Here is a 144179-nt window from a genome sequence, read left to right as displayed (position 1 = left end):
ATTTTGATAGTTGATCTTGAATGTTGAAAATACAGAAATGATGTATGCATAAAAGTAAATGAAGCAATAGATACAATGAATTTTGATGTAGTTGGTGAAATTGAACAGTCAATTAGTGAAAGTAGCAATTATGTTGACAGTACAGAATCATATGATATCAATGATGATGAGTATACCATATCGATAGAAAATGATGAAAGTGATACACCAATGGCATTGAAGAATGTGAATCCTTGGTTTTTCTTCAATAGATTCTCATACAATGAAGAGCATTTGAAAATCATTGAAGCAAAGACATCTAAGTTGTATGAGTAAGTACATAATGAAAGGCTTAATGATTGTGAATAATTTTAATGGCTATCAACACACTCAAACGATCGAGAAATTGCTTTGGGCAAAAAGTTTAATGATCTCAAGCACTGCCACGAGTTTTTGAAAGATCATATAATCAAGAATAACTATAAAGCAAAATTCTTAAAGACTTGCAATAACATAGTCATTGTCGTATGCATAAGGAAGAACGCTCATATGGTGGTTGATTGCCCTTGAAAGATCTATTGCACAAATATACGCAGAGTAGGTTTCTTTCAAGTAAAGAGGTATGATGGCGGGCATACATATGGTGAATCACTGGGCAACCTGGTAGTGTAGAAAGTGTCTTCAAAGTGAATTTCAAATGTTATTCACAAACCCATGCACCATAACTCGATGATAACTCTAAGAGAAATCATGAATGACATCAGTCATGAGAAAGGTATGAAAGTTACTTACAAACAAGTATGGCATGGACAATAACACACTTAGGCTACATTATATGATTCATTCTAACAGTCCTTCAAAATGATTTTCACCTATTTAGATCATCTAATGAATGCTAACTGAGGATCGTTAGGGTATATTAAGACCGATCAAAAAAATTAATCTAAGTATATGTTCTTATCCTTCAAACCAATCATCGATGAGTTTTTTAAAAGATGTCCTTCAGTTCTTATGGTAGATGGCACATTCCTAAAAGAAAGATACGCGGGTATATTGTTATTGGCTCGTAGTATTGATCCTTGCGGTGAGATATTTTTTGTAACATTTACAGTTATTGATAAGAATTTTCAAAATTCATGGGCATAATTTTTAGAAGTATTAAAATATGAAATTCATACACTTCAATGAGTTTAGAGAGAGAAAAGTATTGACAGTTATCTCGGATAGGCATCCAAGTTTAAAGTATAATATCCCTCACACATGTCCTACATATATTGAATTTTGCATGAAGCATTTGACGAAGAACTTTTCAAAGAAATTTTGTTCACCAGTCAATGCACTTTAGTAAAGTATAACTCAAGTATACAATTATTTTCTTAACAAAGTTAAAGAACAAACCACAGCCACATAATTATATTGCCAATGACGCGGAGCCGAAACATTGAGCTAATTGTCACTTTGAAGCAAAAAGATATAACGGATCAATATCTATGAAAAGTTTTAATTCATGAATTCTCGTCATACATGACAAATCTCTAATTTCAATTATTGAAAAGTTTCGTCTCAAGATGATGAAACTTTTTGATAAAAGAAAGATTGCATATTAACATATGACAGCCGTTATGATACCCAAGGTCAAAGAAAAGCTAGAACTAAATAAAAAAGTACAACAAATATGTGCAAATAGTGCCTCACCTCTAAATTTATGTAATTTTACAATATATGTGAAAATATGTTATTTGCTAGAGATGTTTTGCAAATATGTTTATGCAAAAAAATATAATTATATGCAAAAGAGTCTAATACTTATTTTCAGTGGTTTCACTTTCATTGAGATTTCACAAATAAGTTTATGCGAGTTAGTGAAGTTTAATTTTGTATAAAAAAACTATGATTCTGAATTTAAGGGAGTTGTATATATTGGCCAAACGATACAATTTTTATCACAAAAATACATAAATTCAGAGTTGCAAAAGGTAAAAGTGTCCTACCGATGTCAGATATTTGCGCTTTTGAACATCAAAAGAATATCGAAAATTGCAAGGTTTTTAGAGAATCATGTAAAATTACCCATACTGAAAATACAAAAGATGATGCAGAATTTCCTTAATAGCCCCAGCCCCATTGTCCACATATGATGCAATCAATATGCGCACGAAATCAACAAGCGTGCCAATGTATCATCTCAAATCTATTTAATGGTGATATACCGGTTTGTTCCATGCTTGGCCCAGTGATCCCTCAGATCCACCGGCATTGACAAGTCATGGCCCTCGGCAGCCAACTTGTTGAGCAGCTTGTTGAAGACGCTGCCGCTCATCTTCCGGCCGCTCATACGAGCATGCCTCTTGTTAGGCATGATGGGAAGCGGGTACATCGATATCGTGGTCGTGCAGCATGCAGACTGCCAGCCTCCGTTGCCCCACTTGTAGCATGGCTGAAGCATGCCGGTGCAGGAGCAGACGGGGATCGGCATTGTTGAGTCATCAAATGTCACTTGATTCAATCCCAAGTCCTGATCCTTCCACTCATGCTTGGTCACTGAGATCTGCTTGTTCAGATCCTCACCACCTGCCTGCTTCCTGGATTTCCTCAGCTTTGGTGTTTCAGCGCATGCAACGATCTTCCTCTCTTTCCGCGGCTGCTTGACACACCTTGGTTTTACATCAAGAACAGCATCCGACGGTGCAATGGGGTAGGATTCAGTGGTTGGGTTATCTCTGGCATGGTACGGAACATCTGAGTGCATGTGCTTGGCAGTGCGAGCATTGGGGGGATAGGCCATCCCATTCTCCCGTGCGTATTCAAGAGCTGCAATTGCCGCATCACGTTCCAGCAAAGCTGCATTTCTCTCCGCATATGCAGCATCTCTATGAAGGATAGCCACGTCCCTCTCAGCCAATGCAGCTTTCTTCTCGTTCACTGCTGCATCTCTCTGATGGATAGCACCATCTCTCTCGGCCATGACAGCCATCAACTTTATGGCTGCATGGTCTTTCATTGTATGTTGAGGCGTAATCCACTGTCGACCACAAACTAGAATTGTCATCTAGGGTTCCCAATACACTTGTCCCATGTTTGCCAACATAAACAAATGCTACCCTACAAAACCCACACACACGATTACCTGATGAGAAAGCACGGATTTGTACTGTTCTGGTTTGTGTCTTCCATTTTCCCTTTGTCCGCCTTCGTCCATTCTCCATTCACTTTTAGCAGTCAGAGAAGAGATGATTGACCCACGCTCATTATCAATTCAAACCAACTGTATTACACAAACACAAGCTTCTTATACCAGAATATTACAAGCTCTAATATAGACAGGTTACTTATTGCATACAAAAATAGAATTTCACTAGTATGTGGATTCCAGTCTAGAAGTAACCTGTGTGGGAAATGAAGTGAAGAAGTTCATGTCCTAACAGCCGGATATAAACCTGACTCAAGACAGCAAATATCAGCAAGACTGCAACACGCTGCATAAATCATAACCCACAGAGCATCAATATGCAAGCGATAACTAGTATAGACCACCTAAAGAATACCCCATAGTGGTATGGGGCACATTAAACGAGTATGAATTCCCACCTAGAAAAGGCTCTTGAAGCATATGCTCAGAGTATTTACATCTTACCTTTGAACTCATAATAGGTTACCTTCAAACCATACCAAGAATGGATTATAGTTCAATAATGCAGAAGACATGGCTCAGTGCTTACTATGGGGTTCATGGGTTCATGGTTCTGCATCAATCTTCTTTCTTTCAGTACATCCACTTCTCTTAGCACGCATTTTCTTACGTCCTCCTGAAAGTCGACCTCTCCAGCTTTGGAGAGAATGATTCTCAGGAGAAGCATTTTAGCATCTGGTTGCAAGTGTGAAAATTGATTCTCACGGTTGTGTGAGAGAATGCCTCAAACAAGAAAATGATTCCCCAAGAGAGAAATGGAGTCATGAGGTTGAGGAAGGATCTCCGATTGGAGAGAGAATGACTAAAAGTGGTTCTGAATCACTTTGGCAACGTGATTTGCAACATGTTCTTAGTCAACCATTTAGCTGACTTAGAAACTGAATCAACATTAGAACAAGTTGACACTCCAAATTTCAGTGCAATCTTATAAATTCTTGATCACCAAGAGAGCCAGCCAAAATTCCAGCTATATTTTGGTAGACAGTTTCCCTGCATCATAATGAATTCCTTTTATTCTCAGCACCAGTCATTAAGACTTGAGAACAAAATTGCTCAAGACGGAAGTGAAATGGAGCCGAGATGAAGGAAGCAAAAGTGAGAAACAAAAGGATTTTTAGGTCCATGTGTAGCAAAAAGTGAAGCAACTAGAAGGCATTTACAATTTTACAATTCATAGATAAAAAAGAGTTAAAAGTTGCTATATTATATGATACTACTATCATATCTAAATTTTTTTAACTAAGTTCTTTTATCTTTGAAAAACATAAAGCATGTGCTCATATAATACTCATGGGACCTAAAATAATTTAATTATTTTCCAGAGATACTATTATAAAATTAGTCTATCATACTCATATCAAATAAAAAAACATGGACCATATTAAGTCCAAGCAAACATCATTCTTTGTTGATATTATAATAAGTAAGCAACAAATAATAGATAAACATTAAACTTATGCATTTATGGTCTACATGCTCTTATAAAAAGAAAATATATCCAAACACTTGTGCCTTGAATTTTTTTGAACAAATAAGCTAAGCCATTTTGGGTTTAATAAATAGAAACATTTTTGAGTTTTAAAGGTATTAAACAATTGTATTTTCCTGCATAATTTGTTCCTTAATTTAATTAAAATAGGTAAACTGTCACGGGCTTACTTTTTTCAATAAGCCAGTGCGGTGCGACGGTCCTTTCTTACCGCCGCAAGCCTTTCTATCGCTCTGTCACGGGCATAGATCTTTGCAAATCCGCGACGCACCAAGCTGCCCAGCCTAACGGCCAAAAGTCGTGTACCAACATCTTTTCATGTGTTGAATCATTTTCATTGACCCTGCGCATCACCTCATGCGCAGCTGATCAAGCGCATTTTCAAATACTTATTCTATATAGTCCATGTCGCTTAGTGCATAATCGTCTCATACCAGCTATCACTTCTGAAAGAGGCACAAACTTTGCCTTAGCCTTGCGTGCCATGGAGCATATTGCGACTCCATGCGCACGACACAGCAAAACCTCACCACTAAATGAACAAGACCTTGCGGCCCTCAGTCCGAAGACTAGTTGATGATTGAACACCATAGCGACGAACACCACCCAAACTCATTCGTCGACGCCTAATCATTCACTCGCCTAGCACCGAGTCACCATACTCTGTTGGAATCACCTAATATGATCCCTGGGAGAATTAGCCCTAACCCACACGCACCCCCGTGCATCCAACCGCCACATGTAGGACATCTTGCAAACCGAGATATCCTTAACCAAATCTCCAAAGGAGAAATCCTTTGATCCGTTGGCACTGCTTAACCAAACAAAGATCCACGTCTATGCCGCCACACAACGATGCACTAACGACGATACCAATGTCTATCTCGTGTTGTGCTACCATCGCACGTCACCAATCAAGTGAACGCATACCGCGTGTTCCTACACTCGATGTATTTTCCACTCAGTAGAGCGCCGCCTGCATATGCCCTATTCCGAAAGATCGGCTCGAGACATTCTCCCACACCCAAAACCATTGGTGTCATCGACAATGCTAGTATAGGTAAGAACACAGTTTTAACGGATATGTTAGTTTCTCTTTATACTTATCTTTGGTTTACTCTTTTTCTTCAGCCTACTCAACTTATTCTGGTTTACATCCACCATCACCGCAACATTTTCCTTAACGCATCTCTGATCACTTAGACAGTGGTCTTCTGTTTTATCAACATCGAGCATTCTCTACTCGTAAGACCCCAGTGTAGTCTCATACACAAGCAGGTCATCCTCGCTCACACGACAAACTTGTCGTCTTCATGCTCATGGTTGGGGTGCCTTCCAACCCCAGCAAGGGCAATTTCAAGCCCTTCGTAGTCCTCGCAAAGAAAGACGACCACCAATTCATGCCGCAGATATCAACTCCCTTAGGCACCAACTTGCGGTTTTCCAATTGTCTAAACTAGTCCTCATGTGGGGAGGCGCCTTCTTGCATATCACCCCAAAGTGGTCCTTCAAAGTGTCTTCCTAGACACTCATCCTCAAAACGGCACCTTGGCCCAATGCTGCAACTCTCTTTCCGAAGTCAGCACGCTGCAACTCTCTCTCAGAGTCAACAAAACGTTCCCGCAGGAACCAACGAACCACGAACAACTTTTTCTGCACACACAATCTATTGAGGATCTGCCAACTCAAGAGACCAAAACAATGAGCATTTTGCTCAACATGGGCACTCCACTAACCCACAATTTTGGAGAGAATCTAAAAGTTTAGTTGAGTCTCCCATACCCAAAGGTGCAAATCCATCACGCTCCACCTGTGAGCCTAACGCACAATTGGTAGAAATCTTTGGCTTATCTATATTCTCTTAACCAATTGAACAACTTTACACTTTTGCTTATCATCGACAAGATGTCTCATACCATCCTGCAAACATCTTGCTTCTGTGCTTGGTCAACCACACTTTAGCTGCAAAAATTTACGTAAACAAGATAAACCATCATTGTCCTCTTCAGTGTCGCACACAATGAATAACAAGGTCCCCGTGAATCTTTCTGCTTTGATAGCAATTTGTCATAGGCTTACTTTTTCAATAAGTCAGTACGACGCAACGGTCCTTCCTTACTGCTGCAAGCCTTTCTATCGCCCTGTCACAGACATAGAATGCTTCGCAAACCCGCAACACGCCAAGCTGGCCAACCTAACGGCCAAAGGCCGCGTACCAACACATTTTCATGTGCTGAATCATTTTCATTGGCCCTGCGCACCACCTTGTGCGCAGCTGCCGAGCGAAAGTTGATCAAGCACATTTTCAAATGTGTATTCTATGTCGTCCATGTCACTTAGTGCATAGCCATCTCATACCAGCTATCACTTCTGAAAGAGGTACAAACTTTGCCTTAGCCTTGCATGCCATGGAGCGTATTGCGACTCCATGTGCACGACAAAGCAAAACCTCGTCACTAAAGAAACAAGACCTTGCGGCCCCTAGTCTAAAGACCAGTTAATGATTGAACATCATAGCGAAGAGCACCACCCAAACTCATTCGCCGACGCCTAGGCATTCACTAGCCTAGCCTCGAGTCACCGTACTCGGTTGAAATCACCTAATGTGATCCCTGGGGGAATTAGTCCTGACTCACACACCCCCGTGCGTTCAACCGCTACGCGTGGGACACCTTGCAAGTTGAGAGGTCCTTAACCAAATCTCTAAAGACAACATCATCGAATCCGCTGACAATGCTTAACCAAACAACGTTCCACATCTGTGCCGCCACACAGCGATGCACTAACGACGATACCTATGTCTATCGTGTGTCGTGCTACCACCACATGTCACCGATCAAGCGAACGCATACCGTGCATTCCTACACGATGCATTTTTCACTCAGTAGAACTCTGCACTGCACATGCCCTATTCTGAAAGATCGACTCGGGGCATAAACTATGGCACTGTTTTTATAAGAAAACAATTCATTAATTATGTAACTGTTTTTTTTAATAAAGGCACAATTCTCGTGTCAAAAAGCTAAAACGTTGGATGACAAAAGATGTGAGTTTAAAAAATGACAGCTTTCAACTTCTGGAGTGGCTTCCTAGGAAGCAAGCTTACGAGGGAAAGTAAAAGTGTTTCAATAACCATGGTTGAGAATATCCATCTTAAGTTCAGTCCTTGATCATCAAGTTTGGTTTGGATATGTTTCTTAACTCAACATGCAACCAGACAATAGGCTCCTCTCCATTCACACCACAATGGTAGGATGTCACAATTAAAGAACAAAAAAATATTCATTGAGCACACACCTTATTGGTTGGTTTAGGGAGGACGCGGTGCTCTCCCAATGACGGGTAAAAACATTGTTGTTCCTTCGTGTAGCAGCAGAGACGGATCACCCTCGCACAGGCCTGACGTTGTCGTTGATCATTTCTGGTGCCCGATCAGTTGAGCGATAGCAAGACCATCAAAGGAGGGCACGGTAAAGGATCAGATCAATGGATCTGGTCAACGTCTTTGTTTTTATTCAATGGACTAATAAATCATTACAAGGTTCAAAAGGTAAATAGAATGACAAATACTGATTGAATGTAAAGAGATAAACACAAACAAGGTGAAAAGAAACCTACGACTGCAGTGAGCCAATAGAAAAGGAAAAACAGAAAGGAAAATCAACAGAATGAAGAAACAGGCGTGCGGCTAAAAACAAAATAACAGAGATTATGATTTTTTCCATTGATTGCGGCACACAACCCTAAGTTGGGTTATTTAAAAGGGTTTGGCTGGATCCGGGTCTCGGGTCCGGACCCGGACCCGGACCCGGACCCGGGACGAACTCTGTCTGCTATTAGATCTGGAGTGCTCCAGCCTGGGCCCTTTGTTCTCGCCTGGATTAGGTATGACAAGACCTCTTCCCCGCGCCTTGGTACAGTGGTCTGGATCGGATCTACCACCTGGATCCGATCATCAATCCCTTGGTGCAAATCCGATCCAAACCCTGGGTCCTGCTGTATGGATCTGGGTCCATCCTGCTCTGCATCATTCTCCCCTGGTTGGAAAAAAGTTGGCTCTAACGACTTGTTGTCTCCACAGTAAGCATTTAGATCAGACACATTAGATGTAGGAGAAATATGCCAATTTTCGGGCAACCCAAGGAGGTAAGATCGGTCAAATAGGCCCGCTAACCGGGGAAACCCGGTCTCCTTGATGGGAAGAAGAACTATCTTATGACCCTTAAAGACAAATGTGCACGTGTTCCTATAGCCATCATTGATGGTCTTACGGTCAAACTGCCAGGGACATCCCAAAAGGACTTGACATGCACTCATAGAGGGCCACATCACACCACACTTCATCGTGGTAATGCTCCCCCATGGAGAATCGAATTAGACAATGCAAGGTGATATGTAGCTCGTTCCCTTTCTTGAACCATGTCATCTTATAAGGTTGGGACAATTTTTTCGTTTTTAGGTTCAAAGTGGACACGACACTCTCGGACACCATATTCTCGCATGCCCCAGTATCAATGATAATATCACACGCGCGCCCCTCACAGTTGCACCGGATTCTAAAAATATTATTCCGCAACCATTTTGTCGGGGTCGACTCTCGGGATGTGGTCAAAACATGACGGATGGTTAACAAGTTTTCAAGGCTACCATCGAACTCTACGACTTTCATCTCGTCATTTCCCTCAACAAGCGCACCCTCGCTCTCACTATCGGACACTGACTCAATAATGCCCTATGCGAGATGGGTGTTCTTGCTCAGAGTGGGGAACTTGGACGCAACATGACCTAACTCTTGACACCTAAAACAACGAATGGTAGACTCACTGAGCTTACCTTTGGATCTGGTGTGGTACGCGGGTCCAGACTGATCAGGTTTGCTAAGGTCGACTCCTAGGGTGGACTTTGAGTCTTCTTTCCTAGGGGAGCTCGCTCACCCTGGTTGGGAAACTCGACTTGGGTTGACTGGACTGATCACTACGGGATGTCTTATGTTCCTGCCTCTTTTTCAGTTTCTCTTCCACATTCATGACATAACTACTTGCCTGATCCAATGACTCGACTGCGATGCAATTGAAGTCGTCAATTAGAAACAACTGAGACTAGTTCGATATTACTGGCTTGCAGGTATGCGCAGACAAATCGTAGAAACAACCGAGAGTAGTTTGGGCGTCTGTTATTCTATGTATTTTCAATAACCCGAATAGTTAGTTGAGTCTGCTCCTAAGAGGACGGCTTTAGCCGAGAGATGATCCCCCAAAGGCACTTTAATAACCTGAATAGTTAGTTGAGTCCGCTCCTAAGAGGACGACTTTAGCCAAGAGAGGATCCCCCAAAGGGGGATACTTGACAACGGATACATCCAACTTCTGCAGAAGTCCATGGGATCTACCACCTAGGATAATGTCTGGTAGTCCCTTCCCCTAACTCCAATGACTGGGGAGGCCAGATCTTTGCCCGTGAGGTGGTTGTTAACAACCTGTCTATTGAAGTGTGCACCGCTTTGTCCTCTCCCTTGAGAGAATACAAGAAGCAAATGACTGTGTCAGGAGTAAGTTAATTGATGACTCATTCTATATGCTCTGGTCTTTTGACTAAATGAGCATCTTACCTGTGAAAGCGATCCCATTTTTATGTGTTTACAGCATTGTGCATTTGGCACTGTTCGAGGTCGCACGACCGTCTCATCTGATCATCGCAGTACTAACGTGTAGTGCACGACTACAAGTACTCTAGGATGAAAAGGGTACAGTTCCTCAATAAAAGTGTTTCGCAAATATGTAATGTTTCTCAAACTTTACTTTTAACGTTCTTTATCTTTTGAAACAACCAACTACTTGCGCCAACATTTGGCATGCGATTTTCAAGAATCTCATCCGCTATCGTGGCATCTACATGCCTCGCATGACTCGATACTGGCCTCGATAAACGGGATACGGGTTTATTAACAAAACCCCCACTAAGAAGTTCGCTCAAGGCCCAATTCGGGGTTACCCGAGATATGTTGAATAGACGAACAGAGTCAGCCAATCACATCCTTCCAAATACTTCGATTTGGGCAATCTTTGATGCTTTTGCGCAGCTCCATAAATTCTCAAGTCTACTTTGCAGGACTGCTCACTCGAAAAGCCAAGATCCCTGCTAGAGATCACTCTCCTTAGACGATGATGTATCGTTAAAACCCTGACTCAACTCTAATCGCAAGAGGGAGAGCGGTAAATGCCCCTTGCATCCTCCACGAGGATGCCTTTATAGCACATGCAATGAGCGAAAACCTGAGCATCATCTGCAATGGCAAGGCAGTAACGAAACATTTACAAAAGCAAGAACATGGGTGCAAAGCTCGACGGCAAAGGAAAGACTGTAAGCAAAAGTGCAAACATATAGCCTGGGCGCAAAGCGCGACGACAAAGGAAATACATGACAGAAAGTAAAGGGAAAGGATCACGAAACTGCGTCCTTAAGTTAAATACGTACTCGTATAAATATATATATGCATATATATTTATTTAATTATCATTTTAGTTAATTGAACTCAATTCAATTGTCCAAGTCCTCTGTGCAATCTTCCCCTACCTTGGGGAGTTGCAAGCTTGTTGGCGTATGCGGGTATAAGCGATTAACGGCTCGGGTCACAGAACGCGAGCGGGGTCCGTCGTACGAGCTGCAAAAGCGACAGTCTTAGCAAGCTAACACCAAAAATAGAAGATCAGAGGCACTGCCGCTGACCTGACGTGAATGAAGCAGAGGCAGGAGCAGTGTGCCCCTGCGAACCTGCTGAATGAGAAAGAAGTAGGGGCAGGGGCTGCGAGCCCCTGCTGACCTGCTGTCAGCAACCACGGGGAGGCAGGAGAGAGGCAGGGGCTTTGCCCTTGCTTGTCGAAAACTGGCGATGGGAGGGGTGATGCCCCTGTCCTAAAGAAGAGGGTGCAGGGAGGGGGTTCAGTCCCTCCCCAGCGAAATAGGGAAGCAGAGAGGGAGCCGAGCCCTTCCCTGCGCAATAAGCAAGCAGGGAGGGGCTCGACCCCTCCCCCTGTGTAGCTCAAAGGCAGGGAGGGCTCGAGCCTCTCCCCGAAACAAACAGAGGCAAGGAGGGTCGAACCCTCCCCTGCACAATCAAAAAGAAGACAGGGAGGGCTCGACCCTCCCAGTGAAAAAGAAGAGACAGGGAGGGGTGTCCACCCTCCCTGGTGAAAACAAAAGGGCAGGCAGGGGGCCAAAACCCCCTGCGAAGACCCTTCTCACAGGCGACAGAGGTTTTACCCCTGCCGACCTGTCGGCAAAGTGGTAGGGGCTCGGCCCCTGCCGACTTACCTGAACAAGAGGCAAGCAGGGGGGCCTTTCCACCCTGTCGACCAAGGCACGAGCAGCCCCTCCCTCGGAAGCCCTACGCCCGAGAGAAGAAGCGACGCAGGCAGCAGCCCTACCGCCTGCCGAAAAGGAGAGGGGGAAAGAATGAGAGGAGGTGCTCAACACCTCCCTCCCTGGCAGACCTAGAGCCACCAGGATGGTGGCTCTAGTCCACCGACCCTTGAACAGGAGGGTCGAGAGAGACGAAGAGGAGAGAAGGAGACAGCGAGGAGGGGTGCCCGGCACCACCCTCTTGGTAGACCCAGAGCCACCCACGATGGTGGCTTTGGTCCACCGACAACAAACAGGAAAAAAAAGGGGGGAAAAGGGATGGGATTTACATGGGAAGACCGCGGCGACGGGGGAGTCCACGGATGGCACAGGTGAAGGCAACGACGTCGGGGACGTTGGCCGATCTGTTGGAGCAAGGGCAATGACAATTGGTGGTCGAACAAGAGGGGGAGATAAAGAGAAGAGGAAGGGGGACGGCGACATTGTCGCCGACGTCTTCCTATCGCCGATCACAGGTGGCGATGGTTGGACGAGGCGCAGAGCGACGATGGTGGCGTCAACCGGACAAAGGGGGGAGAGAAAGTGCAGAGAGAGAGAGAGAGAGAACGAGAGAGCAGAGGGGAAATGAGAGGGGTTGGCCGGCGATGCTGCCGAAAAATAGAGGAGAGGGGGAGCGACGATCGCTGCCAGGTGGAGGGCGGTGGTCGACGCATGGGGGAGGGGCTTGTCGACTGTCCCTCCCCCTGCGTGTTTTATCTTTAAAACAAGCAGGCGGTGGGCGGTGAGGCAGTGCCCGACCGCCTGTCTCCTTTTGGATTCGGGTCAGGTCCAAATCTGGATCTGACCTGGGTCCAACAATTTTTTTTTCCGAGGGTTTTACCGTCTAAGTCTGGTCTGAATGGGTAACTTTCACAGGTGACGTCAAGCCCTAAGATTTTATCGCTTGTTCTCTTGTTTAGGTTTAATTATTGTCAGATCTTGTCTTTCTGAACAAGATTTATGTTGTCATACTTGTTATAACTAAACATCCTGTTTTAAACCTACGTTTTGGTTGAATCTGAATTTTATTAAATTGAGGTCTGATCCCAAAAAAAGAATATATATATATATATATATATATATATATATATATATATATATATATATATATATATATATATATATATATATATATATATATATATATATATATATATATATATATATATATATATGTCAAGAACCCAATTTGTGAGCTGATTAGAGACAATATATATATAATTTAGCAATAAAATCCTAAAGGCTTGAATATTTCAAATAAGATACAACTCATACGACAATAAATATATTAAATATAAGAACTCAAAGGAGCTCACAAAAAGAAGAATTAATTAAATTCATCCAAAATATGTAAGATAACCAACATGGAACAAATCTAAATACCCTCAGCATATATATCCAATATGCAATTAAAATATATTCAATGTACATAATAATGCATGAAAATTTTCCAATGAATAAAAATGGAAAAACAGGCAGTGAAAAAAATTAAAAAGTTCATGGAGATATTTTAAAAATCCCACATTCAACAAATTATAACAAAAGGAATGATATTTGCAAATCTCAACCCCAATTTACTCACCACAAGCAACCGTGACTTCCAACCCAAAAGCATCAAAATTCAAATTCATCAGCACATAGGACAAAAGATGAAACACAAATGTCAACAATAACCATATCGGTGACCATGCACCAGCAAAACTGGCTATCGGACAATACAAATCAGCTACAACCACAAGAGATGCACATCCCTCACCTCACAAATGATTGTAAAACTACAAACAATAACATCAACTACAACTGGTGCACATAAAAAAAGATAGGCAAATATACTATAATGAAGACAAACTGATGTCAATAAGCAAGAAGATTTGAAAACAACATTCAGATCAAAGCAATAAATTTTGCAATAATATGAGATTTAATCCATAAGGACCAAAAAATGGTTACAAGCAAATAACGATAGAGTCATCACTAACAAAAATCGATATGATCATCCAATAAACAATAAAGGCCAAATAAACAATTGAGTGATACAACTCACTCATAGAACCAGAGGTCAATCATCTGTCAGTTGGAGCCAAGACAAGTGCCAATACAACATCCATAAACTTGGCAATCTATACTGATAAGAAGATAGAGGTGAACGCATAACTCACTGCAACAACTAGCTCTGGTTCCACAACATCGAGGTGCACAACAATAATTGAGTGATAAAACACTCATAGAACCAGAGGTCAATTAAATATCAATCAGAGCCAAAAATATTGGCAATTTATACTAACAAGAAGACAAAGGTGTACACATAACTCACCTTAACAACTAACTCTGGTTCCACAACACCGAGGTGCATAAAAAATAAATGAATAATATAACACAATCACAAAATCAAAGGTCAATCAATAGTAAGTCAAAGCCAAAAATATCGGTAATCTATACTGACAAGAAGGCAGAGGTGCACACATAACTCACCTCAACAACTAACTCTGGTTCCATAACACAGAAGTGCACATAACTCACCTAGATAAGGCCAAACAAATAATAATGGATGTATCAAAAGAAGAGTGATGAACTAACAAAGACATATAAAGAGGCAAATAGGAAATCTTTGAAAGACACATTCCAAGGAACAAGAACCGATTAGACAAAAATTTCAAGTCAAGTAAAATCCTCAAATAAGTTTAGTAAAAGCATGCAACAAATGCAATCATATAACAAGATAAAATGTCCACAAATGAGACTCTTTAACAAGAATGTCCATCAATAGATACAAAATGAACAAGGACAAAAGTGAACCACAAAGGGTACACTTTCAAAACCCACAAAGGGAAAACAGAGAGAAAGTTCGCAAAAAAACACAAATTTTATTAATACCAAGTATGAAAAAAGCATAATACTTAAAACTCATGTGAGGTAACATGATGTAAAGAACATGTTAGATAATTTTCATTAAGGAGCCATGAGTCTAAGAAATATCACAACAAGGCATAAACCATTCATATACAATAAAACTACCTCTCAAATTGGCATAATCACAAAGGCCACTAAAAGGGCCAACAAAAGAACACACAATAACATAAATATTTTTAATAATTTTAAAAAGCACACTTAAAAAGTATTTATAAACCTCATAGAGGAGTTCAACATAAATTCCACAAGGATGAATGCATAATTCTCATAATAAAACAAGTTTTGTACGAAGAAATCATGTTTAATTCCTTATGAACAAATAGACAAACTCATTCATCAATGTGTAAGTAAGACAATCACAAGTGCACAAGGATCATATATCAATATGAAAAAACATTTATTAAAATTTCAAAATAATAAGATATCCATGATCACCAAGACCTTAACCATATAAAATCTTTAATACTACATAAAATATTCTATGTTTCACAAAAGAATACATCAAAGAGAAAAGAAAGAAATTCAAATGCAAGTTAAGCAAAATCTCATAAAATCATACTTATGAACGAAACAAAAAGCCATTTTAAAATAAATATTTTAAATAATTTTAAAATATTTAACAATACTAGAAAAATAAAACAAAGCCCAATATAACAAAAACATAATAAATTTGAAGTCATACATAAGAACATGTTTTGACATTTATAACCATGAAGTGTTTGAATAAAGCATATAAGTGCCAAAAACACATGCTCAAGAATACTAGAACATATACGTACAAATTGAACCCAGTATACTTTAGGGTGTCTAGTGTCTACCCTCCGAATTTCATGATTTATTGAGTTCTTTGTAAAGAGAACTAGATTTACAAGTTGATTTATCTGTCCCCAAAACCCAGTCAGCCACTGTCAGACCACTTCTAAAAATTATATCTCCCAATTGCCGTGTCTCCTGCCCCCTGAAACTTTAAGTGTACCTAGTCTAAGGTGTCCAAAATCATCCCTCCAAATTTGAGATTTTTTTGTGGTGTCGTTTGGGCATTCTGATTTTTCTACCAAACCCTACCAGAAAACCAAACCCCTTTTTATCAAAGTTAACCTTTGACCTAGTCCTTGACCTAACTGAGCCTACCCCCTACCCAAAAATTTGTACCTTAGGCCCAGTAACGCATCAATCTTCCTAGAAGATTGGAGAAGACAATTGTGGCAAGCCAAAACATTGCATGATTACCAATGCAATCAATATGATTCCACAAGATGGCAGTAATTAACATCCTTTTCAAACAATAATTTATGTTAAGAATGATCAGTCTCAGGTTCCAATGAGCCTCATGGAAAAGCAGTAACAAAAGTAAAAGCCAATCCTACCTATGAAGAATACAAAATATTTTTAAACTTAGCAGGTTCAAGTTTCAAGTCTCAAAGCTTGCACATGGACAAAATATAAGTATAAGCAATTATTAAGTTGAAATAATGATTACAAAGCTTGCTCTATAATTGCTTGCCTTTTTTATTGCTTTGTAAAGCAATTTCCTCTTCTTTTGGTGTCGTTGTCTCTCTCTCTCTATCTCCACTATTTTCTTGGTTGTTCATTAGCAAAAATTATCAAATGAAAGCACATTCATGTCATACCATATGATATGGTGTAGTCCTACACTATATTGTTATGATAAATATACCATACCTATTGTGTAGTCAATCATCAAAAAAAGCTCACAAGAAGCTCGATTCATGCTCAATGAGGCTAGATATATGTATTTAGGGAAGGTCATGGTCCAACAAGTTAATACTAGGATTGCTTTAACCTCATTTTTACACCAAATGCTTTAAAACTGAAATTCACCACCTATTTCTAGGGTTTTCAGGGACACTTGGAATTTTCATGTTTTTTTTTTTTCATAATCCAAAATCACATGGAATAGCTTAACCATATTTAAGAAAATTATTTTTACAAGGTCTGCCCAATATCAATAAGGAGAGATTGAGACAACAGCAAGGACATTTGGTGGACTAGTTAACCAACACAAGACAGAGGCTATTTTCCACTTATCTGCAGTTAAGTAAAACCTCAGGTCAAGCTTATTCAAAACCATTCAATGAATGGTGAAAAGAGATGCTGCAAGATTTCAAAGAGAAAAGAATGAGCACACAACCAATGGCACCAACCACCATCACCATTAGAGGTTGCACATCCACCATCAAAACCAACAAAAATCAGAAAGGTTCTCAAACATGTGAAGTTGCATGAATTTCTGAAGATGCAAAATACATAAAAGATGATGAGATGCCAGAAATCACATTAGGGAAAAAACTAATCGGAATATGTAGATTACCTCCAGTCTTTATGTCATTCATTCAATATTGGTATATATCTATAATTCATATTTCATACTTTTATGTCGCAAGTTATGAACAAATGATTTTAGTATTAAACCCTTTTGATCATTTGTAATCAATTGTATATGAAACTATTATTTTATTCTAGAAAAAATTATCAAACATACATTTTAATCCGTATAACTTTTCTTTTCTATTATCTTTAAATTTTTTATGTACGCCTTTTAAAGCAATTAATCAGGTCCACTATGACATAGTTACAGATTTATAAACAGATAAACTTTGCAAATTCCCTTCCTAGCAAATGAATCTTCACAGTTCACACAATCGACTGCAAATAGATGTATATAATTTTAAACCCCATTGAATCAAATAATTACATTTCAATTCCAATAGCATCCACAATTAAGAATGAATAAATGGCATTTTTAACTAATATTTGACAATGCAAATTGCTCAGCCTTTGTAGAATACAAATTACATGATTGACAAGAATAGAATTCTCTATTATGTGGAATGGCACATAATTCCACAACCAGCTAAGAATATCTAAAAAGTTTGGAATGAATCCTCAGAAGATATCTAAAACTTTGCAGTGAATATATTTATATTTTCTAAGTGGAATGGTTCCACTTTGAATGATTTAAACAAACCAGTGAAAAATTTATACACAAGTTGCAGCAAATCTATAGAAAACTATCAATTTGTGGACAAAAAATGATAAAAGACGATTAAAACAAAAATAATCAGTTCTTGAATTGATGAACTACGTCAATCATGTTCATTTGCAGCTGTAAAACAAAAACATTGAAAGAAATTTTACGACAACACATAGATGACAATGTATACTAAGCGAAGATGATAATAAGCTTAGCATATGAGTTGAGAACATGCATATATGAAAGAAACTGGAAAAGGGCAACAGGCTCCCACGCCATCATTCTTGAGAAGTTCAAAACATTCATTGAAAGAGATTTAACTGATGATGAAGAAGACGTGTAGAAGAGAAAGAGAATATGAAAAAGCAAAAGAAGAAGAAGAAGAAGAAGATTATAAATCCAAAGAAGATAAATACTTGGAAGGATTTTCTTTAAGCAATTGACGTTTGGATTTTGAGTAAAGTCTTGACAGCAAGTCCCATGCATTGGGAAGTTTGTAAAGCACATCTTCTGTTTTCACTTGGTAATTTTTGCTTATTTAAACCTTCAAAGATGGTTTCCTGTTTTTTTGGCTAATCTTCAATGTTGTCTCCGAATTACTATCACACTTTTGCTGCATTCCTCTAACGCCAATCCTTCAAGTTAAAAGCTATAAGTCATCCTTCATATCTAACAGCTCATTTGTACCCCATAATTCACATGTTAGAACTCTTTACTTCACGACTATGCAGTTCAAAACTTGATATTTGAAATTTCTTGAAATAGTATTGTGTAATGGGCAGTAGCCTGAAATGTGGCAGTTACTGCTAGCTCAATATTCAGCACCTACACTCGATGTCTACATTTCTCCTTCATTCTCACAACCTGCCACAAGAAGAAGCTCATGCTTACTTCCACATGTAGCTTCTAATAAAGGAAACCCTTTCATCCTATATAATGCAACATTTTGCAAAGAGAGAAGCAGCTAGGGTGAAAACTGGAGTTACGATATCTAATACAGAGATAAGAGTACTCCACCTTCCTCTACACGCATAGAAAAGCACTCACACACGTTACCTTCGGAGAACAACAGCAACGGCGCAAAGATACAATGCAGATGCCTCTAAGAACGAGGAAGGGAAGGGATAGAACAAGAAGATCGATCATTCTGCGCACCGCAAAATACATGAAGTTCGTGTTTTTGTGTCTCTATACACCGTACTGAGCCTACTATGCGACAGTTTTCCACCAAATGCTCCACATTCTCTACTATCATAACCGAAAACCAAACATCAGAGACAGCAAATACATCCAGTTTTCGGCTCTCTGCATAAATATTCAGCCATCGGTAGTGTCTTCCGCTCGTGTAAAAATAAAACACAGAAATCACAACTACGAGAACAAATAGCAGAGAATCTCTAGAGCAACCTCCAGCCCAACTACTACACTTCTCAGCAGCCAAAATTTTCTAGGCATCCTTGGACGAAACTTCGTCGAGAAGAACAAAAACTAGAAAAAACGAAAAGGAACTAAGCAATTAGCAGATCGTCAGAAAGGAAATCCGATCAGGACGACACCAAACCCTATCCTTAAAACTTCTTCACTTACTTCAAATCCACAAAGAAGACGCAAAGCCCTAAACGATCAGTCCACCACGGCAGACGCCGAAACGCACAGCAGAGTCCAAACAGAGAAAAGTCTAAAAAAAAGACCGTCTTTTTCCTGCCAGAAAGTCGAATAACTCCAAACATTTTGCGCCCATTAAAGATCAAGAAGAAAGGGGATAGAGAAAATCACTCACCTCGAGAGAACGCCAAGCGAATTCCTTGCCTTTGATCTCTCTCTCTCTCTCTCTCAGTCCTTCCTATTGAATGTGATCGAAGTTGGTGGTAGACAGAGGGGTTTTAATTTGACACCTTGTCCCCTTTCGCTTTTTCATTTCTTATTTTTTTCTCATTATTATTCTCTTTTCTTTCTATCTATCAGGATACGTTAGGTGAAGCCCGTACAAACCTCAACGTCAAGCCAAGAAGCTCAGGTGTTTTTTTTTAGCTTATTTTCCTGATTGTATATCATTTTTGCTCCGTTTTAGTCTGATCGGATTGGAAAATGTTGGCCTGATTTCGTGGTAGCTTATCAAAAAAATCACCGAATAGCATACTGCCACCTGTAAGTGCGTCTACATTTTTTACATATTCCTAAATTCAATAACACTATCCACTCCACCGTTCTGATTTTCAACAGTTTTTTATTTCTTTTTTTCTTTTGCCTGCACAACAAGCTGAGCTGGCTCGGCCTGTTTAAACTCGACTCGAGATCGTGAACATAAATGACCCGAGCTTGAACACAAGTCATGCATAAATGATGTGTCATTTTTGCATAGTTTGGAGAGATTTGGGATCGAATCCCATCTTTTGCGGGTAAAAACCTTTTAGAACGGTCAAGCTTGGCTCGAGCTCAAAATTGAGCTGAGCTTGAACAATGTTTGTTGTCTAAGCTCGACTCCAAGCTCAAACCGGTCTTGAACACGGGTATTTTGAAGCGAGCCCAGTCTCGGCTCGTGTGCTACTTTAGCCATATAAATTGCTTCAAAATTGCGACTGCGGAAAATTTCTATACAACATTGTGACGATTGGCTTTCTCGTTCTAAAACCAGTAGAATAATCGGAGTCTAGTGGCATTTCCCTCATTATATTATGCGGTTCCGAATCCTGATCCTTCTGGGCCCGCCCAATATACGTGGGATCAACATTTTGGGCATGGATGTAAAATGCATCTGGGGTGTCAATGGATCGGTTATGGTCCGGTCCAATCGCATATCAGATCTGGTAGAACCCAGGTTTTTGGTAATAAAGAAAGCTGCCCCGTCAGATTTTGGGTCTGGCTCACAAGATCAGATTAGCATACTGAAGCGGGTATGGATTCTAAACTTTGTACCAGACCTGGTTCTGACCCGAGTTCCCAATAGATCACTATTTTCATATATAAAAAATTATTATTATACTTGGTCTGGTTTATCCAGGACGCAGGAATGGTTTTGCCGTTGGTAGGTCCCATCAGACCTGGGCCCAGATCTGGTATTGGCACATCAGAATAGAGTTGTACCCAAGTCTGATGAATGTCGGACTTATTTTTTGTTTTGTTTTTTCATTATGAACCCTCACCAAGAACCGGGTCAGTTAATAGGCCTGCCTTCTTGCCAAGGAAAGCCCTAAGTGCATCCAAACGGATTGGATGCAGTGGGATGCATGTTTAATCTTTGTCTGAAATAGAGCCATTGAAGCAGTCCAATTCTATATGGTACTATTGAATCGGGTAAAACTACACGGAAAGCATGTATTTTACAATGCAAGCACATCAATCAGGATGCGGATATATATATAATAAAAGTCTATCCAAATTCAAATTCAAATTCAAATTTTGAAAGAGTCCGACATTATGAGTATAAATCCAATCATAAAACACGCTTGGATGCTATATTATGACCATATCCAAAAATAAGGCATTGGATTTGGATTGAAGCTCCGGCTAAATATGATTAATTGGCACCCCTGATTATGGGGCCTAAATGGATCTTTCTCCAGGGTAAAATAGGATCTCTTTGGAGAAAACAGAACCGGAACATGTTCACTTGATTTGGTGGCATCCTTGTGAACTGGGCCTTGGGATGGACCACACAGCTTGATATTTGTGGATCTACCCGTTTTAAAACACAATCCATATGAATAGCATATTCTTGTATTTATATAATATTGTGAAGTTGAATATACTATAGTCCAAGCATTTGATGACCTCATGAATAAGGAACCAGCTACTTTGAAACTCATAGGGAAATGGTTGCATGTTTTCACTAAATCTGATCCCGCAGATGCCTTCAATATCCTCAACTCGAGCCTTAAACTAAATTTTTCAATGTAAAAGTATGATTTTTGAGGGTTATAAAAACTCTGTATATTGTAGGTCATTGATTTTTCAACCTGTGAAAAATGTGAGATACACGTCGAGAAAACATGATCTAATGTAGGGATGGCAGTGGGGCGGGGCGGGGCGGGGGACAAGGTCTCCACCCCCGCCCCGCCTCCGCGGCGGGGATGGATTTTATCCTCCACCCCCGCCTTCATCCCCGTTTCATGTCCTCCATCCCCGGTTCAAACGGTGATGAGGCGGGGCGGGGCGGGGATATTGCGGGGAAAAGTGGTCGGGGCGGGGATGAGGCGGGGATCGTGGCGGGGACGGGGCGGGGAAAAGTGCACGTCCATCCCCGCCTCCACCCCCGGACGGGGATGGATTTCAACCTTCGTCCCCGCCTCCATCCCCGTTTCATACCCTTCATCCCCGGTCCAAACGGGGCGAGGCGGGGCCCCGCTTTCCCTCGGTCCACTGCCATCCCTAATCTAATGGCTGGTATCTACTAAATTAAACATGTTGATTGCATTTAGAAGGTCAGGTGTGCAAAGAAACAAAAAAGTTGCAAATTTTTACTAGCAAGTTCCTTACCCATGAGTGTAGAAAACAATACCCGGTCCAAATAATATATGCAAATCTGTATCCAAATTGAGTGTCCTGGTTGGGTACCATCATCAGGGTCCATGAGGCATAATCAATAAATTGCCTAAAAAATATCAATCATAAGACCCTGTTTGGATGACAAGGGGCAAAACCTGGTTTGAAAAAACAAGGTTTGCCAAAACCAAATATTCATGGGTGTTTCGATGACCAATAAATGATTTTCAGGTTTTTGGTCACTAAAAACTAAAAAAATAAAAAAAGCCTGGCCATTTTCTGCCAGATACCAACTGTGAAATGGCCTAACTATGGTCAAAAGCAAAAAACTAAAATAAAAGAAACCATGGCAGGCCATTTCCCAGCTCTTGGCTGCTGGTGCCTGGTCAGAAAATGGTTGGCCAACCATAAACAGAAAAAAAAAATCCATCTATTTTTGGCAAGCGGCCGGCCATGCTATGGACTTTAGAGTTTTATTGTACTTAAACCAAATTAATAAGAGAGTCTTTTTAGGGAGCTCAATAGGGCTACACCTAAGGATGTGTTTTTCTTACTTAACATTGATCTCATCATACATAACACTGCTAAACATGAAATGTTTTCATTCATGGAGAGCTTTTTAGGATACAATCAAGTCAAATTTGTCATGACTGACCAACCCAAAATTGCATTCACTACACCTTGGGGGACTTTTTGCTATATGGTCATGCTTTTTGCTCTCAACAACACTTGGGCAATTTATCAAAGGGTCATGGTTGCTATCTTTCATAATCAAATTCATGTCTAAATAGAGGTCTATGTGGATGATATTATGGTTAAGTATAAAATTAAAAAATGTCACCAAGTGTCACAATGTCACCAAGTGTCACTGGGAAGAGTTTTCGAATGACTTAAAAAATATGAACTCAGGATAAATCTCAAAAAATGCATTTTTGAGATTGAGTTGGGTAAACTTCTTGGATTCATTGTTATCAAAAGCGGCACTAAGATAAATCCTACAAGTTCAAGGTCATTGTGGACATGCTTTTATCTACTAATTTCAAGCAATCGGGGAGCCTCCAAGGGAAAATCCAGGCTATTAGGATATTCATCTCTAACTTAGTCACTAAATGTGAACCTTTTAATAGGCTCATGAGGAAGGGTGTTGAGTTTGTTTAGGATAAAGAATGTCATAAGTTTTTTGACAGACTCCAACAATACCTCCTCAATCTACCTGTGTTAAAACCCCTGACCTTAGGAAAACCTTTGCTTTTGTACCTATCTGTCAATAAGGTAGCCAAGTTTTAAGGCATAATCATTGTAAAATTTATATGCAGCTTCCTCATTATTAAACTGCATTTCCTCTACGGGAACAGAGTCAAGTGTACTATCATGTAGACTTGAGGTGTCTGCACCTTTGTCAAGTGCACTTCATTATCGTCTACCTCATTATCGAATTGCATTTCGTCTGCTGGAAAATTCAAGTCAAGAGTAAATCCAATGTCTGCATCATTCTTATCATGTGCATCATTAGTGCATATATTCAATTCTTCAGGTGCGGCGGCGATAGTACAGATGTCTGTTGCTTTATGACTTCCCAATGATTGAGATACATCATCTTCACTGCAACTAGTTGATATGCTCAACACTGTCATGAGCAAAATATCAATTTGTGTTAGCCAACGCATATGTTTACTACGATTTATTCAATATGCATATAACAACGGCTACTGATTAGTTAAGCATAATAGCTTACAAATCGATATTAACAAATAAAATCATATCTCACAAATTGACACACGAAAACACATAATATCTTACAAATCGATATATGACAATTCAGCATAATATATTACAAATCGGTATACAACAATTCAGCATAATATCTTATAAATCAATATACGACAATTCAGCAAAATATATTACAAATCGATAGTAACAAACAAAACAATATCTCACAAATCGATAATAGAAAACACAAAATATTTTACAAATCGATATATGGCAATTCAACATAATATATTATAAATTGACATTAACAAACAAAACAATATCTCACAAATCGACAATAAAAAATATATATTATCTTACAAATCGATATACAGCAATTCAACAAAATATATTACAAATCGATAGTAACAAACAAAATAATATCTCATAAATCAACAATAGAAAACACATAATATCTTACAAATCGATATACGATAATTCAGCATAATATATTACAAATCGATATTAATAAACAAAACAATATCTCACAAATCGACAATAGAAAATACATAATATCTTATAAATCGATATACGACAATTCAACATAATATATTACAAATCGATATTAACAAACAAAACAATATCTCGCAAATCGTCACTAGAAAACAAATAATAGCTTACAAATCGATATACGGCAATTCAGCATAATATATTACAAATCAATATCATCAAACAAAACAATATCTCACAAATTGACACTAGAAAATGCATAATATCTTACAAATTGATATATGACAATTCAACATAATATATTATAAATCGATATTAACAAATAAAACAATATCTCACAAATTGACACTAGAAAATGCATAATATCTTACAAATCGACATACGGCAATTCAGCATAATATATTATAAATCGATATTAACAAACAAAACAATATCTCACAAATCGATATACATGTTACTACAACCGTGATTTTGTTACATTACATATACTAAGTGAATGGATGATACCGGATGGGGTAGAGGTTATTGCTCACATCTGTAACCAAGCATTCTTGTTAGGAGATCACACCGCCTTACAAATATCTTCAAGTTTTCAACCCTTGAAACGATATAATCTACCTATAATAACAAAACACCTTAATCACACTCACGATGACATGCGTTCTTCAACAATAACATGATGACATGAAAAGGTACTCACAACGCTTTAATGGCACTTGTTAGAATGTTTATGCGTCATTACTTTTTTTCATACTATCTAACAAAAATGAAGAAAAAGAGAAGACTGTAAAAAGAGATGGCTGACAAATCCTCCTTTGACGCCCACCAATGATCGAACCAATCGTTCGATTTATAGTTATCTCCACAAGGTAGGAACGAACCATGAAAAGTTTTCTATCTAACAAAAGGCATGAACGAGAAGGCGGCCATGTGTTGTAGCACAAGCTCAAAACAAAGGCGGAACGTGCAAATCTATATATAAGGAGCGAGAGGCCATTTTTGTTCAACGTATATCTATTTTACGGGAGGACATTTCTGTCAAAAGCATGTCTACCTTTTTTTATATGTTATTTTATTACAAAGTCATCGTGAACAATATTGGTATATAAATTATCGTGAATCCCAAGATATTCTTCCGTACACACCCGAAAGCATGAATAATGTATCAGCCTGTCCTAAATGTAAAAAAACTTATATAAAAAAAGAAAAAGAAAGGAAAATGTACCTCTCTGGTGAGCTCGGAACAAAAATCTTTACCAAATTCACTGTTTGGCCCTCCTCGTAAGTAGAGTCATAAGCCTTCTGGGCCTCGTCCAAAGCAGTATACAACTCTACAATGGTCCTCAACTCTTCGACCTCCCCTGTTTGCTCGGTCGAGCGAACCACCTGCAAGTTCGTAAGAGAAGTTTGCAGCTTCGTCAATGCTCGATCTCAAGCTTCCACCATGTTCTTGAGGCTCCGAATCCAAGCCTCGAAGGTTTGTTGTTCCTACTCTGAAAATGACAAAAAATCAGCATACAATGACTCAAATTGTAGGGCAGAACACAAATTTGAAAAGAAAAAAAAAACAATAACAGAAAAGAAAAAACGAGTACCTCGAGCCCTCTTGAAACCTGCTGAACTGGTGCAGACGTTGTCGTAGTGACCCCTCCTCCTTTGCCTCCATAGAGTGGGTGCATCGAAGCCTCAATGATTTACCCAACTCATCAAAAGTGAAGGTGGATGGATCAATGAAGTCATCTACCTTCACCCTCCCATTCTCCTAAGTTGAGACCTCAACAGATGCAGCTGTGTCCTGCTTTGACACCTCCACCATTTGCTCCATCACTGAGTAGCCCACTGTGCCCTTGGCAACTCATCAATGAAGGGGACCCAGGTAGATTGCAGAGTATCAACTCAGGTACTCCACATTGTCCTTCTTCTAATGTCCCATCGGGGTGCTGAAGAGATCATTAAAACCCTCCAATCTTTTATATATATATATATATATATATATATATATATATATATATATATATATATATATATATATATATATATATATATGTGAGTCAGTGAGTGTGTTCGTGTGCGCGTGGTGAACATAAAACTTGGTTAAAAATATATTTTTAGCACAAAATTAATGCTTTAAAATGCAATATATTAAAAATAAGCATTTATTTAGATTATTGTGTTTTAATGACAAAATAATGACCGTCCAAAATATCACATTAAATTCACAGTATTTTCAAAATAAGAAACCGATTTGTGACTATGCTTCATATGTGTGCAATGTTTCAAATAAATCAACGGTGACAAATATTTTTATAAACGCATTCTACAACATCAGACCCCATATTGTCATCCCCACTATTTGATCATGCTCTCTTATAACAAAAAAAAAAAAAAGAATAAAGAAGGTTGAAAACTTGTACATCATTTGTCAATCGTCGCCATCCATAAACTTGCTAGGATCATAAGTACGGATGGGTGAGAATGCAGACGATCAAGATGCATGAGTTTGGACGGTTGGGATTGTTATATGTCACATTATACGAATCTTTTTTTTTTGGTTATGAAAACCAACAAAACAGACACACACACAACCGTCTTAAGTCTTCACAATAGAAAGGCCTAAAAGTGAAGCAAAACCGCAAGAAAATCACCCAAAATTTAGCCTACCAAAATCCTGGCTTTCTTCTCTTTATCACAGATTAAACCCCGCAAGAAAAGACCCACCAGGCTGTCCACTAGAGCCTTGCAAACTCTTCACGGAAGCACAAAGAAGGAGAGAGAGACCCCAAGGAGTCATTAACCAAAGCAAAGAGCCAACCCGATAAACAAAGACAACGGAAACGAGAAATTGGAAAAACAAAGGGATCGGATGGCTGGGATTAATATAGAGGACAATGATTTAGTGGGCGTCCGCGATCTGTGTGAGGAAGGAATCAGCCAATGAGAGGCCTCTTCTATCCTCTTCCCACCTGGCCCCCTCTAGTACTTAAACCCCTTCTCCCGGTCCTTGGAGTCCACAACTAGAAGAATCGGATTTTCGGAATTCTCTCTTCCTCCGAGTCGTCGTCGTCTTCGCTTTCGTCACGTCTCTTTGTTTTGCTTGAGAATGCCTGAGGCAGAAGTTCCGGCCGTGGCCGTCGATTTTCCGGCGGCCGATGCACCGGTGGTAGCCGCGAATCCGGCCAAGGATAAGAAGCCCAAGGTGCCCAAGGAGAAGAAGCCAAGGGAGGCCAAGTCTGCTCCCTCTCACCCTCCGTACTTTCGGGTTTGTGCTGATTCTTTGAGAATGATGAGTTTAAGTCTCTGTGGCTTCTTTTTTATCGTTTTTTGGGTGGATCTTTCGGTGATCTTTCTTCGTTTTGCTTTAGGCGGTGTTGGAACTGGGTTTATTGATATGTGACTTTTCTGGCTACAGGATTTTGTTGATTTCATTTATTTTAACATCCTTTTTTCATCGATGAATAAGAAAATGATCAATAGTTTTTATCGAGCATATTTTCTTTCAAAAGTCTCGAATTTGCTGTGATGTTGCTGAAATTCGGCTTGTTTTGTGATATTTTTGTGCTGTTTCTACGTTTGGTGAGAGTCGGAGCGTGACAGCGATCCCTTTCTTTGTTCATTCGTGGAAAAAATATTCGTCTTTCTTTCGATCGGAACCGTTTGGCCTGTTTTTATCCTCATTTCTTGTTTTTTGATCTCTTCTTCACCGAATTCGCTTGATAATCTAGGGTTTGTTATCGACTCTGCTTTCACTTCTGCGAATGCAAGCACTTCGTCTTCGTCATATTAGGAGACTCTTTTATCGCGATTGAAGATCTGTTTCCCCTCTTTCCGAAATGAATCCAATTTAATTTCATAAGCTTCTTTGAGAAGCTATATTTAGTTGTTCTGACCCTCCGTTTTATCTATTTCTTCTGGCGACCAGATGATCAATGAAGCGATCTCCTCTCTGAGGGAGAAAAACGGGTCGAGCGCCTACGCCATTGCCAAGTACATGGAGTCGAAGCACAAGGACGCCCTCCCTGCCAACTACAAGAAGATTCTCGGCCTGCAGCTCAAGAACGCCGCTGCCAAGGGGAAGCTTATCAAGGTCAAGGCCTCCTTCAAGCTCGCCGTCGTCAATCTACCCAAGAAGGCTCCTCCTACTCCGGCCAAGAAACCGTCCAAGCCCAAGGCCGCTACCAAGCCCAAGACCGCGACCAAGCCCAAGCTGAAGCCCAAGACCGCGACCAAGAAGTCTCTGTTCGTTGCAGCCAAGCCGGCTAAGAAGCCCGCCGCGAAAAAGACCCCCAAGAAGAAGGCCTCCGCTCCGAAACCAAAGTCCATCAGGTCGGGCAAATCTCCGGCCGCTAAGAAGGCGAGGAAGGTTGTCTAATCGCCAGAGAAATTTAGATCTAACAAAAAAACGCATAAAGACTAGGAAAGTTTTTTTTTTTTTGGAAATATCCGGAAATGGTAGTGTTTTGACCAATCCTCCTTGTAAATTCTCTGTTTCTTTTGTGAAGTTGAATCCCACTCTCTTCTTCTATTCCTTGTTAAATGAACGACTGGTAGCAACTTTTCAAGTCCACTGCCTTGCATTTATAGAATGCAAAACAAAGTCTTCAACACCGATGCAAAATCTTGAATTCAGAATATGTCCAATCAGGAAAACTTGACATGAAACAGCCGGCCTCTTGTCCAAAACCATGATGCCTAGCATCACTCATAAGATCAAAGATTTAAATTTATCTTAGACTGAAGTTCAATCATACTCTGCAACGGGGAAACCTCAAGGGAAATGTCCATAAGTTGAAGCAAAGAGCACAATGATACGTTCAATCTGCTCTTGCCTTCGGTTCTATGCTTCACTTGCGAGGACAAACACCTCAAGTAGAATAAGAAAAGCACGGGAAAACCACTGTAGAGATCAATTGCAATCAAGTTCAGTTAATAAAATAGATGTTGGAAAACTTAAGAAGTAATTATATTTCACTCATTACTAAGATACTAAACAATACATCAATTCATTAAAAAAAAAATAAGTAAAATAAAAATAACAAGAAAGCAAATTAATCAAACACGATTAGTCTAATGCCTTTTCATAGGCGCATACAAGTATTATGGACACCCCATCCACATTCTTGTACAATATCCTACTAACCCATTAATTCATTAATATTGGTCAAAGAAAAAACACTCATTTCCATGTTATGACTTTCAACTCTACCACCATCTTCATACGTCCTTATAAAGAGGATGTTACATGTTTCATCAATTCTTATACATTTTTTTTTTCATTCACAATTCTCTGTTAGTCTCCTTTTCAAAACTGACTTTGGATACTAAATCGTTTTGATGAGACCATTAGCTACTTTGATTATTTGTATAATAATGTCACATGTAACTATAAACTTCTTGCTGTTGTACATCTTCTAAAATCTTTTTCATTCATATACAGAGATTGCAATATGCTTTGGAAGGTATGTAACACCAGAACAAAATTTGAAAAACATATCGGCTTGTGCTTTTTTTGTCGTTTACAAAACCAACCAAGTCGCTAATCAATGTAAGTAAAATCAATCAGGTTAAAATTAGAAACTTATTTATACTAGATTCAATAGGTGCAAGATGCTTCAAGATAATGCTTAGAAAGACCGTTTACGAATCTCAATACCAAGCTAACAAAAAACATGATATGTGAACGCCATATAGTTAAATACATTAGCTCACCAGCGAACTATCTTGGCATGTTGTTTTATCATGTGATGACAACTTATATTGGAATAAAATTTTCTTTGCACTTTGACATATTGTGCCTTTTAAGAAGATCTACATATTTTTCTTATAAAATAAAAATACCATTAATTGTTTGATGAATTCGATGTCCAAGAAAGTATTTTTTTCATTCACAATTCTCGTCACTCTCCTTTGCAAAACTGACTTTGGATGTGAAAGCATTTTGACGACACTATTTGCTACTTTGATCATTTGTATAATAATGTTTTAACAATAATTATATCTTCAGCAACAACATTTTGAATGAAATGATAGGGAGAGCTACTTGGTTTTTTCATGAAATTCAAGATTATGTCATTCCTAGACATGTCACAAAAAAACTTTTGTTGTAGAAACTTGAGATTATTGCACATCTTCTAAAATCCTTTTAATCTATATATATAGTTTGACAAGCTGCTGTAAAAATTGCAATATTCTGAAAGACTTATTCTTTGAGATCCATAATATAGCACGTGAACAAAATTTTAAAACATACCAAACTTATGTTTTTCCCGTCATTTACAAAACCAGCTCAATCACGATCAGTAAAACCAACAAGTTAAAATTAGAAACTGATTTATACTAGATTCAATAGTTGCTGGTTGTTTCAAGATAATGCTTTGAAGTGTCTTGCATGAATCTCAATACTAAGCTAACAATAAACATGATATTTGAACGAGATATAATTAAATACATTAACTTACCAACAATGCCTTTAAATAATCTTGGGGTGTTGTTCCATCATTTGATGACAAACTTATCATTCGTGTTCATTAGAGTAAAATTTTCTTTGCAATTTGACATATTGTATCTTTTAAAAAGATCAAGTACATATTTCTCTTAAAAAATAAAAATACTATCAATTGTTTAATAAAGTTGAAATCCAAGAAAACATTTTTTTCATTCACAATTCTCATTTATAGAATAATGTTTCAAAAAGTATATCTTCAACAACAACATTTCGAACGAAGTGATAGCGGATCTCAATGTGCTTGGTTCTTTCATGAGAGCCAGGATTATTTGTCATTGCTAAATATGTCACAATAAACTTTTGTTGCAAAAACTTGAGATTGTTGCACATCTTCTAAAATTCTTCTCATTCATATATAGCTTGACAAACTGATGTAGAAATTGCAATATACTCAGTTTAAGATGCCGATAATGCTCTGGAAGACTATTTGTTTGTGCTCCATGATATAGCACCTTAAAAAAAATTGAAAACATACGAGCTTACGCTTTTCCTGTCGTTTACAAAACCAGCCAAGTCACTATCAGTAAAACCAACCAAGTTAAAATTAGAAACTGATTTATACTAGATTCAATAGTTGCTGGTTGCTTCAAGATAATGCTTCGAAGGATCGTGCATGAATCTCGATACCAAGCTAACAAGAAACATGATATCTGGACAGGATATAGTTAAATACATTAACTCACAAATAATGTCTCTAAAAAATCTTAGCGTGTTTTTCCATCATCATTCAAGTTCATTCGAGTAAAACTATCCTTGCAATTTGACATATTGTGCCTTTTAAGAAGATCAATGACATATTTCTCTTAAAAAATAAAAATATCATTAATTGTTTGATGAATTTGAAGTCCAAGAAAGTAATGCAAGAGTCGTAAATCAGTTATGTCAAAGTTTTGCATCATACTGTTATTGAATTTTTCGAAGAGAAGATTTGAAGAACCAGTGTATATAATATCGTTCACATAAACATAAACAATGAGAACATCATTACCTTCTATTTTGACATATAATGTAGACTTATGTTCACTTTGACGGAAATCATTTTGTTGAAAATATGAGTCAAGTTTCTCATACCACGCTCTTGGTGCTTGCTTAAGACCATAAAATGCTTTCTTTAACTTATAAACTTTTTTCTCTTTTCCATCAACAATAAATCTTTGTGGTTGCTCAACATACGCATCTTCTTTTAAAAAACCATTTGAGAAGGCCAACTTGACATCTAAGTTAAAAAACTTATGATTTCATATGAGTTGCTAATGTCAATACAAGTCTAATGGATTCAATTTGAGCAACAAGAGAGAAATTTTAAAGAAACCTATACTAAGTTTTTGTGCATATCCCTTTACAACTAACCTCACTTTGAATTTCTTCACACTTTCATCCGAGTTGCACTTCATCTTGTAGACCCATTTCACACTTATTGCATCTTTTTAGGTGTCAAGTCTACAAGCCCCCACGTGTTATTCTTCTCAATAGCTATAATCACTTCTCTTGTAGATTCTTTCCACTCTTCTTTTCCACTTGCCTCTTCATAACATGTAAGCTCTGCAACCATAAGAGCAAAATTGTATGATTCATAAATTTTACGTAAGGATCATACCTTCTATGGAAGAGTATTGTTGCTAGGTTCATTCAAATCACTAGATGATGTAGTTTGAGTTGAGGAGAAAAAAGATGAAAACCTAGGAGATGACATATTCTCATTTAATGAATTATACTTAAGTTTATCATCTAAAAATGTTAAATGTTGACTTGATTCTCTTTTCCAATCCCAACAACTATTTTCATAAAAGAATCTCTTCGAATAATTAACTTTTTAGTAATTGGATTAAACAATAGATAACCCTTGATTTTATCAGTGCACACAAAAAATATGCATTTTTCACTTTTGTTATCCATTTTGGCATGATCATTAGAATGAATCAAAGCATAAGCAACAAAACAAAAGTTTCTTAGAAAGCTTATATCAGGTTTCTGCTTTTACCAAGCTTCATATGGGGTCTTGTTACACACTGCCTTAGTTGGCAATATATTTAGAAGATGTACTGACATCACCATGGTTTCAACCCAAAAATCATTTGAGAGTCTCTTATCACTTAGCATGCTTCGAGCCATTTCTAAAATTGTTTGATTTTTTCTACGTGACAACACCATTTTGTTTTAGTGTTTTTCTTACAGTTAATTGTCTATGAATACCACTTTGCTTTAAAAAAGAACTAAACTTATCAGATAAAAATTCTCATCATCTATTAGTGCGAAGGATTTTTATAACATGCCCACTATCTTTTTCAATAAAGGCTTTAAATTCTTGAAAAATTTCAAACGCCTCTAATTTTTTAATAAGAAAGAACACCCAACTCATACGGGAAAAGTCATCAGTAAATAATAAAAAATATTTAATCTTGTTTAAAGATGGAGTGTACCAGTCCACATATGTCAGCATAAACAAATTCAAGAAGCTTTTTGGCTCTTCAAGCTTTTCCAATAGGAAGCGATCCTTTATGTTGCTTGCCATAAATATAACCTTCACACACATTATTAACAGAAACATTAGATGGCAAACCGCATACCATCCATTTTTGACTTAACAACTTCAAACTATTCAAGTGCAATAGATGCCACAACAAAGAGTCATCCTTTACATTAGCGGCAAGAAAACACTCATTAAGATGTGAGATATCAAGAGGAAACATTTTATTGTCAGCCATGTGAATCTTAATATGTGGAACATTAGATCTTCTACTTCAAATTTCATATATATTATTATGAAATATTATTTAATGACTTTTTTGAATCAACTAACCCACATTAAGCAAGTTATGAGCTAATCTGGGAATATAATAAACATCACCAATTTTTTTTCACTATCTGATTTAGTCTTAACAACTACTGGACATTTGCCTTCAATTTTTACACGCTTGTCATTTCCAAATTTAACTTGTAACTTTACCAATTCATCCATATGACATAACATATCTCTTTTGCCTATCATGTGGCTACTACATCCACTATCTAGAAACCACACATCACCAATACTTTCATTTGGATTTAAGCAAGTGAGAAATAACTTACCTTCATCTTGCTTTTCTTTGACAAAGTTTGCCTTTTGTTTTGCTTTATCCCAACAGTATGGCTTAGTATGGCCCATCTTTTTACAAAACATGCATTGTTTTCTCTTGTGACTTTGTTTTTGATCTCCTTTCTCACCACTATCTGATTTCAACTGCATGGTATATGATCTTCCGCATCCTCGATCATGACCATGATACCTAGCTCTTCCTCTCCCTCTACCTACATACTTGTGATCAGAGAAATTTTCATAATTTTTTCCTTTATCAAAAATCTTCACCTTAGACTGAAATGCATGTTCAATATTCTTGTCAACCAATCTATTCATTCTTACTTCATGAGCCATCAAAGAACCCATTAGTTCATTAAGAGAGTAAGTTGACAAGTCTTTAAATTTCTTGATAGTAGTGACAATATGATTAAATTTTGAAGATAAACTCCTTTAAATTTTTTTGACAATCTTTTGATCGGTAATGTTTTCTTCAAAAGATCACATTTGATTAATAATAATAGAAATTCTAGAGAAAAAATCTTGTAATAGACTCGCTGCCTTTCATAAGCAATGTCTCAAATTCCTTATGTAGAGTTTGGAAGTTCACCATGGTTACCTTATTGTCATCGTGAAATTCTTGCTTTAATGTGTCTTGTGCTTATTTTGCTTTTGTGACATTGACAATTCAAGAAAAAATAAAACCAATAACTGCTTGTTGTAACATAAGTAAAACCTTGAATTTCTTTTTTTGAATCTCCTTTACATCTGCTAGTTTCTCTTTTGCTTTAGAACTCTCTTTTACTACAAAACCAATCTCTACTATATCCCAAAGATCTCATGAGATGAAGAATGTTCAAATTTTTATACTTCTAAATTCATAATTCATCACTAAAAATAAGTGCAAGAGATTGAGTGTATTCATACCATCATGAACCACAAAACGATTACCTATCTGCACCACTTGAAGATCTTTCACTTAAGCTATGACCTCCACTACCACAGTGCTAGGCCCAACTTCACCATAATTAGGCTATGATACAAAAAATGTCAAAAAATAGAAAAAAATACAAATTTTACTACAACCATACACATGAAAAATACTAAACAATACCTCAATTCATTAACAAAAAGAGAGAACAAGGAAAAAAAATAACAAGAAAGCAAAGGACTCAAAACCAAGTCACACAAGACTCATATGTCTGTTGCCTTTTTATAGGTACACAAGCATCATGGACACACACCCATGTACTTGCACACTAACCTCCTAACTCATTAATATTGCTACAGTTACTCACACCTCATATGTAATGGGGGAAGGTTGCGACGAGGACCGAGCCAAGACTTTCCCAACCTCTGAGTGTTTTTGGATTGCGAGCATTTTAAATGCTCGACTCTGATCATTTGATTTAAATTGTTAAATGAACTATTATTATTAATTTAGAGATGTATGAATATTTATTTAATTGATGAATGTTTAAAATTTTAATTTATGGCATGTATGGATGTAAATATGATCAGGAAGTAACGCGCCAAGTTTTTATCCTATTTAGTTTTTCGCTACAGATTTTATAAAATCATTTCAAAAAAAATCCATGATTTTTGAGATATAAAATTTAGGGTATTACAACTACGAATTGAGGCCTTTTTGCGATAAAATTATACCGCCCATCAACTAGGTCTAACTCTCACTTAAATATAGAATCATTGTTTTTTTATGCGAATTTAGACCTTACAAACTCACATAAATTTATTTGTGAATTTTCAATGAAACTGAAACCACAAAAATTGCAAATATTGGACTCTTTCTCAAACAATAAAAAATTTTGCGTAAAAATGTTTGCGAAACACTTCTAGCAGATAACATACCGTTTCACATATATCCTGAAATCACATAAATTTATGTGTGAAACTCCACTTAAAGGGAAGCAACAGAATTGCAAATATGCTACTTATATATTTGCAAAGTTTTTATTATATGCGATTTTTTTAATAGTTGCGAATTTGACGAATCATATATATATACTTGTTGTTGTTCTAGAGTTTCTTCTTCTCATTTGTATTTGCAAAGAACTTCTCCGTAGAACCCTTGTGGCTATTCCTGCATTCTGAGAAGGTTGTAGTATCATCCTTGTAATCTACTTTTCCATCTATAGGTTCCAAAAGGTGAGTTTCATAGAATATATACCTGTGTATCTCCATGCGTATTTTCGTGAATGTTATGGTATCATTCCTGTGATCGACTTTCATTTAGGGTTTACTATGTTTATGATTTATTTCATAAAAATATATATTATTGTAGATGCATTTTTATTGTTTGCTTATCTTTTAGTTAATATTTATTGTAGCCTAGCCATACAAATATAATTTGGGTCCTTCACTGGATCGGTCCAACAATGTACCTAGATCAGTGCCTTACATAAGATGATGCATGAGTAGTACTAACATACATTCATTCATTCGTTAGTATACCGACTAGTTCGCATAGTCCTCGACTAGTGTTTTTAAGGGCTCACCGCATAGGCACCGCCTACCACTTTTGACTACATAGTTTAGTATACCTGAAGAAGTGAACCGTGAATTGAGCTTATATCAGTATCAGAATGGACTGCATGGACTTGATGTAAAATCCCAAAGGACATGGCAGACTTGGAAGACCTTGTATTTCACATCCAACAAGTGATTTCATTTACAGAAATGACTAGCAACTGTTCGCTAAACTGATCCTCGAGAACCATGCTACTGATAATGGCAGACAGGTGCCAAGGAACCTTAGAAAATTGTTCAAGGCACCTCAGACATTGTTCATCGCCTCAAGATGAAAAGTACCACAAACCCACCAAAAGCAACATGTTTCTGATGGATCTCAACTGTCCATTTTCAGCCATTGATGCTGCTCATCTAAAGATTGAAAGACATCAAGTATTCTAATGGTGCCCATCTAGCGGAGACCATTCTTTTGATGGATGTTAATGTAGGTGTCATTCATCTTGACGATGAATGACATCCAAGGTGCCTTTGACAGTTTTCTGTCCAGGTTCCTTGGACCTGGTCCACTCATGCTACCTACTATGACAAAGGTCACTCTCACAATTGTATTGAAACTTCAGTCAACTTCATTCATGACAATTTCCAACACATTGTCAAAGCAGAAATTTATGGAGATCAAAGGGTTTGAAAGAAAGAAAATTAGAAACTTACACAGGGTCGAGGTATCTGGTAGTTCCCTTCATAACGTGATATGTCAGAGTTGGGTTCAATTGCGACCTTGCACATGCAGGCAGCACAAATCACCAACCTTGCATTTTGCGCATCCAAAAGAATGTTGCTATTACTCTCATTGTGATGTATGATCTGAGGACTTGGAGAGTTATGAAGGCAACTCATTCCTAAACGACAGAAAGAGTTAGAATTGCATAAAGACTGCTTGGACTCAATGGGATGCATGCTCAGTGCAACTTTAAAGTAGACACGTTATGGCCTGAGTATGATGCAGGACATGCAGAGGCTCTTGTCATTTTAGCCATAAGAGCGACATCCTATGGCTTAGGATAAATCTTCTTGTAGGATTCAATTGGACCCCAAAAAATTTTACAATGGAATTCTAGACTGTACATTCCACAAGTCAGGATCCTTCACCAATGAATCATGGAAGTTATGCATCTTGTCCTCTGCTTAAAAAAATGCAGATGGGAACCAGCTACACAATAGAAATGAGTATCTCACTTCTGTTCTTAAAAGAATATGATCTCGTATTGTACTTCTTGTAAAAAGCCGCATATTTGAAATTAAAATTTTGTATTAGTGCCATTTCATTACTCAAATACTATAAGTATATGTTTTCAAAATGTCAATTAAGAAAAAGGGAGTTGGACCATCTATCTATTCCATTAGCATTCTAACTATGAGAAACCAACCATTTTATCTTAGAGTGCACATGTAATGCAATCTCTGAAGGTGTAGTCAATATGATCTCCTAGCCAAGATTAATGTTGTTGGCTTCGAATCTCGCAAGGGGCTATCACCCATATAACTTAGGTGATGAAAGGATTAGAGAAAAGAAAAGGAAAATATCCAATCACCTTTTGCAGCACCAGGTGTAATCCTCAACTTGTTTGTCCAATTCAATGTTCTTGTATTGTTGGAACCTATAGCGATGTTGATGACATAGATAATAAAAATGTCAAATACAAAGTAAAAATATGCTTAAGAGTCAACATTAATTGCATCCTGATGGAGGAAATACAAGACTCGTCCTTCACTTTGTAGGCTTCTCCAGCTTATAGTCAAGTTGAAAGATAGCCCCTTAAGAGATTTGAAACCAACTCCTCATCTAGGATAGAATAAGTTTTGAGTTAGTCTAGCTACACTTTTGATCCACTCTATATTTAAACAACATACCGTAGATATAGTTTGCCAAGGATCTGCTATCATACAATACAATTCGGTAATGTCCTGGTTCATGACAAAATCCTCTCAAGTATTTGTCATGATATAAAAAGTGAACAAAATGGGTACCATATCAAAACAAGCAAGGAGGAGGATGCACCACTATGAGAGAAATAAATTTCATTCACTTTAGAATGAGAGAGACTATAACATATAGGGGATATCCTGTAACGACCTCGATTTATAGCTCATTTTTTCTTGTAAATTTTATTTATTTATTTATTTTTAAACTTGGCGAAATATACAAATTGGAATTGTCATGGTTACCATATCAAACCATACACTAACTAAAACATAGAAACCAGAGTACATCAATACCAATTGAATTGAATTAAATAAAGTTCAAATTATTCACAATCGTCCAATTACAAAACTATTCTCAAACCCAATGTCAAAGCTAACACTAAACACGAGAAACCAAAACTACCACCTCGACAGGTAGCGTGCAAAGTCTAAGAACAACTGAACAATGTAGGATCACTCGCCCTCCTCATAACTTAAAACATTAGTGTATGCAATGCATGGAAGGTATTCGAATTTCATTTGTAAGGAATCATTGAGACTGTAAATACAAATTCAACACTGATATTATGCAAGTGTTGAGTGCTCAGATGGGGGCATGAACTGAATAAGGCATTTGTTGCACGTATATGTTTTATTGTAAATTATGATCGAAATGAATGAAACATACATTGAATGAGAATGTGTATGGATGCATCTAATTGTATATGAACAATGCCTACAGATGAATTGTGTTTAAAATGTGAAATATTAAAAATGCACAATTGTGTATGACTAATTGATTGACATTGTAACTGTGCATCCATGACCTTGAAAGAGGGGCTTGAATCTTTAATTAGATTCGTATTGTGTAGAGATGAACTACATGTATTCAACGAATTAAAAAGGTTAATCATGTGACACTGAACTATTGATGCTTACAAGGAGAAGGTAAGCGATACTTATTGGCTCCATGGATATTGTTTTGAATACAAAAGGTTGCTTCTCCTCAGTCATGAAGATAAGAGAAGCCTCCAAAATAGCCGCAGGGTAGATGGTTAAAAACTCATGAGTAGAAATCTGATGCATCTAGATGATGGTGTTGGGAGCGCTCTCTCGATACAATTGTCTCTCACCTGAGACTGATGAAAGGTGTCCGACTAAGAATAAAACCACAAATTGTATGAATATACCCCATGCGCTATGACCCTAATCTAGGTTATTACCTATGTTGTACCCGCAAGGCTAAAAAGTAAAAACCTAAATTGATTGTGCATTTAGATAGTCATAGCATACATCACTTGAAAAAAAAAACCAATTGAGGATAATTAAGTCACTCATGCATAAATGGTCATCCGTTTTGCAATGGTAAGTGTATGCATATTTAATTGTTCATGCATAAAATTTTACTGTATATGATTGAAAATTGTTTGATGCATTGTAATGTATGTATCATTGAATTGAGGATTGTTTGCTTGCATGTATGGGTTACAGGAATATTATTTTGCATATTTGTTTTGTTTGTGTAGATTGAGTAGAACTTCCTACCAGGCTTTCATAAGTCTGACCCATTTTATGGGGTTTCAGGTAAAGTATGATGTACAACTGCAGAGCGGATGCAGAATGCTTAAGCGGCATCGAGAGTCGGTCATTTTCTTTCTTAGGGATAGTTTTGAAAAAATAATTATTGTATTTTAGATTGAAAACACTCTTATATAAAATATAAATTATTGTAACTGAATTAAATTTTAATAGTGAATATTTTTTATATTTTAATTCAGTTATGATGGTTGATTGTACTGTAACCCGCCCAAAATGTTTAACCCAAAGAAAAAAGTTATTTCTACTATTTAAAAAAAATCTTTAAAATTTTTGGGTTAAAATTTTGGGGCATTACAGTTAAGTCTGAGATTTGATGAATCAAGCCCGAAAAACTATGTATGGATAGACAATACCAATATTTATTGTTTTTGAGCAATCTTTATGAAATAAGGCACTATTATGTAACTTTGAGAGGTCCAAAAGAAGCCTATTTTGTGCATAGATGCTTATTATGTATTATGTGTTGCATTGGGATGTGAGGTCCCACTATTTCAGTTATGAGTATTACAAAGATAATGTGAATGAGAAAAAAAGGGTATGTGTATGTAAAATTGGAATCCTAGGGTAATGACCTTAGAGGCATCTCATTACAAGAACATGTTTGGATGTTGATCCATGGTACTGAGCAAGTATCTTGAGTTGGCCTTTGTGTTGACAGTCGTTGTGTGTGTTGCATCTTAGCTCAGACTCAAGTACCAAAATGGTATTGTGTGGTATTTGTTATCCATATTTGTGTATGTAAACTTTAGACGTTTGGTCTTTGTAGCTCGTACTAGAGGGGTACTCTGAGCTTTGGCCTTAGGTGCCAATACCTAAAGGGTACACCTGTTCTATTGGTTGTATGCCATTTTTGTAGTGGTAATTGTGTCTTGGTCAAGATATTGGTACCATGATGGTACGATACATGAAATGTTGATTTGGGTTATCTTAACTACGAGGGTATGATGCAATGATGTGTGCTATGTTATAGTTGCAAGCTTATGACTATTGGTTTACATCACATATATTTGTAAGCCATCTTATCAGATGTGTTATGGTCATCATGTTTTCTTGCAATTTGAGTCATCTTATCATGTGTGTTATGATCACCTGATTTTCTTGTATTTTAGTCAGATATATTATGCTCACCTGATTTTCTTATGGTTTAGGCCAACTTATTAGATGTGTTATGCTTGCCTGATTTTATTATAGTTTGAGCCAACTTGTCAAATGTGTTATGCTTGCTTGGTTTTCTTGTGGCTAAAGTCAGCTTGTCAGATGTAAACAAACACACACCAACCTTGTGGGAAGTTTTTGGGATAATTAAGCAAGCTCCTATCATTCTGATCTAAGAGATTCATCCCCCACCACAGAGCTTAGGGGACATTAGACTCCAATACTTGAGGCAAATGTGAAACTGTTGTAAAGCGCACTACGTTGACTACAAGGAGAGGGATAAAGTCCCTGAACTTTGAGTCCAAGAGATAAAAATTCCTTGACAAAGGGTTTTGAACTCTGGTACAAGCATCAAGGTAACCATATGAGTTTTATAAATGAAATAGATGAATAAACACACATTGAATGGTCCGATGATACCCAAGGGGCTAAAGGAGTAGTGCTCATTTGGATAAGCAAGATTAAACTAATAAATATGTGTGGTGCATAACATGCAATGCAACAACAATTAAATAAAAAGATTTAATAAAATATTCATGCATATAAGCATACACGACATGAGTTCATGTGCTCGATGCATGGCACACCTAAGGGTCGACTCTGAGTTGGGAGAGTCAACTCATTTTTTATTTTAGTATTATGGTCTACGCTATGAGTTGACCCCTGACTTGAGTGGGTCGACTCCTACTTTCTATTTGTTGGTGGTTCTATTGTGTTTAGAGTTGACTCCTAGTTTGGGAGAGTCGACTCCTCTTCTAGCCTTGGTTTATGTTATTTCTAACGGTTGACCCTTAGTTTAGCAGGGTCGAATCCTCTTGAGTTTTTTCTTAGTGTGAGTTCTCCTAAAGATTGACACCTGATAAGTTGAGGGTCTACTCTTCCTATTTAAAAATGAATTTGATTAGTGACTTTTCAAACAAACTTGATCTCGTGCTGCTACCTTTGGATGCTCATGTTGAGTAATTAGATCACTTTGATATGTGTGTAGTCTCAACCCACAATTATTACTATTTTTAGGTGTGTAGCAGTAGGCAGATGTGGCAGTGGCAGACACATGGATAACTTGTGGATATTATGGACATGGACATGGAGCTGGGAATGCTTCTATAATTTTGGAAACCTTGTACATAGATGTACATCACAATGAATGCTTTGTATAAGATATATTTTGTGAAATAAATGACCATCATGTTTGGCATACAAATGCAAATCATTTTGTGAATTTGGATCTTGGTTTGAAAACAAGTATTTGAATCAGAATTGTAAAGAAAGAACAGTCTTGCGCTGTATTTTTTAGTTTGAAAGAGTTCTCTATAAGGGGCCTTTATGGGCAATGGGCCATATTCTTTTTATGCTATACACATGTAACTTTTTGTTTTGGAAGGATAATCCACCGGATTGACTGCCCAGATGGAAGATCATATGTAATTGTTTTACATTATTAATAGAAAATCAAGGTAACCACCAGTGTCTTTTTTTCTAAAAAAAAAACCCACAAATGCATATTTTATCATTTAAAAAAAGTTTCTAAGCCACAACAAATTTGCACTTAAGTGCCCCTCATTCGTTCTTAAGAAGTATAGAGATCTAAAGGGTCTTGCTATTCATGTGAGCATCCAAATAAGATAAAGTAAAATTTGAGATACTTTTTTTATATATCCTTTTGACAACATATTTGATATAGTGTAAAACCTTAAACAAATATAGACAAAAGTAAATAATTTTGAATTTATCTTGACTATTTATTTTGGATTTAAAAAAATAATAAATTTTATTGTTTGTAAATTTTTAACTCATAAAATTTACTTCAATCTCTCTCCCTCTCTAGAGAGAGAGAGAGAGAGAGAGAGAGAGAGAGAAGTTCAAGAAAAGTTGTTTCCCTTAGGATTTTCTTATTCTCTCTAAATCAGTATTTTAACTTTCTATTATTTGTTATTTGGTAGAAAAGTTGCTGATCATACATACATTTTTCACTTTATTCATCTTATTTTATGCATAATCCATGATAAAATCACTTTAAAAACATATTTTTATCGTTAGTTTTGAGAAACCGCATTGAAATAGAAATTATCAGAAAATTGCATATTTTAAAGCTTGCCCTGTGTTTTTCAATATTTTATTTAGTTTAAGAATTTTTAATTAGTTTAGAAGAGTTTAAGTAGAAGTTTTCATTGGTTTAGGAAGTTTTGTTTTATGAAACATGTTTTTTAAAAGACCTTTTTTTGAAAATTACTGAAAGTCTTTGGACTTGTTTTGAAAAACTTGTTTTAACCTAATATTATAATATAAATAGTACATGTAAAGGAGGGGGACATTTTTTCCAGCATTGGAACCCCCCCCTTTCCTCCTCTCTCTTCTTTCTCTCTCCCATGCTCTCTCTTTTCCTTTTGCCAATTCCTTTCTCTACCTATTCTCCTCTTTCTTCTTCCTCTTTTTCTTCTTGCTTCGAACCCCTTTCATCATCGACAACTTCTTCGTCGGTGAGGCATGTGTGCAATTGGGATCTACCATCTTCGTCTCAACCCATCTATCAGAGGTGATCCACGAATGAGAAGCGTTTGGACATGCGGTGAGCCCCTTTTCGTGCCCTCTGAAGTCTCCTTAGGCCCTTAGGGAGCCCTCAAAGAGCAAAAGAAAAAAATCTTAACTAGGAACAAAAAGAGGGAAGGACAAAGAGAAGCAAATTAACTCAAAGAAGGGACTAAAAGCCTCAAGCACTGGAGTTCTTTTCCTTTATTTTTAGATTAAGATTTCATTTATTTAATTCAATTGAGTATATAATAAAATCATTTATTATTTTTATTTGTTTGAGCCCTCTACACAGACAACACACTCTTGTTTATTTTATTTAATTAATTCTTTTATTTTGGCAATAAAGAGTAGTTAGATTGTGTGATTGAATACAAAGTATTTTCCATTCTTTGAGTTCAACCCAGACTCCATCACTCGTGCGGGCCAGCTTTCACTTGGTTTTGATTAAAAATATTGTTTTAAAAAATATTTTTCAAAACTCACACCAAATTTTTGGTGTCGTTGTCAAGGAATGACGATTTATACGAGTATTCATTTTATTGCCAGTTTATGTTCACATTTACTTAGGTTGCTAGTTTACTTTATGTTTATTGTTTAGGTTGCTTAGTTTCATTCATGCTGCATATTTAGGATTGTTTAGTTTCTTTTCAGTATTTAGGTTTAGAACCACATTGCTTGCAAACCCTAGATACCAGCTTACTTTTCCTGCACAACCCACCTATTAGGATACCCTTAGAGGTGACTGCACATGATTGGTATCATGACGATAGTTTGATTTTGTGCAGAATATATGTGGGTACAAGTGTGTGGTGCTTGTTTATTTCCTGTTTTCTAGTTGTATTTTATTTTTCTTTTACCTATTTTGTGGTTTGTTGTGATTTGGCCGCACTGCGCATTAGGTAGGTAGAAAATCAATGTCTTAGGTTGGTTGCTGCATCAGTCTACTCTGAGGTGAATGCAAGGTTGATGCTCACTTGACCCCAAGCTTGCAGAGGCAATTGAGGACCGTGAGTCCCTTATTAGGAGAGCCCGCAGAACTGGCCCCATGGCCCAAGATCAACAGTTGACCCGTCGTCTTCAAAAGTACTTCACTCCCAATGCTAACACTTTGGCTTCCTGCATCGCGAGACCTATTATAGGAGCACCACAGTTTGAGATTAAGGCCAACATTATACAAATGCTACCATCTTTTTATGGCCTGAACAACAAAGACCCATGTCATCATCTTGATGAGTTTCTCGAGATCTGCTCTACGGTGCGAATCAATAATTTTTGATATGATGCATTAAGGTTGATGTTGTTTGTGTTCTCCCTCAAGGACAAAGCCAAGCACTGGCTGAAGGCCCTCGATACTGTTTAAATTACCACTTGGGAACACATACATCATGAGTTTCTTAAGAAGTATTTTTCAATTGGTAAGACAAACTAGTTTCGTAAAGTCATTACCAGTTTCTCTCAAATTGAGGGAGAACAGTTTCATGAGAGTTGAGAGATGATGAAAAATTTTATCCGAAAGTGTCCCCACCATCAGGTGTCCCGTTGGTAACTGATGCAGTACTTTTACGATGGTCTGACCGAGAAAGACAGACAAATGGTTGATTCTTCATGTGAGGCACGTTCATGCTCAAGAGCGAGGATGAGGCATGGACATTATTTGATACATTGAGCGAAAATGCTATGCATTATGTCATGTCCATGCGGGTTGATAGGACCACACCGGTTCCTAGTAGTCTTAAGAAGGGAGGAATTTATGAAGTTGGGTTCGATCATGATCTGCAAATCAAAGTGGACCAGTAAAGTTGATCAATTACGAACCAGCCCAACTTTGATAAATCAAGTAGGAAAAGTGTGTGAACTATACGCTAGCCCTACACACTCTGTTTCTGAGTGTCCGACAACACCACTCTATCCTAAATTCATTCAGGAGCAAGTGAATGTTGCCCAAGGTTTCGCCAGACCGATGCACGATCCTTATGCACCCACCTATAACCTGAGATGGCGAAATCATCCCAACTTTACGTGAAGAAATCTACAAAAGCCACCCCACATGCCTTTCCAAGCACAACACAAACAGGGTAACATTTCATAAAGTTACCCGCGCCCCACATTTCCACAGGCCCATGCTCAGCTTAGCTTGTCTTCTCCTCAAGAGCCCATCTTTTCAGGAGAAGTTGCTCGAGGCCTTTTCTGACATTAAGGCTAACCTCAGTTCTCAGACACAATCAATAGCGAAGCTAAAGACTCAGATGTGATAATTGGTTGAGGCTTTGAGCCGGCGAAGCGAGGAAAGCCTCTCGAGTCAAGCTATTGTCAACCCGATGGGTAAGGAACCCATGTATTACAGCCCATACCTCATAGAGTCCCACCATGAGCAGGTCAACTCTATTATGACTTTTCAGAGTGTGAAGGCATTCCACCCTAATCAGGATTCGACTGGTGAACCCACTGTCACACCCATTGCTTAGTCGATCTTCTCCACCAAGCTCACAGAGAACGGGCAGGGCCCACGACCTGTGCCTTCTTCATATATTCCCACAACCCCTTTTCCTCAAGCCTTGATGAAATCACATGATTTTGACAAGCAGAGGGCATGCATGCATGAAATGCTTGATATATTCAAGCAGAATCACATCAACCCCCCTTGTTTGACGTTGCTTATATTGATATATGTTCGGTTCTTGGCTCTTCGCCATTTAAGAATAGTCTCCACGGAGATACTCCACTCCTTCTTTCCAGTCTAGAGAGTCATCATAGGGTCCATATGGGTAGAGTTGGAGGAAATATAGTGTGCAGTGTCACAGATGATACGATTTTTCTCAGAGTCCCTGATTGAGGATGACTTTATGTCCATTGATCTCATGGACAACAAAGGGTCTCCAAAGATTCGTTTGGCTAAGGACGTAAAACCTAGCGCTTTATGAGAGGCAACGCATATTTATGATGTACTATTAGTAGTCTTAGTAGTTTTTTGTTTTTAGTTAGTCATCTTCTTTAGTGAGCATGAATGTTAGATCATGTATGCACTACATTTTGTGTAATTTTTATGAGTTATATACATTGAGACAGGTGGAACCCATGCAGAGCCAATCACATGTCATATCAACTAAGGTTCCACAGTTTGGATCAGGTGACTTCTATTCTTTTCTTCCATTTATTTTTGTTCTCATATGCATTCACTCGGTTTCATGCAAGCATGAGGGAGTGCCATTGAGGACAGTGTCATTCAAGCATGGGGGAGGGTGTACTTTGCACACCCAAACTTTTTCTATCTTTATACTTGCATTTTTTATGACAACTCATAAAAAGTTGGCTTTTAAGGAATGAGTTTGACCTTATATGAATGTTTTACATAATCTAATGTTTTTAGAGAACTTTTAAGCCCCAAGATTTTTTTTCCCGACACTGATCTAGAAAACTGTGGTTGTTTATGTGGATTTTAAAGTAATGATTATAGATACATGTTAGAGTTTATTTTGAATCAGAAGTATGAATATACACAGTTTTATTTTTGAAAAACTAAGCAAATGAACAACATTGCATTCATGAGCTCAAAAAGTAAAAAAGAGCATATATTTAGTTGTTTGATATCTTTGTATTCTCCAGTAGTTTGACTCAGACACAAGTTGAAGTGTTTGATTCTCATGTTAAAAAAGATAATGAAAGAAATCACTTTTTTATCTAAGTTAATATCTGTGGTCTATTTTGTTCGAGCAAGTAGAGTCTAAGGAGTGTTTACACCTGGTGCCCTAAAGCCATCTGGCTCGGAAGCCACCGACCCAAAAGCCCGTTACATAAACTTTATAGAAAGCCTAATAGATGTTGACATTGCGCATGACAAAGATGCAAACTATACGTAAAACTATAAAAAATAAAGGTCTAGTGACTTGAGCAATTAAGTCTGAGGGATACTTAGTATCTGGTGCCCTAAGGTCATCTGGCCTGAGAGTCACTGACCCAAAGCTCATTACACAGGTCACGAAACTGAAAATTTGAAATAGTACTCAATAAAAAGAAAGAAAAAAGTGTGAAAATTTGAAAATCAAGAAAGAGAAAAAAAAGCGAAAACAAAAAAGTTCACTGCTTAGAAGCAAATATTGAGAAAATCTGTGCAGAAAATATATGAGTGAGGATAAGTAAATAATGACATATATATATTTGATTTTTTGAGAATAAAACATAAATGATTATGCTACTTAAAAAAGTAGAAGAAAATATTTTATTCTGTAGTGGCCTGTAAAAGATTCTAATTATGTTTTTATAATGTAATGACATGAAATATTTACGAAAACAAACTCCTCAATTGCCTAATGCTTTTTGAAGTTGAAGTTTTATGCATACATGATAGAGATGTTTATGGGTAGCATAACTGCAAATCCTCACGAGACCTTACTTGTCCACTGAGGTAACCTAGGAGTTGAAAGGGCTTGTTGCATATGCTAAATGCAACTGTGATTCCTACGAAAGTGAGCTAAATTTTTGCCTTGTAAGTTTAGTATTTTTGCTTTTTGCTTCAGTTTGCTCAAGGACTAGCAAATGATAAGCATGACGATATTTGATTATTCATATATTTTACACTTTATTCATCTTATTTTATGCATGATCCATGATAAAATCGCTTTAAAACCCCATTTTTATCATTAATTTTGAGAAACCGCTTTGAAATAGAAATTATCAAAAAATCACGTATTCCAAAGCTTGCTCTGCATTTTCAGTATTTTATTTATTTTAAGAATTTTTAATTAGAGTTTTAATTAGTTTAGAAGAGTTTAAGTAGAAGTTTTCATTGGTTTAGGAAGTTTTGTTTTATAAAACATGTTTTTCAAAAGACCTTTTTTGGAAATTACTGAAAGTCTTTGGACTTGTTTTGAAAAACTTGTTTTAACCTAATATTATAATATAAATAGTACATGTAAAGTAGGAGGAGACTTTTTTTAGCATTAGAAAACATGCCCCTTTTTCCTCCTCTCTCTTTTTCTCTTTTGCCGACTTCTTTCTCTACCTCTTCTCCTCTTTCTTCTTCTTCTTGCTTCAAACCTCTTTCGTTGTCGGCAACTTCTTCTTCTTCGTTGGGGAGGCGTGTGTGCAGTTAGGATCAACCATCTTCTTTTCAACCCATCTATCAGAGGCAATCCATAACATGGAAGCACTTGGATGTGCAGTGAGCCCCTTTTCGTGCTCTCAAAGTGCCCTCTGAAGTTCCCTCAAGGAGCTCTTAGAGAGCAAAAAAAAAAAAGCTTAACTAGGAACAAAAAGAGGGAAGGTCAAAAGGAAGCAAATCAACTCAAATAAGAGACTAAAAGCCTCAAGCACTAAAGATCTTTTCCTTTATTTTTAGATTAGGATTTCATTTATTTAATTTAATTGGGTTTATAATAAAGTTGTTTATTATTTTTTATTTGTTTGAGCCCTCTACAGGGGCATCACTCTCTTGTTTATTTTATTTAATTAATTCTTTTATTTTAGCAATAAAGAGTAGTTAGATTGTATGATCAAATACAAAGTATTTTTTGTTCCCTGAGTTCGACCCGAACTCCACAACTCGTGCGATCGAGTTTTTATATTTTTGGTGTCTGGCTTTCACTTGATTTTGATTAAAAATATTATTTTAAAAAGCATTTTTCAAAACTCATACCAGTTGCCTTAATCAAAAGTATTATTGGACTTTTATTTTCTCTTAAATTTCTTCACTATAAGTCTTTTAATGTTTATTTTCAATTATTTTTGATATTTTCTATTTGTTCTAATTAATTCTTACTTTTTGATTGGTATTTAGTTGTTAGTATTATAATAGTTATTGGTAATAAAGAAGGTAGAATTAGTAATAATAATGAGAGTAATGAGGATCTTAATCAATTGACTTTAGCTAGTTCGACACGAGTACATCTAAAAATAAAAAGAGAAGATCTAATGTGTGATTTTTTTTATTTGCTAAAAAAAGATGGAAAAGAGTATGGAAATGTAAAATTTAAGGAAATGAGTTGTTGGCAGCAAACACATGGAACAATGAATGATGGTTTACAAAGTAATGAACTTGTAGTTCATAAATTTGTTCAAGAATGATGATTTAAAACAGTTCTTGCAAGTTCATCATCGTACAAGCGTGTTCATTTAAAAATCAGTTGAGAAGTTTGCTTTCAAATGCATTCATGGGTGACTACCCAAAAGGATTGCACTAGGTTGCATAAGTGAAAATGAAAAAGCTAAAAATTTATTAAAATATATTCTTAGGAATTTTTATTTCACTTTTAATATATGATGGTTCATATTCAGAAAATGTGATACATGTCTTTAACAACATACTTATTTAAATTTTCAAAAAGAAATTTTTTAATTTAAATATAATTACATCTCCTCATACAAGTTAGCTGATTATATTAACTATGATATCTTTAAAAAGTTGTTCGCAGTTACATTAGACAATAATTTAGTAAATAACATTTTTTCATAAATAAAAAACTCACCTGAAATTTTCTTGCCACATTTTTGAGGTTTTTCACATGAGATGTGGTGCTTACATCTCAAAATTGATTGTTAAAGAAGGTTTTGATTATATGGAAGATGTAATATGAAGGACTTGAGATGGAGTTAAGTATGTGAAAAGCTCTCAACCATGAAAATAAAGGTTTTAAAAAAGTGTGAGATTTGCAAATATTAAAAGAAAATTTTGGTTATATTTTAATGTGTCTACAATATTGAATTCTACATATAAAATGATGCATCAAGTGTTATTACCAAAAGATGCATTTGACCATCAAAACCAATGTGTTTGTACAAAAAATTGATTAAAAAAATTGCAAAAGTTTCTTGTGAATTTTTAGAAACATTTTATCATTCAACTTAGTCATTTCAAGATCTAAGTTTGTAAATGTAAACTTATTTTTAAAAAAAGTTCATAAAATTTGATTGCACTAGAAAAAAAATGTTGCAGTACCTAACCATTCATGAAAACATTAATAGACAATAAAATTTAAAACCTATTGGAGCACTCTTCTGCATTGTTTATGATTGTAGTGATTTTTTTATCCTAGATACAAGTTGCATTATGCGATATTTTCTTTTAACAAAATTTATGACAATGAGAAGGTTGTCACACATGTTGATCACGTTCATGAGTATTTAGATTTATTTTTTGATGAGTATCAATGTAATAAAAATCATGAAACACCAATTGTGAGTTCTTCTAAGGCAACATGTGAGCATATTAAAAATTGATGATTTTGAAGTTTTTATTATGCAAACAGAAGCAACTAATTACACTTCCAAATCTGAAGTTTTTATGATGCAAAAAGCAACTAATTGCACTGTCACATCTAAAGTAGACATATATTTGAAGGAAAATATACACTAAAAAACATATAAATTTAAAGTTATGATTATCTTTTTTGTTGATAGTTTTGTTTTGATTAAATATTGATTATTTACGTTTGCATGATTGTCTTACAATATTAACGAGAAGATTGGAGTTTTGTGTTAAAGGAAAAACAACCAATCTAAATATCTTGTATTATATAAAATGGCTTGTGATATATATTGGTTGTTCCATTGTAACCATTGCTTTCAAATCAACATTTAGTATTAATGGTTGTATTCTTGATAAATCTTGCAGTTTAATGAATCTAAAAACCTCCTGTTTGCACACAAGATTGACTTGGACTGACATTAGGTGGCAAAAGATTAATTTTTTATGTATATTACAATTTACTGTAACATGAATTAAATTATTAGATCCAATTGTCAATAAGAATGGAGAAGAGGATAAAAGACGAGTAAGAGAAAATAACTAGGATAATTAGTAAATATTATGTCATATAATTAAATATATATTTATATATGTTCATAAACTTAGAATTAATTTGCATTAGCTTTTATCAGTCAAAACTTTAATTCATTTTTCTGCATATACTTCCTATTGCCCTTATGTTGTGGAAATGGTTGGGTTAAAATGAATCCCAATTATAAGAAATAATACTGAATTTTTTTATTGAATTTGATACAAACATGATATATCATTGATATTTTTTTTATTTCAACTTGAAATGATATCAAAACATTCTTTATGTATATTGCTTTTAACAATACTTAAAATAGTTAATAAGCTCCTCGTTAGTGTTTAATCTTTTTAATGAATGGTTGATTCCACTAATTTACTCTTCTTTTATCCACATGCAATTAGATATAAAACATTAATCATACAAATACCCAAGCTGAAACCTGAACCCATTAATACTAATCGATCATACCTGAACCCGTTAAACCACATGAGTCTACATTTTTCAGCCATATCTATACCCGAGCCCGGACCCAAATCAAAATGAATCGGTTCTGGGTTTAATTTTTAGACCTGAAGAAAAATGGGTCTGTTGTAGACCCGACCTAGTACATACCCAAACCCGTTAACCCATATGAGTCCATAATTTACAATGGTACCCGGATCCAAATTAGATAGGATCAGGTTTGGGTCTAACTTTTAAACCCAAGTACAATCATGGACATGGACACTAACCGGGGCTTCAAGTACAAGATGCGAATTCACACATTTTTTTTTATAAATAGGACATGAGGAGACAGATTTCATTAGTTATTTAATTGATTAAAAATCATTTTCCTGATATTTTAACACATAAACATATTTATTATTGAAAATATTATTAAAAATTAGAAAATAAAGCATGTATATATCATAACATGCCATGTGTCATGCTCATGTTTAGTGTTGTATCCCCTAAACACAAGACCCTAAATGGTGTGTTCCTATGACATAGAATAGGATTAAATTGGACATCTGACTGACCAAAATCCATTCAGTCAGATTTGTTAGGGAATATCATATCCAAATAGTTAATCGGGCTGGATTCAGTTTTAGTTTTCTACATCAGAATCCGACTCCGACTCCGACTATGGATCAAACTAAATCTGAATGTTTACATGTAAATGGATGCCAGATTAGACTAATAGCTAATCAGATCCAGGTTCAGTAAAGGTTTTCTTCATCTAAATATGAATGTCAATCTGATTAAGCTACATCCGAATGTGATCCATTTACTTCCCTACTTTAATGTTCTTGGTATTGTGTAGCACATTTTTGAGGTATTGAGAGGTACTTGTACCTGCTATTAGTAGTCTCTGTGAAGAGAAGATAGGTCTGATCCCTAGATATTTGTACCCTATTTGGAAATGCCAAACCATCAAGAACAGAAGTTGTTCTAGTGTATGGGTCATACTTGAGCAGTCTTCCACTTGCTTATCCTTCTAACAGTATGAAGAAATGGTTCCTGCATCAGACACTTCATATTCTTATTCATATCATATCCCGATAAGTTTCATAAAGACTTGATAACTGGATAAAGTAACTTGAGAGTGTTACTATCTGTTGTATCTCATGCTAGTGTCTGTGAAGAAGATAGGATCCATTCTTATGAATGTCAAGGTCATTTGCAAATAGGATCCTCTTTCCACCCACCTGTGGAGCAAGAGGAGTTGCAATTCCTCCATTTGAACCCACAACCAATAGACCATAGTATGCATCTGCAATATAGAGATCCCCAGTTTGTCTATCAAACCTCAGACCAAGAGGCCGCCCACATCGTTCTTCGTGCTTGAATTGCTTGGATGTTGTAGAGTAGATTCCATTTGCACATATCCTTTCATAGTAACACATCTAAACAAACATCAGCGCCATTTTATTAAACTCAGATTATTGTAATTTATCACATTGGTACGGCTGTGGATAAGGGGATACTGTCATTTTTATGAAGTTTTCAACATGACTAGCATATAAGAGGACACGATACAGAGTCCAAAATGGAGTATCCATGTGACAGATTGTAACACACATTTCAGACTAGTGTTTCATATACAGTAAAAAGTGAGTACATAAGTAGCTATTTACCAATTAACATCCAAATAAGATCATTGGTTCTAATGGCATACCAGTTAGGGGAGACCAGAGCAAAAGTCTCCCAACCAGCAGCATCTTCCATCCATCTGACTATACGTCCATCAAGCAATCCCGTGTAAGGCCCCCGGCCATGGAGGTCGAATTCCAAAGATTCTGAGCCGTAAACCTCGTTAACAAATTCATGTTTGCTGAATCTAAGCCTGCTAAGGTTATCTCTGTGCCGCTTAACCATGACTTGTGCATATGGTGCTACAGTGTGCTTAACTGGCTTAAAGTTGTGTCATAAAGGGCCAATGTGGAAGGGATCTGAGAAGACTAAATCGAGTATAATAGCCCGTAAGACTTGGTATGGGTGATTCCATAGCATTCCATCAGTAAAGACTTCTCCATTAGAGGGGAAGTGAGAGGAGCGCCGTATGTATGGAGAAGCAAGGAACTTTGGTGTTCATTTTATCTATTAAAAGTGGTTCAAACACGATGAAAGCATGAGAGGTTGATTGTTGCAAAGTAAGTCCATTGTCGGTTTGCCCTTGTTTTTAGTATTGGTTTTCTTTTGTTTTGTTTTTGTCAAAATTAAGCTTCGGTTTTATGCTGAAAATATTTCTTTAATTTAGTGGGTTAGGCAATCGAGCTTAGCTTGGAGGCACGAGTATATACACACTATCTTTCAAGCGATAGTTGACTCACTTAGGATCAAGTCTTCGGTGCAATGGGTACTCGTGTAACTATGCTCTTGGGATACAATTGAGCTTCCGCCTACTCACAAAAATTAGTTCATGGCTTGCATTGGGTGAAACCAATAACCTTGACATAAACCACCTTAAACAATCTCTTAACTAGGATACAAAGATCTAAGCTTGAATTGGGTATGAATCATGGGTTAAGATATCTGTATGGATCCAGACTGTAAGTGGGTATGAATTTGAACAACTGGATTTGAATTTTAAAAAATAAACCGGATATAAATCTCAGTAATGAATTTGAATTACAATCATATCTAGATATCATGATTGGAACTGAAATTAGATATGGATTTAAACTGTAAGTGGATCTAGATTTCAAGATTAGATCCAAACTACAACTCTGAAAGAGGAGAGAGAGGAGAGCTCATGGGAAAGGAGGAGAGATAAGCGCTCAAGAGAGAGGGGAGCGAAGAGAGTTGAGGATGAGATGAGAGAAATGAGAAAGGGTTTGGGTTTATATAGGCCCTAGTCCTAAGCCACCCATAAAGGGATTTTAAGATACCTAAACAACTAGTTTTAATGGGCCATAGTTGGCCAAAATAGCCAGCCATAAAGGTCCAAACCATTACGTAAAGAGGAGCGTCAAAAAGGGCCAAAATTGACCCTGTAAGGTTTAAGATTGACCAAGATGGGTTCAGATCAAACCATTAAAAGATAAGGGCATTTTTTTTACCATTTTGAACCTTTAATGCTCATGTAAAAACATTGGATAGGGTCCCAATAGATTCAGATAAGATCTAGAAAGATCTGAATAGGATTCAATGATAAATCAAAGTCCATAAATAGGCTGGTCAAAGTCGGCTTTAGATTTATGGTTTAAATTCATCTCAAGTACTAAATTCAAAGGCCAAACCCAAACTCAAGACCCAAGATCCAAATCTTAGTTCAAAGTCTAAGGTAAAGAGTCAAGATCAAGATCAAAGATTTAAGGTCCAAGAATAAAGAGATGCACATGCCCAAGATCTAATATCTTTTAAGGCACTACCCCTCTATATAAGGACAAGATATTTTTTAAAATCCTTCAATGTGAGACTACATTTTTGTAGAGAACCCAACACCTATAAACTTAGAAAAAAATAAGAAATAGATTGAAAATTATAGGGATAGTTTTGAGCCAAAATTTAACAATTCTTCGTTGATCAAAACCATAAAAAGAGATTATAGAGGTTGAAAATTCAGTAATAAGTGAATGCATCTTTTGTGTTTGAACCTCTCCAGGTTAGTGTTACTTAGTTTTAGTTAGTTTGGGATCTCAATACCGTCTGATACTAATTATTACCTTTTTTTTTTTTTGAACCCCTTAAAATCTCAAGACCAGCCGTCATCAGTCATCTCAGAGGAGATTTTAATGAGTTAAAAAAACAGAGGGTAACAACTGGTATAAGAGCTAATGCTACATCACAAGTTTTGTTTATTTGGTATGGGTTACTTATAAAAATGTCACTGGGTTGAGCGGACATCACGAATTTTAAACCCATGGGGAGTGTTCGGGTTGCAAGCTGAATGTATTCTCTGGTGGGCAGCCAACTAAAGGTAGGGATGTCAATGGGCCCCGATGTAACCCGACATTAGGCCGAATCTGATTAGTCAAGTTCTGCAGTAAAATCTGGATCTGATTATAAATCGGATTTGGGTTCGGTGTTGAGTTTTTCGTTAAAATGCTACCCAAATCTAATTGAAATCAATTAAGTGTAAATATAGGGTTTTAAGCTAGTCGATTCCGAATTCGGTTTTGATTTTTTTCATCCAACCCCGAATTCGAATAGGTAGGATCCGATTCAATTTTAGCTTTTTTCATCAGAATCCGATCCGATGACATCGCCAGCCAATGGGCTTTTGCGTAGAAGGAGGAAAAAAAATAGAATACCCCAAACCATAAACCCTAGTGACAAGATTCCACAAACTCCCGTCCCGCCCGTCATCAGAAAAAACGCCGGAGTAAGACCCTCCTAAGATGGCTTCGATCTTCCTCCGACGCCGTTGCCTCCTCAATTTCCACCGCCATTTCTGCTCACCACCACTGCCGTCGCCCTTCTCGGCCTCCTCGCTTCGGACCAAGATCAAGTCCGAGCGGAACCCCGACGCCATCCTCCGCCTGATCAGCCCCCTGGCTGAGAGCCCCTCGGCCACCGCCTCCGTCGCCGGCCGGCAGGCCCGAGACATCGCCGTGCGGCGCCTCGCAAAGTTCCACCGCTCCTCCGACGTCGAATCCCTCCTGGAAGGCCTGAAGAAGCACCACCCACAAACGGAAAACCCCGAGTCCTTCCTCTCCAGTCTCATCGTCTCCTACGGCAAGGCCGGGATGGCCGACCACGCCGTCCAGTCCTTCGACGAGCTGGAGGGGCTCGGCGTCCGCCCCTCCCGCGCCTCCTTCAACGCCCTCCTCGCCGCCTGCGTCCAGGCGAAGCGATTCGACAAGGTGCCGGAGCTCTTCCGCGACGTCGGCTCCCGCTACCCCGAGATCGCCCCGGACAAGGTCTCCTACGGCGTCCTCGCGAAGGCCCTCTGCGAGATGGGATCGCCGGAGAAGGCGTACGAGCTCCTGAAGGAAATGGAGGACAAGGACATCGAGATCACCGTGGTTACCTACACAGCGATCCTCGACGGATTCTACAAGAAGAAGAACGAGAAGATGGGCGACAAAATTTGGGATCTGATGCGCGAAAAAGGCGGTTCTTTGATCGATTCCACGGCATATAACGCCAAAATCGTGAATGTCGCCTACCACGGTACGCCGGAGCAGATTCTGGAGTTGTTTGATGAGATGGGTCGTCTTGGAATGAAGCCTAATACTGTTAGCTACAATTTCCTTCTGACTTGTTACTGCAATAATGAGAGGTATGAGGAGGTGAAGAAGGTTTATAGGCAGATGAGAGGAAAGGGGTGTGCCCCAAATGCTGCTACGTTTAGGACGCTGGTGTTCTATTTGTCAAAGGTTGGTGATCTGGGGTCTGCCCTGGAGGTCTGTAAGGAGAGCTTCAAGCGGAACAAGATTCCTGACTTTGGGACCATGAAGGTCTTGGTGGAAGGGTTGGCGAAGGCGTCGATGGAGGCCGACGCGAAATGGGTGATCGCGGAGATGAAGAAGAGGTACCATGATTCTTTCCTCAACGCATGGAGGAAGCTTGAGGTTGCTCTTGGTTTGGTGGAAGGTGAAGAAGGACCAGCAGATGTGGCCTCTGCCTAGTGGGACTTTTGTGGGGATCTTGATGTTTGTTTTGTTATAAGAATGGGGCAGACCAAGAAGGTAATTTTGATCCTCTGTGGGTTTGGAAGGGGGAGTCATCATAGGTTTGGCAAAATGATTTCATCACTATGGCTTTCACATCCTACACCGGTGATCTGCTAGTGTGAGATTGTAACCCATCATGGGTAAGAAGTAGAGCTCAAATTCTGAAATGCTAGCATCCATGAAGGTACTGCATAAGATGTGGTTCCTAGCGTATTTTTATTTAAAAAATCAACAACCCAAGTTTCTGGGTGCTCTTCATGCAGGTAAATTTTCTGTTCTCTGTGGATGTTAACCTTTGAATGTGCCAATCTTTCTTTGTGTTATGGTATTCACTATTCACAGTTACATCATAGTGATAATAATGATTGCACCATCTGGGTTTCTGATTTTAAAGTATTTAGCGTTTGTGAATTAAAACTTGTCAGCAGAAAGAAATCAATCTTGTGAACAAGAGTCAAGCAAGTGGTTCTATCTTCTCCCAGATATGGTTATCAAAATCTTTTTCAAAAATAGAACCACTTGCTATGCATAGCAGATTGACAATAAATCTGTTCCTCCTTTATATCACTATACAACTTAATCTTTCTCGAAAAAAGTGCCCATGAGAGCATGTCTAATATATGTTTCCATTGCAATCACCATCTGTGTTTATGCCTGACGAAATTAATGTACAAGAATCCGTCGAGTCATCAATGGTGAAGTTATATGTTACGTTATATGTTTTTATGCAAATAATTCCATGCAAGTATAGAAATCTGACTTCTTCTTTGAAAGAACAGTGTGTTGAGAAAGCAACCAAGGATTAAACTGCTATATACATTTGCACGGCATGGCTTTGATCTTGGTGGCTCTTCCAAGGACACCAACATATTTTTTGGATAGTGATTCTAACCTTATTTGATACCACTGGCTGATTAACGGAAATGTATGTTGAAGAATGATTTATCCGACAAATGCTTCCTCCAAACAATGATGTTTAAGACTCTCTTCAGGAGACTTGAATTGGAGGCTATCTCACATGGTGCGAGTGCGGCACTTTCAAAAAACTTGGGTTGCGGGTGTGAGGCAATATATATATATATATATATATATATATATATATATATATATATATATATATATATATATATAAAATTTGTGCAGGCGAGGGGTCAAGCCCCCTCCCTGCACCCTCTCTGTGGAGGGGAGGGGTTGAGCTGATGAGTTGTGAAGCCTGATTCAGAGTTTTTGCCCTTGCAGAAAAGGGGATCTGGGGGCTCCCCCGGCACGGGTCTTGCCTCGCGTTCAGCGAGAGGGGGCCGCGCCCCCCAAAAGAAATTTTTTTAATATAAAAATTGGATACAAATGACCTTGGGTGCAGTCAACGCACCCAGGATCGGGTTGACCACACCGGGTGCCACACCCGCACGCGCACCCACATCGATGAGGGTACAGCACCCGGTTTGCCGAGTCCCTGTGACATAGATTGGAGGTGTTTTGCAGTTTTCCTAACAACCTCTGTTGTCTGGGAGTTTGCCCAAAACCCTCTCTTGTTTCGAATCTGTGGTGTTGCCAAAACACTGCGGGGTTGGAAATTGGCAGCGCTAACATCACATCTCAACACTGTTCACAAGCGGATTTTTGGTAACTCCATCCCCAGCACCATGTTTTGGTAGGACCACATTTTAACAGCACAGTGAATGATGCTTCCATCTCCAATTCAAGGCTTCCAAACAAAGGCTAAAGCCCATTGGGAAGTAGAATAACGTAATTAAAAAAAACAGCATTTTCCTTGCAAAATTTATCCATCAGGTGCAATCAGTGTTGTGAGAGGCGTATGCCTCAGTACTTGAAGCGTACGCCTCACAGGCGAGGCGCACACTCAAGGTACTGAGGCGCACCCTCAGTACCTGAAGCGTTCTGGAATTGCTTTGAATACATAATTATCTAAAATAATTTCAAATATAACACTGTTTGGATTGCCCTCATTATGATTTGAGCTAAATGTTTGATGCAAGTTTCAATAGCATTAATAGCTCCCGATTAATTGCGTGGTGGTAAACCACTAAAAATCTTGCATTATTATAACTAACTTAAATTTACATATACCTGTATATAAGTAAGAGATGTGCGCAAAAGTGCATTGCTGAAAAACTATAGTTTCATGATAGTTCTATTGCATGTATGCATTTGATATGTCCAAGAAAAAAATATTTATCTGCATCACTAAGATTTTTTTTTGTTTAGGCCGTTTTTGATGGAAACAAATTCAAGGTTATAATTTAAAAAAATTGGGAGCTATTTATTTTTCAAGTCCTTCAAAAACCTTATATTTACTAAATCAACCATCAAACAAACTCATATATGTATATAACAAACTCATATATGTATATTTATATTAAAAAACCATTTACCAGTGCTATTTTATTAATATTATATATTTTATTATTTTGATCATGAAGCTTACGCTTCAACGCCTCGCTTCATAACATGCTCAATGCCTCGCTTCGCCTCATCGCATTTAACAACCTTGGGTGCAATAACCATATAATCACAATACTTTCTGTTTTTCAAGAGTGGAATTGCTTTCCTAAGTCACACAAATGTTTTCCTCAATTGTTGATGGATATGTAGAACTCTTTTGTAGGTGTTATTTGTAAGGCTCCGTGGTGGACCAACTTTGGACCCGTGTTCCTGACAAAGAAGGGTTTTCTACCCTTGCTCAACATTCAAGAAGGTAAATTTTGTATTTAGAAGTGGCATGATACTCACACATCATTTGCAAAGATCCAGTCAGCTTAGCTATTTCTACTTTTCAAGGATGCTTGATTCTCATATAGTACTAAACTAAGAATCTTCTTAGCCAAAATCCAATGAAAACTTGAGTCAGCTGAGACTTTGTGAATCCAAAACCAAATTTACAATAATCTAATGTCGTTTTAATTGGATGAGTTTCTGATTTGATGAGCTTAGATTTGATCAGGTTGATTAGGATATAGAGATGATATTGCTATCAATCTTGCCTTAATCTTAGCACTATCTTAATTGTCAAACACAATATACTGCTGATATGTTGAAGCCTAGTTTGTTATCTCCACTTTTTCTATTATTCCTAGTACCACTCATTTCCTCCATGACTGGGAAGTTAGGCTTGTTCAGGCCACTGATTCACTACTATTAAAAATTTGGTTTCAGTGGAGAGCAATCCATGATCATGCACAATCCATTGTTTCCATGAAGGATAACCTTCTGCAGAACAATTTGGTTCCTACTGCCACATCTCCAGAAAAAAAAAAAGAATGCAGAGGCACAAGTTGTCAAGAGGGTAGAATTCATACTTACACGCATAGGTCTGTAGCTGCCCTCTGCTCACATATTTGATAGAAGGGATGTGATGTGCCTAATGGGACTACAGTTCAGGGCTGCATTTAGGGATGTAAAGAGGTTGGATTTGATTCAGATATAAGCTTTACTGAATCTTACCTAATTGGATTCTGACTAAATGGATCGGAGTCAAATTCAAATTCAGATTCAGATAGAAAGTGGCGTGACTGAACATCCAGTTTACTTGTTCCTTATCACCTTCCTGCAGTTACACGGTGTGCATGTGCCTATTGTGCTGCTTCCAAATCCCATCTTCCTCCTAGAGCCACCACCAAAAAAACCATCTTTGTTCTTTCCCTAGGAAACAAATCAACCACCACACTTCTCGGGATTAATGGGGAAGGGGATGTTGTGGCGCTATCCATGACTTGCTTCTCCTCGTTGCAGGTGGCGAGAGAGTTGAAGGAGAAGCGGTTGGGCCTCCAACTGCTACAGTTGCTACATGGAACCCTTGCTACAGGAGGTGGTGATGCTTCGTGAGGGAGGGGAGTTGGTTGTTGTTTTTTTTTGAAAAATGTGCATATTGTACAACAAATTTGATGCATTTCTCAAAAAACTTTATAATTTGCCCAATGACCAATTTTGCAGGTTTTTGACCCTTTTACCCTTGAAACTTGCATAACTTCTTGATTTTCACGTGTTACATACATCGTAATGCTCTCTTGAACTTGCTAAATCTCACTAAAATATTTTTGCAGGAATTACGTATTTCATATAAATAGTACAAAAATTATGATACTTTTAAAAATTCTTTTTGAATTTTCTTTAAGAATTTTGCGTTGGTGGTTGCGAAAGTTTGCTTATGGATGCGAAATTCATCTTTTATAGAATTCATGGATTTTCGCATGTGAAGTTTCATTTTAGCGTGTGAATTTGTGTGTGTATATAGGTGATTAGAGCGTGAATTTAGTCAAGAGTTTTGCATTGGTTGTTGCAAAAGTCTATTTTCAATGTAGAATTCATGAAAAGTTTATTGAATTCACAAGCTTTCACATGTTGTCGACTTTAAGCGATAGTGAGATTTCATTTTAGCGTGTGAATTTATTTGTATATGTAGGCAATTAGAGCATGAATTTTGTCGAGAGTTTCATGTTGGTGGTTGAGAAAGTCTGCCCCTCGATGCAAAATTCATAAAATGTTTACGGAATTCATGGATTTTCTCATGTTGTCAACTTTAAGTGATGCAAGATTCCATTTTGGTATGTATATAAGGGATTAAAGTGTGAATTAAGTCAAGAGTTTCGTGTTGGTGGTTGCAAAATTTTTGAAATGTTTGTCAAATCGCCTAGTTTCACATCAAGTGATGCAAAAAAATTTTTTTTGATTTATGGATTTTCGTACGGCCATAGTATATAAATGCAAAACTAAGGTTTCACAGAAATTGAGGTTTTTATGGTATTCAATCTGTAAGAAATTATGACCATTTTTTTAGAGCCAAGCATCGACGATGAGAAGATCAGCAACACTTCATCAATGAAAATCATCGACAACGAGTTGTTTTAGTAAGCGCATCTTATAGTATCTGTGGGATAGGAAACCAAAAGTCTATAAGTTGTTCATGAGTGCTACAGTTGATCATCTGAAAACTTGTTCTCATCATATAGAATGTGAACGATGATAACGTAGAATCGATTGGGGGTTTGTGGCTTTAACAAACTATGATAGTCGAATAAATGTATTGGACGATGATGATGTAGAATTGATGGTATATTATATTTTCTCTCTATCAACACAGGGTTGATGTATCTCACAGTCAGCGTTTGATCACATGGTATGGGTAGAATAAAAAAATCAATAGAACAACAAAAAGTGCATAATCAATGCTGACTTATTGTGTTTTCTTTTCATCAAAGATGCAGTGATATGCAACATTTTGGAGGCCCAAGATATGCAAGTACCTCTGCAATACTTTGTTTTCTCTCCTATCAAAGAGGCACTGAGAAGGAGCATTCTTGTAAAAGAATGAAATAATTGCAATATATGAGCGACTTCATTTTGTGAAAGAATGGAATGAATGCAATGTATTGCCATTCATTTATTTTATGAAAGAATGTCATGAATACAATATATGACTGACTTTATTTTGTAAAAGAGTTGATGAATGCAATGTATGAACCACTTCATTTTATGAAATAATGGAATGAATACAATGTATGAATATCTTCATTTTGTAAAATAATGGAATGCATGCTATGAGCGACTTCATTTTGTGAAATAATAGATTTAGTATCATGTATGAGCAACTTCATTTTGTTAAAACATTGAATGAATGCAATGCATGAGCAACTTCATTTTTTCAAAAAGAAAAAAATTTTGCATGTAAACATACGAGTTTTCTTCAAAATAAGCGAATTTTATCTTTATGTGCGAATTTCACAAAAAAAATGAAAATTTCACATGTATACAAAACATATCACATGTATATAAAACAGTGAATACCTCATATATTCTATATTAACAATAAAAAATATGAATATAATCTTAGAATGAATAAAAACTTGAATGTCATTTGGATATAAAGTTTATTGATAGTTGTATTTATGTAGGACCCAAATTTTACTAAAATGCCCCAAAACCCTAGGTCTTAGCATATTGTATGTCGTCCTTCTGTTCAGGCCATCGTCCCTCTATCCTTCCTGTCCAGGCCATCGTCCCCCTGTCCTTCCTATCGAGTCATATCCTAAGCATCCTGAATATAGAGTTGTGTTGTCCCTGTCTTGGATAGCGACACAACTCTATCCCTTTTTGTTCTGGATGTTAGGCTCATCCCAAAGTTGGATGACTACTATCTTTGGTGTCTCCCAAGATGGATGATAGTTGTCCCCCATATTGGACAACAATTGTCATTGACGTCCCATAAGTTGGACGACAACTATCCCTGTCGTCCCCCGGGTTGAACTGGAGAGCATGTGATGCCTCAAAATTTTACCAAAACTTTTAAAAAAAAAATTTAAATATCAACATCAGAAAATGATTTAAATATTGAGTCTGGATTTGATAATTTTGAGTGAGCCACAAGAGTGAAATAACACAAAGCTACTATCAGAGTGAAAACCAAAATATTATTTACATCATTTCTGACAAAAAGTATAAAATGTTCAAAACTTGGGAACACAAAATATTATGAACCAAAAAGTCCCAGGCTGGGCCCTAGATCCTCTGGAGAGTGGTAGTCCTCAATATCACTCCTGCTTTGCTACATTCAATGTCTTGTACCTGAACAAAACTCATTAAAGGGTCACACTTCTAACAGTATGGTAAGTTTATACCAATTTCGATAATTCAGAATATTAAACATATACAATCAATTCAGTTAGAGCACTTTTATTGAAAAGTAAGACAAAATACAAAACATAATTGTTTGCATAATTAGGGCATATTTTTATTTCAGATTGTGATTTAAAAGGACTTTGTTTCAATAATTAACCATCCACCCTTGTACGTGGGGGAAGATCATCACAGACAACTAAGGCATTTTAGGGGTGTATTATTCTCAGATGTTTTAAACCCGGGTACCTGACTGTAGCAGACCTAAAGCGGTTTGTCGGTGATTGGGAGAATTACTGCTAAGACAAAACAGAAAGTATGATCCATCTTGGATTACTGTAGCAGTTGGAGATCTATCACCTAGGACATGTAAATAGCCTCAACCTTCGTAGACCTACAAGTGAGTGGAGGCTACTGGGATGCCTCGCTCTAAAAAATCATAACAGAATCACTCGAGGTTGTACCATCTACCTTCTCCAAGGTAGATATCAGAACAAAATGGGTCAGAAGGGTTATCTTTATTACATGAATTATTTTAAGTGTCTTACACTGTGTAGGCCAGAATGAGGTTCAATAACCTAAGTACCCATTTTTAGGATAATAACTAGAGTCTTGTATGTGTATCCAACCCAATCAGAGCTCTCTGTATAAGTGCAATTTGCCAATGTGGCGGATCAATATCTTAAGTTTTGTGTGTAGGCATGTTTTATTTATCAGATAGTGTTTTGTTTCGCACTGTGAAAGTTAATTTATTTCAAGCTTGCATACAAGCCAATCCCACAATAGAAGTATGCTCTACACTCTATTGTGTACTTTTGACACCAGAAAGGTTTCTCAGACCCTTAGACTCTTTTGGTTCACAACAATCTTCTTTCTATTTGGTGTATATTGTTTTATTGTCACTAGGCTTCTATAAACCCAGAGCTCCATTTTTTAGCTAAGAAAAGTTGCACATTGTTTCGTACATGCTTCAAATATTTTATTTTCGAAATGTGAGTAAGCGAAAAGTATTATTTTATTCAAAATATAATGCATGCATCTTTATAATTTTTTATTCAGAGTATGATGCATACTAAAACTACTATTTTATTTGAAACATAATGCATATGCTTATATTCTTTTATTCATAGAATGATTTGTATCAAAACTATTATTTTATTAAGATTATATATATATTATTTTATTTAGAAAGGTGTAAACAAAAACTATTATTTTATTTAAAAGGGTGTATGCAAAAACTATTTTTTTATTCAGAAAGGTATAAGCAATAACTATTATTTTATTCATATGCAATAACCTTGTCGTACTGCATTAGTACGCAACCCAGACATGTTCCTTATGTGTTGGTGTAGACAACAAATCCACCTTTACCCGAAGGTAAGGTCAATACTAGGGCAGTGGTAAGTTTCTTTTTCAGAGACTGAAAACCTTCTTCACATTTATTATCACATTCGAACTTGACCCCTTTTCTTAATAACTTGGTCATTGGTGATGCAATACAAGATAAATCCTGAATAAACTTTATATAATATCCAACAAGACCAAGAAAACTTCAAATGTTCAAAACATTCTTTGGTTGCTTCCATTCCAGAACTACTTCCACCTATTATGATACCCGAAATTCACTTAAAGATCTGATTTAAAAGTTTGCATTAGGAATCTAAATATGCGATTTATAAATGAGATCATTACCTTAGTGGGATCCACAAATACTGTCCTTTGAGATTATGTGTCTCAAGAACATGACTTTCTTAAGTCAGAATTCACACTTTGAGAATTCAGCATAAAGGCGTTCTTCTCTCAGAATTTCTAGAACAATCCTCAAGTGCTTGCAATATTGTATCATACTTTCTAAATATACCAAAATATCATCTATGAAGATGATAACAAAGGAGTCTACAAAAGGTCTGAATATTCTATTCATCAAATCCATGAGCTATTAGCGCATTTGTGAGTCCAAAAGGCATAACTATGAACTCATAATGCTTGTACCTCATCCGAAAAGATATTTTTGGAACATCATCCTCCTTGATTCTTGACTGATGATATCCAGTTCTCAGATCAATCTTTGAAAACACTGGCTTTCTGCAGTTGATTGAATACTTGTTCTTAATTGTGGCCTCGTTGAGCAGCCTATAATCAATGCATCATTGTAATGATTCATCTTTCTTCTTTAAAAATAGCATAGGTGCTCCCTAGGGTGATACACTAGGCTTGATGAAACCTAACTTCATAAGTTCTTGCAACTTCTTTTTCAATTGCTTCAGTTCTATGGGCGCCATCCTATAGAGTGCTTTGGATATTGGAGCGGTTTCAGGCAATAGCTCGATACTAAACTCAACCTAGTAGTGTGGAGGGAGTCCAAACAACTTTTCTGAAAAAAAATATTTGGAAACTCCTGAACCACGTCTAAACTTTCAAGTGAAACCGCCGTTGGGTCTGTCAAAGCAATGCTGATAAAAAATGATGCGTAACCTTTCTTTAAATATCTCTAGGCCTTTATCGATGATATTACACACATCTTCAAGGTAGGTCTAGATAATCGGAACTCTACCCTGAAAAGTTCAGGTTGAGACAATACTACATTTTCTTCATGACATAATACCTTAGCGTGATACTTATAAAGCTAATTCATACCCAATATGACATTATACTCAGTCATACTGAGTAGAATTATGTTGGCGGGCAAACACTACTCATCTAATACTATGTCAATGTTGGGTACATAATTTATGCATATTTTTCTATCTTCCAAAGGGGTGTATACTTCTAAATCATGACTAAGAGATTTAGTGGGTACACAACATTTTATAGAATTCTATAGAAATAAATGAATGTATAGCACCATAATAAAATAAAGCCAATATTGCTCGGTTAGTGACTAGGATGGTACTTTGCACCAGGTTGCCTTTGGTGAGTTATTCAGTTGTGACAATATAAATGCGGATAGTTGCTGCTTGCTTTTATGGATGTTGTTGCGGTTGAAGTTGTTGTTGGGGCTTGGATCTTCCAGCACCCTTTCTTTGACTGTCCGCCATCTTTTTGTTGTAATCCTTGATATAGTGGCTGCCACAATATAAGCAACCACTAGTCTCTCGATAAAAAGGTCTACCAAGATGGCTATGATTACAAGTGCGACAAAGCTCGATCGACTATTGTTGTTATAGTTCTTGCGGCAAAGGTCAGTTTTGCTGCCTCTGCCTCTTGGCAGGAGGGCCAGACTTCTTATCCTCAAATTTCTTCTTGGGCCAGCTCTTCTGGCCCTCGAATAAGGATTTAGATCGACGAGACTATTGTTTTTGTAACTCTTCCCAGTCATCCTAAAGTATCGTGACCAGCTCTTCTAGCCCCCAAATGGGGGTTTAGATCGACGAGATTGTTGTTTCTGGCCCACGAGTGAGAACTTTAATTTGGAGGGCCGGTTTTAAACCTCGGGCAAACCTTATTGCATTGTCTTCCTCAATGGTGAATACCTGGGTACAATATTTTTTCAAGTTTCGAAACTTCGTAATATACTCTGTCAAACTTAGTCCCCTTGTAGCTCGAGGAACTCCCACATCTTGCAGCTCTTCTCGTGCTTAGGAAAATATGTGGCATAGAAGACCGCAATGAATTAATCTCGTAGTATTGGCTCGTTGTTGAACTTAATTTCTAAGGTGATTGACCACCAATGTCCACATCATCTCGTAAATGATGGGCCCTGAAATTTACCTTCCTATCTTCGGGGACGACCAGTACTCGAAAAGCCTTCTCAATTACTCATATCCATGCTTTGGTGGCCTCGGGATCAGTCTTTCTAGAAAAGGTTGGGGGACCCAACTTCCGAAATGTTTTCATAAGTCACTATTCCAAGGTTATGGCATGCCTCTGGAGCCTGCTGCATCTAGCCTATGATTGTGGTAGCCAAATTATTAAGGGTCTCCATGAGGAACCCTTTTAGATTGTCTCGCTCATTAGGCAGATCTTGATTTCTTCTTGTGTAGTGAATCATCCTTCGCATTAAAATGACCCAAGAATAAACAATAGATATTTGCGAGGCAATAACAAAATAACATTCATAATATCCACAACAGTTACAAAATTATTAGAAAGACTGGTTAACAGTACAAAAAAGGTCATCTAACTATTTAGAGTTCAACGGGCTGAATCCAAAACAACCCTTCCTATTTCTTCCTAAGGTATCCCCCTGAATTATATCATATACTTCTTTGCATTTCTCGTGCATCTTGGGATCGAAGATGGAGGATATCTAGGAATTGTCGTTGTGTATTTTGGAAAATTTATGGAGAATCAGATGAAGATACAACTGGATGATATTCAAGGGATACCAGTAATGGCGAATATGGAGGATAGTCAGAAGGAGCAGGTAACTTCGGATTATAAGCCGGTGAAGCCGGAGTATAGACAGGTGATGGAGGTGCCAAATCATCAGAGGAGTTTGAAGAAGTTTCTATCAACTCGAGAGGTGGTTGTTGGGAGTCATTATCAGGTAATGCCTCGGCAAAGAGGTCTTTATTTGCAAGGGGTGGACCATTAGTGTAAGAGGCCTTATTAGAGAGGATGTGACATGCTTGTTGTCTTCTGTCATGACAATGCTTGATTTGCCATTCATTGATGATATACCCCAATTACCCATAGAACTCATAGTCCATAGGACAAAGTTTCACTATGTGCACTTAGTGGCACTTATGACATTCACCCATTCGTGGGTTAGTATTCATATGAACCAATTCTTAAATTTGTTGTCTCATTTGATATGCTTTTGTTCGTTGTTGATTGATTGCCCCAGTCAAGGCGTTGATAGCCTCAATCATGTCATTGTAAGATATCTATTCAAAGAAAATATTAGTAGTAGACAACCTACTATTATTTTATATGCATAAAAATTTAAGCAAAAACTTATAGAGCAATGCTGGCAACATGACAGATCTTGGATCAGTCTTTTCGGACCAGGGCTCTGATACTAGCCCTGTGACACCCCAAAATTTAAAACCCAAATTTTTATCGATTTTTTTTATTTTTTTTAAATATTGACAACAGGAAACAATTTAATAGAATCTAGATTTGATAATTTCGAGTGAGCCATAGGGGTGAAATAATACAAAGCTACTATCAGAGTGAAAAACTAAAATATTTTTTATATCATTTTTGACAAAAAGTACAAAAGGTTCAAAACTTGGGAACACAAAATATTATGAACCAAAAAGTCCCAAGCTGGGCCGTAGATCCTCACGAGAGTGCTAGTCCTCAACATTGCTCCTGCTCGGTTGCATTCAATGTCCTGTACCTGAACAAAACCCATTAAAGGGTCACACTTCTAACGGTTTGGTAAGTTTATACAAATTTTGGTAATTCAGAATATTAAACATATGCAATCAATTCAGATAGAGCATTTTCATTGAAAAGTAAGATAGAATACAAAACAAAACTATTTGCATAATTAAGGTATATTTTTATTTTAGATCATGATTTAAAAGGTCTTTGTTTCAATAATTAACCCTGGTACGTGGGGGAAGACCATCACAGACAGCCAAGGCATTCCCGGGTGTATTATTCTCATATGTTTTAAACCTGGGTACCTGACTGTAGCTGACCCAAACTGGTTGGTCTGTGACTGAGAGAATCACCGCTAAGGTAAAACAAAAACTAGGATGCATCTTGGACTACTGTAGTAGTTGGGGATTTATCACCTAGGACACGTGGATAGCTTCAACCTCCGTAGACCTACGAGTGAGTAGAGATGCAACACCCTAAAATTTTAGAGAAAACTTTTTTTTTTAAAAACAACACTTTTTTTTTGTTAAACATTCTGGGCTGGTTAAAGTATAATCAATCATCATAACTAAATTAAATTATGAATATTAAGATTTAATTCAATCTAATTTAAAATACATATCAGAGTATTTTAATAACAATAATTATTTTTTCATCCGGAAAAGACTTGCTCTCGATGCCGCTTAAGCATTTCGCATCCGCTTCGTAGTTGCATATCATAATATATCTGAAACCCCATAAAATAGGTCAAACTCATGAAAGTCTGGTAAAAAATAACATACTTGCAATAAATGCATGATATCATAATACATTCATACCCTCATATATCAATCATGTAATACATATATTAGCAGACAATAAATATAAAATCATACTAGCAAGTCAATTTAATGTACATTCATTTATAGCAAGATTTGCATCAATACAATAAATTATGCACATTCATGAACATTTACAAAATGCATGAACATATACAAGATACATGAACTTACCATTTCAATGGTGTGAGTCCATGTATAAATAACTTTTTATCTTCACTTATTGTTTTCTTGCTTAAATGATGTGTTATGTTCTATCTATATGCAATTCAAAATCTTGTTTCACTTGTCAATATTTGTCTATGGGTACAACACAGACTCTCTCAGATGAAGGTACAACTCAGGTTTGTATTTTCAAACAATTGTAGCTTATTAACATGCGTGATGCCCCAACTGTACATACTCTGGCAAGGGAATATAATTTTATAGAGAAAGTTTTCAACTCTTGCAATCCTGATATATCAATTTTTTTTCATGAGTCTTACCTACCACACCACGAATAAATCACGGTAGTTCCTCCAATTACTGGTCCTATGGATGGGGGACAAAAACAACCTTTTTTGCTAAGCCAAATATCCCACAGAATCGTTAGTACCATGCTTACTCTCTCAATAAGCTCCAAGAGAATTAATTTTATTTTGATTTTTTAATTAATTCTCTTGTTAATTGTGCCAATACAAATATGCAACCACATTCAGGGTTCATATGCAATAATATTCATGGCATTTTATGTATGCTTTTGATTAGTCTCTACCACAAAATCAATATAATAATGCAATCATTATATATTTACATAGTCAATGTAGGCTAATCATTCATATTTATGCATGCCCGATTCAATCAATAATGAAATGCATTCAGTTAACATGCATATCAAACTAATATTTTATTTAAGCATCAACAAACATGCTACACAAAGTAAAATATAACCTGACGTCAACACATGCTATATTGTGCAGTTCGGATCCTTGTTAACCCGATTTTGAAAAACCCATCAAAAATCACATGAACCGAATTTAACTCTCATAATTTTACTGGGATTGACCCATCATCTTAGAAACACAGTCCAAGAAACAAAATTGTCAAATTCGTTGCAATAAAATAAAAAAAATCTGAGACTAGACCATATTTAGAAAAAATATCAGACAAATCATGTTAACTGCAGAAATTTAATCCAATTTGAGATTTTTTTTAAGATTTACAAAGACATCTTTTAACAAAATCTTTTTTACATAATCTTGTTATATATGTTACCTTTCACCCACAATTTATTTTGATTATTTTTTATTAGTGTTTTAGAGTTTTTAAAATCTTTGGTCGTAATAGGGCAGAAAACCTATGCTCTATTGCAATGGACGTTTCGGCCCCACAGAATGAAACAAGATTCTAAATTTAAGCCTTGGATATATAGAACACTTGAGTATTTTTATTTTTATTTATTGACTTTGTTTTCATTAGAGATATTGATTTTTTTCTAAAACTGGTCAAAACAAAAAACGATGACAAAATAACCAAGATTCAAACACATGTAAGATTTATTAAGCAAGAACAAGAATCATGGTAAAATTCATACAATCATGATTTTTGGATGCTCTAAATACATTTACAACATCATACAATACATCTTTGATCATATTTATGTTAATCTTATTAAAACATTAACATTCATAATCTAAGAATTATAAAACCTTCATGGAATATCTTAAATACAATTTCGTCTATGCAAGATTCATAACATAAAAACATGGAAACATGAATTATTTATACAATAACATGCTATGTAATCATGTTATACATGTCCTAATCTACCATATATGATCAAATTAACTTTCTTTATCATAAAACATGAAAACCCTAAAAAGTTTTTGACAAAAACCTTCTTTAAAATGATTTTTGTATATTTTTAATCAAAATCTATGCAAACGACATATTTGCAATATCAAGATCTATAGAAAAACACTTAAAAAACATGCATCTTTATTTATTATACATGTTGAATAATCTAATAAAATATAGATCTATCTACTCACTCAATTTTTGCTTTTGAGGGTTTTGAATAATCTTTTCCAAATCATTTTTTCAAAATCGATCTTCCAAACTATCGTTTTGGGTTTTTGAAATTTTTTTTCATGTAAATCTAATAGTCATAGATGTTCTAGGCATAGATTACATGTAGATTCAAGCCCTAGATAAAAAAGAGGGTATGCTAATGCATCCCAAAATCGAACATCATGAAAGTAGAGATTCTTTGCCGAAAACGTATTTTTCGCAACCATACCGTCACATTTTTCTCAATTTGCACCTTATTTCAGGGCTAGATTAGACCTTCACCAAGGTGGTTGTAAGTCTCTAATGGAGGTCTGGTCTCCCCTAATGGCTTGGAGGAAAAAGTAGATGTGAGGAAGAAGAGCGAAATCGATACACTTCAATTGGGAGAGAGAACTAACATTGTTATCTCTTCTCAAAAAGACCTCTATTTATAGATGGGCTTAGGCAAGAGTCTCATGTCTATTATAAAAGGTTAATATATATTAATTTTATTTATTAATAAAATAAGTAAATAAATTATGGGTTCTGACTTATTAAATTTCGAGATTAACTAATCTAGAGATGAAAGGTACGGTCTTCTTACCCTAGCTTGAGCTTCAGTGACATGGTAAACTTTCGGAAGACTTATAGACCCAAAGAGTCAATAGAATTTGATGTTTAAATAGTCATTTTGATAACCCTCAAAATGTAGATCGTCGTGGTGGTCTTATATTTAATCATACACACAGATTAAAAAGAAAATTTAGTTGGTGCCAAAAATTAGCTATGAACTTTGGTCGATGATAAAATGCTCAAATCGCACTAATTTGGACTTGTAGATAGTCGATTTCATTGCCATCAAAATGAGAAGCGTCGAAGTCAACTCTGATTTAATAGGTGAGTCACATATCAACCAAAATTTCTGTCAGAACAATAATGACGTTATTCAGAGCATATGACCCTATCGGTTCAATCCAATGAGATAATATCCAAATAACTTAAGTTATATTCAACTCAATCCATCCCTAATTATATCCAAATGTCATGAATTATATCCAAGCTAATTGGGTTGAATCCAAAATACAATCTAATCAATTTTAAACAAGCAAATTTTGAACCTTATAACAAAAATCACCAAATCTAATATCCTACGAGATCTATGGCTCATAACTAACCTAACTAGGGTCTTAGTTCAATTTAAACTCTTGAATTTTGCCTGAACTGAAAAGTTAAAACAAAATTCACAAGTGTTACAGGATACCACTGAGATGCCTCACTCCAAAAAAACAAAATATAATCAATTGAGGTTGCATGCAAAAACTATTGTTTTATTCAGAAAGGTATAAGCAACAACTATTATTTTATTCGCATAACATGGATATATATATATATATATATATATATATATATATATATATATATATATATATGATCCAATCATAAGCGAGCATATACGTATCAAAGATATATTTAACTATTCAGAATTTATAACACACATTTGACAATAGAACTTACTTTGGAAGTGCCTTGATGATAAGAAATAGAAAATTCCCAAAAATCCTTGGGAAATTTTCCTCCAATAAATTTCTGACATGTGATGGCGATAACAGCGATCGAATCGGATAGCGTGAGGAACCCGAGTTAGTGGCTTGGTCAAACTGAACGGGGTTTGGCTTGTTCACACCAAAAGATGGACAAAATCGGGTCAGTGGAGGAGGTGTTCATATTGAGTTGGGATTGAGCTGGGCTCGGTAAGCTTGGTCTGGACTGGGTACAGGGTGGTGCAGAATCCGAACCAGGTGGAGACCTAGCTAGGGGATTCGGTGTAGTAGAGCCAAGTGGGGTCGGTATGGGCACACCTAAACAACACTGGGTTAGGTGGGTTGGCAAGGAACCGAGCTTAGCTCTATGGCAAGGTTACATGGCTGGAGTGGGGTCTGCGTTGAGGTGAGTCAGAGGTGATCAAGGAGGCAGCAGGTGGGCTGGAGCTGAGTGCAGGAGATTGATGGCAGTCAAGCCAACTGAACCTAGCTCAGCCTGGTTCAGTGGGCTGGGGTTAGGTAGTTGTAGGTTAGGTAATGCTGTCACCAACAAAAAGGGCTGGTGGTGGTAGTTGCAGGTGGTGCAGCCACCACAAGAAGAAGAAATAGGTGGGTTGAGAGGGAGTGAAAGAGTAGGGGAAAAGAAGCGTGAAGTAGGGAGAATGGGAGATGAGAAATGAGTGGATCCTCCCTCTTGTTTAAATAGGCAAGAGAGTGGCCATTGGTGTTGCCACGTTAAGGCTTAACTCTTCACGTGTTGAAATTTTTCAACACGTGTGAAGAGTGAAACACAGTGGGAGTAAAAATTGTGGGCGCCACTATAGGGATGTCTAATGGGCATTGGATCTAGATTTTGGATAAGATCCAGATCCAAACCTAAAAGTGTGTTCAACCAGATTAAATTTGGTTGGGGTAAAGCTAACTAGATTTTGTTGGGAATCCAGTTTTGCCAACTAGATCCAACTAATGTATATATATATATATATATATATATATATATATATATATATATATATATATATATATATATATATATATGGTTGACTGGGCTTGGTCACCCATGGGATGGACCGGTGTAACCTTCTGGCCATAGTTACCCTTGTGATATCTATAAAATGACCATTTTATCCTCGAACTTGCTGGGTGAGTTTTAAGAGCATACTAACTCCGTTTTCGATGAAATAAAGATCGTCTTTTTTAGAATTTTGATACGAATGCAAAAATATTTTTGAAACTTATAAAATAGATTTTCAAAATTATGATTTTTCCCTTGGGGTTGTCGAACATGTTTTGCGAGTGTACAAGCTTCATTTTTTGACGAAATCACTTTCATTTTTTTCAAAATTTTGATGTGGTCGCAATTGTGCATTCAAAAATCATAAAATAGGTTGTCAAAAATATTTGTTACCTTAGATATTTATATCCAGACAAAATCTCTGAAAAAATTATGGGGTATTACAGGGTATCCTTTAAAAAACTCATTGATGCATGGATGAATAAATAAGAATAGGTACTGAACGATCTTTCTGATCGGTCTAAGGCCTAGTTAACCATTATCAAATAATCACAATAGGAAAGAAGCATTCTAAAGGACTCTTCGAATGAACCATATAATTGCTTCCCTAATAAATTATCATTAATGTTATGCTTATTTTTAGTTAACCTCAACACCTTCCTTGCGATTTTTATCATTCATGATTTTTCTTAGTCATCTTTGGGTTATCATGCAAGCATCCATAAATAATACGTGAAATCCACTTCAAAGCCACATTTTTCACTACGGGGTTATTCACTGCTCTACCACATGTGTGCTCCCTTTCATACATTTTCATTAGAAAGAACAGTACTTTGCGTATCTTTGTGCAGTGGATCTTCTAGGAGCAATCAATCACAATTTGTGAGTTCTTTTTCATGCATACGACAATGACTCTCTACTGCAGCTCTTCACAAATTTTGCATTATAGTTATTCTTGATCACATGATCTCTCAAAAAATTATAATTGTGCTCAAGATCATTAAACCTTTTACTGCAAGCAATTTCTCCACCGTTTGAGTTTGTTGTTAGCCATTAAAATTGTTTATAATCGTTGAGTTTTTGTTGTGCAACTCGTCATACAACTCAAATGCCTCTGCTTTGATGATTTTTAATTATTCTTCATTGAATGAGAAACCATTGAATGAGAATCAAGGATTTGACTTCTCAAATGTCATTTCTGCATCGTTCTCACCTACCATTATGTGTCTCATACTATCATTGTTTTAGTCTTCTCCTATTGTTTTTATTCCTGCTCAGCCGACATGGTATAGTCATATCATCGCTATCATCTGATTCTTCATCTTGGTCATCATCGCTACTACCCCACATGTATTGATTAGTTGCACAAACTAAATCAAAATTTATTGTATTTGCTTTCATGCATGCAACACTCCTGCATTTTCAACTTTCAAGATTAACAATAAAAATAATACCTCTAGCTCAAGCATAAATTAGAAAGTCCAATAACTTTTACCTACATTTATTATCTATATTGAAAAGTTGAGTGTCATCTAACATATTGTGATGAAGATCACTAGCACTAGTTTGCCCATGTGGTTTCATACATCCTCTGCAGTGATTCTCTCATCATTAACTATTTGAGACAATAAGATATTTTCCTAATGACTGAGCTCAATACATAATTGTGTATGAGATAAATACACATTATCCACAAGATTCTCATTATTTCATTCTTTAATTGCTTCTTGCACATCGCTTATGACTGCTTCTTGTACATCACTTCTGAATTCTTCTTGTGTAACTTTACAATCAACAATTTCTTCTTTAACTTCACAAACAATGAATTCTTGATTACCTTTACTAGCTTTACTAGCAACTAAGTACATATCTGTTATATATAACATTGATTATACATCATCATCGTCCAAGGCATGTATTCATATATGTTGGTCATCTAATTTTAGACAACACTTATACCGGAGGATCATTGATACTTTCGTATATCCGATTTTATGAGACATAAATGCTATAAATTCTTTATAATTGTTTTTACAGATTAATATAGATCTTCAAATAGGTTGATCAATGCCACTGTAAAATCCCTATACCTGTATTCAATGCTCGTGCATTATCAACTCCAACCATATTTATTAAATGTTCACATTTACATATAAAGAAAAAAGTTCAGAAATAATGCTTATCACCAAAATATAACAAAAAAACTAATTGGAAAGTCAATGAATGTTGAAATAGAGCGAAAAAACTTTCACAGGAATCGCTGTAAGGATACCAGAAAAAGGGTTACTGCTCTTTCCACATATAATGAAAAAAAAAAAGAATAAAATGAACATAAGCACCTATATATATATATATATAGGTAAATTTACACGCTAAAATAAAATCTCACATTACTTAAAGTCGATAATATAAGAAAGTTTGTAAATCCTGCAAACTTTTTTGTGAATTTTGCATTAAAAGACAAACTTTTGCAAACACCAAATTGAAACTCTTAACGAAATTCTCGCTCTAATCGCATATATATACAGGTAAATTCACACACTAAAACAGAATCTCGCATCATTTAAAGTTGTCATCATGTGAAAGTTCATAAATTCTATAAACTTTTTATGAATTCTGCATCGAAAGTAGGCGTTCGCAACAACCAACGTGAAATTCTTGACAAAATTTGCATGTAAATTCACATTAATTTTAAAATACATAAACCCGTACATTAAAACAGAACTTCACATGTGAAAGTTTGTAAATTCTGCATTTACGGGCAGACTTTCACAACCACCAACATGAAACTCTTGACAAAATTCGCAATAAATTTTTGCAAGTATCGTGATTTCTACAAAAATATCATGCAAATTTTGTTTCTAGTGAGATTTAGCGAAATTGAGAGAATGTTGTGACTTAATGCATGAAAATCAGGGAATTTTGTAAGTGATAAGGGTAAAAAAGTCCTAAAAAGATTAAAAAAAAACTGCAAAATTGGTCATTGGGCGAATTTAGGCAAATTGTGGGGGTTTTTTGAAAAACGCATGAAATTTGTCGTTTAGTACGGTCATCTTTTATTTTTTTTCTGTTTGGGTGGTGCTTCAGACTTTAAGAAGGGTTTCATTGTCAGACCAGAAGTTTGAGGTTGTGGCTTTGGTGCTGATGGTGAAAGGGGGTGTTCTGAGAGGGGGGTGACGAGGCTAAGGGTGCAGAGGATTTGGCTCGCATATTTTTCTTTGTGTAGAGGTGGAAAGGGGAAGAGGGTGGCAGTGGTGGTGGGGAAGAGAAACGATGATGGAAATGCAGTTGGATTCAGGCACGAGGGGAAGGTTTCAAATCTTGTTAATTCGGATTTTCTTAGTGCGTGAAAATTTTGATTTTTGTTTCAACGGGAAAGTATCACAAAAATCACGGTATGTATAGGAATATGATGATATTGTGATTCAATAAAATAGAAATATATTGGAAAATGAACAAGATTTGAACAACTCACCTTAATTTCAAGATTTTCACGGTTTCACAGCATGTATAGAAATATGATGATATTGTGATTCAATAAAATAGAAATATATTGGAACATGAACAAGATTTGAACAACTCACCTTAATTTCAAGATTTTCACTGTTTGTACATATGCAAAAGCATCACGGTTGAAAATCACATTACCTTTGCGACCATGCTTTTAATGCTATGTTTGCAATGGGAAGGAAACACGGTTTCAGTGTTGCCAAAATATTGTTTTGCGAATGTGTGATGTTGAGAGACGGAGTTGTCAAAGACATCAGCTTTCAGCAATGCCACTGATCCCAACAGCATGAGACTACGAGAGTAAAGGCCGAAATCACAACACAGTCTCTGATTTAAGGCTCTCAAAAATAGCCTGAGTTGCCGAGAAAATGGACCAGTGTGGGCTGATCACGATCATCTGAATCTGTATCCTACATTGGAAATAGTGGATCTGCATTTGGATCCACATTTGAGCCAAGTTTGTGTGCATATGCGTGTATGCATGCTTATGAGGTGATGCAGGATACAGCAAAAATGGATTGAAAACTAACTTTACATGTGAAAAACAGAACACAGGTCCGATCTGATTTAGATTTGAACTCAAATCCTATCTCAATCTGTTTTATATAACGTGGTTCTGGATCTGCCAGGTAAATCTGAACTCCATACAAGCCATCAAACATACCCAAATTCTAGCCTGAATCCGAGAAAAATGTCAGATTCAGGTCAGAAGTCCGACTTGAGTCACTATTTTTCACCTTGACTTGGAATGTTCTATAATTCCTTGTCAGAATCGGTATCTGAACTGAATAGTTTAAAAAAAAAATCATAGAACCGGCCGATTCATAATAGAATCAACCTTTTCAAATTTTATGTTTTTTGAAAAAGGTTCAAAACAATCTTGAAAAATAAAAAAAAAATATGAAAATACAAAAATGAAGTAAATGATGACTTATAGAGTCCAATCCAGGATTACTAGAAACTTTACTTACATGTGGAAAATTCTTTTGTTTCGAAACCGAAAACCATGCCTTTCCAAAACTTATGAGAAACTTCTAAAAAAATGGGAAACCCGTTTTGCATCACATTGGAAACTTATTTTATATGGGAAACCCATTTCCCATATTTGGGAAATGTACATTTTTTGCAAGTTTTTTAGATAAGAATTTCTTAAATGAAAGGTTGAGATATATGTGTTATTCAAAATTTTAATTACTTATTCTAATTGTAATCATATATTTTATATAAAAAAATTTATTAATTCTTACTATTTATTATAATATTAACAAAAAAGTAAAGTTTGTGTAAACTCATAATATTTTCATCCATATAGTCAACATTTGCACCTTCGCTCTACACACACACACACACAATATATATATATATATATATATATATATATATATATATATATATATATATATATATATATATATATATAATTCACCTACTCCCACCTGTCAGAAATACCAACCTGCAAGGGTTAGAGATGAGGTAAAGAAAGAGAAGAGAGAGAAGAGTAGTCGGCGGCAATAGGGTTTTCCCTTTTTACTTATTATTTATAAGTGATACAATACAGGACATAACTTTACACAGGTAATAAAAACTAATTACAATCATGCCACCGCTCACACATCACGAGGTGGATCGGGTCGGATCCATGATCCAAACTAACAACCTCCCTCAAGTTGAGTATGGTCTTTGATCATGCTCAACTTGTCTTTGAGTGCCCAAAACTGATGAGTGGATAATCCCTTGGTAAAATTGTCAGCAACTTGCATATCTGACCTAACATATGCAGGTTCAATTTCTTTTTCTTCCACCTTTTGTCTAACAAAGTGTTGATCGATTTCGATATGCTTCGTGCGACAATGAAGAATGGGATTGAAGGCAATATTAATAGCACTCTGATTATCACAAAGAAGCATAGAGGACGAGATCGGTTCTTGTAATTCTTGCAGTAGGTGTCTCACCCACGTAACATCGGTTGTTCCTGCTGCCATTGCACGATACTCGGCTTCAGTACTAGATTGCGCCACTGCCTTTTGCTTCTTGATACTCCATGTTACAACATTATTGCCGATAAGGATGCAATACCCTGAAACTGATCTGCGCTCATCAGGATCACCAGCTCAGTCCGCGTCTGTGTAGGTGAATAGTCGATGTCCTGACGTATAAGTTGTGTCTTTGTTATACATCAAACCATCTCCAATCGTACCCTTTAAATATTGAAGGATTCTTTTTACTGCTTCCATATGTGCATTTGTAGGAGCATGCATAAACTGAGAGGCCTGATTGATAGAGTATGCTATGTCAGGCCTAGTGAATGTTAAGTATTGTAACATCCCTACAACTCGACGATACAAAGTAGGATCATGATAAGTAGTGCCTTCTTTAGCACTTAACTTATGATTTAGAAGGCAAGGTGTGCTAATTGGTTTACAATTCTCCATCCCTGTAGCGAGTAAAATATCAATAGTGTACTTATGTTGGCTCAATGTAATAGTCTCATGTCGACTATCAACTTCCACACCCAAAAAATATCGCAAGGGACCCAAGTCTTTCATCTTGAATTTAGCCATCAGCATAGACCCAAGATATGTGATCATCATCACTCCCGGTAATAATGTTATCATCAACATATATAAGCACCCAAACAATAGTTGAACCACTTTTGAAGATGAACAATGAATGGTCTAGAACACTTTTATTGAACCCATGATGTTGGATCTCTGTGGAAAAACTTTCAAACCAAGATCGAGAAGCTTGTTTCAATCCATAAAGAGAGTGTCAAAGTTTACATACCCAATTTGATGAATCATGCATGCTATATCCAGGTGGCTGCTCCATGTAAACTTCTTCCTTTAGTTCACCATGCAGAAAAGCATTTTTAACATCAAGATGACTGAGTGACCATCCATGTTGTAACGCCAATGCAATGACAATCCTGACTGTGCCCAGTTTTACTACTGGGCTGAATGTTTTATCGTAGTCCTGCCCATATTGTTGTGTGAAGCCTCGTGCAACCAGACGAGCCTTATAGCGCTCAACACTGCCATCCGGTTTGTGCTTGATCTTGTACACCCATTTGGATCCTACAACATTCTTGTTATCTGGCCTTGGCACAATTTCTCATGTATTGCATTCATGCAATGCTTCCATTTCCTCATTCATCGCCTCTACCCAGGCATGGGAATGGACAGCCTCATGAAAAGAGAAAGGTTCTGTTTCTTTGGAAACTCTGGTTAGAAATGTTTGAAAATCCAAAGAGAAATTGTTATAACTTACCGAGCGATCTATAGGATGTCAAACCCGAGTGGAACGTCGTAGAGGAGTCTCATCATTGACTGGGTGAGTTCTACGAGAATAAACAAGACCAGAAAAATGTGAGGATGTTGTTGTAGGAGGAATGTCTAACATAAGTGGTTCCACATCGAAAGTATAGGGTTCATTGTCTGTCAATGAAGATGAATCCTCATAAGGCAACGAGTCATATAAAAGTGAGTCATTGAGCCAAGGATCATAATTGTCCTGTGTATCTGTGGAAGATGAACCCAGAGTGTCAAAATTTTCATCATCAAAAACAACATTTCTAGATACCCGAATTTTGCCTGTATGAGGATCATAACACATGTATCCCTTATAGTCATCTGCATATCCAAGAAACTTGCACGGTACAGCTCTGTTTTGAAACTTATTTCTTAATGAATGATCAATATGAACATAACATACACAACCAAAAGGATGTAGTTCTTCATATGATGGATGACAATTATAAAGAACAAAATACGGAGAATTATCTTCAAGGATGGTCATGGGCAACCTGTTGATAACGTAAACAGCTGTATGGAAAGCCTCGGTCCAAAGGGAAAAAGGAATGCCCACAGTATGCATCATGCTCAAGGCTGTTTCAACAATATGCATGTGCTTTCTCTCAGCAACTCCATTTTGTTGAGGGGTATGAGGGCAAGAAATGTTACGTGTAATGTCATGCTCCTTCAAATATTCACTAAAATCATGGGATATGTATTCTCCCCCCCCCCCCATCACACTGGAAATATACAACATTGGTATTGAATTGGTTTTGGACTAGTGCATGAAACTGTTTGAACAACTTGAAAACCTTATGTTTGTTTTTCATGAAGTAAATCCAACTAAAACGAGTGTAGGAGTCAAGAAAGAGTACATAGTATCGAGATCCAGAAAGAGAGGCAGTGAGTGTAGGACCCCAAACATCTGAGCATATAATCTCGAAAGGCTTTGTTGCTCTTTTATTGATACTATGAAAAGGAAGTACATGACTTTTGCATAACTGACAACTTGGACATTTTGTCTCTAAACTGACTGCGGGTATTAAACCTTTAGCAGACAACTTGTCAAGAAAAACTTGACTACAATGACCCAAACGAAGATGCCATAAGTCTGGCTTATTAAGTTTCAAGACTCTAGATGAAGAACTATGATCTGTAGATCGACTAAAAAATGTTGGAAAGGAAGAAGCTGAAGAAGCCACGGCTACGGAAGACGACGTCTTCAAAGGCACATGAGATTCTTCAAAGACATACATGTTCCCGCGCCGTTCACCTTTAGCGAGCGTCTTCTTGGTGTGAAGGTCCTTAAGATAAACAAAAGGAGTAAATTCAACGGAACAATTTGTTTCATCAACTAATTTTGACACAGATAGGATATTCTTTTGAATAGCAGGTGTGAGTAAGACATTTAACAAGGGTAATTGAGATTCAGGCAAAGAAAGGGAGATATTTCCAATGTGAGAGATGGGTGGTGAGATCCATCTCCTATGACTATAGTGTCATTTCCAGTGTAAGGAGTCAAGTGAGAAAATTTACCTGCATCAGAAGTAACGTGTGTTGCTGCCCCTGAATCAATATACCATATACCTTCCTCACTTTGGCGCAAGTTCATCTGATTGAAAGTAGTCATAAGGATATTTTGCACGTCCTGTGGAAGAACCTGTCCCTGAGGAGTACGGGCAAACTGATGAGTTGTCTTCTGCCCTGGCCTACTATCTGGCCTCCCTGATTTATTCTGGTTCTAAGGATTGTACCAGCAGTTTGCTTTAACATGTCCCCACTTGTTGCATAGAAAACAAGTAGGAACACGTCCTCCTCGTGGTACACTGCTTGAACCAATACCTCCTCCACCTGGTGTAGACAGTAATCCTCCTTTGTTCATAGGTGTTCCATTGGGACGAGGGGGAGTAAATAAAACTTCTGTTTGAATAGGGGTATGTGTCATCATCACAGGATGAGCATCATCTGACGCGTGTTCCTGATTTAAACTGACCTCATATTGCAAAAGCTTAGATTGAAGATCATCAAAACATGGAAGGACTGAGACAACCTGGAGTGTCATGCAAAACATGCGATATTCAGGTCCAAGACTACCTAATACTTGTTGTACCATATCCTTATCTGATACAGGACTTCCAATGGCAGCTAACTGATTTGTAATCACTCTGACATCCCACATGAACTCTGTAATGGATTTGTTTTCTTTTCGCATAGATTGGAATTTCCACTTGAGTTGCAAAGCCCGAGATTCGGAAACCTGAGAAAAAGAATGAGGTAGTCCATTCCACAACTCGGAAACAGATTGGTCATCAGAAATAGTTTGTAAAACACGATCAGAAAGTGTGGAGGTTATGTAAGCAACTAATGTTTGATCCCGTTGTACCCATATGTCATAAGCCGGATTGGTGCTTCGGAGTTGACTCACCTTCCCATCTTCACCTGTTATTTCTTGCATGATATGTGTAGATGGGGCGGGTGATCGCCCATCTAGATGCCTATAAAGACCATGACTGCGAATAAAAGGCACAATTTGACGTTTCCAAAGCAAATAGTTATCATGGGATAACTTGTGGGTCATGAGGTGAGTAAGAAAACTAGGGTTCAATTTGGAATCCATGGATTATATGGAGAATGAGAGACCAAACTGTACTTAACAGTGTATTAAGGGGAAGAAAAACAACAATACTGTGTGTTGAAAATGATATCAGCACACACGTTGCACAGAAAAATAGTGACGTGCAAACCAGAAAATATTAAATGCCGACTGTACTTAACAGTGTATTGAGGAAAAAGAACAATGTTGTGTGCTGAAAAATAATCTCCACACACACGTTACTCAGAAAAAAAAATAGCAATGTTGTGTGCACAGAGAAATAGCAATGTTGTGTAACGTGTGAACCAGGAAAATATTTGAAAAGAAAAGGAATTGAAAGAGAAATAAGGATACGCGAAACTGGAATGCGTGAAATCATATTAAGAAAAAGAGAGCGCGAAACTGGGATGTGTGAAATCAGATTAAGAAAAGGAGAAACTGGAGAAATCTAATTAAGGAAAAGAGAGAGAAAAAAGCAGAAATAGAGCCTACGTCCTTTTACGTGCTGGTCCTTATAGGCCTTCCAGATGATCGATTTCTGTGCATGTGCTCTGATACCATGTCAGAAATATCAGAAATACCAACCTGCAAGGGTTAGAGATGAGGTAAAAAAAGAGAAGAGAGAGAAGAGTAGTCGGCGGCAATAGGTTTTCCCTTTTTACTTATTATTTATAAGTGATACAATACATGACACAACTTTACACAGGTAATAAAAACTAATTACAATCATGCCACCGTTCACACATCACGAGGTGGATCGGGTCGGATCCATGATCCAAACTAACACCACCTAGTAGAAATCATGTGTAAATTATATATTCTCAATCAGACTTGATAGATGCGGTTTATTTGATAGGAGTCATGCTTTGGATCATGTTTTTTGGACATGAAATAAGGTCTTTTAGGTCTTCACATTTTGTTACATTGTGGGATGTAGATTTTTAAAGATCTTGAAAAACTTACTTATAGGTTGCATTCACATGATTCAAAACTTTTTCCTACTAAAAAAGGCATGTGGATCATATATATATATATATATATATATGTGTGTGTGTGTGTGTGTGTGTGTGTTGGCCTCCATGGTTATATCAGTTGGGAGGCTTGAGAGGCAGTGTTTATCCTGTGGCGGATGTCAGTGGTCTGAGTCCGCTTATCTCCATCTTGTGATGTTAGCTGAATGTATATGATAGTACCAAATTGTATTTTTCTGATTCGGCAGTTCAAAATATGATTTATCATTCATGGACGTTGATAAGATCCTTCCATGAGCTATTTTAACTCACGCAGTGGTAAGGCATAAGTCATCAGTTCAAATCTGATAAAAGGCTTTTCCATGAAGCTGCAAAGATGCATCCAATAGGATAAAAAAGGGAATTGATAGTCAAAGTTATAATGACTTATAGGGTTGAACATTTATTCATTCATTATGATAATAGGATGTCCTGAATCATATAGGAACAATAGTGGATAGTTATGAATATAGCAAGAGAGCTGCGAAGAAACAATTACTCAAAACTATATATATAAAATAAAATACCCGATTCACATGAACTTTAGAATGTCTCGTATCCCATTTCTGTTTCTTAACATGTTTCTCGTTTTCGTTTTCTTCCCTAGCAACCTAGTTCTAAAATATGCTAAACAATCAAATAATCAATAAACATTAGAATTATCATAAAAACAAAAGATAAAAAGGAAGATCAATTCACTGGTTTGTAGGAACTTGGTGAAGGACCGATTCAATTTAGACAGCATTGGTTCTACCAACCTCCGTTTGGGAAGGGTAATTATAGAGGAGACGGGGGGCATCAAGCTTGATTTTTATGGAGTGATGCAAAAAGCCCACAATAGAAACTAAAAGTCGAGCCTGCATGGTTTGCTTCAACTTGTGCCAACATGAAACAAACCTTTAGATATGGCAGCAGATGGCTGTAGGGCCTTATTTTTCAGGCTCAACATGTAAGTCAATCTTTCAAATTCAGACTGTAAGATTTTTAGGTCATCATACGGCAAAGGAGCCAGTGCAATACCAATAGAAATTTGTGCTTACAATAAAAAAACCCCAAAAATAAATTGTAAGAAAAGGGCACGCAATACTTCATTCAAAGATCATGTGCATCTGCATAGAACCCAGCCAAATATCCGACAAAAACAACAAGCATCATCATCTGATGACTATCACCACACGTTAAATCGACATGACACTTGGGGGTTACACTAAGGCTATGTTTCATTTCGTTCAAACATCGTTAGCTTCGTCAGTAGGGCTGGGAAACAATCTGAACCACTCGCAGCTCAGGTCATGCGACCCGTAAAGAGCTTGTTCAAACTTGTAAAATAGGCTCCGCAAGCTGAACATAAACAATGAGAAATCAACGCCGCTAAACTCATATGAGCTCATAAAGTAATAAAAAATATATTTTAGATATATATTAAATTGTATAGTATATGTAAAGCATATGATTGAACTATTTGGTGAGAACATAAACAATGAGTACTCAGCGCCGCTCAACTCATATGAGCTCACCAAGTAATAAAAAGTATATTTTAGATATATATTAAATTGTATAGTGTATGTAAAGCATATGATTGAACTATTTGGTTTGCAAAAACAAGGTTTAGTGGTAAAATCTTATTACTTCTAGCTCTGAAACAATGGTTTTTTGTAATCCAAGTTCTTCCAGCTCTAAAACAATGTTTTTCCTCTAAACAAGCCAGCTCGAACTCCAAGTCGGGCTTATTATGAGCACAAAGTCAGCTTGGCTTGCCACAAGAATGAGCCAAGCATGAACACTTCAAGCTCAGCTCGTTCAGCTCATTTACCAGCTCCACCTCTCTCCGAATCAGGATGACAAAATATATACAAGAAAGAATCCTAAAATACAAGTCTTACAATTTCATCTACTCAAGCAAGCCTAGCAGGAAATCCACATAAATATGATTGCAAGCAAGTCACAAAACCCGATAATTTTTTTCCATTTACTGAATAAATTTAGACAAGTTTGGGAATTTTATATAGCAGATAAATCTTCCAGATGATCCTATTTGGTGTTAGACAGAAATTAAAATAAAGGAAACAAAATTGGCCTAAATAGTAAAGCAGCAATGAAAGAATGAATCAAAGCTATTATCACATAAAAGGGGCTTATGAGAGAGGCATAGGGACAAAGAGTCCATCTTTGGCCATGGCTTAGCACCAGCGAACTCCTTGAGTCCACATGAGTTTTGGTCTTCTCAGCAGCATGTGCTTTGTCATCCATTGCATCAAATGCTGTTTCTGCTTCGGAGGGAAGTAGAGAGAGAGAGATCATCTTCGGCCATGGCTTCTTCTTGGCACTGGTGAACCCCTTGAGTCCAAAGGAGTTTTTGTCTTCTCAACAGCATTTGCTTTCTCATCCTTTGCATCAGATGCTGATTTTTGCTTACGAATCATTTCTTCAGCATATCGGCGCCAGAGGGACTCTCTCTCTTTCCTAGACATCTTGGCATATCTTACATCAGGCTTCAAAAGCCGTTTTGCCACAGTCCAGGAGTTAAGTGCAGTCTTCCCATCCTCTACCTCTTGGTTTGCAGCTTCCCCTGTGATGACTTCTGCCAACAAGGCTCTAAATTCACGAGCACAGCGCTGAAATAGACCAGTGAAGAGAAAGTAAGCTCTATGAATGGCCTTGATTTCTCAAAAACATGTCTCTTATGAGCAGATCAGATACTAAATAGGCTATACGCCATCAGAAAATGTAGAAGGGTATCGCGTTTAATGACAATCATTTGTGAACCACTCAAATCTGAAACTGAAAAAAGCAGTAGTCCCTGTACGTATCCATTGATATCTACGGTTGAAACTTGAAACTAGACTCTCATCCACCCTTTTTTTCTCTTTTTGAAGATGATTATCTTTATTTTTGGATTTCTGGCTCATGCATGAAGATTGTTGAGATGCCACTGAATATGTGTAAGATTTTCAAAGGAAACAAGTTTTACAGTTCCCAAGCAGGTTCCACAGTATGGTTTGACATGAGTATCTATCTAAAACTCTCAAGAAGGTTTCTAGCAATATCTTCTTAGAGAAAAACAATAAAGAAGTCAGAATTACTTAGTTAATGGCAAATCTTTCTTAACCTTGCCAACATGTCATCTACATAGTGCATATGGTTTGCCACAGAACATGCTAAAAAAGACCAAAAAATGTTCTACCATGTTTGAGAAAAAACAAATTTTTAATTGTTAGGGTCAGGAAGTACACACTACAAAAAAACTAATCACTAAATATCTAGATGGCTCAATCCCAAAGAGTCAACAGCCCAATCAAAGTTTATTCTTCCCCCAAGAAAAAGTGTCTTTCTTGAGTTATTCACACATATATAAAACATGTAAAGGCAGATGATGGGATATGAAAATTAAAATAGTGATATCAAAATTCAAGCCACGTGTTTCAAGTCTATTTCTAATTAGAAAGATAAGAATCCATTAGTAAGTAAACGTCTTTCATATCAAGAACAGATGCTTAAATGCCAAAAGATGCCCACATGCTTGCAAAGAGAGGGAGGGCAAAAAAGAAAGTGATCTAAATTACGTTAGGTGTATTAAGTATGAGAAGAGGTTCTTGTGAAAGATAAGAAGATTAGAGACAGATGGACAATTAGATAGAAAAAAGCTATATGCTTTATCAAATAAAGATGGGGATGATGAAGCAGATCCAAAAGGGAAGCCCAATCAAAGAATTATATATAATATTTTGAAGAGCTTGAAATGCAATAAAGTAACTGCAAAAAAGCATCAAAGACCATATAAAGTTCATAAAGAAACATGAAGTTTGTGTAATGAAGTGGATTGAATCCGATACACATGCAAGAACACACTTTCAATCGAGCAAAAATACTTGATTGAATCATGAAACCACCCACACAAGGGTCTACAAACTTGTTATTGCATAGAAGCACTCAAGAATGAGTTGAGAATACAAGGCCACAAGAGGCCAATATATAATACAATAGAGCCAATAGGGTGCAGCTCCATATGGCTGTTGGGGCTGCACCCAACGGTCATAAATATAGCTGTTGGGGCAGCTCCAACAGCTATATGGAGCTGTCCCATCAAATCTGAAAAAGACAAAAGGTGAAAAAAAGAAAAAGACAAAAAATAAATATATAAAAGAAAATACAGAAATGTCAGCCCCTGATGGGCTGACACCTATTACAGAGAAAAGACTGAAATACCCCTAATGGGTATTTCGGTTAACCATAAACACATATACATATATGTATATATACATATATATACACACGTATATGTATATCTTAACACCCCCCCTCAAACTCATGGTGCAACAACCGAGAGTTTGCCAAGTAGAAAGTGAAATCTGGGTGAAGGAAGTGCTTTGGTGAAGAAGTCTGCGACTTAATACTCTGATGGAACATAAGGAAGTGTGATAGTCTTCCGCAGAAATTCTTCCTGAACATAGTGGCAATCCATTTCAATGTGTTTTGTCCTCTCATGAAACGTATGATTGCTCGCGATATATACAGCACTCTTGTTGTCACATCATAATCTGGAAGGTTCTGTGGTGTGAATTCCCAAATCCTCTAGTAGTTGTCGCAACCATACTAACTCAGACATAGTCGTTGCCATAGCGCGATACTCGGCTTCAGTTGAGGAGAGAGACACCTTCTGTTGCTTCTTGCATCTCCAGGAGATTAAGGAGTCACCTACAAAAACACGCAAACCAGTAGTTGAGCGTTTATCATTTACATCCCATCCCCAGTCAAAATCTGAATATGCAATGACTTCTAATGAGAAAGAAGATGATAAAAACAATCCATAACTTATAGAATTCTTAATATATCTAATAATTCTCATTACAACACTCATATGTACTGTAGTGGGAGCATGCTGAAATTGACTGACAGAATGAATAGCATGAAAGATATCAGGACGAGTAATAAAAAAGGTAGGAAAAAGCTCCAATCATTTGTCTATATGGGGTTGGATCTTGCAGAGGTTCTCCATCATCCTTCTTCAATTTTGCATTTATGACCTCTGGAGTGTCAACCTGTTTTTCATCTGAGAGTCCTGATCTCTCTATGATCTCTACGGCATACTTAGTCTGTGACAAAAACTAAACACGAGGTGAGTAAGCTACTTCAATTCCAAAGAAATACTGTAAAAAGCCAAGATTTGTCATATCAAAGTTGTCTTTAAGCACATCTTTGATATGGTTTACTCCCTGCTTATCACCTCCTGTGATTATCATATCATCTACGTAAAGCAGCAATATAATCATCCCTGCATTGGAAGACTTAAGAAACAATGCAGTGTCAGTAAAACAAGATTTAAAATGCAGTTGAGTCATCAGATTACTAAATCTATCATACCAAGCTTTGGGAGCTTGTTTTAACCTATACAAGGCTTTTCGTAGACGAAGAGTTTTCCCATATGCTAAATTCAAACCTGGTGGAGGATCCATGTAGACCTCCTCATCCAGATTACCATTTAAAAAGACATTTTTCACATCCATTTGAAAAATTGGCCATTTTTGGATTGATGCTATAGAGATGAGAGTTCTGACAGTCGTCATTCGAGCAACTGGGGCAAAGGTCTCATCATAGTCAATTTCATATTTTTAAATGTATCCCTTAGCTACTAGTCTAGCTTTATATCTTTTCAATGTCTCATCCCATTTGGTTTTAATTTTGTAAACCCATCTATATCCTATAGTTTTCCTTTCTTTAGGTAATGTTTAAATTTCTCGAGTTTTTGCCTTTTCTAATGTTTCTAATTCATCGTTCATGGATTTAATCCATTCTTGATGATTTTTAGCTTCATAGTAGGATGATGGTTCAAAATATGAGTGTATGGCCATTAAGCATGTTCGGTATCTTGGTTCAAAGGAATCATAGGATACAAATCTACTAGGGGCTTTTGAAATGCTTACCGATTTTCTAATACTAGTAGAATCAATATCTTGATTTTGAGAATATCTTTCTAAAGCACATGGTGGGTTCCCTTCGGTCCGCCTAGTATATGTTTGTATATTACTATGGGATGGGTCGATATTGTTAAGATTGTTGTCTATATTTTCACTTCATCATGAAAGTCTTCATGTTCACTCTCATGCTCATTATGAAGATTTTCATACCCTTCATGTTCATTAATGAGATAAAAAAAAAAACGAATAATCATAGTTTTCTTGGATTTTTTCCTTGCTAAAACCATCTTCATTTTCAAGAAATGTAATATTTCGTGAAACATATAATTTGTTCCTTTCCCTGTCATAGCATCTATATCCCTTTTGATTTTCGGCATAGCCCAAAAAAACATAAGGGATTGCTTTTGAAGAAAGTTTGTCATTCTTATGGGTAAGAACAAAACACTTGCATCCAACGACTATCAATATTTTATTATCGGGGGAAATTTTAAGCAATTTTTCAATAGGAGATATATTTTCAATAGCTTTTGAGGGCATTCTATTTATCAAATAGACTGCCGTAAGAGCAACTTTGGCCCAAAACATTTTTGGAACATTTCTTGATAAAAGAAGTGTTCTAGTGGTCTCAACAATATGTTTATGCTTTCTTTCAGCTAGTCCATTTTGTTGAGGAGTGTAAGGGCAAGATTTTTTGTGAATGATGCTATTTGAATCAAGAATTTTTTTAAATTCTTTTGATACAAATTCTCCCCCTGTAATCGGATCTAAAAATTTGAATATTAGTTTTGAATTAAGTCTTTACGTAGTAGAAAAATCTTTTAAAACAATTAAATACTTCTGACTTTTGCTTAAGAAAAAAGATTCAAGAATGTCTACTATAATCATCTACAAATATAATATAGTAAGATACCCCGCCTATAGATATAACTGGAGCCGGTCCCCATACATCCGAATGTACTAACTCAAATGGATTTTTGGATATAAATTGTCTTTGCCCAAAGGGTAAAGCTTTCATTTTGCCAAGAATGCAATCTTCACAAACCAAATTTTTTTTTTATAATAAGTAAGAAATGGAAACAAGTGTAATTTGATCACACTAGGATGTCCTAGTCTTTTGTGCCAATTTTCTATATCTTTCTTTTCCACAAAATTACAAAAAGATTGTTTTGATAACTCAAGATTGTCCATTACATAGAGATCTCTTCTATGGCCTTGCCCAATCGACTTCCCGGACTGGAGATCCTGTATTAAACAATCATTAGAAGAGAATAAACTTTACAGCCATGATCCGTAATTTATGAAACCGATAAAAGGTTCAAATTTAATTTTAGCACACCCCTAATATTTGGTACGTGAAAGTTTGATTGTTTTTTAAAGATTCCAAAACTTTTGATTTTTAAGGATGTTCCGCCAGCGGTTGAAACATAAGAATCATTTGAGTTAGAATAACATTCGGATAATATTGACTCATTTAGAGTCATATGAAAAGAGGCACCGGAGTCCAAGATCCAAGAAGTCTTACCAGGGTCACCACTTGTGGATACGGCCGCCCCCGAAAAGGAAGAAGCTTGAGTTTTGAACATTGGTTGTAGCGTCTCCATTAATTGAGCTAAAGATAAGAAGTCAATGCATTTGGAGTCGTCAACATCATTCCTTTCCACCGAAGCAACTCCCTTATCATCTCGGTGATTTTCTTTCTTTCTTTTTGGACAAAACGGCTTGATGTGTCTCAGTTCATAACAATGATAGCATATGATTTTGCCACCTTTTTTGTCATTTTTCTCATAATTAGGATTTCTCTCATTCTCATTTTTCACAAAGTGAGGAGGTTTATAACTCCTAGTATGATTACCGGGCTTTGACATAGCAAGCACGGTTTCTTCATCCTTTGAAGCGGATGGCTTCTTTGATCTATTTTCTTCCATAGTCAATTCTTCAAGAGTTTCGATTATGGATGGCACACCTCCTCTACGAAGGAGAGCCGATTTAGTTCCCTCAAATTTGGGCCTAAGCCCATTCACAAATTGGTAGAAATGCGCCATTTTAATTTGATTTTCACGGAGTTCTACATCTTGAGGACAATACCATTGTTGCTCAAGAAGAGTCAATTCATCCCAAAGGAGAGAAAGTGCATTGTAATATTCTCTAATACTCATTTCTTCTTGGGTCATAGTTTTCACCTTGTTTTGGACATTGCATATGTGTGCAATATCTTTAAGCCTATACATGTCTTTAAGATATTTTCATGCATCACTAGCGAAATCAAATTTCGCTAAGCTAAAACATTTGTGGATGTCTAAACTATTGATGAGTCATCCAATTATTTTGAAGTGGCCCATCCTCCACTCTTTCCATTTTTTCTCATAATCGGAAACGACTTTACCCATTTTCTCTCCTTAAAGAGCAACCTTTTTTCCATTCTCAATTTTCGTAAGAATGAGCTTGGGTTCTCTTTCGATACCGTCCACCAAACCCCATAATCCCTTTTTCCATATTTTGTGCTTAACTATGGATACCCACATCATATAGTTTGTATCGTTTAGGCGTATGAGAATGGAGACCATTACCTCTCTTTCATTCTCCATTTCCTTACAAGGCTAAGAGAAAGGGTAGAGAACGAAGAAGAAAGAAAAAAAAGTGAAATACAAGACTTATTTGAGAGATGACATGCTTCACGATGCAACAATCCTTGATTTGTTGAATCCCCTACGCGTACGATTCTTCTCTTGATATTGTCACAAACTTTCTTCAAAAAACTTGCCTTTGGACCACCAAAGCTCTAATACCATGTAATGAAGTGGATTGAATCCGATACACATGCAAGAACCACCCACACAAGGGTCTACAAACTTGTTATTGCATAGAAGCACTCAAGAATGAGTTGAGAGTACAAGGCCACAAGAGGCCAATATATAATACAATGGAGCTAATAGGGTGCAGCTCCATATGGCTGTTGGGAGCAGCTCCAACAGCTATATGGAGCTGTCCCATCAAATCTGAAAAAGACAAAAGGTGAAAAAAAGAAAAAGACAAAATAAATAATATGAAATAAAATACAGAAATGTCAGCCCCTAATGGGCTGACGCCTATTACAGAGAAAATACCGATATACCCCTAATGGGTATTTCGGTTAACAATAAACACATATACATATATGTATACGTATATGTATATGTATATGTATATATACATATATATACACATGTATATGTATATCTTAACAGTTTGCAGTCCACAAGAAAGGTTACATCACCAACTGTAAACTGTTGGGATACAAGGTACGGGCAGGTCTTATGCATTAGCATATATGTATATTTTATTGAGCTTAATTGATTGTTGCAACTTGCAATGTAAGGGTGAAATCTGCCTTGATTTTTCTATTTTTCTTTTTTATTTCTGTACTAGACCAAAGGAACATAACAACCTAATGGATTATGAGATTCACAACTGCAACCCCTCTCTTTGTTGGTCCTTCATTGAAAGCAAAATCTCAAGACTAACATGGCATCAGAGCATTCCTAATACCACATTCCCATAATTGTTGATCGCTTATGTGTTTCTACATATCCCACTGCATTGCCTTTGGATGAGAAAGATCTTATTATAACTTTGACAAACAAGCAGTGAAGCTAGTCAGAGGTGGCGTCTAAGGCTATCTTACCATTCAACGTAGGCACCTTTTCATTTGATCCAACCTGATGACATAAAGTTCTATCAAAAGGATAAATGTTTTCTCAGTATTAGTTGTACAAATGGCCTAGAACCAGAATTGATGCAATCCTCAGTGTGGGACCCACAAAGAGGTTTGAAGGACATTTGCTTTCACCCCTTATTAAACCTTGCCTATTAATTATTTGAATGGCCAAGTTAATGAGTTTTAAGACCATTTATGAGTTGACTCAAGGTAACCAAATATTGGACCGAAATCTTGAGACCCATTTTGAATTATTAATTTCAACTGCCATATCACAAGATATAATATGCACATTCATGTTTTCAAATAAGAAACAACTCATTTAGGGAGCATAAGTTTATGATAATTACTCATCATTATATTAGCAACAAGTATTCATATGCATGGACAACAATTTCATTCTCACTTTCGTAATGAATAGAGTTTTAGCAATATATGCAAAAATGGAGCGTCACAAATCAGAACCTTAAACATTCATTTGGCTTTTAGGACAAAAATCCAAGTTCTTAAACTAAATACCATTAAAGATGAACTAGATCCAGATACAATAAGAGTTATCTTTTATTCAGTGCCACCAGCCATTCCATTTCCACTATGATTGCCATAATTCCTTCTTGTACTTGGTTGTCTTTGGGCATTAGAGAAGGATGTGGTTAATTCTGCATGTGAACTGCTATTTGCATCATCTCAAGTTTCTGAAGTGTTTGATTGATGAGATGCAGATGATCAGCATATTTTTTGTAGTGGAATAACCATCATATTGGTGCATAACTGAAAGCAATTGTCAGTCAATGATGATCCACTAAAAGAATCAGTTTTTGTGGCATCAAAAGTACATGAGATAAAAGTTTGATTGACCAATATAGCAGCTAACAGGAAAATGGTAACTTGTCATAAATATGTTATTTAATTCATCATGAACAGGAAGGAAACAATGTCCATTGGTTTTCTTTGTTCTAAAACTTATAAGTGAAAAATAACAGAATCAAATGTACGAACTTGTTTTTGCTTCCAGTTTGTAATGATATTGCCAAACTTTTACACAATTGGAGAAGCTTGGAGAAAAGTGCACCCGCAACACCAATAGAATGAATGTAGCCTGACTATTAAAAAAATTTAACAAGCTACTTATCTAGCATCACGTGAGCGCGTACACACACACATGTTTACCTCATACAACATCTTTACATGCTCCCGAAATAGCTTTTCCATGTCTGTTTCCTCTAAATCAGTGTTTTTGGCACGACCTAGTGGATCTTTGTCCAATTTGGGTTTTGATTCAGTCCAAGATGCCTGAAAAGATACAATGCAGCATAGAGAATAATAAGCATTTACCACATCACCAACTCAAGTCGACATAAAATGACAGTAAACCAAAAGGGTTTGAGTACACTCAATTGAGAAACAAGCCATACCAAACAAAAAAATGTCAGAAATTTTGCAAGGATGAGAACTGATGAAGAAACATTTGTGAATATACATGTATGTGTGTGTGTATGAGAGAGAGAGAGAGAAGTAAAAGATTCCATTTTAAACTTCATTTATTTGGATTTTTTATAACTTGTACTAAACAAACATTTAGTAAATGGCTGCAACAAATAAACAACTCCGCAGTCTGTCCCAATCTGAGTAACACCATTGTTAGCTCAGGAAATACCTGAGGATCTTTTATCTTCTCCGTAAGCAGGGCTTGATAAGAAACCATTGCATCCTTTCTTCGAGCCTTCAAGCGAACTCGTTCCATTTCTTGTTCTTCCCTTTCTTTTCTCTTCCGTGTTTCCCGCTCCCTTTCTTTCAGCTTCTCCTAGAGATAAAATAACAAAAACCTCAAGTGAGATAAATGGTCAGACTATATACAAGAGAACTACAACCAAGATTATCCAAAAGGCACATAAACCATTGACAATTAACTACCTCTTCCTCCCTTTTTGCTTTTGCAGCCCTCTCTGCTGCTGCTTCTGCAGCTTTTAGTTCAGATATATACTCATTGAATAAGATTTCCCTTTCTTCATGCTTCACCGACTTGTATCTTGGATCACTTCGTAAGTTATCCCTCACCTAAAGAAAGAGCAAACACATGAAAGGGGGAAAAAAAGACACTATCACATGATAAACTAGAGAACATATATGTTTTTGCAAGGCATGCAACTTCCCTCTATTGATATATACAAATGCAAATGAACAGCCATTTATTGTCTGAGGGCAAATGTATTTATGTGTGCATATATAGTTGTATACACACACACATAGAAATACATATATTGTATGTATGTATGTATGTATATATATCCTTTACATATTTTATATATATATATATATATATATATATATATTTATTTATTTATTTCTTGTAATAGGTAATACCCTCTAGGGGTATTTTGGAAATTCTGTACATGTAATAGGATCTGCCCATTAGGGGCAGAACTGACCTTTTCTATTTTTATTTTATTTTATTTTTATTTTTTCATTTGTTGGTATTGTAAAGGGATGTTTGGTCTTTTTAGACCATATAGCTGTTGGGAAGCCCCAACAGCTATATTTCTAACCGTTGGGGCCTTCCCAAGGCTATATGAGCCCTCCTTGGCCCTCTAGCCAGTGTATATAAAGGGACCACTTGTTCCATTGCATGTACGAGTTCCCTAATGCATATTTTGTGCATTTTATGATCAATAAAGTTATTATTTTTAAAGTGTGGAGTGTTCTCTTTCATTGGCTCTTACCAGCTCTTGTGTTTGAATCTATTGTGGATTGTGCTTTACCTCGTGAGAGCTCTTTCACTTCTTTACATGGTATCAAAGCTTTGGGATCTTGACTCATGTAAACAAATTGCTTGCGTGGACGTGAGTGTAATGAAATATGCGGAAAAGCAAAGAGTGCACTAGGCACTTACAACATTCATTAATGAACAAACAACAAGGGCTAATACCCAAACCCACAAGAGACAACACAACATAAAAATATAAATGTCCCTTATTGAAAGAGAGAGAGCTCTCAAGAGTAAGGAATACAAGAGGGGTTCACCCCTATTTATACACAAGAGAAGGAGAGGGGGAGGGTCAAGAGGCCTCAAAAGGAGAGCCACCTAGGGGGCTCCCCATGTAGTCGTTGGGAGCCCCCAACAGTCACAAATGTGACCGTTGGGGGCCCCATCGACTACATGGTGGGGCCCCTTTTGTGTGAGCAAAAAACAAAAAAATAAAAAATGATTTACAAAAAATAAAGAGGAAAATAAAATAAGAAAAACAAGTACCCCTATCGGGTACTTGTGAAATGACAAAAATACCCCTATCGGGTATTATATATATATATATATATATATATATATATATATATATATATGAATTACATGTATTTTAACACCCTCCCTCAAGCTTTACGGGGATATAACCGAAAGCTTGTTAAGAAGAAACAAAAACCGAGGAGCCGCAAGAGCCTTAGTGAAGAAGTCCGCCAACTGGTACTCTGATGTGACATAAGGTAGTGCTATAGTTCCTCTTAGGTATTCATCCCGAACGTAATGGCAGTTCATCTCAATATGCTTAGTACGCTCATGGAAGGTGTGATTGCTTGCAATATAGATTGCGCTTTTGTTGTCGCAACACATCTTCGAAGGAGTAGAGATGACAATGCCCATATCACTGAGGAGGCTTCTTAGCCACACAAGTTTCATGGTTGTAGTGGCCATATCACGATATTCTGCTTCTGTCGAGGAAAAGGATACTTTGTGTTGCTTCTTGCATCTCCACGAAATCATAGTCACCTAAGAAAACACAAAATCTGGTAGTTGAGACCCGGTCATTGGGATTTCCTCCCCAATCTGCATCAGTATAAGCAATTAAATCAAGTGACGAGGCAGAAGAAAGAAAAACTCCCTTAGTTATGGTATTTTTGATATATTTGACAATCCTTAAGACTGCACTCATGTGCACGGTTGTAGGTGCATGTTGAAACTGACTGACAAAGTGGACGGCATGAGCAATGTCTGGCCGTGTGATGGATAAGTAGGTTAGAGACCCAACAAGTTGCCGGTAGGGAGTAGGATCCTCGAGAGGTGTTCCATCTTCCAACCTTAATTTTGCATTGATGACTTCTGGGGTTTCTGTTTTCTTATCATCGGAGATACCAGATTTGGAACAGATGTAAGCAGCAAGTTTCATCTGAGAGAGAATGTACCCTCGAGGAGAGTACGCCACTTCAATTCCTAAAAAATATCTTAAGAAACCAAGGTCAGACATATCAAAATTCTCTTTCAAAACCTTTTTAATATCATTAATGCCTTGCTCATCACTTTCTGTGATGATCATATCATCAACATAAAGTAGTAAAATAACTACTAAAGACCCTGCACTTTTCACAAACAAAGCAGTGTCAGTATAACATGAACGAAAATCCAAACTTGTCATTACATTACTAAATCTATCATGTCAAGCCTTTGGGGCTTGTTTTAAACCATATAATGCCTTTTTAAGTTTGAGAATCTTATTTTTACCAATACATACTCCAGGTGGGGGATCCATGTAAACTTCTTCTTTTAATTCGCCATTTAGAAATGCATTCTTAACATCGAGTTGATAGATAGGCCATTTTTTTACTGACGCAATAGCAATAAAAGTCCTAACACTAATCATTCTAGCAACAGGTGCGAAGGTTTCTTCATAATCTATTCCATATTCCTGAGCATATCCTTTAGCTACTAACCGTGCTTTATAACGTTCTAATGAACCATCACTCTTGGTTTTAATTTTGAAGACCCATCTACATCCTATTGATTTCTTTCCAGTGGGTAACGAAGTTATTTCCCAAGTTTTTGCTTTTTCAATGGCACTAAGCACTAAGTTCATGGCTTCAACCCATTGGGGAATATCTTTGGCCTCATTATAGTGTGAGGGTTCATAAAATTAATGCAACGCAATTAGACATGCTCTATATCTTGGAGTTAGGGACTCATAGGAAACAAACCTATTAGGAGGATTGGAGATCCGACTGGATCTCCTTAACGAGGTTTCTTCTATGTTGGATCCTTGAGAGTATTTTTCTAAGGCACTCAACTGAGATTGTTGACCACGCCTAACATATGTTTGGATTGGTCTATTATTCCCAGCTATAACATTATCAAGAGGAATTTCCTCTAGGTCATTCAAAGATACATTAGAGATTTCCTCTTCTTGAGGAGTCTCATCTTCTTGAGATAGAAGATCAAATAAAAAAGTATATTCACTTTCGTCAATATCTTTAGTTTTCACAAAACCATTTTCATTTTCCAAAAATGTTACATCTTTGGATACATAGAGTTTGTTATTTTTCAAGTCAAAACATCTAAAACCCTTTTGATTTTCTCCATAACCCAAGAACACGCATTCAATAGCTTTAGGAGATAATTTGTCCCGTTTATGAGTAAGGACAAAACATTTACATCCAAAGACTCTTAATCTATTGAAGTCGGGTGTTCTTTCAAATAGTTTTTCGTATGGAGATGTATTTTGTAAGGATGAAGATATCATTCTATTTATTAAGTAAATTGAGGTTAAGGCCGCTTCGGCCCAAAAATTCTTTGGAATTTCTTTGGAAATAAGGAGTGTCCTAGTGGTTTCTATGATGTGTCTATGCTTTCTTTCGGCCAAGCCGTTTTGTTGGGGAGTCCTAAGACATGATCTTTGATGACAAATTTCATTTACTTCTAAATAGTTTTGAAATTCATTTGATAAATATTCTCCACCCGAATCGGATCTAAGAGTAGAGATATTACTTGAAAACTGATTTTTAACTATCATATGAAATTTTTTGAAAAAGTCAAAGACTTCAGATTTTAAATTGAGAAAGTAGATCCATACATACCTAGTGTAGTCATCGATGAAAGTGACGTAATAAGAGTACCCTCCTTTAGACATGACGGGAGAAGGACCCCAAACATCCGAATGGACTAACTCAAAAGGTCTTTTGGACACAAAAGTTCGGTTTGGAAAAGGAGTAGATTTCATTTTGCCAAAAATACAATTCTTGCAAACAAAATGTTTCTCATTACAAAATTTCTTTCCAAATGGAAAGGAGTACATTTTTGAGAAACTTGGATGTCCAACTCTTTGATGCCAAATATCAATATTTTTATCTTGGACATGGTTACAAAAAGAGTTAGTGGGGAGTTTCAAGTTGCTCATGTAATAGAGATCTCCCCTCCTATGGCCTTGCCCAATCAGCTTCCCGGACCGGAGATCCTGTATAGAGCAATCCTTAGTTGAGACAGAGATTTTACATCCATGATCACATATTTGAGCAACAGAGAGGAGATTTAAATTAAGTTGAGGTACAACTCTCACGTTTGGCACAAAGAAATCTTTTGAAAAGTTTAAGGTTCCAAAACTTTTTACTTGTAAAGATATACCATCGGCAGTTGAAACATAGGAGTTTTTATAATTATTACATAAATCGGAAAGCTCATTTTCAAGAGGGGTCATATGAAAGGAAGCTCCAGAGTCAAGGATCCAAGACGACATACCTGGAGGAGAGGAAGAAGCTACGGCGGCACCCGAAGTTGATGGAATCTTGAGTAGAGTTTGTAGTGCTTCTGATAGTTGAGCAAGAGAAAAAGAGTCCTTTCCTTTGATTGCTTTCTCTTTCTTTTGAGTAGTTTCTTCAACGGAAGCAACCTTATTTTTTGGTGCTTCATTCAACTTAGGGCAATTAGGTCTTATATGACCCGGTTCTTGACAATGGTGGCAAATGGCTTTTCTATAATTGCCATTATAGTTATTTTGTCTTCCAAAATGTGGAGGTTTGTAAGTTTTCATGTGGTTGCCGGGTTTTGATACGGCCAAGACATCATCTCCTCCTTTAATCATGCCAAGACGGGTTTCTTCTTGGCATATTTCGGCTATGGCATCTTCCAAGGGAAGAGGTTTTGATCTATGTAAGAGGGAGGATCTAACTTGCTCATATTTGGGCCTAAGCCCATGTAAAAATTAGAAAAAGTGTTCTTTTTCCATTTGTTCTCTCCTTAATTCCACATCTATACTAGAAACCCATTTTAGTTCTAGTAAAGATAGCTCATCCCATAGAGGGCCAAGAGTGTTAAAGTAGTCCCTAACACTCATTTCTCCTTGCTTGATAGTCCGGATTTTTTCTTGAAGAAAGAATTGACGAGCAAGGTCTTTTTGGGTAAACATACCTTTCATGAAGAACCATGCTTCATTTGCCATCCGAAATTTGGCAATGTTGGCGCAAATCTTGAGCTCCACATTGTTCATGAACCAAGCAAGAATCTTGGCATGCTTACTTTCCCAATCTTCTATTTTAGATCGGTGATCTTCAATGGCTTTCATGCGGGCATCTCCTTCAAGAGCTTTCTCTTGATCACCTTCCATCTTAGTTAGTTGAAGTTGCGGTTCCGGAATAGTGCCCATAACGTATCCCCAAAGCTTTTTCCCCTTGAGGTTGTTTTCCATGGCGGCGGCCCACATCATGTAGTTGGATCCATTGAGCTTGAAGGAGAGATCAATCTTTTGTTCTCCTTCCATGATAATCACTTACAAGAGGATAAAAAGAAGAGAGATATAACAAGGAAAAAATATAGCTACACAACTAGCTATATTAAGAAGAAGAGCATACACAAGGCTCTGATACCATGTAATGAAATATGCGGAAAAGCAAAGAGTGCACTAGGCACTTACAACATCCACTAATGAACAAACAACAAGGGCTAATACCCAAACCCACAAGAGACAACACAACATAAAAATATAAATGTCCCTTATTGAAAGAGAGAGAGCTCTCAAGAGTAAGGAATACAAGAGGGGTTCACCCCTATTTATACACAAGAGAAGGAGAGGGGGAGGGTCAAGAGGCCTCAAAAGGAGAGCCACCTAGGGGGCTCCCCATGTAGTCGTTGGGAGCCCCCAACAGTCACAAATGTGACCGTTGGGGGCCCCATCGACTACATGGTGGGGCCCCTTTTGTGTGAGCAAAAAACAAAAAAATAAAAAATGATTTACAAAAAATAAAGAGGAAAATAAAATAAGAAAAACAAGTACCCCTATCGGGTACTTGTGAAATGACAAAAATACCCCTATCGGGTATTATATATATATATATATATGAATTACATGTATTTTAACAGTGAGCTCTTGGATCGTGGACTCCTGGTGTTCAAAAGAGCTTTGATTCATCATCATCTCTCTCTCTCTCTCTCTCTCTCTCTCTCTCTCTCTATATATATATATATATATATATATATATTGGTCACCATCATGGAGGAGAATCGTGAGACCATTACCACCATTCTTGTGAGACTCAATGATACCAACTATATGATGTGGGCCTCAATTGTGAAGCACAACATTTGGAGCAAAGGGCTATGGGGATTGATGGATGGCATCGAAAAAGAATCAAAACTCGTGCTCACTAAGAATGACAATGAAAAGGAATTTGCACTATAAGATGACATGACCAAAGTCGTTGCCGATTATGAGAGCAGATAGAAGGAATGGAAGATGGATCATTCCAAGATTATAGCATGAATCATTAATAGTGTAGACATCAAGAAATGTGCTAGCTTCGCAAAATTTGATTAAGACAGTGATGCATGAAAATATCTCCAAGATATATACTCTTTAAAAGATATTGCTCATGTATGTAACCTCCAAAACAAAATGGGAACTATGACCCAAGGAGACATGAGCATGCGTGAATATTATAATGTTTTTTCTCTCCTTTAGAATGAGTAAGCTCTCCTAGAACCCAAGTTGTATTGTTCTATGGACATTGAGCTCCATAAAAACAAGTCAAAAAAGAACATTTTTACCAATTTATAAATGACCTTATACCCAAGTTTAAAAAAAATTAAGTCTGCTCTCCTTCGTAGAGGAGGTGTTCCTTCCATAGTTGAAACTCTAAAAAAATTAACTATGGAGGAAAATTGGCTAAAGAAACCGACCTCGTCCAAAGAAGAAGACTTCGTTCTTGCTATGTCTAGGCTCAGAAATAATACGTGAACCTACAAGCCTAGGGGTGGCAAAATCTGACCCGACCCGCCGCCCGCTTCTTAGCCGGGTTAGGGTTTGGCTTAAACGGATTTGTGTCATAAACGGGTCGACCCGCCTAACCCGTTTATTAAACGGGTCATGTTCGTGTTAAGGGTATGCCAACCCGCCAACCCGTTTGACCCGTTTAATAAACGGGTTAGGCGGGCGGGTCAACCCGTTTACACGAACCTGTCAACCCGCAACCCGTTTATATATATATATTAACTTATCTAACCCTAACTCTATATATATTAACTTATCTAACCGCCAACCCATCAACCAGCAATCGTGTCTATGTTATCGGGTCGACCCATCTAATAAACGGGTCGACCCATCTAATAAACGGGTCGACGTGTCGTGTAATCGTGTCATGTCGACCCGATCCGTTTATTAAACGGGTTAATTGTGTCGTGTCGGGTTACCCGTTTAATAAATGGGTTGTGTTCGTGTTTGCCACATCTGACCCGTTTAATAAACGGGTCGTGTTCGTGTTGAGGTATTCTGACCCGCCGACACGACCCGATTGCCACCCCTATACAGCCTCACTATTTTGGAAGAAACTCCAATGATTATGAACTCAAGAAGAAGATTAGATGTCACTTTTGCAATGAACCGGGCAACATCAAGCCTTTTTGCCCAAAGAGGAGAAAAGAAAAGAAAGTGTCTTCAATGTGCTATTATTTTAGAAAGGTGGTGTAGAAGAAGGCTCCAAAAGTATTCGATCTATATTACTCGTTCAACTAATGGAGACACTACAACCACTATTAAAGAATCAATCTTCTTATCTTCTTCTCTCTCTGATGTGGTCGTATCCACGTGTTAACCCCGATAAGACTTCTTAGAGTCTTGTTTTCGATGCATCTTCATACGACTCTCTATTGAGTCTATACTATCTGAATGTCATATTAACCCTAATGATTCTTATGTTTTTACCGCCGATGGAACTTCCTTAAAAATCAAAAGTTTCGAGACTTTAAAAGATTTTTCTAAAAAACTTTGTGTCAAACATTAGAGTACCAAAATTGAATTTGAATCTCCAATAGCCAACCATGGATGGATGATCTCTTTTTCATCTAGTGGTTGCTTAGTGCAGGATCTCCCGTCCGGAAGCCGATTAGGCGAAGCTATAGAAGTAGGGATCTCTACTTCATGGACAATCTAGAGTTACCAAATCAAACTTTTTGTAATTTTGTTGAAAATAAAGATAATAAAATTTTGGCATAAGAGATTAGGACATCCAAGTATGTCAATGTGCATTTGTTTCCATTTCTTCAAAATTATAATGAAAAGAATTTGGTTTGTAAAGATTGTATTCTAAAAAAAAATCCTTACTTTTTGGATCTAGACATTTTATCTCTAAAGAACCATTTGGGTTAATACATTCGGATGTATGGGGGCTGGCGTCAGTAATGTTTAAAGAAAGAGTATCATATTATGTTATATTTGTGGATGATTATAGTAGACATGCATGGATATACTTTCTTAGACTCAAATCTGAAGTATTTGATTGTTTTCAAAAAATTTACAAATTTGTTAAAAATCAATTTAAAGCAAGCTTAAGATTTTTAGATCTGATTTCGGAAGAAAACTTTCTTCAAGTGTTTTTAAAAACTAGCTTGATCATCATGGAATCATACATCAAAGATCATGTCTCAATACTCCACAACAAAATTGTTTATCCAAAAGAAAACCTTGACATATTATTGAAACTATTAGGACTCTACTTATCTCAAAAAATATTCCTAAGAATTTTTTGGTTGAAGTCACTCTTACGGTGATTTATTTGATTAATAGAATGTCTTCAATTATTCTTTAAAACATTTCTCTTATAGAAAAATTGTTTAAAACTCCTTCCGATTACAAAAGGTTAAGAGTTTTTTTGTTGTAAATGTTTTGTTCTTACAAACAAAAATGATAAAGTTTGTGCAAAAATTATTCCTATGTAGTTTTGGGATACGCCGAAAATAAAAAAATAATATAGATGTTATGAGATTGAAAAGGACAAAGATTATGTTTCAAAAAATGTTACCTTTCTTGAAAAGGAAAATGGATTTGATAATATTGAGTCTAAGAAAGATTATGAGTATTCTTTTCTGTTTTATCTAGTTAATAAACATGATGCAAATGTTAATGATGATTTTGATAGTGATCCACATAATGTTGATGTTCATAATGTGCATGAGTGACAACGATGACACTCATGATGCACATGAAAATGACAATAATGTTCATGATAATATAGATTGACTCGCCAATGGCGGTAACTGTCACCACCGATCCACCTTCCTTTGTTAATGGCGGCCGAGAGAAAGAATAGACCAATAGAGAGAGAGAGAGACCCCGAAAGGTAGGCATCTTTTTGGGGTCCGTACACCTTATTTTTTAATAGTTTTTTTCATTTAAAACTTGATGGAAATAGGGAAGCGTTAACTGCCACATGGCATTCATCCGAGACATGTAATGGTTGGCCATGATTTTCGCATGAGCATAACGCTCATGTTCAGCATGACCTGATCTGCTTCCCCAAATATGGCATACTGTGAACCAAGCATCTCACTTTGTATGGACCCTTATTTTGTGACATGGAAGCTCCAAAATGGTCCCATTCATTGCATGAAAGACACTTGAAGTCATGGAGTTAGCCCCCACAAGGACCACTATAATTGGTTTTACTGATGTTTATTAAGAATTTCAGATGTTGATCAGGGATAATAGCCCAGACTTTCAGAAACCAGTAAAGGGGTGCACATGTTTCTGTAACCCCCTTATCCTTTTACTCAATAAGATGCAGAAGTCAGCACTCTAAAAGCAGCACATAAAGCATGAGCTAATAATATAACAGAAGCATGTGCCCCACATATAAATGAAGAAACCTACAATATTTTGCTGAAATAAAAGTTTTGACATGTACAACAGAAGTGTTACATAAGTTGTATTTAGCGATTCAGAAAGAAAAATTGGATTTGTAAGCAAAGCAAGGACAGTTTATCTTGTTATGATGTGTGAGGTGTAAATATGATAATACATAAAAGCATGTAAACTATGTTACTTGGACACTGACATGGGTGTCGGTGTCGGACACGAGAAGTGTCGAACATGGTGGGTCTTAAAAAACTACACTTGGACACGGCTATATGTATATAAGATTGAAAAAGAGATTTAAAAAATTATGCAAACAAAACCATAAAATATAAAATGCACATTCCTTTCTCATTCGTAATATGAACCTTGATGATTTGCATAAATGTCAATGACATAATATAAACATGTAAGATTGTAAGTACAAAAACAAATCATCAAGACTAATCAACAACCACACTTCTAAGGCAAAATGTAGAGCAACAAAAACATATACCCAACACTTCCTTGTTTAACAAGTGTCCACAAAGTTGGATATTCGTGTCTATAATGTGCGAAACAGGACACTTGCTGGACATGCGTCCAAACACATTTTAAGCTGTCCGACACTCAACAAACGTGTCCAAAATTTTGGACACTTATGATTTTTAAAAAAAGTGTGTTGGTGTCGTGTCTAGGAGTGTCAATGTTGGGAAGTGTCCAACACCGACACTTCAGCTTGGGAGAAGTGTTCAATAGCATGTAAATCAACACCCAGCTGATAGCAATATTAGTTGACAAATTACAAAGAAAAAGATAATTACCTTTGTGTAAAATAAGTTGACATGAGGTACAACAGAAGTCGTATTTAGTGCTTCAAAAAGAAAACTTTGAATTTGCATGCAAAGGAAGGACAATTGATATTGTTATGATATGTGAGGTCCAAATATGATAATGCATAAAAGCATACTTGTAAATCATTCACCCAGTTTATACCAATATTAGATAATAAATTACAAAGACAAAAACAATTGATCTTGTGTAAGATTTTATTTTAAGTAAAAAGTGAATTATTATTTAATCAGAATGTGGCAAGATGTCATAGCTTTACAAAAAGCATGTAAAGAAAATTAGTCAACCAACCCGGTTCTCCATTGGCCATCATGAAGCAAAACTGTTCATATCAGCACCAAACAGTAGGATGTGATATATGAAGACTAAACTTACCTTGGACCAACGACTATTGCTGTTGATGTCTCGGTTGTCTCGAAGCATGGATTTGAAGCTGGAAACAGTAGCTGCACGGACAGCCTGGACATTCTCTTCATAAGCTTTCCTTAGAGGAAGAACCCTGCAATCAATTACACATAACAAGTCAGACATACAGCTCGAAGTTATCCATAAAATGCAGACAAAAAACACTGCATTTTCTAATGACCAACTAAAAGAAAAATCAGATGTACTTTTCATTTAGCAATTGCTCTCGCTCCTTGCGATCCAAGGCCACAAATCGTGGATCATTTCCCCACTTCCATTTGAATGTGGCATAGTCAGTCTTATGGTCAATGTCCTGATGTTCAGTAACTAAAAGGTGTAAGTAACAAAAAAATACACAGCAAAAAGGAAAATACAACAAGAATCTCCAAATCCATAACTGTAAGGAAATTTTGTCACCTAAAGAGTTGCAGTGAAAATATAAGACAAGCCCATATAATAACCTCTGAAGATTCTTCCAGCAATTGCTTGAAACCCTCAATTGTGGCTTTTTGGGCCGCCCGTTTCTCCTTTCGCTCCTCTTCTGCTCGATTGCGAACATAGTGCTCAAACAGAGATCGCCGTAATGCATAACCAGGTACAGCCTGCACAAATGCAGATCATTAAAAATATTGAAAAGCAGCAAAAAGAGGGGGAAAGGAAAAAAATAATACAAACAAATCACCGAATTGAAGCAAAAAGAAGCACAATTACTGAACATCTGCAAGCCATCATTAGCTCATGTGGAGCGACAACCTATAAAATCTGGAATAGCTATTCACAACCAGCATGCTGCCAATGATATTTCACTAAAGTCAAATGAGCGCAAAAAAGTTCTTCACAAAATTTCTCCTAATTATACATTTTCATTATTCCATTCTAAGGATGCACAGAAAATCCAACATTGGGTAAAAAACCTGTAATGACAATTTTTTCCCAACTCCATTTTTGCTAAAGATTAGGAAATTGCATGGTCCATAGTTCACCACTCTACTGAAGTTTAACTAAAATTCAAATGCAATGAAGGGAACCAGCTTGCACATGTGACAACAGTTCAAAAGATAAGCTCAGCATATGAGCAACTGCAACTTTTTTTAAAAGCCCATAACCACATAGCAAGATTGCACCAGTTGTTTATATTAGCATGAGTTTAAACTGGCCCCATTTTCATCTCAGGTGACAGTCCTCATTGAAAGGGAACAAAAAGCTCTTAGAAGAAAAGAAATCTATTTGCTTTGTGATAAAAATAGCCTAACTTCAATGACCATCAACAATCAGATTAATATGAACATCATGCTAACATAACTGAGGATAAAGAATCCAGAAACTTACCATTCTCATTCAGCAAATCACAGGTCACAGAATGGAACTGCATAACAACAAAAGAGAAAAACAGGTAATCTATGAAAAACCTATGGTGAACCTATAATCAATTATAACGAGTATAATCGATAGATAATTTCTGAATCTCACCATATCGCAAATAACATAGAAGAAACTCTCCCTAGCAAAAAAATATCCAGGTCAATGTTCGAGGAAGAACACAATCACTTCCCAAAAACTAATACCATGATCAGTACCGATCTACTATTGTCGAAAAACCAGTCTGCAGACATGCAATGTGTTCCCCCAACCACTATGGGCACAACAAAAGTTTATTGAGAAAAGATTTTAGATGTAGCCACTAGCACTAAAAAATAAAGCATCCTCCATTACATGGCAGTCTTGCAGCCAACACTAGATACAGAAGTATCAATTGTACCTCTCCACCATTAAATGATATGCAATAATGTTAATACAATCTATATAGAGAGCCACAAATTAATACTTTCTAAGCCCAAAAGGTTAGGGCCTATGTCACAAGGACACTTCACTTAGCATGCGTAGCCCATGTCAACACAACACAACACAACACTCGGACGTAGCAGGACACTTCATGGACACAGTTAAACTAGTGTTGGACACAATCAACATTTTGCCATTAACTTTACCTATTTCCATTTATGATCTTAATTATTTATTTTTTCTTTCTCTTTTAGAATTTGCCAAGAATTACATTATATTTCAATTTCTACTTAGTTTTATTACTTGATGTTTTAAATTGTAGTGATTTAGAATAGTTGTTCAAGAGTTTGCATTTGAGATGATAATCATGTTTTAATGCTTTAAGTTAACACACACAACCCTATGTGTGCATGGACACATCCCGGTGTCCTAACTTTTGAGAACTACAATGTGCTACCAAACATATCCGCATCGTGTCCCATCCCCTCTCAGTATCCATGTGACATAGGTTAAGGTCATTCAATGAAAGCAGTGGATTCTTTTCCTTAGATTCAATAGGCAGCATAGACAGGATGTGGAGGCGCAGTCTAACTTATCCAAAGAATATAAAGATGGCTTCAAATAAGCACTAACTTGAAACTGCATAGAGGTTGGGACTATGACATAAAGCAATCTGACACTAATTGTCATAGACCTCATAGGCACTGTTTGGGTGAAAGAGGGCACCCAATGTTTGGGGACCGATGTGTATGTGTAGTCTCGGTGCGGACGGACGTTGTTAATTGCAGTGGGTGTTGTGAGGTAGCATCGTTGGTGGTAGAAGACACTCAACATTCAGGTAGACAATGGGCACGTTTGACGGGAGATGTGTGTGCATTGTCTGGTATTGCGAAGGTCTGAATGCGGCAAGGGCAGTGTGAAGCACCATTGAGTAGAAAATGCATCGGGCGTAGTAGCAGGCGATATGTGTTGGCCTATCATTGATGTGTTGTGATAGCATGTCATGCAATGGGCAACGGTATCGATGTTGGTGTGATGGTGTGTCAGGCGGGTTGTTCTGCATTGTATTGAGCCAGTGGACTAAAGGATGAGTTTGGAGATTTGGTTTAGTACCTCTCAACTAGGGATAAGATTATCCCACGTGTAGTGTTCGATACGCAGGAAGTGCATGTGAGTTAGGGCTAATTCCCTTGTGGCTCATATTAAATGGTCTCAATCGTGCATTTTGGCATGACACCGGCCAAGTGAGGCGCCAATAAGTGATATGGATAGTGTTGCTCACTAAGACATATAGTTATCAATTGGCCACAAGGCTATAAGTCGAGAACGACCTTTCCCCGATATTAAAATACCCACAAGTCTCTTGGGTGATGCTTTCAAGAGGTTGTGTCGATGTCTTGGTGGGGCAACGTTGTTAAATTTGGTTGTTAGTTCAAAGGAGTGTGAGCATCGCTCCCTCTTCGAAAATTGAATGATAATTGCTTCTGCATATTCGTGAAGAATATTGTGGCGTCGTGCATAGGGTGGGCTAGGTCGTTGCGCATGAAGTGGTGTGTAGGGCTGAACATCTGTCTAGGCAGTTGTGCATGGGTGATATGTAGTGCCAATGATCATTTCGGTAGCCGCATAGGGGTGATGTGCGGGGCTTAGGGCCGTTAGGTTGGCCAAGTTGAGTTCGCTTGGCACCGCACGAGCTCGCAAAAAATTAGCTTGTGACAACTAGTACTAGAGCAGAATGATTCATGGTGACGTTGTTGATGGCAGGGTAGCATGTTGTGTGCTCTCATGTGATAAGGCACGTTGAGGCAGGTGGTGTTTACGGAGTCTGCAATGGTGAAGTGAAGGTTGTTTCTGGTTCAAGTCAAGATTCAAAAATGCTGGCTTGATGGGTTATTGTCGATGACTGAGCAAGTACATTGGATGTGTGTGGTGCGCATGAAGGGGTGCTTGCAAAATCTGCAACGTGAAAATTTGATAAGTGATTTCAGACCATAAGTGAAAATACTTGTATCTTTGATCGTGCTTGTGGAGGAGCATCAGATTGACACCTTGCTTGGTCGACTTGACATCATGCATTAGGCAGATGTTATGGTTGTAATGAAATGGTGGCCTTCCACACAAGCACTTGAATCCACCACAAGAATGTCTAAAAAGACACTTAAAGTAAAACCCATAAAAGGGTATAAAAGGAAAACACAACAATGAAATAAAAATATCTTTATTAATAACAAGAATGATTAAGAAGCATTTGGTCACGGTACATAGAAGGGGTTCACCCCTATTTATACAAAGAATAACAAGTGGGGAGAGCTCATTTGGAGCTCTCCCAAGAAAGAGTCATTGGACTCTAGTCCAATGGCTCTTATTATAACCGTTGGACTAGAGTCCAACAACTATATCAAAAAGAGTAACTAGTTCCTATTAAACTAGATACAAAAATATAAAATAAAAGAAAAAGAAAAAGTAAAAATAAATAAATAAATATAATAATATAGTAATATTATTATTATATATATTTATATGTTACAATTTACATTTTAACACTCCCCTCAAAGTTACGGTACAATGAGCGAAAGTTTGTCTAAGAGAAAGTGAAATCCGAGAGCAGCGAGAGGCTTGTTAAAGAAATTTGTTAATTGGTATTCTGATGTAACATATGGCAGATCAATGGTTCCATGTAGATATTTCTCTCTGACGTAATGACAGCCCATTTCAATATGTTTGATGCGTTCATGAAATGTTCGGTTACTTGCAATATAGATCACACTCTTGTTGTCACAGCACATACGCAAAGCTTGTGTTGCTTCAACTCCCATGTCGGCGAGCAAACGTCTGAGCCAAACTACTTCCATGGTCGTGGTTGTCATAGCTCAGTATTAAGTTGTTGTGGATGAGAGAGATGCCTTATATTGTTTTTTGCATCTACACGAAATTAATGATTCACTTAGAAAAACACAAAAACCAGTAGTTGAGTGTTTATTATTAGGATCACCCTATGTCACAGGGATTCGGCTAGCAGGGTGTCGCACCCGCGTCGACGCGACTCGACGCGGGTGCGGGTTCAGGTGCGGCACCGGGTGCGGTCAACCCGATCCTGGGTGCGTTGACCGCACCCAGGATCATTTAGGTCCATTTGTTTTTTGGATTTTTTTTTTTTAAAAAATTGCCCTGTGAAATGGGCTGCGAATTTGAATTTTTTTTAAAAAAAATATGCTGACAGCAGCTGTCTGTCAGCAGCTGACAGACAGCTGCTGTTTTTTTGAATAAAAAATGGCTACGAATTTGAATTTTTTTTAAAAAAAAAATTTGCTGACAGCAGCTGTCTGTCAGGGTTGACAGCAGCTGCTGTCTGTCAGCAACTGACAGGCTATGTCACATGGGTGCGGGTGCGGGTGCGGGTGCGGGTGCGACACGGGTGCGGCACAATTTTAAAATTTTTGGACACGGGGACTCGACAAAAAATAAATAAATAAATAAATATATATATATATAATTTTATTTTATTTTTAAAATGCCACAGGTGTCTGTGCCTGTGACTGTGCACAGGCACAGCACTGTGCACACTGCAAAGACTGCACAGTCACAGTGCCTTTTTTATATATATTTTTTTAAATAAAAAATATAAAAAAATAGTTTTTTAGGGACATTTTTGGACTCGATCAAAGTTGACCGAGTCCAAAATGTGGACAGACTCGGCCTGGACTCGTTGACCGAGTCTGACTCGGTGTTGACCGAGTCCGGGCCGAGTCCGAAGCCGCACCCGTGTCGGGGCGTGTCGACTCGGGTGCGGCACCTCCTTAGCCGAGTCCGTGTGACATAGCTGACAGGCAGCTGTTGTCAGCTGCTGACAGTAGAAAAACCTGGGAAACCCCGACCCATATATATATATATATATATATATATATATATATATATATATATATATATATATATATATATATTTTTACATTTTTGCCCCTGCCGCACCCCCACACCCGAATTTTTTGGAAGTGCCGAATCCCCGCACCCGCACCCGCGCCCGCACCCATGTGACATAGGGATCACCTCTCCAATCAGCATCTATATGCAATTAGATCTAATGAGGTAGAAAACAAGAAAAGTCCTCGTGAAGGAGAGGACTTAATATATCTTACAATACGCAGAACGGCTCCCATGTGGATTGTGGTAGGAGCATGTTGAAACTGACTGGTTGTGTGTACACTGTGGTAGGAGCATGTTGAAACTAACTGGTTGTGTGTACAGTGTGTACTATGTCCGGTCGGGTAATAGAAAGATAAGAAAGTGCTCTAATAAGTTGTCTGTAAAGAGTAATAGAGATTCTCCATCATCAATTCTCATCTTAACATGAACAACTTCTAGAATATTCCCTTTCTTATCATCTGTAATTTCAGACCTGGAAACAATATCAAAAGCAAACTTAGATTGAGACATTAAATACCCTCGAGGAGAATAAGCAACTTCAATTCCTAAGAAATATCTGAATAAACCTAAATCAATCATTTCAAAATGAGTTTTAAGAAGTTTTTTAATGTTTTCAACTGTCTGTTTATCGCCTCCGGTGATGATCATGTCATCCACATAGAGAAGTACTATAATCTCTGCATCAGAACTCTTAGTAAACAAAGGAACCAATATTAAGCATAACCTGACTAAACCTATTATACCAAGCTTTTGGTTCTTGTTTAAGACCATAAAAAGCATTTTCCAAACAAAGAACTTTACCATTGGGAATACTAATACCCGGTGGAGCTATAATGTACACTTTTTCAACTAATTTACCATTTAAAAATGCATTTTTGGCATCCATCTGAAATATGGGCTATTTCCTAATAAAAGCTAAGGCAATTAATGTTCTAACAGTGGTTATACGAGCAACTGAGGCAAAGGTTTCTTCATAATCAATGTCGTATTCTTGGGTATAACCTTTGGCCATTAATCGGACTTTATATCTTTTAAGAGTCCCATCACTCTTGGTTTTAACTTTGTAAACTCATCGACACCCTATAGGTTTCTTACCTAGAGGAAGATCTTGAATAGTCTAAGTAGAAGCATTTTCAAGTGCATCTAACTCAATTATCATGGCTTCTATTCATTCTACATGATGTTTGGCTTGAGAGTACGATAATGGTTTCTCGTATGAGTGTATTAATGCAATAACTGCCCTATACGTGGGTGAGAAAGATTCGTATGACAAATTTTTCATGAGGTGTCAAGACTCGAAATGACCTTCAGGTTGGTACTTCAGAGTATTTTTCGAGTGCACATGGAAGATTTGACTCACTTTGTCTTGAATGTTATAATCTAACATCCCTATGGATTTGCTCTTTATTGTCATCATTGAGTTCAACAGCAATAGTACTTTGATCATTGTCAAAGTCATATTCAAGATTAGGTTTTGATGTTAGATCTATCAGAAAGGAGTATTCAATGACGTTCTTAGGTCTTTCAAAATCAAAGAAACTTTGCTTTTCTAGAAAAGAGACATTTCTTGATACATATAATTTGTCATCTTGAAAGTCAAAACACCTATAGCCTTTTTTATTACCAGCATATCCTAAAAAGGCACAGGAAATCGCACGAGCAGAGAGTTTATCATTTTTGTCAATGAAAACAAAGCACTTGCATCCAAATACTCTCAATCTAGAGTAGTCTGAGGAAATATTCATAAGTTTTTCAATAGGAGCTATATTTTTCAAAGAAGAAGATGGCATTCGATTAATTAGATAGGTAGCAGTTAGAGCAGCTTCTGCCCAAAAATCCTTTGGAATTTGATTTGCTATTAATAATGTCCTAGTTGTTTTCATAATGTATCGATGTTTACATTCAGCTAGTCCATTTTGTTGTGGTGTATATGGACACGACCTTTGGTGTGTAATGTCATTTTAATTGAGATAATCCTTGAATTCTTTGGACATAAATTCTCTACCTGAATCCGTGCGAAAAATAGAAATATCATTTTGAAACTTGTTTTTAAACATGTTATGAAATGTATGAAAGTATAAAAAGACTTCAGATTTATGTTTAAGAAAATAAATCCATGTATGTCTAGAAAAATCATCGACAAAGATGACATAATATGCAAATCCTCCTTTTGAAATAATTGGCTCCAAACATCCAAATGTACAAGTTCAAGTGGTCTAGAAGAAATAAAGGTTCTATCATAAAATGATAACTTTTTCATTTTGCTAAGAATACAATCTTTACAAGTGAAATTCTCAGAATTACAAATTTTTCCTAGATTTGAAAAACGTTGGATCTTGGCTATACGAGGATGACCGAGTCTTTTGTGTCACAAATCCAACTCTATTTTCTGAATATTATAACAAAAAGCATTCTTAGGCAATTCCAAAAAATCCATGTAATAGAGTCCTCCTTCTCTATGGTTTTCTCCAGTCAGCTTGCCTGCGATCCTGTATCCAACAACCATAAGAAGAAAATGACACATTACATCCATAATCAGATATTTGAGAAACGGATAAAAGATTTAAATTTAACTTAGGAATAAATCTGACTTCTAAAATAAAAAATTTCTTAGTTTTATGGACTCTTTCAAAATTTCCTTTTATTTCGAGAGAGGTTCCATCAGCTGTAAAAACTTTTGATGCACTTGATTTATTTTTAAAATATTCGGATAGACTAATGTCATTTGGGATCATATGAAAAGAAGCACCAGAGTCAAGAAGCCAAGGAAAGTTACCTGGATCGGAGAAGGATGAAACTGCTGCTCCAGTTGAGGCTTCTGATGAGGAGGAAGCTCCTTTGGTAAGAGGTTGGAGAATCTCCATTAATTGAGCCACAGAAACTGGTGCATCTTGATCTTTGAGTTCTGATCCAGCAGTCGCAGCTCTCTTTTCTCTGAGCTCTTTTAGTTTAGGATATTAAGGCCTATAGTGCCCTGATTCATGACAATGGTGGCAAATGACTTTTTTCCATTCATAATCACCATTATGTCTGTTGAAATGAGGAGGCTTGTAAGAGCGTACATGATTACCCGGTCTAGACACAACTAGAACGAAATCATCTTCGGTTTTTGCAGTATTCTTTCTAATTTTGTTTTCCTCTATAATTAGTTCCTCTATAGTATCAATGATAGAAGAAACTTTTCCTCGATGAAGAAGAGTAGATTTAGTCGACTCGAATTTCGGTCTCAAACTGTTTATAAATTGATAAAAATGCTCTATATCAAGTTGTTTTTTACAGAGCTCATTGTCTTCAGGACAATGACATTTCGGCTCTAAAAGAGTCAATTCTTCCCAAAGTTCGGACAACTCATTGTAATATTCTCAAATGGTTTTATATTTTTGAGTCATTGTCCACACTTTGTCTTGTAAATTGCACACATATGCAATATCTTTAAGGGAATACATATTTTTTAGGTATTCCCAAGTCTTATCGGCATGCTCGAACTTATCAAGACTACAGCATTTCTTAATGTCTACGTTATTAATTAGCCATAACATAATTTTTGCATGCCCTATCCTTCACTCTATCCATTTCTTTTCATAAGTTTCTAAAGCCTTGCTCTTCTCCCCTTCCGTTAGAGGAACTTCTTTATCACCCTCTTTTTTAGTGAGAGATAGTTTAAGTTCCGAATCGAAACCATCAACTATACCCCATAACCCTTTTCCCCAAATGTGGTGCTTCATAATCGAAGCCCACATTACATAATTTTGTATCATTTAGCTTCATGGGTATAATGGTGATCCTATCATTATCATCCATCTTTTACAAGAGTGAAATAATAGAAAGAGAGAAGAAGAGATAAGAGGCTAAGAGAGTGATGGATAATACAAACTTTTGTAGCAAACATTTCTTCAATAGCCTCTTTCTTCAAACGAACCTTCTTGAGCCAAGAACAAGGTGATGAAACACCTTTTGCAAGTGAGGCATGGAAAACAAGGCCGAAGCTTTTTACGATCTAAGATTTCCACGACTTTGATACCATGTAATAAAATGGTGGCCTTCCACACAAGCACTTATCCACCGCAAGAATGTCTAAAAAGACACTTCAAGTAAAACCCCTAAAAGGGTATAAAAGGAAAACACAACAATGAAATAAAAATATCTTTATTAATAACAAGAATGCTTAAGAAGCATTTGGTCACATTACATAGAAGGGGTTCACCCCCATTTATACAAAGAAGAACAAGTGGGGAGAGCTCATTTGGAGCTCTCCAAAGAAAGAGTCGTTGGACTCTAGTCCAACGGCTCTTATTATAGCCGTTGGACTAGAGTCCAAGAGCTATATCTCAGTCAAGTTTCAACTGGAACTTGACTAAAAAACGGTATCTAGTTCTTATTGAACTAAATACAAAAATAAAAAATAAAAAATAAAAAAAGTAAAAATAAATATATATATAATAATAATATAATATTATTATTATTTTATATATATATATATATATATATTTATTTATTTATTTATATTTATATGTTACAATTTACATTTTAACAATGGTGTCAGTGTAGGGAGTTATGGAGACTCATGTGCTAGGGACTTGCACTTATTGTAATGAGGTGGAGTGCATGAGGCGGAGGGGAGCCTTTGTTGGAGTTTTAGTTGTCGAAAGGAGCAAACTGTGATACTCTATTTGTTGCACTCGAGTGATAGTTAGGAGCCCTCAGGTGGAAGTGATCGGTCATACTAGGTGTCGAGAGTCTAGAAAGGCAAATGAGACGCAAAGTATGATGGTGTGCAAGGTTAGTGGACAATAACTCCTTTGGGGATAGGGTATCCCCTTAACTCAAAAAAGTTGGCAAAATGTGATGGGAGTAAGAAGCAGGCATCAATTTTGCTTGGATAGGAAGCCCTTAGGTTCGGGACTTGGGGGCGGTATTGGGCCGCGAGAGAGAGTGGTGGACAGTTGTCGAAGTGATTAAGGTGTGTCGTGGTATGGGATGCAGCAAGTTGAGAGTTGTGACAACGGGGTGAAATTAGGAGAATCCAGGTAACTGGGAGTGTCACTGGTTGATACTTGTGTGGGTGTGAGGCATGCCCAAGGCTATGGAGTGCCTAAAGTTTTGAGGATGGTTGCATGTTTCGATAAGGAATTTGTTCTTTATTGAGAAATAACTTGAAAAGAGGGGCAACTTGACGGGAAAGTGTGCAAGAAGACAGTGTGTTGACAGATCTTCTATGAGAGGCTCATGCTAGTGAGGATCATGGCAGAGTGCCCTGGGGCAAGGAGGACCGTGGTGTTGAGGACAATGCGAGGTGAATGCTTGATTGTAGCTTGTGTGTTAAGGATAGTGTGGAGTGAATCTTCGGTTGTCACTCGTGGTGTTGAGGACAATGCAAAGCGGATTCTTTGGTTGACGCTCAATTATGGCTTTCGGAGCAAACCAGAGATACCCCGAGGAGTGGTGTGTAGGCACATCCCGCACTGGGGATCCCTATCGAATAGAATCAACGAAACCTGAAGTGACTGAGACAAGTGAAAGGTCGATGAGGGCTTACAAAAGATGGGAAAAAACCTTGAAATTGACTTCATGTTATGGCGATCAATATGTGGGTTGTGTGTGTTGAGTGTTGGTAAAGTTGGGGCAAAGGGGGTGCCCAAAGTTGGAAAGATGTTAGCCATGTGCAAGGGGAGCGTACGTGCAAAAAGGGCTTTGTTGTTAAAGTCGAATATTTTGGAGTGAAGGCTTCGAGTTAGAGAGGGTTGAGATGAAACGAAACCAAAGAGATAATGTGAGAAAAAAAATGCAATTTGAATAAAGGCCTTATTCATACTAGTGCCAACTTCGACAAGGATGTTGAAGAGTTGGGTGGGGGAGAGTGTCACAGGCCGACCTCGTAGGCACTGTTGGGAACGCGGGCAAAAGAGGGCACCCGTGTTTGGGGACCGATGTGTATACATAGTCTCGGTGCGAACAGACGTTGTTGTGTGCAATGGGTGTTGTGAGGCACTATCGTTAGCACAACCAGTCGTGCAGGTGATAGAGGGCACTCGACGTTCAAGTAGACAATGGGCACGTTTGTCAATAGATGTTTTTGTATTGTCTGATATTGCAAGGGTTAAAATGTGGCAAGGGCAGTGTGAAGCACCATTGAGTGGAAAATGCATTGGGCGTAGTAGCGAGCAATATGTGTTGGGCAGCTTGGGCTATCGGTGGCGGGCGGTGGTTGCATGTCATGCGATGGACAACGATATCGGCATTGATGCGACAGTGTGTGGCGACAGAGACATGGTGTGTTGTTCTATATTATGTTGGTTCAGTAGACTTGAGGATGACTTTGGAGAGTACCTCTCAACTAAAGATAGGATTATCCCACACGTAGCATTTGATACGGAGAGGGTGTGTGTGGATTAAGGCTAATTCCCTCGAGAATCACATTAGGTGGTCCAAACTATACATGGTGGCACCATAGTTGGCAAACTCGTGACTTGGATTCAAATCTCCTGACCCTTGACTTGTGATCAGCAGGTCAACTCGGTAACTCGGACGAGTTAGGACTATGCATTTTCTAGTATTAAGATATGGAAAAAATCAAAATCCATATTGAATAATCACTAAAATTAGCACATGACATTAATGACCAAGTTATATAAGTATTCAACTATACATAATTGCTAATATTTATGATTTAAAAACATATGATTCTTTATAACAAGTATTCTTTTATGAACATTACACATTAAAACCACAAAATGCATGACAAAAAAGACATAAGCATGCAGTCCTGAATGAGTGACCCAACTGGGGTTCGATCCGGGTTGACTAGGGTGATTCCCAGGTTTACCAACTATGGGTGGCACGGGCCCGAGCAAGTGAGTGCCTAGGCATCGATGAGTGATTTGGGTAGTGTTACTAAGACATATAACTATTAACCGGCCGCAAGGCTGGAGGTTGACAACGACCTTTCCCCAATCGTAAAGTGCATGTAGGTCTCCTCTCCTAGGTGACGCTTTTAGGAGGTCATATTGCGGCCTTGGTGGAGCGACATCGTTGTTCAATTTGGTTGGTTCGGAAGGGCATGAGCATCGCTCCCGCTTCGAAACTCGAACGATAACTGCTTATGTACAATTGTGAAGAGTATTGTGGCGCCAGGCATAGGGTGGTATACGGAGCTGTGGCTTGGGCTAGGTTGTTGTGCATGAGGTGGTGCGTAAGGTCGAGCATCTGTCTGGGCCGTTGTGCATGGAGTGATGTGTCGTGCCAATAGTCATTTCAGTAGTCGCAGGGGGTGATGTACAAGGCTTCGGGTCGTTAGGCTGGCCAAGTTGGGTTTGTTTGGCGCCACACAAGCTCGTGAAAATTTAGTTTGGACACTAACACAACCAAGAACATAAGGATAACTACAAATAAGACAATTATTACAAAAGGCAGAGGTTTTGGGGTTTCAAGTTCATGCTAGCAAGCAGTAACTAGCTTAACAAAAAATCCAAAAGAACTATTCAAAAGTCAAACACATGACAAAATGTGTAAAAGAATAATTGAAAACAGTTACCAAAACAATGATAGTTTGCTATAAACAAGTGTGGCCAATATTTTCAATAGAAAAACATTTAATGGGGGCAAAAAACACATAAATGACTCCAAAACAGATGAAAACTACAATTACGAGCAATTAAGAAGCCCCTTCATGGCTAAATGAAAAACTTATTCATGGAGTTTCAGCTGTACAAAAGGCCCAAACCTTTAGTAAAAGGTAATAAATAATCTCCAAACAACATACCTTAAAGCGTGGATCAAATATAATCTTTGGAAGTTCTTTATCCCATTTTGAAAATGGTGCAATTCCTTTTTCTTTCAGCATTTCCTGAAAACAAAGGCACAGCTAATCTGAAGTGCTAATTTTTAGAACTAAAACAGGCACAATTTATTATTATGTTCTGTGAAACTATAAAAAGCAAAGAATAATATTATCCCATTATGTCTCGAGTCCTGAATGCATGTGATGATTCATTGCGTGCAGCTTCAATATGTCATCAGAATACTACAGTACAAATTTAAGAAAGCATTTCCTACAAAGATAAACAAAGAAGGCATTGATAATCTAATGATACCTTGAACTCCATGATATATTTCTCTTTGGTTGGTCCACTGTCATTATCTTCTGAATCAGAGGATGAGTCTGACATATTGACATCCCCATTAGCATCTCGTGCTTTTTCTTTTTCATTGTCAAGTTGCTGGTCCTTTCCAATACTCTCAGCCACGCTAGGATCATTCATATGGCTTACAGTAGGGGCTGAAGAGGTTGGCAGAGGCGACGAGGCAGCAGGTGTGCCGGCATCCTGCAACTTCTTTTTAATCAGATCCAATGCAGATGAACCCACTGGTGCAGCAGAGGGTCTAAGTGACATTGCATCACGACCACAAGTGTTGACTACAGAAGCACTCAAACTAACGGAAGCAGGAGATTTCTCTTCCAATCCGCCAGCATTTGGAGCAGATGGTGCAATAGCTTTCAAAGAAACATCAGAATCCTGCTTTCTCAATTCCACAACGTCCGGTGGTACTTGCCAGCTACTTACCTGTGAGACATACATATGTAAACGTACAGACTATTTAATTAACCCAACAACATGAAGAGGCTAAACCAACAAAGAATAGTCTCATTGATATAAAGAAATTAACAAGCAATCACAAATTATCAACTTAGCACATCAAAATTTGGCAACATAAACAAACAAATCAGCATACCCATATTAACCACTTCTTGTTAAACTGATTAACAGCTTCATACAGTTTTTTTTTTTACTTTTAAGACCAAAACAAGGAATTCTTTAATAGAAAAAAGTTGCATGACTAACTCAAATTGGTGCAGTTGACCATTAAGGAATTTTCTCCTAAAGAAATCTCTAAGATAGTGTCACAAAATGAGGATATTACAGTTACAATCAAAGTTTGTTATCCCACACACATGCACTCAATCACACACGGGCTCACGCATGTGCAAGCATGCACACACAATGAGCTGAGCAGTTCATGAAAAACTATGTCTCGGCTCAGGATCGATTTTTTTTTTTACTTTTAAGACCAAAACAAGGAATTCTTTAATAGAAAAAAGTTGCATGACTAACTCAAATTGGTGCAGTTGACCATTAAGGAATTTTCTCCTAAAGAAATCTCTAAGATAGTGTCACAAAATGAGGATATTACAGTTACAATCAAAGTTTGTTATCCCACACACATGCACTCAATCACACACGGGCTCACGCATGTGCAAGCATGCACACACAATGAGCTGAGCAGTTCATGAAAAACTATGTCTCGGCTCAGGATTGATTTGCTAACCTAACAAGCCAAGGACAAGGTTCAGCTTAGGCTCATCTGGTTAAACGATAAAAGCTGGAACAAACTTTGTTCATGCAGATATAGACTGCCTGTGCAAAGATAAAGTTGGGTGCAATAGTTTTGTTGGCTGCCCTTGAAGTAACAGGTGCAAGGTTTGGATCCCGTCTCCCTCCCCCATCCCTTATTTTCTTAAAAGATACAAATATTTTTGAAAGAATTAAAACATATACCCTCTGTTTGGATGATTTTATAAATAGCTCCTCGCTGTTTATACTTATTTTAAATAGTAAGTTTTGGTGTTTCGATCTTTTATTTTTATTTCATTCAACATCTTTTAATAAAATTAATGGAAAAACATCCCCTTTTCAAAAACAAGAACCTACACGTTTTTTTATATAACTACTTATTTTCTTCCTCATCACCAAAATCACCACCATCATCATCACCACCACTACCATCATCATCACCACCACTACCATCATCATCATCATCACTACCACTACCACCACCACTATCATTGCCATCATCATCACTACCACCACTACCAGTTCTTCGATCCAGAACTGAAAAGACCTAGTTCAGGGGTTCTAGGAGGACCTAGGGACGTGTGTAAGGGTCTAGTAATGTTCTGGATAAAGGGCAAAGGTGTTAACGATCAAGGGTTACTAGTTTAGGGAAATCAGGTAAATTGGGTAATCGGTAGGTACGGTTTTGGGTTTCAAGTTCCAAAAATTTAGTAAAAGTTGATCTAAGGCTATAAAGAAGTTATAGAGGCACCTCAAGTCGAGATGGAGTCTCCTACGTTCTGGAACTCGAACATACAATCTGCACTACAGAGACACTGATTGGCTCATCGGGGATGTGAAAACGCACAGTTCGAGGCACCGAAGGAGCTCGGGCTCTTCCGGGGTATAGGTCTACCAACCCTTTGTTAAAATATGTGTACTCGTACACATATATTTTGAAATATAATCCTTAAATGTACATATACATATAAAGATATGTATACATATATATATGTATACGTATCTCTATTTATATATATATATATATATATATATATATATATATATTTTATCTTCCTAAAATACCCTCAAGGGTATTCTTGTAATTTGACATTTTACGCATATTCCAATTGGAATATGCATTGTAATTTTTTCTTTAAATTTTTTGTTTTTATTTTTTTATTTTTTGTTTTTATAAACCATTGGGGGTCTCCCAATAGAGACGTTGGGGGCTCTCCAACGTCTCCTTTGGGAGCCCCCAAGGTGGCTCCTTTTTGTGCTTATAAATAGGGGATTTCCCCTTTGTATTTCCTAAGATTGGGAGGAGCTCTTGCTCCATTGTAAGGGGTTTTTACCCTCTTCTTCCTCTTCTTCAATAATATTCAACTTATGACTTTATGTCATATTTTTGCCCCTTGTGTGGGTTTATGTGTTAGCACATTATGTGCTTGTGTTGTTCCCTTTAATAGGTTTATTCGCACTTCATGTGCATGTGTATGGGTTCATTATTGAACCTAATGTATTCAAAGCCACTTTGTAACATGGTATCAGAGCCCGGTTACGATGGGGTTGTCTCTTGGCGCAACGGAAAGCGTGGTGCTCAAGAAATGGTGAAGTATTCGTTGTTACTCTCTTTTTTTAGAAGCTTTCGGTATGTATCTCTTTTCTTAACATATTATGCATTATGAAACTATTTTTCTTGCACATTTAGTGTTTTTGATAGTTGAATCATTTCCTTTCACATTTCGCGTGTTCGTATATTTTAAAATATCTACTTTTAAATTTGGTAAATTTGTTTATTGTTCAAATATATAATTCTTGGTTATATAGTTATCGATTTCTCATCACATATAATAGTAATTTATGTTTTGCAAAATTGTTTTTCAATTATGTGAGATTTATGATTTTTCATAAAGATTTTCGTGATTAACCTATAAGTTAACTTTTTAAATACGATTTCTTGCTAGATTAATGATCTTTGTTTAAAAACTCTTTAATCTCATATAAAGTCTAATTTGTTTTGAGTTCCTCTCTTGTTTATGGATTTTAGTGCATTTTTTGGAAAAATCTTGATATAATTCTTGTATAAGAATCTCTCACATCTAAATCCTTGTTATGAATCCTAAGTAGTTCTCGTTAATAATAACTATTTATGAGAACTCCTAAAGATGTTTCAATGATTTTGGTTTATTTAAAGGTTTTTTGAAACATTGTTTGTGATAAATAGGTTGTTCGAAGCGTTGTAAAAGATCTTTTAAAAGAATTTCTCACACTATATAGAATGCATAGTGTATCTATTACATCTTTTTGGTATAAAAGATTTCATTAAATTTATTGATGCAACTTTACAAACTTGTTGGTTTGTATTTTTCACATAAGATTTCAAAACCTCTTGATTGTATCTCTAAGGATGCCTACATTGGCCATAATATGGTCTTCTTTTAAATTGCATTTATCAAGCATAAAATTGCATAATTGAAGCTTGAGAGTCTCAAGCATTTGCATCTTTTATGAAATACATGCATGTTTGATATTATTACGCTTTTTGCATATTCTTTGTTCAAGTGTTGTGAGAGTGCCTTCGTGCACATCTTTTTTAAAGTATTTGTACTCATATACGTATTGTCTCTTCGTAGACATTTTTACATTGTGGAGCTTTTGTGCACATTTCTTTTGGTGAAAGTGTAATGAATTTAGATATTGATTCTTTTGTTGAATCATTATAAAACATTGTAAGTGCTTATAGCACTTTGTACGTTTCCGCATATCTCAATCAAAGAATATTAAAACTTGTTGTATGGGATTTAATCCCAATTCTATAAATTTTCAAGTATTTTTGAATATCTTTTCTTGGGTATTGTGTTAAAGCTCTCCTTGCGAATCATTACGGTTCTTGTGATTTCTTTGTTAAAAACTTGATTTTCTTTTCTTGATTATCCCAAGATGATTTCTTTATGTCATTATGTTCTTTGAAAAAGTTTTTTTATGGTACTTATCTTATCCATCACAAGTTATATGATGCATCAATCTTTTATGGCCCTATTGTTATATTAGAGATATTTGAGGTGAGTTATGGGCACCTTGTGTTATATCATTTTAGATTTTCCACTTGCCATATTATAGATGGTGGTTGAGGTGAGTTATGGGCACCTTGAGACTCTAGAATGATTTGGTATATGATCTCTAATTATGAGTGTGGCACTCGTTGTTATGTCATTTTAGATTGTCCACTTACCATATTATAGATGGTGGTTGAGGTGAGTTATGGGCACCTTGGGACTCTAGAATGATTTGGTATATGAGTGTGTCACTAGTTTGATGTTGGCCATTGATCTTATGGATGCTCTTATTTATATATAAATGTGATGGATATATGATGTTTGAAACCTTAAAATGTTTTAAGGTATATTAAAATCAAGGTTTTAGGGATTATTGCCCAACCTTTTATTGTTTATGAAAAATTATGAGTGCATTTGCACATTTGTGATTTCGTGCTTTTGTGCACAAGTGTTCCATATGTTCTTGGTGTGCGTATGTTCACACATTTATTTTCAAGAATATTGTTCTATCGGTTGTTGTATCTTGTTGAAGATACTTTTACATAGTTTATTCCAAAATGTTATTTTTATGGGTATTCTTTTTAAAAATATTGTTCTATTGATTCAAGGTTTGATTTATATATATATGTTTGTCATTACAAGTTTTATTACCTCAAAAGTCTTCTCCTTTTATAACTCTTATCTAAGTGTCATCATACGTAGACAAGAATTTTATTACACCTTTGTGTGTTGATAGCCCTTTGTTGGCTTTGTTTCTCTTGTTCTAGTAGCTAAACACACTTGTCTTGAGTGTTATCATATGTAGACAAGGCACGTTGATTCACACCATGGTGTGTGATCTTTAGTCCATGTTGGCATTTGTGTCATTGTTCTAGTCGCTGAGTTATATGCCCATGGTTGACTTCTTTCACTCAATTCAAGTGTCATTTTATGTAGACAAGAGATATATTGTGTTTTTAGCCCATGGTTGGCTTAATACTCTTGTTCTAGTTGCTGAACATACTTGATCTTGAGTGTATTTTTACGTAGATAAGAAATGTTTTTTGTCCATGTTGGCGTGTATTTTCTTGTTCTTGTCGTTGATGCACTTATTATATGTAGACAAGAGGTATTTTTACACACCTTAGTGTGTCATTTGACCTTTAATGACATTATATTTATATTCTTGATCTAGTAGCTTATACACTTGATTTACGGGTTTTGGAGGATGAAGTAGTTGCTTGTAGTGGATAAACTATTTTTGAAAATTACAAAATTTATTGTGTTTTTTTAATACAAGTGAATCATATCTATGATATGTTTTTAAAATTGATATTTTAGCATTTAATCTATATATTAAGTGCTTACAGTTCTTCGACGACTTTTGTATTTGATATGCAAAATAAGTCTTTTGTCTCAAATGATATTCTTTTTTGAATCTTGGGTGGATGCTTTAACATATTTAGTCAAATCATGCTTCATATTTATGACATTTGTTTGACAGAGATCTTCTTCCTAAAGATGTGAAAAACTCTATTTTTGATCTATGCATGTTAAATATACCTTTATAAAGTCTCTCTTATTGAAGAAAATATTCGACATGCCTTTGGACATTAGTATCCATGTTCATTTAAAACTTTTTGGACTCTTGTGTTCATTTTGACTAAAGTATGTTTGGAGCATGTTCATTGATGATTTCTTAAGCGTTAATTCATTTTGATAGTATATGCATATGCTCATTATGGCCTTTTGGGCCCTCATTCAATAAAGCATATGTAGCTTATGCCTCTTCGTAGGCTTATTGTGGTGTCCCTTAGTGGACTTTTTTGTTATTCCCCATTATGAGGTTGTGTGTGTCCAATGTTGGACCTTATGAATGCATTATGCATTCTTGCAATTCGTTTTCGCTCACTCTTTAACATGATATTTGTTTCTTTTTAATTTTTGGTTTTCTTTTTTAGAGTAATTATTCTATTATGCATAAATTTTGCACCTTGTTAGGAATGTTCCATTTCAGTAAAGTGCAAAGATATTTTTTACTTGTTCTTTGTTGTTATTCCACAGGATCTTGGAGATAGGACAAAGAGAAGTACCCTGGATGGTTCGGGAAATGTGTTCCCTTTAGAAGACAATTGGAGGAAGGCATTTTCAAGTTTCAATTGCATCCTTACCGAAGCCTCTTGGAGTCTTCCCCTTTTTTCAATCTTTTCGTTTCCCCGCAAAGATTGAGGGGGGGTGTTAAAATATGTGTACTCGTACACATATATTTTGAAATATAATCCTTAAATGTACATATATATATATATAAAGATACGTATACATATATATATATATGTATACGTATCTCTATTTATATATATATTTTATCTTCCTAAAATACCCTCAAGGGTATTCTTGTAATTTGACATTTTACGCATATTCCAATTGGAATATGCATTGTAATTTTTCCTTTAAATTTTCTGTTTTTATTTTTTTATTTTTTGTTTTTATAAACCATTGGGGGTCTCCCAATAGAGACGTTGGGAGCCCCCAAGGTGGCTCCTTTTTGTGCTTATAAATAGGGGATTTCCCCTTTGTATTTCCTAAGATTGGGAGGAGCTCTTGCTCCATTGTAAGGGGTTTTTACCCTCTTCTTCCTCTTCTTCAATAATATTCAACTTATGACTTTATGTCATATTTTTGCCCCTTGTGTGGGTTTATGTGTTAGCACATTATGTGCTTGTGTTGTTCCCTTTAATGGGTTTATTCGCACTTCATGTGCATGTGTATGGGATCATTATTGAACCTAATGTATTCAAAACCACTTTGTAACACCCTTGGGGGTCTGATCCTCATGTGAACATCTGATGAACAGAGAAAAAGAGAGAAGAAAAAGAGAAAAATGTAAAAGGGGAAGGGACATCTGGGAGAGGGGGGGGGAGGGGCTAAAGAGAGTTCTGAGAAGCAATCAATGTTATTTAATAATCTTAAGAGAGGTCCCCCAGACCTCTATTTATAGATGTGAGGTCAGGGATAGAGTCCACAATTATTAAATAAAATTAAACTAACACATAAACTGAAAACACACTCTAGTTGCCAAAAAAGATATCCTACTAGATAGACAGAACTAAACTAGAATAGGAGACTAGAGTCTCTTCTTGGATTGGACTTTTCATACCTAAAGTCCTAAAAAATAAAAAAGCAAACATAGGTGGACTCTATACAACCTCTTCTTCTTGGAAGGAGGGAGAATGCTCTAGAGAGGTGAGGACCTCCTGCCCTCTTCCTTTGAGTTGTCGCCCCTTAGTGGGCCCCACTTGTTGACTCATCCTGGCGGCTCTGATGGGGACGTGTCAAGCTCCTCAAACATAGATGGACTCTATACAACCTCTTCTTCTTGAAAGGAGCGAGAATGTTCTAAAGAGGTGGGGATGTCCCACCTTCTTCTTCTGAGTTGTCGTCCCCTAGTGAGCCCCACTTGTTGACGTGAAGAAGACACATCAACTGCCACAACATCCTCCTGGGCCCCACCTTGACCTGGGAAACCCTCTTTCCCTACTGAGGTGGCATCTGGATCCTGGAGCACGAATCCTACCGAGTTCTCTGGATCTAGGACTCTAATACATCTCATAGGATTTGATCATTTCTTGTTACCAGACAAAATACGACAGATAAGATGGTTGGAGGCAATTGATTAGACTTCCATTAGATAATATGCTTGTGGAATCCGAACTCTGATGAGTACAGCTTATCCCTTTCTGGAATAATTTTTTGACTTGAATCAAGCCTTTCATTGATAAAGTACCCACCTTGACAAATTTAAAATTAAAAATAAAAAACTTGGATCAAAGCTTCAATAAGCATGAAAAAGGAGAAACTAATAATATGATGAACAAAGCAGCTTTAGTTGAAAAAATTCTTGAACTTTTAACTTTTAGGATCAACTGGTTAAGCCCTGTTTAGAAACACAGGTTTTACCTTAGAACCAGGTATTTGGCAAACTAGGTTGGCCAAAACCTGGTTTTTAGCTTGTTTGGATGACAAAAAAACATATTTTTTCAGCTACCAAAGTAGCAAAATAAAAAAGGAAAAAGTCTGGTCATTTTCCGACTGATGGGGTGACCAAAAAATGGTCAAACAAAACAGCCTTTTCAGGAAAAAGAAAAAACTTGCCAGCATTTCCAGCCACCCACTATCCGAGAAACAGCCAGACCAGTATTTTCTGACATGGATAGTACCAACCACTCAAAGATTTTAAAAACCAGTTGTTGTGCTAAAAGCTGGTTTACAAAATTGGGTTCTAGCATCATCCAAACCGATGACAGGCCCAGTTTAGCACCCATAACTTGGTTTCCACCAAAAACTAAGTTGAGAACTGGGGTTTCGGTGTCATCCAAATGGGGCCTTAGTCGAGCAAATATCCAAACTGATAAGCAGCAGAATGGAGTACTGCAGGAAGTCAGCAAACAACAAAACAACAAGACTCTTTTGACAGGACAAGAATGTCAAAGACGAACAGCCAAAAAAATGCAAATGCACGTGAGTCAAAAAGCATATGCTGTCCTACAAGGGATACAAAATGGATTGATTTTAGTTCCATAGTCAGATTTTTTAATCAATGGCACGTTGTCACATATTAAGCATTACACAACTGCTTTCAATGAAGCTCAAGAATGCTAGTATCATCTGTGATCACACATACGGGAAAAAAATCCTAACATCAATAGCATGGATTCATGGTGCACTTCTTTTACATAAATTCAGGTAGAAGAACAAGCCATCAGTCAGATAATTTCATGATCTTACTTGATTGATTCAACAAAACAGAACTAGATATTGCTTTGTAGTCCAAAAGGCAACTCTAAAAACCACTGTTACTCGGACACTAACACGGGTGTTGATGACGACCACAGGAAGAAGTGCCGGACACGGCCAGTCTTAATAAACTAGATACTTGGACATGGCTATATATATATAAGAGAAAAAAGAGAGATTTAAAGAATTATGCAAACAAAACCATAAAATATAAAATGAAATGTACATTTCTTTCTCATTTGTAATCTAATCCTTGATGATGAACACAAATGTTGATGACATAATATAAACATGTGAGATTGTAAGTACAAAAACATATCGTCAAGACTAATCAACAACCACCCTTCTAAGGTAAAACATAGAGCAACAAAAACATATACTCGACACCACAAAGTTGGACACCTGTGTCCATGATGCACAAAATAAGACACTCGTTGGACATGGAGTGTCTAAACACATTTGACAAGGATGTCCAAAATTTTGGACACTCTTGATTTTTAAAACGGTGTGTCAGTGGCATGTCCAGACGTGTAGGTGTCAAAAAGTGTCAGACACCGACACTTTGACCTGGGAGAAGAGTTCATGCAACATAGCTAAAAACCAAAGCAATTGGAAGTTCACAAATTTTTGTTAATGGATCATCATTTTAAGCATACAGTTGGTGACATAGTCACAAATATTGGCTGTTTTCTAAAAATCTCCTGAGTTTATCACAAGATTTTCAAAAACCAATATAATACCAAAAATCGTGATATTTTCAAAACATCACCTATTTTAAAAATATCATGTTTTTATCATGATATTATCATGGTTTTAATGTGATATTCATATATTTTATATTTTGTAATATTTTTCTTATATTTATAAACTATATTTTTAAATTTTAAATATCCGAGATTTTCCTGTGATTTTTTTGAGAAAAACAAAATTTTTAATTCATCGCGAGATTTTCCTTTGACGAGAAAATCCCAATAACAAGATTTGTTACTATGGTTTGGTGATAAACCTGGTATAAAAATGAACATTGAAGAAACAGACTAACTTCACATTAAAAGAGTTAACTAGAGTTATTGAGCTTGCATGTTCCATCTCACTCTTTCATGCTTGGTTAACAGAGGTCAAAAGACACGCAATTCGAAAGAAATTCTACTTCACAAATTCAACAGATTTAAAATGGAACGAGAATCACAGGAATGCAACAAACGCATATTGCATATCTGACAAAAACTAAACCAGGAAATAAAGTACCTTGCTTTTTGTGTTGTGATAATATTTCTTGCCATCATTTGTGGTGACTAGGGACCAATCAGTATTGCCCAACTTCTCCCTGAACAAGCAACAACATCATATGTTGGCATCTCATGTTGGGGATATCAATCAAGTTAATCAGACATAGAATAGTTTTATTTCAGATTAGACCATGAAAAGGTTCCATTAACCAGAGGTCAACCACATGAAGGATGAATCTGGATCTGGTTTTTCCATCATCTGACCAAGGTCTGACTGTGATCCACACATATAACATTATGTTTTAAGAAGAACATCAGTTCCAAGAACCTGAGGATGGATATGAACCTGGACTGAATACATAAGACCCCACTGAACTAATGCAAGCCACAAGCGTTAGTTAAAATGATAGACTGGTCAAATACCAACCAAGACCACCTGGATCCAACCTGGAATCCAATCTGTTTAAAGCCTATGTCACAAGGGTAGGGGTGTGTGTGTTATAGAGAGAAAGAGAGAGCATTAACAATTATACTATACAAATAGTAATGAACCAAAAGACTAATAAATGTGTATGTATATAATGCAGATGAAACTGGACTTGGTTAGGGTTAACCAAGTCCGATTTTGGATAGAAATGGACCTGGGTGTGGTACACCACACCCAACATTGCAGAAGCCATGTCCAAGTGTGACACACACGCACGACATGAGTGTGTTGCCCTTTTAGAAGTGCCCATGTTACATAGTTTAAAGCCCTATGTCATGTTAAAGACCACTGACAAAAAGAAGTATAGTTTAAAGCCCTATGCCATGTTATAGACCACTGACAAAAGGAAGTATCAGTTTGCAATCTACACTTTACTTAGATAACATGAGCAAGAACAAATGCCTCAATTCAGAAAGACAAACATCCATATAAACAAGCCAGACTCAAAATTTCTGCAACCAAGTATAACATTGATTTTCACCAATTCCTCAAAAACATTGCAGGAGACTTTATGAATAGGAAGTTAAAAAGAAAGAAAGATGCAAGTAAAAATGGTGATCTAGAAAACTTATGACAAAGCTTGAATATTTAGATGAAGGCTGCGTCAATATCAAAAGGAGATATCCAGAACATTGTTAAAAGAACTCCTCCATCAAGAATAAAAAAATAAAATAAAATACAAGTGGCTGGATTAATGTTCAATGGCTGAATAACACAATTGGTTACCAAGAAAATAACGATTATAGTAGGCTCGCAGACAGATGAGGAGAAGTAACTTCCTGACCTGCACGACAGCCATATGTTCCAACTCAAGATTGTCATACCAAAAAATCATAGTATTGGCACTTACAAAAGATGGCTTTCTTGGGAACGAAGAAGGCCATCATCCATGCTAGTTGAAGGATTATGAACAAATCCCACACAAGTCACAACCCTTACACCAAAACCTCATGGACCTTCAGAATCAACCATTCTTAATGTGAATTTTCTCTCTCTCAGAGGATGAATCCAGTCCCAGCTACATTGTCAGCTCTGGATGAGCATCACAGCTAGTGCCCTTCCATCAGCTGCACCTGAGCTTTGGTTAGCAATGCCACATGGCTCCATCTTCATTTTGTATCTATTTCAGCTAAAATGGCACTGACAGTCTACCATGTGAATGACATTCTTCCTTAATATTGAGAGAGAGAGAGAGAGTCCACACCCAGGCCAGCTGTGGCACCTTAGCAACTGAATCCAGGCTGAGAAAGAGCGAAAACAGAATCTGCTAGAAGCAAGGCCAAACAACTTCCTGAGTCAAGAGTCTGCACCTACCCTCATGGTTTGCAACACCTAACAGATCTCCTTCAACACAGTGAAGTCAAGTTTCTAAGACAGAGACTGATTGCAGCAATTGATCAATCGTCTTCTCTAAAAAATCATTAACAACGCCATGATCATCAACTTGCCATACCCAGATTAGGTAATCAGACTACCAACTTTTACAACTAACAAAAATGGATGCTGCTTTCAAGTGTTCTTGAAACAATGATCAAAACTAATATTCTTTATCAAGATACATCATGCAGAGCCATATGCATGTTGCAAATAACAAACGCTGACAAGCAAATCTAAAAATGGTTGATTTTTACATTGCAATGCAACCAGAATTAGCTATCAAATGCAAAAAATAACAAAATAATCAGAATCCCAACAACAGTGAATTCTTAAGTGACTAAATATAATTAGAATTACCAGTTACTCATTATGTTCCTATGACCATTAAATATATGAGTAGGGCTTTGCCCACTCATGCATGCATCACAGCACGTCCAAATTTATATTTCTTTCTTGAATGGGATGAGAATATTAAGATTTTAAAACAGAAATATCAGATAACCACAAGGAGGAACGCTTTCACAATATTATCCAATTAAATCATAATGATCCAACAGTCCCATATAGACATACCATGAAACTGGAATTGGCTGAACAATGACTCTTTCTGGCTGCAAAAAGGACAGAAGTTATACACCAGCCTCAGTAAGATGACACAAAAAATAACACAGAAACAATAAATCTACAAGTTATGGCTGTCATTACCTCCCCTTTAAATGTAGAAGGCTTATCATATGTTGATTCTCCTGTGACAGAGTTATAATAATACACAACCCCTGATTCAGTCTTGTGTGCAGTCCAAGCATCACCACCATCATTCCTAACAATCTCTTCATCTTTCTTAACTGAATCAGAAGCCTTCTTTTCCTTATCTGAATAAAGAGTGCAATTATCTTAACAACACATTTCAGTCCTTTACAAATCTAAAGAAAAATAGTGAACACTGTATCATACCTATCCCAGGAGGAGGTGATTGTGCCCCCAACAGGCTCGACTGCTGTCCAGGCCCCCCTGTGGTTGAGGATGTTTCCCCAGGAGGTCCCACAAAAGAAATGCCAGGAGGTTGAGATTGATCTGGCAAAGTGACTGGAGGAAATGACAGAGGACGAAGTGGAATAGGAAAAGGAATGGGGTAGATGGATGGATATGGAATGAAAGAGGGTCGTTGTGGCCCCCCAACTTGAGGAGGATGTAGCCAGAGTGCCTGAGGAGGTGGAACCATCGGAGGTATTGGATATGCTGGATACATTTGCTGCTGAACATTTTGCACAGAATTCGCTATAATTGAACCTGTTGGAATAGAAGATGTAGAGGGCAAAGCAGGCCTTAAAGTTGCAGGTGATGAATCCAGTGTCGGTGGTCGAACATTAATGCTACGGGAAGATGATGGAGCCGGCGCAGGTATTCCAGGAGGCCCAGGGGTCCCAGGGGTACCTGGCATCCCAGGAGGACCAGGAAACATTGGTGCAGCAGGCATCCTCACAGTAGTAAATGGATTAACTGCTGACATGATATTAGGAGCAGAAGATGTAGGCAAATTTACCAATGGTGAACCAGAAGTTGCTGGTGTCACGCTTGGTGATTCTTGTGCAACTGCTGCAGATGTACTCTGCAATGATTCAAAAAGTAAAAAGTTCAGGTCATAAATATGGATAATATTTTGCAAGTACAGAGAACGAAGGATTAGAAAACATACAGCATTGGACTGGTTCTGTTGAGAACCTTCAGATGTTGGCACCTGCAAGCTACCAGGGAAAGAATAACCAGCAGTATTTGATAAATGTCCTTTTGAGAGAGAGGCAGGTGGGCGCAATGGCAATGGAGCATTTTGAGGAATAGTTCCTGGATCCCATGAACTTGGGTGTGCAGCTATATTAGATTGCCCAGGAACTGGAGGCTGCAATGATGCTGCATTAGCTGGTGCCATGAACTTTCCACTGTCCACGGGATTGAGTGTAGTAGCCTATAAAACAAATGGAAACTAAAAGTTGTTAAAAAACTGCAAATATGAGAGTTCAATTCAGGAGAATATGCAGGGCACCACAAGGAACCCCACTGCAGAAGAATGAAACTGCTGAGAACTTGAAGAGCCAGAACTAGCATGTGAACCAACCCCGTATGAAAAAGATGGTCCAGCTGCTGATGGTGATGGAGCTGGAGGCTGCAACATTGCTGTAGTAGCCGGTGGAGTGAATTTTATAGCCTGCAAACATCAACATTTCTGAAAATTAAATAAACCAGTGTACAGTGAGACCACTACATGATAACACAATAAAAACAGCAGATACTAACATCAGTAGACTGTCCCTGCTGAGAGCTTCCAGATGTAGAGCTAGTCTGTGAAACCACACTGTAAGAGAAAGAAGGAGCAGGGACAACATATCCAGGTGAAGTAACAAACTTTGCTCGAATAGTTTCTTGTTGCTGATCATTTGCAACACCATTGGGACCCTTAGGTCCTTCAGAACCAGCAAGAGGCCCACCTATAGGGGGGTTTACTGAAAGTGAAGCTTGAGGAGTCGCTCCAGGTGCAGAAGATTGCATCTCTAAAATGACTATGATGCTATACTGTTGCCAACATACAGCAACTACAAGGTAAGGACAGAGTTCATGGAAAAGTTCACTAAAAGGTAAGATGCAACACTATAGATAATGTACAATGTGGCAAGCATATTATGCTACATACTCTTTCTTCAGTTAGTGAGTAGGAGAAGCACAGAATACCACCAATCATCAAAACATGATGGATATCACATTTCCAAAAAGGGAAAAGAAACAGAAAAAAAGCTGAAAACATCAAGTAGAAGCTTAAAGCTTAAAAGTGTATCACTAATAAAGAATTGCGAGAAGAAGAAAATAAAGTTTTTATGAGGAAAAAAGTCTGATATCCTTACATTTGATATCTTTTTTTTCATAAAAACAGGCCAAAACAGACAAAAAAAGAAAAAGTTAGATTCAAAAAAAAATCATGTTTGCTAGAACATGAAATGGTGGGTTCCACTTGTTTTAAAAGACGTTTTTCCTTCTTCCAACACTTTTAACTGCAACAAAATGGGGCCTAAATGAGTCAATTTAAATAGCTAGATGGCTCTTGAATGCATCATATGAGATTGATTACCTTGTAAAACAAGAATCATCACACGTTATGAAAGTGTGACCCCATCCAACTATCTTATTCGACTCCCCAAGCACAGTGATTTGTAAGTCAAAACAACAACAATTTAAACAAGTAGGCCACGAGATGAGCTCAGTGTTCCATGTTTGGCCCACGTTTTCAGTGGCACTCTATTCAACATTTTAAATCCTCCTTTCTAGTTATGCATTTACCATTTTGTTTTTTTGCTTTGGGGTTAGGCATGCCAAAATCATTACAGGACAGAAAAGGGGTGAGAGACATACAAAAGGTACATCCAGAAAACTTGGATACTACAATAAAACCATCTTTTGAATCAACCTATGTAGCATAGGTACGGTGCCGGTGCGAGGTACAAGGGGGTACGACACTGGAATTTCTAAATAGATGGGTATGGGGTTACGGAATACATACAAATATATATAAAGAGAGAGAGAGAGAGACGCACGCACACATAAAAAAATGCAAAACTATACTTTATTTAACCAAATTCTCTACAATGGAGTTGTAGACTGTGAATACAAACTAAAGGTCTAAAACATGTTAAAGATCTACAATTAACTAACAATTAATAATCAAAACATATATAGTTAGCATTGAGCTCTTTTGATCCCGAGTGTTATCTACACGTTGATTGGATCATTAAATGGGAAAAATGGGCGGAGTCAAGTCCAAAACTCAGTTGATCCATACACGAAGTATCCACTACCAGTGTGGTTACGACATGGGTACTCGGAGCTGCTAGAAGTACCAATGTTACATAGGCATCAACTGAGCATTTGCAACCCACACAAACAGCTGAACTAAGCAAAGGAACAAAGCCAAACAGACCAGAAGACCCCTCAGGTCCACCATACAATTCCCAATACTAGCTAATCATAGTGTTCGCTATCAATGAAGTGAAACAAAATCTCAAGAAAAGCGAAGCCGGCAATCGCCAATACAATGTTCTAATCAAACACACAAATCATAGACTAAAGACATAGCGGACGTTTCTACTTAGTGCATAACGAGCGGAACGATGCTTAATCAGAGTGAGCAGAATGCAGTTGACCACGGTACAGATGCGCGACGGGGGTCTAGTTTCTCCTTCGGGGAAACTACCGGCGTTCCTCCGGGAATACAATGAGAGAGGCGGAAAAAAAAAGAGGAGATTGGAAATAGTCGCATTTAAATACACGAGATGCTTTGGAATACACAAAGATCAATAACGACGATGATGTTAAAAGCAACAGCAAGGAAGTTGGAACCCAACGAAAGAACAAAACAAGCATCGGTTGTTTTAGTAACCATAAGGTAAAATTCGAAGAACGAAAAATAAAATATGTGCCTCTGTGGCAGAATGGCACTCTCGTCCAAAAAATACGATTCATTCAAACGGAAGAAGAAGAGGGAGAGGGAGAGAGAAGAGAGTGGTTGCCTGTGTTTCTGCTCAGCTGCCGGAGATAGTTGACGCTTCCGGAGATGTCGCCGGAGATTTGTTAGCCCGTCGAAGTGTGGAGCAGGGAGGGTTCGGAAACGAAATGGAGGAAAAGGGGCGAAATAAGGGTCGAGACTTGAGAGTGTCGGACTCCCCCTTTTTCTGCCTCTCTCATGGGTCTGTGAGAAAAATTTTACAAAAAACCGTGAAAAGGTCAGGTGCATTCAATAAATATTTGTGCATTAAGCACCTGACCTTTTCACCCTCCATCTTGGGGACAGGGCAGGTGTGGCTCAAGACCTGATGAGGCGGGATCAAGTGATTAATGCACAAAGATATTTTGCTAGGATGTGTTAAGAGATCCAAAACTAAGGTTTTTGTTTTTTTTTCATATGCCAAGGGGAACCCTCTACATCTAGGGGTTTTGGTTCGGATACCCGATCGAACCGAATCCGTATAATCAGGATTGGTAGAAATTTTCAGATCCGATGGATTCAGGTTCAATATTGAGTATTGATTTCAAACCTGAACCCAACCTGATTAAGTGTAAATGACGGGTTTGGAGCTAGCCGGTTCCGTATTCAGTTTTATCTAATTATATCCAAACTTGGTTAGGCCATACCCGATTAAGTCTACCTTGGTAATGCCTAAACCTGACCAGAGACTGACCCGTTTACGTCCCTACCTACATCATTGTCTGCATATTGGCAGGCTTCCTGTTGGTAAAAACCTGGAAGTCTCTCCTAGCCACCAGAGAATACACTAAGCTTCAACCTTGTGGCAACAAATGTCCCACGATGGATCTTACAAGTTGCTCCTACCAAATGAGAATAACCCTTACAGGCATTTCATGTGATATAAGTATTGCATTATAAAGCTAAAAATTCATGATATACAGTGGATAAAAATTAAATATTTGTCAAAAATTCATAAACTAATTTTGTCTAGGTTGAATAAGCGAAAAATGAGCGTACTATATGGCAAAAATTATGCATTTTCAAAAATACTTCATAATTTATCAAATCGGCCGAATGGAAAATATCGCAGGTTCATAATTTTTTCTTAGCGCTTTTACCCTTCGCAGGTGTGAATTTTTGAGTGTCACACGCGATAGTGATTTATTTATTTATGAGAATCAATTGTATATAATGTGTATATAACAGGGAATGAATATATGTTTATAAATGATGATTTTTTTCAGCAATAAAAAATTTTAAAAGGTACATGCAAATTATTGTTTATTCTTTTTAAATAAGAAAGAAATTTTGTACAATACATGAAAAAACTGTAAAATTTTGATATTGCAAAATTTCTTATTCGCCTTTAAGATTCACAAGAGAGTCGTCAAAAAAATCGTTAGAAGTGGGTTGTAATTCAAGGTTTGCGAAAATAGAGCATTAAAAAAGGGTTGAGAAATTAAACATCATTATGTAACAAAATGGCATCGATCGTATATTGCATTAATTTAATTCTTTTATAGAATAAAGATTCTCATGCATTGTATTAATTCTATTATTTTACAAAACTGAGTCGTTCATACATTTCATTCAAGCTATTATTTCACAAAATGAAGTTACTTATACATTGCATTCAATCAATTCTTTCACAATAATATTGCTTCTCATTGCCTTTTTGATGAAAAAAAAATAGTATGTGCAAAGGTACCTCTGAGCCTCAAGAATGTTGTGTATCACTCTACAATCCAGATTCATCTTGAATATCTATATTTCTTATTCTGCATGAATTTTAGCAGTTTCATTCCTTTCCAATTTATTGGTCTATTTTAGATTGTTGAATTCGTTAGCTGCTCTATATTGCTGTTGATTAAGGTTTGCTTGGTCGTTTCTGATTTGAAACCTTCGTGAGTGCCGCGATTTTCATGGTTTCTCATTTTTTTCCACATTTACCTCCATAAACCTTTGCCCCTCTTCGGTTATCGCTTCCTATGGGATTTGTTCTCTATGTTCACTAGTGAATTTTGTTAGGTGCAAGAAGAGAGGGGAGAGGAAATTCCAAGAAGAAATGTGGGGTGTTTTTACTTTTTGGAAAAAGTGGTTTTGATGACGTGGAATAGTCCCACATTGATCGTGTTTGAGTTTGTTGTGGGATTTATAATCCACATGTAAACTCTTACACTTGTTCCTGAGAACAAGAGGGTGGGATGACTACCACACACACACACGCCCGTCGTGCCGAGCCGGGCTCGAGCTCAGGCTCGGGCTCAGGTTCGGGTTCGGGTAATTGGCCCTTTAGGGCCATATCCAATCATGACCAATGTATCTTTTTGCCTCGATTTTCTGTTTTCCCTTGGAAAAGGCACTGGTGACCCTTGGCAGAGTCACACCCGTTCAGAACTGGTGACCCTTGGAAGAGTCACACTTGTTCAAAACTGGTAACTCTTTGCAAGGGTCATGTCTATTCAAAATGGGCAACTCTTCAAGAGTCATGTCCTTTCAAACAGGTCTCTTCCACGTCTATATAAACGTGGTTAGAGAGGTTCCAAGGGGACGGATGTACACTCTATCATCTCTCTCTCTTGCTTTGCTAAAATGTGAGGTCTGCAGTTGTAGTTCCTGAGTTTGTTTTCGAAGGGTGATCTACCATTGGCGTGCACCGATCCAGATCGTCGAGGCTATTGTATCCTGAGGGAAGGACGCCGGACTCTGTTTGCACTGTATGTGGGGGCGAATCTTCTCTAAGGGGAGTACTTTAGTACGCCTTAGCCATTTATATTGTATTAACATGCTTCTGTTGTTTATATTATGTTCTATGCATATGTTTGTTCATTTGCAAATGTCTGAATTTTGGAATATGGTGGAACCCGACATGTTTGCTCCCTATTATTGTTTCGATCGTCTGTTGATCATGATGTCTACACTGTTATATTTCCTTATTTATATCATGTTTTATATCATGATGATCCAACAAATTTGATGGTAAATCTATAGCTCTATTTGAAATTTGGGCACCAAATATTTGGCTTTAAATAATGTTGGAACTATCTTTATCTTCTTGGAATTACTTTCCACATTTCTGGACGGTTTCGATACCGCTTCATAGAATGTATCCAGGAGGAGAAATGAAATGTAGAACTGCAGGAGCTCCCAGGGTTGCTCCAGTTGGTGTTGGGAGAAATTTTGCATGTCACAGCCTAAACAAGGATAAGTCGAACCTGAATTATGAATTTGCAGAGAGAATCTCGAACTCTCAAAAGTATACGATTGTCAAACGTTTGTCTGATGAATTGGATTTGGTGTCAGATTTCAGAAATTTCAATGAAGACCCATAGTGGAAAAGTTAAGGACCCAGTTGGGAGTGATTATCAGTTATGTTCAACGAATTAAAATCAAGCAGTTCTCTCTTGAAGAAGAGCCATTATCAATTAGGAATGTTGTTGCAGTAAGTGATTCCTGAGAAATTCAGAGGTATATTTACCTTTTTTTAATAATTTTTTCTTCCATTTATTAAGAATGGTGCTTGGACAAAAATACTATTGCAATAAAGTTGGATGATTCCTTCTGTGTTTTAGCATTTGGATAAATGTTAAGAGTAAAACGCTATATGTTGGAAATCTATTTTTTGTTTTCTGGAAGTAAAACGCTTGTTAAATTGAATTTGGATGTGGGTTATATGTGTATTGTTCATTTGCCCCATCTACTTGTCATGCATGAGAGAAGAATCTATTTATTTGTGAGGGACATAGAAGAAAATAAGCTAACTTAAGCGCATGATCTTATTAAGATAAACAGTAATTTTGTTTCGTGAGGGTTGCCAGCAGTCATTATTATCACCGTTGTGGGTGGTAACTGAGGCGCTTATTGCTTGTTTTTTGTTGTGGGAATGACAACTTTTACAACCGTTTGTGATGCATACTAATGTCCTGAAATCAACTAAGTGAAGGTTACCTACTTTTAACCTCCAACGAAACACTTGTCCAGATTAATGTTGAAAGGGAATCAGATTTGTTTCTCATTTTAGTATTGGTAGAGTAATGTCAGGAAAGGCGTGTTTGAATAAGCCCCTTAAAACTATGCTTACGTTCTCAGACCAGTCTTTTCTTATCTTTTTATTAAAGAATATATCCTCTTTGCGACCTTTCACTGAGATCATACAATAGATGCAACTCGACTAATCCAAATAAAATTGATTGAAATAGCGCCATCATAGCTTCTCCCTCAGGGGACTTCATCACCTTTACATACTCGAAGCAATCACAAAGCTTTGCTTTAGGTATCATGTTCCATGAGAAGAGATATATTGATCTATTTCTGTAAAACCCGAGATTCTTCCTTGATAATTAAAATAAATAAATGATGAATTATTGATACATTTATAACTATAATTGTGAATTCTTGATTTTTTTGATTTTCTTGATTTCGGTTAATTATGAACCCTTGTCGCAAGTTATAAATAATATTTTAATAATAAACGAAAAAGATTGAGTATCAAGACTTTCTGAGTTGGTGTGGTTTTGAATTTTAGACTTCGGTTTTGGATCCAAATTTGTTATTTGGATCCAATATGGATCTCAGGGTTTTTGAATTAGATCCAAATTTAAAATATCATTTGGACCCAAAGTGTAAAACCCATAAATTTTAAAGATTATTAATAAATAATTAACTCATTTTTTATCTCAAAATTAAAAAGATATTTCTAGATTTTAAATTTCATTTATTGATATACTACATGTTTATTTGTTCATTTCTGGCCAACCAGGATGTAATTTGTATTTATAAAACTATTTCGAGTTATAAATCACTATATATATATTTATTTATTTACAAATATATTTTTGATGAAGTTTGTAAATTATTAGAGTGTATTTGTGTGTTATGTGACTCTTGGTAATGATTTATAAGGTAATTTGCTATTTTTTTGCTAATGTTAGTATAATTAGCATTTTTGGCATTTGTGATTGCACACGAAGGGTTTGTTGTATTGCTTGGGTAGCACTCTTTGTGGAATTTGAAACCGTCCGATCTTTTGGGTTTTGATTTATTGTTAAGATAAGATATCTTAACTGAACTTGTAGACAACATATTTGGGCACTAATTATGTATGCATGATGTTGTTATGTTAAATATTTAAATAAATTGCAAATACAAGTTATGCACACACACCGTAAGTATCAAAAAAACTATAAGTCAATGTACATTGAATGCAATGAAATGCAAAATACAAATAGAGAAAATGCCCATGGTAAGTACGTGGTGAAAATGCATCACCTTCATGCTCACACACTTTACTTAGTTGTAAATATCTAGGACTATTGTGATTATAGTTCGGAGATCATTCTTGTCACGATTGTAGTTAGTGGAATATGAACTGTGTTTGATGCAGGTACACATGTCTATGGTTTGAATGCTCGTGCACTTATGAATGTATAATATATACGCAATGTGTGTCATCATACTTTGGTTTGTGCATATCAT

The 144179-nt window shown here is 36.9% G+C and overlaps 3 protein-coding genes and 2 pseudogenes across 13 annotated transcripts; 2 read left to right on the top strand and 3 right to left on the bottom strand.

Annotated features, from left to right (window-relative positions):
* Positions 1-2024: 2024 nt before the first annotated feature.
* LOC149842441 (barley B recombinant-like protein D) lies at positions 2025-19819 on the bottom strand. Of its 7 annotated transcripts, none has more exons than XM_089999166.1 (6): positions 19742-19815; positions 19549-19662; positions 14529-14576; positions 3365-3455; positions 3107-3244; positions 2025-3001 (listed from the first exon to the last, which is right to left on the bottom strand). In XM_089999166.1, exons 5-6 carry the CDS (start codon positions 3176-3178, stop codon positions 2171-2173), a joined length of 903 nt encoding a protein of 300 aa, XP_089855292.1. In that variant the 5' UTR covers positions 3179-3244; positions 3365-3455; positions 14529-14576; positions 19549-19662; positions 19742-19815; the 3' UTR covers positions 2025-2170. The 7 variants fall into 7 exon arrangements, with proteins under 7 accessions (XP_089855292.1, XP_089855295.1, XP_089855294.1 ...); XM_089999169.1 differs by having other exon boundaries at positions 3365-3416; XM_089999168.1 differs by lacking the exon at positions 19549-19662 and having other exon boundaries at positions 19742-19819.
* Positions 19820-27654: 7835 nt separating this feature from the next.
* LOC149842440 (histone H1-like) lies at positions 27655-29159 on the top strand. The gene is made up of 2 exons (XM_090001442.1): positions 27655-27901; positions 28562-29159. The coding sequence occupies exons 1-2, from the start codon at positions 27743-27745 to the stop codon at positions 29009-29011; spliced, it is 609 nt and encodes a 202-aa protein (XP_089857568.1). The 5' UTR covers positions 27655-27742; the 3' UTR covers positions 29012-29159.
* Positions 29160-44907: 15748 nt separating this feature from the next.
* On the bottom strand, positions 44908-54202 carry LOC149842439 (protein STRICTOSIDINE SYNTHASE-LIKE 13-like; annotated as a pseudogene).
* A 2297-nt stretch (positions 54203-56499) lies between these two features.
* LOC149842438 (small ribosomal subunit protein mL103 (rPPR7) pseudogene) lies at positions 56500-63108 on the top strand (annotated as a pseudogene). 3 transcript variants are annotated; one of them, XR_016431073.1, is made up of 3 exons: positions 56500-58073; positions 60437-60526; positions 63033-63108. The product of XR_016431073.1 is annotated as a small ribosomal subunit protein mL103 (rPPR7) pseudogene, transcript variant X3 (transcript). The 3 variants fall into 3 exon arrangements; XR_016431072.1 differs by having other exon boundaries at positions 63027-63092; XR_016431071.1 differs by lacking the exon at positions 63033-63108 and adding an exon at positions 61561-61693.
* Positions 63109-87448: 24340 nt separating this feature from the next.
* LOC149842437 (pre-mRNA-processing protein 40C-like) lies at positions 87449-138867 on the bottom strand. Of its 2 annotated transcripts, XM_089999165.1 has the most exons (17): positions 138748-138867; positions 136487-136762; positions 136308-136397; positions 135891-136157; positions 135149-135803; positions 134900-135066; positions 134768-134805; positions 132350-132428; positions 122031-122501; positions 121700-121783; positions 108699-108839; positions 108444-108550; positions 108208-108331; positions 97043-97186; positions 96786-96932; positions 96299-96421; positions 87449-88134 (listed from the first exon to the last, which is right to left on the bottom strand). In XM_089999165.1, the coding sequence occupies exons 2-17, from the start codon at positions 136736-136738 to the stop codon at positions 87817-87819; spliced, it is 3207 nt and encodes a 1068-aa protein (XP_089855291.1). In that variant the 5' UTR covers positions 136739-136762; positions 138748-138867; the 3' UTR covers positions 87449-87816. The 2 variants fall into 2 exon arrangements, with proteins under 2 accessions (XP_089855291.1, XP_089855290.1); XM_089999164.1 differs by lacking the exon at positions 138748-138867 and having other exon boundaries at positions 136487-136778.
* Between the last annotated feature and the right edge of the window lie 5312 nt (positions 138868-144179).

Source organism: Nuphar pumila, chromosome 3 (genome assembly GCF_984573655.1).
Source record: "Nuphar pumila chromosome 3, dmNupPumi1.hap1.1, whole genome shotgun sequence".
NCBI lineage: Eukaryota > Viridiplantae > Streptophyta > Magnoliopsida > Nymphaeales > Nymphaeaceae > Nuphar > Nuphar pumila.
Note: the sequence above shows the minus strand (reverse complement) of the source record. Positions and strands in the feature narration are given on the sequence as shown.

Coding starts and splice junctions, on each gene's coding strand:
- LOC149842441 (XM_089999168.1), bottom strand. CDS start 3,178: ATGGACGAAGGCGGACAAAGGGAAAATGGAAGACACAAACCAGAACAG. Junction 3,002..3,106: donor AATCCGTGCTTTCTCATCAG/GTAATCGTGTGT, acceptor TGTGGTCGACAG/TGGATTACGCCTCAACATAC.
- LOC149842440 (XM_090001442.1), top strand. CDS start 27,743: ATGCCTGAGGCAGAAGTTCCGGCCGTGGCCGTCGATTTTCCGGCGGCC. Junction 27,902..28,561: donor CTCACCCTCCGTACTTTCGG/GTTTGTGCTGAT, acceptor TCTGGCGACCAG/ATGATCAATGAAGCGATCTC.
- LOC149842437 (XM_089999165.1), bottom strand. CDS start 136,738: ATGCAATCTTCTGCACCTGGAGCGACTCCTCAAGCTTCACTTTCAGTA. Junction 134,806..134,899: donor CTTCTACATTTAAAGGGGAG/GTAATGACAGCC, acceptor TCCTTTTTGCAG/CCAGAAAGAGTCATTGTTCA. Junction 132,429..134,767: donor CAGCCAATTCCAGTTTCATG/GTATGTCTATAT, acceptor TTGCTTGTTCAG/GGAGAAGTTGGGCAATACTG.